The sequence below is a fragment of the Dermacentor silvarum genome, chromosome 9 (genome assembly GCF_013339745.2).
Source record: "Dermacentor silvarum isolate Dsil-2018 chromosome 9, BIME_Dsil_1.4, whole genome shotgun sequence".
Taxonomy (NCBI): domain Eukaryota; kingdom Metazoa; phylum Arthropoda; class Arachnida; order Ixodida; family Ixodidae; genus Dermacentor; species Dermacentor silvarum.
Genome location: NC_051162.1, coordinates 158618518 through 158762696, shown reverse-complemented (window position 1 = coordinate 158762696; position 144179 = coordinate 158618518). Strand labels below are relative to the sequence as shown.

At 44.2% G+C, this 144179-nt stretch overlaps 3 protein-coding genes across 4 annotated transcripts; 1 reads left to right on the top strand and 2 right to left on the bottom strand.

Moving 5' to 3' along the window:
• Nucleotides 1–2436: 2436 nt before the first annotated feature.
• LOC119464579 (protein LTO1 homolog) lies at nucleotides 2437–33809 on the bottom strand. 2 transcript variants are annotated; one of them, XM_037725595.2, is made up of 8 exons: nucleotides 33705–33771; nucleotides 33060–33260; nucleotides 31062–31121; nucleotides 24377–24442; nucleotides 19519–19624; nucleotides 17974–18044; nucleotides 16484–16598; nucleotides 2437–14705 (listed from the first exon to the last, which is right to left on the bottom strand). In XM_037725595.2, the coding sequence occupies exons 2-8, from the start codon at nucleotides 33071–33073 to the stop codon at nucleotides 14616–14618; spliced, it is 522 nt and encodes a 173-aa protein (XP_037581523.1). In that variant the 5' UTR covers nucleotides 33074–33260; nucleotides 33705–33771; the 3' UTR covers nucleotides 2437–14615. The 2 variants fall into 2 exon arrangements, with proteins under 2 accessions (XP_037581523.1, XP_037581525.1); XM_037725597.2 differs by lacking the exons at nucleotides 24377–24442; nucleotides 31062–31121; nucleotides 33060–33260 and having other exon boundaries at nucleotides 33705–33809.
• A 154-nt stretch (nucleotides 33810–33963) lies between these two features.
• On the top strand, nucleotides 33964–62902 carry LOC119464578 (exostosin-2-like). Its single transcript, XM_037725594.2, has 11 exons — nucleotides 33964–34077; nucleotides 35636–35960; nucleotides 39639–39836; nucleotides 41590–41793; nucleotides 42975–43167; nucleotides 45313–45452; nucleotides 46049–46274; nucleotides 47118–47301; nucleotides 50634–50800; nucleotides 53432–53575; nucleotides 56208–62902. Exons 2-11 carry the CDS (start codon nucleotides 35659–35661, stop codon nucleotides 56556–56558), a joined length of 2109 nt encoding a protein of 702 aa, XP_037581522.1. The 5' UTR covers nucleotides 33964–34077; nucleotides 35636–35658; the 3' UTR covers nucleotides 56559–62902.
• Nucleotides 62903–67604: 4702 nt separating this feature from the next.
• On the bottom strand, nucleotides 67605–141440 carry LOC119464025 (WD repeat-containing protein 81). Its single transcript, XM_037724844.2, has 31 exons — nucleotides 141234–141440; nucleotides 140146–140239; nucleotides 138018–138252; nucleotides 135587–135854; nucleotides 132304–132516; nucleotides 130335–130478; nucleotides 126795–126998; nucleotides 124539–124754; nucleotides 122917–122985; nucleotides 122069–122151; nucleotides 121086–121278; nucleotides 117579–117761; nucleotides 115430–115708; nucleotides 112583–112855; nucleotides 109009–109103; nucleotides 107501–107756; nucleotides 105969–106115; nucleotides 100562–100772; nucleotides 97299–97432; nucleotides 94074–94193; nucleotides 91155–91431; nucleotides 89867–90028; nucleotides 84024–84129; nucleotides 81739–81890; nucleotides 80499–80652; nucleotides 77159–77510; nucleotides 75936–76066; nucleotides 73782–73983; nucleotides 72990–73089; nucleotides 70254–70354; nucleotides 67605–69475 (listed from the first exon to the last, which is right to left on the bottom strand). Exons 1-31 carry the CDS (start codon nucleotides 141438–141440, stop codon nucleotides 69347–69349), a joined length of 5490 nt encoding a protein of 1829 aa, XP_037580772.2. The 3' UTR covers nucleotides 67605–69346.
• Between the last annotated feature and the right edge of the window lie 2739 nt (nucleotides 141441–144179).

Genomic DNA, 144179 nt, shown 5'->3' with positions numbered 1-144179 from the left:
GTCTTCTACACGTGCTTCCCTTCTTTCATGTCGGCGCCACGATCGCCCTACCCTATTTTATTGCTCTCACTTTCTGAGCATAGCCGTGTAAGTCTACAGTGTACTGTGAAAAAAGCCGGCAGATCCCACGCCCTGTGGGTATCGATGTTATGCGAAGCAGTGTGCGGGAAGCCTGCCAAGTTAACGAAACGACCACGAGAGCACCAAGACGTAGGCGGCTCTTTCATAACCTACGTGACACGCACGCCATGACATGCATGTCACGAGTCCTCGGGAGTCCCTTTAGCTATGCATCACAGACCTTAAGGCGAAAGCCTTAGTCATGCTCATGACTATGACTGCTACCATCATCCTTTAGTGTTTCCTTCACTTAGTAGCCACGTCAGAACCCAGCCATTTCAGTGGTTTTTGAGTGTTAATCTTTTTTCGCTAAGTCATTGTCATTTTGGCTCAGTCATGGTCGTGACTGACTTCTATCGTCATCCTTTAGTGTTTCATTCACTTAGTACTCACGTCAGAACCAATTTCTGTGGCTTTTGAGTGTTAATCATCTTCGCTGAGTCATTGTCATTTTTGCCAAGTCATGCTCATGACTATGACTTATACGAGCATCCTTTAGTGTTTCCTTCACTTAGTACCACGTGCGAACTCATTTCAATGGTTTTTGAGTGTTAATATTTTTCGCTTGGTCATTGTCATTACTTACCTACATGACACGCATGTCATGACCTATCACTTATGCTCATCATACACTCCTGTCATACTATGCCAATTTTGGTACCTACCAAGTTAACGAAACGACCATGAGAGCACCAAGACGTAGGCGGCTGTTTCATGACCTACATGACACGCCTGTCTAGACAGTCATGTCATGACATATCATTTATGTTCATCACATACACTTGTCATAGTATACCAATTTTGGTACATACCAAGTTAACGAAACGACCATGACAGCACAAAGACGTAGGCGGATAGATAGATAGATACTGTCAAAGTAGCAAATGTTCACCAAGAAATGCTTCGCATTTAAAACCCTCTTCTCCCAGGCTCATCCCGATGCCCGGGGAGTGGGTGTCTAACGAAGGAGCGGGGTGTAAGTTTATGTGGATCAAATATCAAAGCCACCGACTCAGACAATGGCGCAGAGAGGGGAGGGGGGGATTTTGCACATGCACAAACGCACAGCCACGCGGCCAGCTCAGCCGGATAAAACATAGCCATCAATATTTGTTTCTACTCCAGCAAAGCCACCTCTGGAGCATGCATTAGGGCGCCAAGTATATAGCCCAAACAAAGCCAAGTCGCAAATGTTTAGTAGCCCAAATATAGTCACATAGCCAACTCGTCCAAGTCGACGCCAAACATTTTATTGCGATAGCAATTATATGGACACTCCAAAGCAGATTTCTGCCGTCGGCGTTGCCGTGAGGTTCCGTATGACGTCAATGGAGATGAAATCGTCGCCGCGCGCCGAACGCTGTATGTGCGAGTGAAAGGGCGCGAGGGACGCGCGCTTTCACGGGGAGTGAACCCACGGTGGAGAACAAACGTGCTTAAGGGCTGAAGAAGTAGGCGTCTCTTTCCTCCTTTACAATCACCATATATGTAGAGTAAATGCGCCTTCTTTCGACGCGCAAAAGGCCGTGGGGGGGGGGAAAGGGAGGGAAGGCAGACGACGTTTAGCTGCGGCACCAAGTACCTATTTATATAAAAACGTTGCGAGGTGAGAAGGTGGTAAAGACTTCCGACGCTGCTCGACGAGTGCCCCGTTCTAATGTCGTTGAAAACCTCCGAGCCGCCCCTAGAGGCTCCGGCAACAGTCACCAACGCCGCACGTGTTTTGTGCGAACGCGGGCAAAATGCCAACGGCGTCGACAACAGTTCTGCGTGTTGCCGGTGCTGCTGCATGTCCAAGTTTATACAGCTGATAAAGCTACTATCATTACTCCGTATAGCTCTCTACAAATTTGCTATCGCAATTGATGTTTCGCCTTTCGGGTGAAACTGCGACTTTTTTTTCTGTAGCCCAATTTGGCTATATATAGCCAAATCTGGCAACACTGACCTGTGGTGGTCGGTACACCTGTGAGACCCTGGACCCCCACTACTTCTAGCAATCGACAAATTATTTGTGAAGCAAACTTTGTGCAGCAAACATGTTACGTCAGAGGTGTTGGTTCGCTCGACTTTCTCGCATTCCCTGATGTTATTTTCCCCGCATGGCTCTGCGTATCCTTGCAGCGGAAGTCTATCTTAGTTGCGCAGTACAGTGCGAGATGGCGCGAGTGTTTTTGTGCTGGCGCCATCTGATGGCGTGGATAATAGGGTGCAAAGGGAACTTGTTTCCTCCTCTTTGGCTTCGGGTCGCATTGCTCGCCGGCTCGCTTCGCGGGGAGGCTTCCGAGTGGACAAAAGTGAACAAAACACCTGGGTTGTGGCAATCTTGAAATAATTTTATTACAATTAAGGAGGCTATATGCCTTCAGGAAATGTTTTTCCTTTTACAATTGAAACCGCCATAATACAACAAAACATTTTTGCGCATAACCATAATTGAAAACAAAGGACAATAAATAACAATGCCCTAGCACATGGTAGGCTTGCATGCTCAAAATGCCTAGCAGCAATGTTTTAATGTGAATACAATCTTTTCATAGAATACAGCAGTAGAAAGATTACGATCATAAGTAATCACTGCTGTTATAACTGTCTCAATGCACAAAACCCCTTTGCATCAGATCATATATTGGAATATTTTGCTGGAATGGCACTTCAATAATGTGACGGATAACTTCATGAAGGTCTATGAAGACATACCGGTTCACTTCGTAATAACTTTTGTCAAACACAAACAGCAATTACTGTCTTTAGGAAACTGACAAAGTGATATTTGTGTAGCTTGAGAGGTACTTCCACGAAAGAATGAGACATGCTCATAAAATAATTCAAACATGTACTGAACAATGTATTCTTCAAGGCGAGTCAAAAATTGCCACAAATTTACACAGCGTTCCAAAAGCAGTATTGCTGCAAAAACTCATTTCAGCTGGCAGTAAATTGTACTTTCATATAGTTGCACTCACGTATTTTAAAACAAAGCAAATAAATACTCAGAATCTTGAAAAAATAATTTTGTGGCTCCAGATTTCTATAGACTGGAAAGCATCCTACAATATTGAACGGAATGTAACTTTTACATTGCTGCTAGGCATCTGCAAGTTATGGTGCCCAGTTGTCATACTTAACAGTGCCAACAAAGACAAAACATTGCAATATGGTGAATACACCACACAACAGGATACCAACACGACGAGCCATAAGATGAAAAATAAATAATATGCTAGAGTTGTACGAGCACACAATCGTTTAACAGCAGACAACTTGCAAATGTGAAATGCCTTACATTGTAAAAGTCAACATGTATGCCACATATACATTGCAGTATCCACGTTTCTTTGGCTGTTGTGACAAAACCTGTTAGTATAGAAATGGTTTGGAGTATACCGCGTATATAAAGAGCTGCCAACGATCGCCATACAAGACGCGACGAACTACACGGCCGCGTTTTGCTTGACTTTTTTTTTACAGGCTACACTTTGAGGCATTGTCATACACCGATCTGTGCAGAGAACAGTACGCAAAAACCTCATCGTGGCACGCTTTTGACACTCCAGATCATTCGCGGACCAGCTCGGATTTGACCATGACAGTCGTGTATCCAGAACTGGGCTTTGCTACCCCTAACTCTTGTAACAAAATCGGACAACTTGCATGTCACTTCTAGAAATAAAAAACGCATCATGGAGTGAGTGCTTGAAATCTAGGTGCTTCAACCGCAAACTCCTACGCAACAACAGAATTCTGCACCTAAATGAGGTTGCAGCTATGCAAGCAAACATGGTTAGATTTCTCACATTCACTGTTAAGAAAGATTGAATGACTTGAAGGTCATTTGTTTTTCAGGGTAGGCTGTACATCCACACTGCAAACAGCATCAAAGTCAGATGCGCAAGAAGACGACACAAGAACTGTGCAGTCTTAGCATCGTGTCATTTTCTCGGTCATCTTTGTTTGCACTGTTCACAGCTGGGAACCTAATGCATCATAACCATGTAGGAGGGCATCATAACCTGTAGTAAACTGGTTAGGATGCCAATGACGTATAATGTGGGACAAAGTGACATTGAAACATATAGAAACTAACCTTTACAGAGTCTTCCATAAACGCTATCTCACATCGAAGATTTTGGTCAGTCTTTCCTGAGACCAATACTTGTAAATGAAGTTTTTGCAAAAGCATAAATCGTACATCGCAAATTGAAAAGAATGAATAAGCTTTAAGAGCACTGTAAGAATATTCACAAAGTACAAACGAACCTAGATGCTCAATGGTAAAGCGTAGCAAAACCCGTTCTGGAATGAATAAGCTTTAAGAGCACTGTAAGAATATTCACAAAGCACAAACGAACCTAGATGCTCAAGGGTAAAGCGTAGCAAAGCCCGTTCTGGACACTTTAGAGCTACACACACTATAGCAACAGCAACAACAGTTCTATAGCAATATATGGGAACGTTTATGTCAAGGATGAACTGAAGATATTTGCTAGCCACAAACATACCTAAGGTGAGGCAAAAAGGCTGAATTTGAGCAAGCAGAAACATTTTTTATCACATCCTCTTCTGCCTTTTTGAAATAGTGTATAAGAATGTATTCTTATTCCCTTATCTTCCGTGAATAAATAAATAAAAAAAGCCATCCTGTGGCTAGAACAGTATGGCTTGTAAATGTACAGGTTATTGAGGGCCCACACACAAAAAATGCAATCTGGGATTCAAACAACACTCGTCTCAAAAGCCCTACAGCCAAGAGTGCACCTCCAAAGACATGTGGTGCAACTACAACGCATACATTACGGCATTTCAGGAGCCACGCATTGTACTCTCTATGAACTCGAACTGCCGCGTTGTCATCAACCTAACTGCTATCAAATGCAAGTCGTACAGTCTGGTCTTGCAGCACAAACGTTACATTTACCACAAGGAGCAGGAAGTCCTAATCTTCAACAAACATGCAACACCAGCACCGTCAGTCATGAGACATCAGTGATAACTGTTGGCCATTAATCGCATGAAAGAAAGCGCATCTTTGCAATAGTTTTTTACAGTCCTTCGGTTAAGGCAACGAAGCCAACTAAACATAAAGCTCATTCAAAAATGTTAATATTCGCGGCTGGTCTGACAAGATGCTGACAACAATGCTGTAAGAACAGCATGCTCAACAGCACCATATGCTAGTTTAGCCAGCGGTTTGGTTATGCTCATGTAATACGCACATGAATCTTTCAAGAGAACATTAACCAAGCATGCGCTTTTGTTATTAACTTCTGTCTCAGATCAATGTCTCAGACACTGCCATGATGGCGTTCAGTGGACCACCCAATGCGAGTGCCAGCAATGACAGACCATGCACGCTAACCTTAAGATCAACTTAACACGTTCACTTAAACGCCAAGTGCCAATTTCAAATAATGTAGCTCTCGGCTACGAAACACAGGTATCGTTGCAATGCCAAAACTTTCATACTTAAACTGAAACTAGGTTTAGATTAATTGACATTCAGCACTGCTGGTAAATGATGGCTTATAGTGCAAAAAATGTAACAAAAATAATATGTATGCACAGCACGGACACAACACAAATAACTACAGCTTGCGTTGCATCTTTTCTATTTGTCTTTGTTCTAGTGTTATATGGCTGCAAAAACTAGGTTCTTTCATTTTAAAGCATAGAGCAAACGTTGTGTTAACATAAAGAGTAAGGTGCAAATGGCTCTTGTGGCTAAACTGTTGTCTTGTCCATGCTCAAAATCAGCACTGAGCTAGCTTTTTTTACAAGAGTTCTGTTTAATATCGTGTTCAGATTCAGTACCTTCCAGTTTTGTTCAGAATACATAAGAAATCAGTAGAGGTGGGGAGATATCAACTTTTTTAAATACAAACTGAATACGAATAGTAGGTATCGAATCAAATATCAAATAGTCAAACGCAGATGCATATATTTACAGCTGGAATATTTATTTCCTTACATTTAGGTATCAGACTTGTACTGACTAATGAAAACAGGACAGCTAACTATCAGGGACAATTTGGAACAGTTTTAAACACGAAATTACTAATTGTCATTAAAAATAACTGCAGGAATATCCTCTCAACATATTTAGAGCCTGGTTGTGAACAAGCTTTCCAAGAAAGAATTGCTGCTGTATGACTAGCTTTCCAAAAACACTAAATAAACGGTTGGTGAAAAAAAAATAGAAGTTGTGGGGGAAAAAAAAAAGATGCAGGAGAACTTGTGTACAGTAGACACATGTAATAGGGCCTGTTGCAAGGAAAAAAAATCTGTCAATGCTATGACTGGACATGGCACATCCTGTGTTTCAGCAAGAAATGACAAATCTCGTCACAGTTAAGCTAGTTTTGGTTCCGCAGCATAGCAGACGACATGTAATTGCAACACATTTTGGATCAAAGAAGGAAGTACTGCATGCAAACATATATTAAACAAAATAGTGCACAGCAAAATGCTACTTCTCTGCAAAACTTGAGTATGGACGAGACATTGGCTTAGCTACCAAGAGCCGTTTATCACATAGCATTCAGCATACAAACAAAACTTAAGCATGAAATTAGTCCTTTAATTTTTTTACATAATTATATTAAGAATGACTGTTAGGCTTTATTTCTTTACAACACTTCCATTGATAAGAAATCTGTTTAAAATAAAGGAGGACACTTCACAAAAGTAATGCTTAATGTATTAGGTGCAGAAGCCTTCACAGCCAATGCTGTTAAGTACTCACAAACTTGGGTGTTATTTCTTTCAACATGCAATGAAAATGCAACCACTGCTCACGAATGTTTGCCTAAATGTTGATGCTCAAACAAGCCAGTGAAAATATTTTACGAGCTTACACTTCCGCTAGTGCTCAACAGTTCTTGCACAGAAAATTCACCCACTAAGAATGATCGAAAAAAATTTGATTTCTGCATGCCATCCTTTCCATGCGGTGTCAAGCTACAACCCCTCCCCCCCATGACTGCACACGAGGTGTTGGCTTGTGTTTCACAACGGCTTCCTGATAAAAAAAACACCACACAAAAGTGCATTATATTTCTGGCACCCGTTTGTTCAAGTTCAATGCTCCGAGAGAACGACTCGCACTGTGCAATTCTTATTGCATCTACAAACTAATTGGCTTGGTATACCATGCAAAGCGCACAAGCCATAACAGCTGTATACGTAGGCTTCTGGGCAGTAGCACTTATAAAACACTAATAAACAAAAATGAAAAAAAAGCATCATTTTTATTCCACCACTCATAAACATTTCCAATCTGCATTTAAAGGAATACTGACATATTTATGATGTTGTAGATACTTCACCACACGCTTCTCACACAATAAAAATAAAGCACGACACTTGAGTATAAAGGTTGGCAAACATGAGATACTTTAGTTTGATACTAATACTGGTATCAAAATGCCAGCCCAGACATTATCTACATTATTATGAAGTCGTGACACAGGGCAAAATTTCCGAGCATTGTGTAGCGATAAGGCTAGCTATGACAACACTGCTCATAAGATATGTAATAAAAAAAGAGTGCTGTAAGCATTTCTTGAAGCTGCATGCACCTCCTCAGTACTTCTTTAGAGTATTTTTCCAGAGATTAGAGTGTTTGTACTTTCATTTAACACAATAAACTCACAAGTCGAAAGTGTTATGTCAGTAGTCCTTAAAATACAGCTTTGTAACTAAATAAAAGAGAAATTTGAAAATATAAAAAGAAAACACTTTTTTAATATTAACTTATGGCTATTCATAGAACTGTTCACTTAGCGATGAGCGGAACGCACAATACTTCAATGAGCAGCTTAAACCACTTGCTGTGCACACACAGGGCAGCAAAAGTAAGCAAGTACTCGCTGGAGCAGTTCAAAGTATTGCAGCCTTTGCAACAGTTGCAACACATGCATGCGTTTGTACTGGCATTACAGACACCACAAACTGATTCGGAATGTGGCAGTGAAGTTGACAACACTGTTTCATCTCCTGCTTCCGGCGTGGTGCAGTGTTCACGGGATTCATCGTCGTCGTGACATTGTGCACCAAAAGGGAGCACAAAGGAAGAGCCAAGAAGAACGTCATATGACCACCAAGAAATTGAGAAACATGAGGGCTCTGGTTTTACCAGAGACAAGCGTGAACTGTCCGGAAAGGGTGCGACTGCACCCATCTTGTACGTTCTAGCCATAAAGTGAGTCAAGAAAGATAAAATTTAGACTACATGAACCTACCTTTAACGGGACAAGGTCTCTATGACGCTGCCTGCATGACAAATGAATCTGAAGTTTCAGACCCTCCCGAAGGCTCGCAAACAAAACTTTAATTTGAAATACAGAAACTCGAACAGCCAAACTGCTTATGGATTATTGCTTCAAGTCAAACTTCCGTAACGAGACTCCTAAGTAATTTAAAATCAGCCTTAACTGTGAATTGTGCAGAATTCCAATATACTGAAGATCTCCATTTTACACATTGCGGACACGACAACTGCCCTCAGGAAGCTTTCTGTCCATCTGTCCACCAGATTACTTTTTTTTCATATGCGCATCACAAACAAACTTGGCACATTGATGCGAAACTTGACAGTGTTTGAAGTGTCTAACTTAAAATCGCATTTTTACATTAGCTCGGTGTGACAAGCAGGCGAGGAGGCAGCATCATGGAAACTGTATTAGCAAAGTACGGATGGATGGGTGAACCAGGCATCCATCCATCATCTCGCCATCCAGACCCCACCCAGGCTGCTGACAGATAGCAAACTAAAATTTAATCACCTGCAATCATTGCCAATTCAGCCTTCATGTAAAGAAGCCAAGTTTAAAAGAATCCTGCCAATGATAGACACGTCGCCTAGTGGGAAGATCTTGAACATGCCACCTGGAACCCCTAAGGTCTCAGACCCATGAAAGCAGGTAAAAAAATCATGCTCAGATACGAGAGAGCTCTAAATAATGTTCTAGGACAAAAGGTTCCAACTTGCCTCTGGAAGGACCCAGCCCTCCTTAAAGAAGTGAACAACACCACCATCACCAGCACAAGACCACACACACACCTTCACCACAGTGCACGAAATGAGTGTGAACAACAATACAATACAACCAGCTCTATTGAGCACATCATCAGAAAGAGAGTGAGTGCAGAGAGAAAAAAACAGTGCAGCGGCAACTGCCACGTGAACAAGGTGCATGACATGCTGGACAAAAACAAAGAACACCGCAATGCTGCAAAGCAGAGGCAGGCGAGTAAAGCACGCAAGCTGTCTTGCACGGCCGACCACCGAAGCTCATCCTTATGCAGCATTTAGCAGTGTACAGGGCGTACCATTCAAAGGTAGCTCCACAGGAATCAACACTGGACAAGTTACCAACAGTGCACAGGGTGTATCCTTCAAAGGTAGCCCACAAGGTTGTCAAAGACAGGCAGAAATGGAATGAACATTACGCACAATCTTACTGAAGAGAAATGCCACTGCAATTGCTCGGCCACCATGGGCATGATGGGATAGTAAAAGCTTTCGAATGGCCTTGGCAAGGTGGCCTAACGACCAGATTTACCTTCACGTTTACCTCCACATAAACAACATTGGAATAAATGTGGAATCTCAATTCCATCTCGGACTCTATCGTCACCGTCCCTTTTTGGCATCTGACAAATCTGGTCACATTAGACCCTTGCTAACTTGCAAGTATGTATTCAAATGAAAGCAAACAATGGGAAGCAGACGACTTGATGCTCGGCCATAAAATATTTTAGTGTTACCACCTCACGCTGTTACAGGTTCAAGTCGTTCCAAGTAATTGCTGAACCTGTTCATGTTTCATAACCCATATCAAGAACTGTTGTATTCTGGTCATTTTTCACATTATACTGTTCCTATTTACTTCCGGTGTCGTTTTCAATTCTAAACTAATTTGTTCTTTGTGCTCATTGTAACAATGTTGTATAATTCTGTATATCAAGGTGTTTCAGCTGCTCCTATAATTATGCTCTTAATGGTTATATCAAAAGCTCCCACTGCAGCGATTCACTTTGGGAGCACTTTGTGCATTTTCTGCCAATTACGCACTATAGCACCATTCGAAACTAACAAATAGAAAAATTAATCTGCAGCGAATGTTTGTTCTTTTTGCTTTATAGAATAATCTGGCCACATTTTGAGCCCACGTACACTTGCCCCATGATGCGGCTGGTAGTCTTTGCAGCTGTTCTGCTGTCCTAAGGTCCCTTGAACATAAAGCCCAAGCCACTTCTACAGCGTCCGTTGTCTTTGTATTTTGCTCGTTTGCCCAATGTATTTATCTTTGTGTTGAAGTATCCGGGGAGGTGTCGAAAGCTTTGACATTATCCTGCAGTTCATCCTGAAGAGATTAGGTAGACAAAATTGGGGCTAGCTCTGAGTGGTCCACCTTGCATTAAATAAAGCGTGCAGTGGCTGAACAGTTACTCACCGGAGAAAAAAGACCGCCGACAAGAGACTCGGATGCAAGCAGGCTGCAACTAGTGCGTTATAACCACTCATGACATCGAAGTCACGGCGATTAAGATCGGATGCATTAGACATTATGCCGTGAGCAGAATTTCAAAAAAGGCAAAGATTGACTGCGCTTGCCTGCATGTAGCCAAGTAGCCACAAAGCATCTTCCCGTCCACCGAGTTCAAAGAACATTTGTCTTAGCCCAGGAGTTTGAACCCGAGACTACTGCAGGACTAAGACAGTGAGTGAATTAACAGTGAGGTGAGTAAATGGTAGTGCGAGGCTGAATCCTTCACAAACACAACACAACAACGTTGTTAGCCGAGCGTTTCTGTGGAACAATGCCAAGGTGGTGCGAGTTCCAAGAACAGCAACATTGACTTAGCCGCAAGAATGATTCTGCAGCCATGCAAAAGCATTGTGACCTCTTAGCGCAATAAATTTCTTTTAAAATCTAGATAGTTTCAGAAGTTACAGAGCCACGGATTGTGCAACCATATCATGTTTGGCTGTGCAGGAACGCTTGTATTTTAGCGCTGGCATGCAATAACTTTCAGATGTGAGAATGCTTGTTCTTACTGTTCAAACTTAGTGTGTCAGGACAGTCCCTATAGTTAAAGCAGCTCTGGTGTTACACAGTGGATTGCTAACTTATAAAAGGGACTGACTAGTGTGCAAGGCAAAGTTACATTGCTAAGTCCCAGTAAAAGGTGCACGGTCTTCAATCGAGCAAATGTCGAGGTAAGAAAGATTTGGTATATCACAAATTTAACTACCGTATTTTCCGGATGATAAATCGCACCTTTGTATAAGCCGCACTCTCCGCCAGCCTTTTTGCGACTTGAAAAAAAATGGCATACAAGTCGCACTGGCATACAAGACGCATCTAGTTTAGCTCAGTCAGGGTAACAAAACGATGCACGCATGTACACTCATCCCGAAATACTGAACTTACCCATTTCAGGGTTGTAAATTTGGGTAAACGAAATTTTTTACCCGCAAATTCCAGCAGAAAAAAAAGTCTTCAAGTAACACTCCTCTTAGGCGCAGTAAATCAATATTTATTGCCCATCACTCGAAACCATCGAAGGCCTCGTCCTTCGACGCAGTGTCAAAAACTTCAGTCAGGTTGGCTGGCAGCATCACTCGGTAACCATCGTCGGCCCCTGAATAAATTTTACCCGACACTGTAGGCACGTCACAAGCATTGCCTCTCCAGTGGGGCGTGCTCGCGACGAACACATGCGGGCAACTGATGATGATGATAACTAGGCGATTTTGAAACGGGTATATTTTGGGTACCACAACGTAAAAGTAAGAAATTGTGGCACTCTTTCATTGTTTATTGCGTCAGTTCTGTGGGTTTAACCTTTTCTTTAAGGAACACTAAACTATACCAGGGAACTATATTGCGACCTGCAATCACGAAGGCCACACTGGTGGCCTTCACTGCTGCTACCCTACAGCCATCGCCGTGCTGCCTACATGGCCCTAGAAGCTAACATCTGTACCAACGGTTGCTCCACTGTTAATACAAGATTTGATTACTTTCTGATTGCTACCACACCTGGTTTCTTGTACTCGCAAAAAGAAAAATAGTAACATTAAACGCAAACGTTGGTCTTGCCAGCGTACATGCTTTTATGCATACAAAAGTCGTGCCACTGTATAAAACACACCGGCAAAAATTTGGAAAAAAACGAAAACAAAAATAAGCACGTCTTATACACCGGAAAATACGGTATATCAATATTCGTTATACTGAGGCTCAAATAAGTAACTAAGCATTGCATTAGTGTTGACAAGTGTGAGCAGGTATGAGCTAGCCCATGTTGGTTATGTCTGAACACAAAGTAGTTTTTGTTATCACTGTTTTCAACGATTAAGAGGCCACAGTGCTGAAATATTTCATCCAGTTGTGCCGCCAAACCCTGACATTGGTCTCGAAACGATTGACAAAGAATTGCACACAGCTTAGGGACAGTCAATCAGAATCAGCCCTCCTGCAGTACGTATGTAATAGCATTTCAGAAAGCTGACAATGCCAAAATATTTTACTCGGACAGTTAAAATAATTACTGTTGCATCGAACCAGCACAAGACATGCTTTCAAGCCATGCCAATACCACTGCTTTCCCAGCCCCAGCTTGAGATCTCAGGCTTTAAGCAACAAGCCGGTGATGCGTATCAACCCGGATGCACAGACCTGTACTCACTGGGAACCAAGTCTGAAGAACCTTGGCCGTACGCACTCTCAAACCGTTCACTGACACGAAGTGTAAAATGTTTGTACATACATGTTAGCAAGTAGCTACTTCGGATGCCAAAACCCACCAGGCAACTGTGAGGAGTGACACTGAGCTCACAGAGTACTATGGAGCATATATGAAAAAAAAAAGGCAGTCTTCGCAGTTTCGGCACCAGAACTCCGTGACTTGTACAAAGACATGCATACGTGAGCCTGTTGTACATTGATGCCAGGAGGGGGAACCGAAGCGTAGGGAACCGTGCTGCGACATTGGCTCAGTGGCAGTATTCTCCTTGCAGGCCAGCATCGACCTTAAAAGTGGGCACACGCAGCATTATCAAAAAGGTTGGCTACATTAAACAGGGTCATGACGCAGCATCGAGCACAGCATGGTCTATAATCGGACTTCAGTCAACTTCAGGATCACAGCTTGGCAGTGAGCAGCAGTTGGCTGAAACAGCAGAAGCAGTTGAGCTGGTTCGAGCACGACGAAAAGTGTGGGCAATGCTAACTGCTTGAGCTTACTCCAATTGTTGCGGTTTCGATATGCCAATGTTGCAGAAATCCCCATCTCGTCGCAATATAAAACTGTGGGAAAAGAACGGAAAAGCTCGGGCGAGATTAGAGGGCAATGCTGGCCATTTCTACTTAGACTACGTCCCCTGTGTATCAGTATGCCTCAAGAATCAGTTCATAGCGACAAGATCTATCATGGCTCAGTGACATCAGGTTTTTCTTGTGATAGTATTCTTTCCAACTAAACTCATTTATTTGCCTGCTTGGCAAAGAGGCTGTTCAATAAAACATAGTCCAAGGATCATTTATGGCATAATGCTCCTAATTAGATGAATACTCTAAAAAAAGCAATAAATTTGTATTTTATTTTACCCCACAGAAAGCTCCTCAGTGGCTTCCCCTAATATAAACTTTTCTTCTAGCCCTTTTTTGTGTCCTTTGTACCCTACCAACGAGCCATACTGACATATCTTGCCAAAACTGGCCTGGATTTGTACATTTATACCATTGGGCAAGAGTCTGAAATCAAAAAAAGCCTTCCTCTGAACACTACCTTCTCAAAAACAGTTGTGCGTTGTTTTCAGGATGCATTTGCAAACATGCTTTCCTATAAACTGTCGCTGCCACAGTGTATACTGACAACTGCGTACACACTGTAACCACCTACGCTTCTGCTGCTGAAGTCAACCAGTGTGCACCGTTTATCACCAGTGCGTGCCTGTCACCAGGGTGCACCCGTCACCAGTGTGCGCCCGTCACCAGAGAAGGATCCCCATTATGACTGAAGTCATGAGTATGAGGCCAGCTACAGTGCACTGCAGGATTCCTTTAAGCTTTGGCACACCGCCGTTGTTGCGTTTATTAAGTCTGTCCACCCCGCCCACCACATAAAATGTGCCACAACAACTTAACGCTGGCTCTTCGATTCCGATCCCATCCGTAGGAAACGGCCAAATTGGCTGCATCCCTGGCCAAGTTGCGACGGCAAATTCATCCAACAGAGAGCAACTCTCACAGCACGGAGCACTGCTGTGTCGAACTCGCCGAAGCCGGAGCCGAGAATCGCCGGCGCTGAGGCCTGACGGGAACCGGCGTCGCTCTTTGAGCATTGGGAGGCGGTGACGTGACGGTGGCAACAGGAGGTGCGGACTCTGTTGGGGGTGACGGTGTTGTTGCTGCCACCGCAGCCTCAGGTTCGGGGCTGCCACCACCCACTTCCTCTGTGGGAACCCCGGAGGTTGAAGGTCATCAGAAGGACATCTCAGGCCGCGGAGATGATGGCTCTCCCTCGGGGTGGAGTTCGCTCTCTTGAGTGTTGATGTTCAGTATTGCCACAACCTAGAAGCCCCCCCCCCAACGGTGGACAGTGAAGTACACGCAGCACAGGATATAAAACAGAATAAACTTGCTTTTGCTTGCACTGCCCCATGGATTGTGTGCTGCCATCTGCCAGAAGCATGAAAAAGCATTGAGACAAAACCAGCTCGCCTATTGCTAGAAAATGGAAAGTATACAATCGGCAAGCTGAGCTTGGCCTTGGCTGTTTTAACCTGAAATGCATGGATGAACCCAGCTCATCCATGGCACGAAAGGGGTTAAAGTAGTCTGGTTAAGGAAGGAGTATGCACCCTTTCTCTGAAACTTCTACTGTACAGCCCAGCAGACGAAAAAAAAAAAAAAAGTCTGCTTCACATACAAACGCTACTAAAGCAAGCAAGTCACAACTTTCTAGTGTCATTATCCAGTTTTAATATTCCCTGTACTGTGTTTATTTATACAGGCAGTCTCGCTGCACAGATGCCACTGATACGTTGCTACATTTAAGTCAACAGATTACTCTGACTCCCCTCAATCTAGAACGATGGAAACAAACAAGAAATTGGATGAAATAAATCTTCCCAAGAACAAGTCACAACAATTTGGCATCCCAATGCTGAAACCATCACTATTTGCGAAATACTAGGCCTCATAACGTCATAGTCCCAATAATAATGCAGATGCAATAATAATGCATCCCAGTCTTCTCGAGGGCTAGCTAGAATTGTGCTTGCCAAAATGGAGCTTTGCCAGCTTGCCAAACAGCAGCCTGTGCCACATGTCCTTTGCCTACAGTGCCTAAGCGTCGCGCTTGTCACGTCGGGAGTTTTCCTGAAATACAGAGGCTTCTCTCCCCCTTTAAGGTTGTTTCCCACTTCAGAAAACAATGCTGCCTTCTATATGAATGATGCCAAGCTTGTTGAGGCATTTTTGCTGCTAGATGCATCTGATGCACTTCCATAAAAGCGCTATCTTGACTGGTTGCATGGATATTTGGGTGCCCCCTAAGGTTTTGGCAAGACTACCGACTAGAAAGTCAATCCATAGCCAGCTCTGACCAGAAGTCATATTTAAAGCTTAAACTGCACCAGTTCAACATACAGCATCATGCACACTATGAGTATGTCAGCTCTGCATATAAGTACACCCTTGCCTCCCTGCAGCCCCCCCCCCCCCCCAACTTCAGACACTAATTTTTCAAGAAAGAAATGGTTCATTTGTGATATGGATACAGGATATCCTAGACAAGTCTGTATCTGTACTGTATAGTACATTTTGATTGCATTGTACCCACTTTTGTGAGGTCACAAAAAGTTGAACACCCAACTATCCTACAAACATTCCACGTTAGGTCACTAATTATGAACTAGAAATTTCATGCTTTCAGATTGTAGTACAACGGCACGTATTTTTAAAACCTAGCAGAGTGCACCTGGGTTGAACAGGAAAGAAATTCGACTTCCGTCCATTTAAATTAGGTTCTGTTTGATGAAAGTGTGGGGCCCTATTCATAGCTGTTCTAAATGTTGGAAGTGCTGCTGACAGTTGAGAGCCCAGCGTCTTTGTCATCTCGGTGTTTTCTGCACAAAGTGCACCTGAGACATGGAATGTTGGAAAGGAAATTCTGAGCAGCTTACTAGCTTACACTCTGCAGTTCCCACAGGGCAATAACCGCTGCAGTGATTTTAGCGATTCATTACTTCCACTCTAACCGCTTGCTGCCATCTTCAGCAACGTAGACAAAATTCAGGGAAAGGACATTACGCAGGACATTTAAAATTTATCAAGCAGTTTCTCACCTGCTTGAACTTTGCTCGGATCTTGTGAAGTTTTTCAAACATGTCTTCATCTGCAATGTTGACCTGGGGAAAGTTCTTCGTCATTTCGAGAAGTGCTTTCAGGGCCACCATTTTCCTGAAAGCGGCAGAAGCTCATCAAAAAAAGAAAAAAGACACTTTGCTAATGAACAAAAAATTGTGAACAACACATGAAGGACACTTGGGAGCTCATAAAGATGCAGACAAATTGAAATTTTAGTGTCCCGAACACTTCAGCTCACCAAAGTGTCAGTCGCCCAAACATGTCACAATATCTCAACAAAACATATGAGAAAGTCATGGAATGACCACCGTTTTAATCACTATTATCATTCTACTTAGGTGAGGAAAGAGTGCAACCAGACGTCAGGAAGGAGTGTAACCATAGAAGAAACCAGTGCACACAAGCGTGCAGTGGTTCCTTTTTTTGTGGTGGTTGTGGACCGTCTCAAGAACTTTTTCAACTGTTGATAACTGCACTTCGCATCATCTGCATATGAGGGGCAGCACTTTCTAGCGGCACACGCATTTGCGCGTTTCTCATGGCGCAGAACTGTAAAATGATGGTGTTTTACGGAAGCAACTTAGTGAGTTTAGTGAATCTGAATGTAATTTTAGTGTCAGGAAAAAAAATCATCCACTTTCGGAGGACCAGCTAACACCCTCAGATGAGAGACCTACAGAAGATGGTTCCTGTGGTGATCACCCAAAATGTGATGCTCGCTGGAGAATGTACAAGAGTGTCAGGAATAAAGATTAGCTTCCGAAATGCATCACTTACTATGATCTTATTCACGTGCGTGCTCCATCTGCACAGTGTCCAAAATTGCTTGTAAATTGCGTGTCTGTAAATATGTTCAGACAAGATTGCCCAAACATATATGATGCAGTTTTGTTTCTGTCCAGCGCCAAATAAATTTTAAAGGACTTTCTTGTCATTGAAAAGCGGCACATACCCCGCGACCCAAGTTGGCTTGAAAGAGCTTCACTGAAGAGCAGCAGTAACCCAAGCTTGTGCAATGGTTGGTTTCGAACATGGTTCGATCAGGAAATCAGTCCGATGCTCGGCCCATTAAGCCATGGACTACCCAGTGAACCAAGTTGGCAGGAAAATGATTAAAGATAAACATGGAAATATCCTGGAGTGTGAAGAATCCTAAGAATGCTTGTCACTTTAAACAATCATGTGTGCCATCCATTTTGTGGCTGTTCTAAAGATGCTGTACGGCTTATTTAGACTTGCTTTAAGCATAATCCGCTCAGTGAACAAAGTTGATTGATTGATTAGCTCTTAGTGCTCTCTTCGTTTGTAGAGAAAACTGGCAAATCACTGATCTGGCTCATACGGTCACTCTGATAGATCCTGGGCTGCCATTTCCAATCAGCAAGCACATATTCTCTATTATCCTAATAGCATCCACAACTCCAGTCTTTCATCTCTTTTGACGTGGTACAAGCGGAATCACACACACCTCTGCTTTGCGATCTCTTCACGTTCCAAGACTGTTATCCATGCATGTACGAAACCTTGATAAAATCCCAGCTGAAAGAAGGCACACGAACACAAAAGGTTAACAAAACAAGGTTGCAATTCTGTTTGTTGCTTATAAAATGTGGGCAAATACCGAAATTGTAGAAACTTGTGTGTCATCCGAGCCGTTTAAAAATGCCATTTGTCCCAGTGGCTGAAGTGCCTATGGCGTTCTACTGCCAAGCGCCAAGTTAAGGAATCGAATCCCTTCCGTATTATGATGGCTTTGGAACGGGGGAACACCCTTGCATAGATAGTTAACTGAAGGCTAAAGAACATCAGCAGGACAAAATTATGCCCGTTGTTACAGTGGTCCTCATAGCCATGTGAAGCCTTTCACTACACAAGCCCTCATAGCTGTGTGTGCAATCTGCATGATGTTAAGCACACTGAAGTATCATTAAAATGAATTTTTTTACGAGTGCTAAATGATTTCACGAATTACTAAAAGGCTCCTACAAATAAAGCAAGCTCAAGCCAGATACAGGAAAAGTGAAGGAAAGCTCACAGTGCTCAACAATAGCATTCAAGAAAGGGATTCTCTTTACACTTGGCTGAAGCTTTTCAAAGTCCACACATACCGTATTTATTCAACATAAGGCAAGGCTTTTTCCCAGAATCTTTAGCCTTGAAGTCACCCCCCGCTTTATACGCGAATTTTGCCTTTAGGTGTGGATTCACGGCAGCACAAATTATGGCGTATAGTGTGGCTTTACGGCAGCGCGCACCGCAATGCCATGAAACCACACTAAGAGGCGATATTCGCGCTGCCATGAAGCAACACCTCAAGGCAAAAATTCACATATATGCCGCCCTCCGCGTGTTGGGGCTCCCTTCCCCTCTATTTCATCATGGTCCGCATTTTGCGTTCTGGCTGTGTTAGTAATTCAGTACTTAGGGCAATCCCTACTGAGTCTTAATAACCCGTCGGCTACTCTATATTGCCTTAAATTAGTGAGCATACTTAAGTTTTCTTTCCTGGGTCCTCCTACTGGCCCCCTCGCCTTATAATCGAATAAATACGATACGTCGCCAATGGCAAATGTGAAAAATTTTATTCTGAGGCTTTATATGCCCAAACCACAATCTGATTATGAGGCACACCATCATGGGGGGACTCCGGATTAATTTCGGCCACCTGGGGTTCTTTAATGTGTACCTAAATCTAAGTACACGGATGCTTTTGCATTTTTCTTCTACTAAAAACCGGTCGCCGTGGCCAGGCTTGAACCCCTCGAGCTTGGTGTCGCAACGTCATAGCCGCTAAGTCACTACAGCGAGTCACTTTTGCTTGTCTGTTAGCTCAGTAGCACCGCTATACCCAACGTGTAAATATCGTCTAAAACTACATGCACCACACTATGAAAGCACATCTCCATTGTCCAGCTGGTTTTTGTTGCAAAGCTTCTACATTTCACACTATCTTGCCATTGCAGCCCATCTCAATGCAATGCGAGCCTCGATTGTAAAACAGACAGGCACGAACCTCAGTAGCAATTTGGGCTCCTCTCTGCAATCCGAGCTGGTAGCCATCTCTCCATCCGACTTCTTCTCCGAGGCTGAAACCGCGAGTAAAGCCCATCTGCCGATATCTGCGGTCAAAGGAAGCGTTGCCTCATGATGGCCCTGTCTCAGCCACACTATTTTCACAATTTGATGAAACTTACAAGCATACCAGCAGCATGTCACCCCGACTACAAATACCGCAGAAATCCCTTACCACAGAAATGCATGAAGAAATGACTGAGCTTCCGTATAGATGAACACGGAAACAGTGCAAACTTATGCTAAGTAGACAAATAAAAGGCATTCAAACAATGCAGCTACTGAAGAAAAAAAAAGGACATAATGCTGTGTGAGATGAATAATAAAGTAAAATATTAACAAAAATTAAAACTGAACTAAGTGAACTTTTATAATACGAGAAACAAATCTCAACTCTAAACCTAAGCATCTTTCAAAAAGAATACATAAGCAGTGTAAACTCTAGGAACATGTACCTAAACCTAGAAACTACTTTCGCAATAACTGTTTACAGTGAACACCAGTCTTTTCACTAGCAAATTTCATGAACTTTTAATCTGCCAAAACTGCCCAAATACAGAAAGATACTTGTAAATTTGTGACATCAAATTCGTAATGAAGCAGCTGTTCAGGTGTCGGCACAAAATTGAACAATATTTTGGTCATCACGTCTTTTCGTAGTGAACATCCTAGAGCAAAATTAATGAAAATAGAGCTTTGAATGAGTACTGACACGTCTAAGGCGATTATTGTTGACATTTATTGTTTCTTCAAAGCGCACCTATCCTCTCCTCAGTATATACATCAGATTATTAACAGAAAATTTTACTACTGATACTGTGTGAACTGAATGCCTAACCCGTAACAAAAAAGAGACTGTTGATTTGAGGCTGTTCTTGTCCTCCCGATTAGAACCGGTGCGTTGTTGTAAAACTGCACAATAGTATGACATACTTGAAATCATTAAAGTGGATATCATTTATCTCCTTGGCAACTTCAATTTTGTGTTGTTTGACTGGAATGATCTATCATCTTGTCTACCTCTTGTCTGTTGTAAAATGAATTCATTTCTTTAGTGTTACATTACAATTTATTGCCCAACCTGCCTGTGGCACTAATATTGTAGAATTTAGTTCTTACCAGCGCCCTTGAAACACTTAGTGAAGTAACTTATGTAAATGACTTCAGTGATCACAAGCTACTTCAATTTACTCTTAGTGTCCCCTTGCAGTCTACAAGTGTCACTAGCAAAACTATTCGTAACTGCAGCAAAGGTGACTATAACAAAATAAACATAGAACTTGACATATTTCTTTCTCCCACTCTGCTTTATTGAAACGTATGCTGTTCTGTATGTTGTATGCGTGATTCCAAAGAATGTATGCACTGTTCACTTCACTTTGCTGAGTGCCTGTAGCCTCTGCCTTACGGAGGTATGAGCCATGGCATCTTTTGCTTGCTTAAGGGGGTATGAGCCATTGATGATGATAGTTTTCGTCATGCTGTTCTGTATATGGTATGGATGATTCCAAAGAATGTACCGTGGAATCTCGATGATACGAATCTCACGGGGTCACGAAAAATATTCGTATTAGCCGAAATTCGTATCATCAAAACACAATTAAAACTAGCTAAATTAAAGACTCGGAGGTGAACTCACTCAGGCCCATGCACGTGAAAAGCATTTACAGTATAGATCACGTATAACTTAACTGTTTATAGTGCAGAACTGGCTACAACGCAGCCTTTTCCGACTCCCATTTACCATCCCATAGAACTCCATGTACTACAGTGCAGCCGTGTGAGATGAAATACCAGTTATAATGCGGCTTCCGCGGGAAAATCTCGCCGCCAAGGGCGGTAGCGAGCACGCTTCTCAATGAGGTGCGCCCACCAATGGGAGAGATCAATGAGGGCTATGAGGAGGAGGAGCATGAGACGTGGAGCACGAGTCCAAGGGCGCTGTTTGTGTGAGTGAAAGCACGCCTCCCCCGCGCGCCTTCACGGAGAGAGAACGCACAGCGGAGAGCAAACGTGACTTCCGTCGCGCAAAAGGCCGTGGGGGTATGGGAGGGAGAGAGGGAGGGGTGGTGACGCTGTACTGCGGCCCCAAATGCGTATCTTGCAACCGGGCGCAAGGGTAACTGGCGACGCAATCTCCCAGGCGAAAAGTGCAAAGCGGGAAGGCAGCCTGGGAGGGAGGGAAGGAGGGAGGGGGGCGGCTTCTACTCTGCCAACAAATGCGTTCTTGTACTTTGCGCCTGTGCCGGCTGTCGGTGTTGTCGCGTGCACCATATCTTGAAAGCGATCTTCACACGGCTCTGACCTTTGTATGCGCTGTGCTTACGCCGCTCAGTTTCTGTTGAAGCGATAGACCGCACGAACCATGGCTCGCTGCGGCGGCCGTCGCGCTTCCCCACGCCTGCGTGGGGAAAAGCACAAAAGCAAGAAAAGCGCCACCGCTTCAAACTCTTCGCTCCCAGTTGCGGCCTCCGCGCTGTCCGGTGCCGCGTCCGCGCCTCCGCACCAAAAGATAAAGGGAGAAAGCGTGTGACTGCGCGTTGTTCTCTTTCGCGGCCGTCGGTGGGGCGGCGTTTATTCGTATCAACCGACGCCGGTCGAAAATCGATTCGTAACAACCGTTCTCTAATATGTTGCAAAGTAATGGGGCTCAGCTGGGACCACAGAAAAATTCGTATCATCCAGAAATTCGTATTAGCCGTGATCGTATCATCAAGATTCCACTGTATGCACTGTTTGCAGCCATTGATGATGATAGTTTTCTGTTGACAAACGCGAAAAAATCCCGGGATCCTAGCCATATACAGACTTGCTGTAAAAAGCCTCATCATGACACATGGCTACGATGTACTCTCATGTCTTCGTAAGGGCCCTTGGAGACCCTAGGTTGAAGGTTGAGGATGAGAGTAGGTGGAAAGAGTTGTATAAGAGAAAGGAGGTAAGCTCTATTGCTTAATATGGCTGTTCCTCGTCGGGAAGCTCACCTATTGACCATGTACTGTCTCACCTCATTAAGAATCGTCTCTTATACGGCAACACATCAAACCAAAGCATTCCTTCCACTCCGCGGCAAAAGGTAGTGTAAAATCAAATAGCTTGCACACAAGCTCATGCACACCATTCGCAGGCCATGTAAAACAAAGGTTTAAACAAAGTGCTTTGGAACATTCTGGTGGGGCCCGAATGAGATTGGCCACCATGTTCAAACCCTAAATTACATAAATTAGAAGCGAGATTCACTCACATATCACAAAGCAAATGAATTTGGCGAAACTTGTATAATAGACAATAGACCCCTTTTCAAAAGTGCTAAGTTGGCTTTCTCACAAACCTGGATGACCAAGAATATGGCGAAAATGCCCATCACTAAAATGACAGATCTTAGTGTGAGAACACGGCTCATTGATTACTGCACGCCAAGCAACTTAGTGTACACCCCCAGCACGCTACACAAAGCAAATCATATTTGAAGAGATGACACACACTAGATTAACAATATCTTGAACCCCATGTTTAGGGCATGATGCACTGCAGAATACCTATTATACCATTTATGAAAAGGGTCTACTACGCTGCTTTACCACATGGGCCCCTCTCAAAGGGGCCCATGTGGCCCCTCACTCAATGGACAACCACAGTTGCAGAGACTCATTCTTTAAAGAGACATGCTGTCAATTAAGGAAATCATGTTCACTCCCAAACCTTTCCCAAGATGGCTGATCTATTTACAGCTAAGTGCCAGTGAAAAAGTGCTTACCCACTTGTCCCCTGCTTCTTTGGATATAGAATGCCTCGAATATTTTGCTATCCAACTGCCTAAAGAGCCATCCCAAAACAAGCATGCATTCACACCTGTGGCAGTAATCAGCCAAATGGCCGCTTGAACTGCTGCCCTGTGCTTTCTAATTGATCCTTAGAAAGGGGCCCCCCTTAGGCACCTACAATTCTGTGCACAGGAGCTCAGAGCCACGTGCTACCTCTCTGCGATGGTAGCTGCGCATTGGGTGATGTTCTCAGCGTACAAACACTGCGCAGTGAGACGGGCAAAACGGCAGTTGAAGTTAGCGCTCTGTTTTGTTTGTTTCTTCTCGTCCGTTGCCGTTTACTGCGCTCAAGTGTGTCTTAGCATCAATGCATCGATTAGCCCAGTTTATCAACTATCCTCCTCTGGAGTTCTTCAGGCACCTCCGCATCTTCCCCCTCCCAGTGCGGTGTCGGCTAGGAAAGTTACATGACATGCGCCTCCCCGCTAAAGACCTGCAATGACCTGTACAATGCTAACGTATCAAATGTGTCTGTTGCAGTGAACGGAACTGAAGCGGTGCTGCCTGTCATGATAAGGGAGTTAAACGGGGTGCACGCCATGTCTCGTCATTACAGCGAGAGACTTGAGACTGCTTCCTTGCTTTTAAAAAAAAAAAACACCGCACATCTCTTGTGTCTGGCACTTCAGTCCACAGACAATGCACACTTCCACACTTTATTCTGAACAAAACAGGCAAGCGCTGCACCCAAGCCCAGTACTGTATCAACAAGATACAGTGCAAACTTCCATTGCTACGTAAAATTAGAGCACGAATGAGCTGGCAGTTTAGCCCAAGGATCCGCAGCACCTGTCTTCTGCGCTCACACAACAGTTGGTAACTTCGCTTCTAAAGCTAAATTTGACACTTATTTTCCCCGTGTGCTTTACAAGTGAGCGTGCAGTAAAGTGAGAAATGCTAGATGAGAAAGAACAAGGAGGAGTGGAATGGCAGCTGGGAGATGACGCGCAAGATGGCTGGACTTTCCCGGCATACCTCTGTTCGCCAGGTGCCGGCCCTTCTTCGGAGTTGCTATGTCTGGGTTTGGGGTAAACCCTAGGCCTAACGCATCGGCGGTGAAGTTAGTGGCATGAAATAGGAGAGAAAGGAGGGGGCGAGGAGGTGCAAGAGGGTTGGGAGGTCGAGTGAAGGTCATAGAGAGGGTGGACAGAGGAGGAGGAATGAAAGAGAAAGACAGTGCGTGGATGAGACTACAGAGCTAAAGTGCTCGTGAGAGTACAAAGCAATGGAAATGAAATGACAAGCAGTGCGGGCTGGTGGCTGTGTGCTCTTTAACAAAATCAGCCATATGAAGCAAGAATAGAAGTGGAAAAAAATGTTGCGAAAAGGTGGCATTCCAATTAGATTATCGAAAATCTGCTCTATTTAGATTTCTAAATGCTAAAGAAAGAATGAATGTACCGAGAAAGTTGCGGCATAGCTAGGCTTTGGTTTCAGGTTAAAGCAGTAACAGACTGCAGTCTAAGCAAAATTTAAAAGGTTATAAGGATCACAGATAAACAAAACTGAGGTTTCAGTTAAGCATGTTTACTTTCAGTGCAAATAAGCACTCCAAAATGAGATTATGAGGGTCACAGATAAAGAAAACGAAGTTTTCAATTTAAGTATTCCTACATTCAGTCCAAAGGAAATGAAATTTATCAGTAAGACTAGAAAAAGTGTGGTCAAAATCGGAGTTTCATAAAAGCCAAACAGACATACTTGACAAACCACCCAAAAAAAAAGAAAAAGGAAGGAAAAAAAAGAAAAACAATCTAGTTAAAAAATTACTAGAGTTAAAGATGAACGCAATTATCGAGTTATGTGACTGCATTCAATGCCGTACAAATCCAAATGTTTTCTTGAAGTTGCAAAATGGGTTGACCAAAAACGAAGCTAGAAAGGCGTGAGCAGAAGAAAACATCTGACAAAGGCGAAAAAAAAAAATGGTGGCAGAGTACCACGTTTTCAAAACACTGCAATATCAAAAAGTGGTGGCACTGGACATCAAGAGCACGGAGAAACATCAAAAAAAAAAAGGTCCACTTTCTTTACGAGCGTTGTACCAGAAGTAGAGCAAGCCAACACAACCTTTCTTTTTAATAGATACAGAACATTTGAAATACACACATCTCCAGCTTATCAGTTTTTACAGTGCTGCAAAAACTACGGATCACCAGCTGATCAGGAAAAAAACCAGCGGTGATTGTCGACAGGGTGTGGCTAATCTGCTTGAGCATGACACCAGCTTAATCGGATTAGGAACAGCCAATCAGTAAGCCCTCCTCCGTTCTCCATGACATGCAATGAATTGTCATTCCCGATTGCCGATGTCACTTGTAGTCTTCATGTCGACATACAAAGTCAACGAAACGGAGTTTTTTGGAGTGCATAGAGTAACTGTTGCGATATGCAAAAGTAGAACTGCACATATTCCAAGAAGGGAACACACTAGCACCGCCTTTGAGCATGACTCTTAACTCTCCTTCGAAGAGTTTTTTTTTACTGCTCAGCTTAGCTACCCATTTCTTCACAATTAGATTAAGCTAGTCTGTGTCACTCAATAGGGGATAATCGAAGCTTGCCATTCAGTGAACTGAACAGATTAACAGGCAGTGGCCGTAGTCATATGGCCAAGAATGGAGAATTGCCGAGCAGGACTCACAACCAAATAGTCGTAGTTAATGAAATGGCATTGCCTCCGTAGCACATAGAAGCTTGCCGTTGAATTCAAATAGACTGCACCGCTTTCCTCGCAAAAAAAAAAAAAAAAAAGCTGCCTGAGAGAATGTTGCTTGGGCCCCGACATAATCGTGTTTTAAATATTCTACTCAAATTACTGTACCGTTAACATGTTTCGGAGCAACTTGGCGTTGTGCAAGTACTCTGAAAGGTAAGCATTTAATACTATTCTAAATACTTCTCTAGGTATTTCTAAATACTTCTCTAGGTATTTCTAAATACTTCTCTAGCATGCATTGCATGCTTTCACAAGAGGCATATAAGATACTTTCAAACTGTAGAATTATGCTCAATGCTAGATACCTATGTTGAGAAACGACCCGGTAAAGGTCTCTGGAATGCAATATGTGCCTTTTGTCTTGAACCTTACAAAAAATTGTGTTTTGAGAGTACCCTCCAAGTAAGAGACCATATTTAGTAAGTACTCTATTAAAATCTCTTGTAAGTTTGGCACTTAGTACACAACCCAGTTTCTTCTGCACATTATTCGGTGACGAACCGTAAACACATTCTTTGGGGCCATTTTGTACAAGTCTACTTCCACCCAGTCTCCTCGATTACCACGACATAAATAAATATTCCAACTGTGTGAAAAGATGTTTTTTCAACGTCCTGAGACAATTTTTTCTTAAACTGAGCAAGAACCTCCAGGGAATGATCATTAAAGGGCACTAAGGGTAGATATTAAATTGAGCTAGATTGATAAATTATTCGTGTAAAAGACTATTATCGTTATAACTATCATCAACACATACCAACAATGACACGGCCGCTGGATAGAAAAAAAAAAAGGTGCAGCCTGCCGCGTGCATCGAAAACGGCGTGATCCACCGTGGCGCCACCAGTCAAAGATTGTTGTCTAGAAACGGCGTACAAAAAGTGTGAGGAACACGCTAGGAACGGCGTTGCACGCGGAAGCCTACGTGTCCGATCCCCCGAAACTAGTGCCGTTTGGGCCAGTCAAGCGGCCGCGAATGCAACCAGAGCACGGGCACTCGCTCCTATTGCAGCCCGCCTGACGTGGCAGGCCGGACCTTCTTTTTTTATCCAGTGGCCGTGACAATGATTACCATCGCCAAAATGGATGGGTTGAAGTAATCCCCCTGCCACCTCCCTCTATGCTGATCTTTGAATCGGCCAGCGCTGACGTCACATGAGAGGTACCGTAGTCCACAACAGTTGGCGCCACTCCAATCTTCTATTTTCGTCATTTCCTCACTTACAAAAGCTTTTTTGCCTTGATACGAATGATGAATTCATTATTACAGAAGCCTAATCTTTCTGTTTATCATTTCTGTTAGTGCCCCTTTAATGCGATAGCTTCCTGGCACACCTGCCGAGATATGCTGCCTCACACTTATTGGTTCAGCCTATTGATTAATGCTGTGAGGCGTGCGAGAGCTGCGACATTGCAGTAACTCGAGGATTGGCCCACATCACAAACTACATTAAAACCTTTGCTAGGACACATACCGTGCGCTCGTGTCAGGACTGGCCAACTAAGTCAACACCTTTCATTACAGGGTCTCCAAAGTTGGCCCACCTTACTCGGCCGGTCAGTTATCCACGCAAAGCGGCGGAGAAGAGTCAAAGAGAGCGTCAGTTAAAAAAAAAATTATGGCCTTTTTCGCCCTACCTTTGGTACAACTCTCGTACAAAGCTTGAAACGATTCCACCAAAAAGCAAAAAAAAAAGAAAATGGTGTGAAGCTTATCGAGGGCACTATGACAAGCCAAAAAATGCCCACCGACAGCCAAAAATTCGGAAAAAAAAGTTCGGAACACCCGCAAGGTGCAGTAAGAGGGTCACAAATAAGAAAATCCCCAAAGTGGGACGGTGGTGATATTTTTCAGAACAAATATTAAAAGAGAAAGCATGACAAAGGAGAATCATGCGTACAGGGCAAGAGGAGATAATACGAGAATGAGGAGCTGATGATGATGTTCGGCATAGACCATCATAATGTACAAGTTTGTATGCACTATCAATAGTTTCAATGGACACTGAAGAGAAATACTAAATTAAGGCACATTCCACTAGCCAACCTGAGGGAAGTTTTCTTTTTTCTTTCTTTGTTGAAAAAAAGATTCAGTCAAATGAAACCAAGTTCGCATTTTCTGTGTGCTGTTTCGAATCAACTCCCTCTGCAACTTTTGCTTTGCTAGTGAGGCATGAATTCCATGTTGCATTCTGCTAGCTGCAGGTGACAACTTCTGCTTTGGCTACGTTTTCCTCCAGTAAATACATATAATTGCAATATCCGAGCATGATATAACCCTGCAAAGCCCAAACACCATTCCACATCAAAGACAATTAAAACAGCGTGTTTACATTTATTTCTGGCCATGGAGATATGTTTATTGGTACAAGGAAAACAATGAAATATTATTGAGTAAACATTAATTTGTACGGTAATTACTTAGTTTGTAATTTATTTGCTGTACTATCACGACTGTAAACGTGCTCCAGCACATAAAATACCCTAGTACAGGCTCTAGTTTAGGTCATTAGCACATAAATTTGAATTTTTAGGCATCAAATTCAGCGTATCAAAAATGATACGTTGGGCTTTGTGGGGATAAGTTCACTCAAGGAGTCTGGTAGCTCTGAAGCGACAAGTGGATTGTAACCTCGCATGTTACAGCAGCTGTGTACGAAGATTTTATTACATCGGAGACGTAGCAGATTCGAACCAATTCAGAACGAAACAAGCGAAGGGACGTATTCGCAAAGACATAATCGCAGGATTACCCCATTAGCATAGCTTCCACAGTGCACTACTTGCGCTCGTGATTAAAACGTAGTGCGTGACATATTGAATTTAGAGACACAATGGGTGATTTGACATAACACTAGGTAAAAAAAATTTAATTCCAGGGTTTTGCATGCCAAAAATACGGTTTGATTATGAGGCACGCCGTAGTGGGTGACTCTAGGTTAATTTCGGCTCCTGGAGTTCTTTACTGTGCATCTAATTCGAATTGCATGAGCGTTTTTGCATTCCACCCCCATCAAAATGCGGCTGCCGTGGACGGGTTCAAACCCTCATCCTTGAGCTCAGCTGGGCAATGCTATAGCCACTTGATTACTGCAGTGGGTCGTAACACTAGCTCTGTATCAGTTGTACATACTGAGAATTTATTCTACAGAAGGTGTTGCTGGTCCAAAACCAGTTCACCGCAAAACGCACAGTAATAGATCTTCATGGATGCACTATGTGCATCCTCCGTTCCATCGCCTGCCAAACATGAAAGAGAGTACTCGTATAAGGAGGACATATAGTTATACGACCCCCGTCTAAACAATCCCGTCCAACAAACTTCATGAAGATTTGACAGGTTCCAACAGTGTGTGTGGCCATCTTTCAGGCACTTTGCACATCGGTCAGGACGTTGCGTCGGGCCACATCTCTCTCTCTGCCATTTAAGCGTCCGTGAAGGAAACACTCCAGAGTCACAAGCACTGACAAATGTTGGAAGGGGAACGTGCCTCTTTGTTTGTTTTCTGACATTTGCGTTTTGTTACAGCATGACTGTATATGCAGCATACCGTGATATATCTGCGATTTCGCAGTGACGTTTACGATGCCACTGCTAGGGTGCGATATTATAAAAAAAGAAGTTTGATTGACATGATATCAGCCGATAATTAAAAATATTGATAAGAATGACACACCAGTACACTCATTTAGTGATTCTCCTTAGTGTCCCTTTAAACAATGCTGAGAGTAAATCTGCTACGCCATTTGCAACATTCACATTTTAATCTGCTAATTAAGATTCATACATTCGAATATGAATCTAGACAAACTGACTTGATATTGTATCAGGAAAAAAAAAAAGCAACTAAGAAAGGAAAAAGATAGCCATCAACTGGGACAGACATGCCAAGGAAGATGAATGATGCTTCCTAAGAATAAAAAACAACTGTGCAAAGTGCAAGCAAAGAGGGTGTTGCCAACACCATGTCGCCATGCATTCTAATTAAAGGAGTACTGAAGCAACACATCTTGGCTTGCCATTTTCTTTCCATCAAATGAAGGTGAAGAGCCTCTAAACCATAGAAAAGAATACTGGCAAGTGTCCAAGAGTCCCTAAATAATTTAATATAATTCCAGTTTCTATGAACTGGTTTCTCTTTCGGTATTGAGGTGGTCGATAAGTCACAGTTGGCTAGATTCATTCCCGCAATCTCTGCAGCAACCACGTGTGAGCACAGCCAAAAGAAGGGAACGCAGCACTCGTTTAATTTTTTTACGAGCGACCTCACTATAATTTAGCATTATTAGTACACTAAAATTAGGGTCAAAATTAAACTCTGGGGTTTTACATGCCAAAATAATGATCTGATTATGAGGCACACCGTAGTGGGGGGACTCTGGATTAATTTTGTCCACCTGGGGTTCTTAAACGTGCACCCAGTGCACGGTACACGAGCGTTCTTATATTCCGCCCCCATCTGAATGGAGATGGCCTGCTGCCTGGATCATCGAACCCGTGGCCTCGAGCTCGGCGACGGTGTCGAGCTCGAGCCATAGCCAATGCCATATCCACTGGGCTACCATGGAAGGCGACCTTATCGCCTCACAACGTCTGCAAATTTTCCCCTATGTCCTGACGTCACGATAACGCCCACAATTCGAAGTCAGGCATTTCGAGACAAATCATACTATCAAATTAGGATCGCTTATATGCATTTCCTTACACTCATAGTCAACTTAGTGCCACCCTTTTGAGAGCGAGAAGCATTTTAAGACTTTGAAAACATGTGTCAGTAATCCTTAAAAAAAAAAGCAACATCTAGTGGTGCATCAAACGGGCAAGCATGCGTTGCGAATGAACAAGGTGCAGCAAACGGCTCTGACCCAAGTCTATGGCACGATGGGAAGGGAGAGGGGGAAAAGAGAGTTAGGTAGCAGATGCAGACGCAAGGTGGTTACCTGGCATCAATGGGGGGCCCTTCTTCCGAATAGCTCTGTTTCGGTTTAGGGTGTCGACCCCTGGGCCAACCGAAGGCAACGGGCGAAAAGTGTCAGAAACACAGGACAGTGGCCAAAAGAGGGCGAGCTTTAGTCATTTTCTGGATTTTTTAACATTCATATGCCTCCGGTTCAGGCCACTGTCCACGGAGAGCATGCCCGGCAAGCTCCTCCGTGGAACAGCATCGGAGAGTTGCCGACCATGCATACGGCACTTTGAAAAACCTGACATCAAGATTGCAAATCGGTTCTGCGGAGGCCCGCAGGGTCACTACAAAATGATAAAAGGGAGAATCTGTCATCCACTTTCCGCAATTTCGGCACTTCGAGTTGTCAACTGATTCGGCCTCACTCTGCTATCTGCTGGCCTCTTGGATAAGTTCAAGATGGTAGAGCGACTGCCCCAGTAGGGCGTTGGTTCCGGATTCGATTCCCGCACCAGACAAATTCTTTCGCAGCTGCGAGGCTTTCTTCCCATACGGAGATATTCATACGGGTAAGATATCCGTACAGGTACAGGAAATATCTGTACAGATACAGAAATTTATACCGAGATATTCGTATGGGTTTCCTTTATATTTTCGGCTACTGTTGTGTCGATGACAGATCTTTCCTTTAATGAAACTTGATACAGTAGAACTCCACAAAAGTAACATTAGATACAGTGAAAGGCTCCACTTTAGTAAACAAAAGCTGAGAGATCTGAAGACTACTAGGCTCTTTAGAACACTGGTGATAGTGTTTGGGACAGTAATGGAAATGGCTGTACTTAGAGCAGCATGTTTGTGGGGTGGTGATAAAACTGATATTTCCGTAGTTATTTATTAGAGAATATGCACCATTTATAAAGCTCTTTTTTTTTTTCAGGAGTGAGTTTGGGAGCACAGTTTATAAGGAAATGTAGGTTACGAACATAAAACAATAAATGCAAACCACTGCTCTCACAGCAATGCTGTAAGCTCAAGCTGAGAGGAAAATTAAAGCGCTGATGCTCTCCAGAAAATGTACCTGATTGCGTGACTTAAGAATTAAACAACTAAGATATGCAGAAATTAAAGAAATTTTTCTACATCCATTCACTTTCATTATTTCTAGCCCTACTAGAGCAAAAAACAGCTAATGCAAGCTTTGCACCACATATCAGGAATCAGGCACGTATCTTCAAGCGACTAGTTTGAGATATAATCTGCAATGCAAGAGCAGTTTCACCATGTCTTATTCCAGCAAAAAAGCAAATGAAACGAGCTGCTACTGCACATTACTCTTGCAAGATTTGGGCAGAAATACAAACGGCAAATGTCATAATGCTTGTGGTGAAATATCAATAGAAATGAATGGTGCAAGAATTTGGAACATGATACCCCTAAAGCCATTCCTTCTGCCTGTGCAAGCTCTACAAGTTCATACATTATATTGCATGTTGAAGGTATGCTTTCAATTTGTTCATTCTATATTAAATTTATGCTGTTTTTCGCCGCTAACCTGCATACTTTTTGCTCTATATTGTGTTTAACAGGCCACAGAGAGTATCAGTTCAAATATTTATGTACATAGTTTTGTCGGGTTGTAGAAAATAAAGTTCTATTGATTGATTGGCTGAATTCTGCCCATAGGTCAGAATTTGCTGAAAGCAACAAGGTTAAGTTTAGTTAGAAAACAATTACAGAGGCCCCGGAACTGCTAGGTTACATTTATCAGCAACTGCCCATTTCGAGTCTGATAACTATTTGCAGTGACTAACGAGTGTGATACCAGTATGACTGAAGAATAAGAAAAAATTAATAAAAAAAGAACAAAGGAAACGGGAAAGAGAAGTTCGATGTTCCGAACGCATTATAAAACTTTTTTGAATCCTCATCATGCAATGCAAGAAAACGTGAATAATAATAATAAACATTTAAAAAAGAAAACGAAAACTTAACTGTACTGTCTGTGTCACTTCACGCCAAAAGCACCCACCTCTGAAATTCCATCTCTGCCGGCCGTAGCAGGGGGAAGTCTAGGAGGCAAGGCTTTTCAAGCCAGAATAGCCCGAAGGAAGCAGTAGTGAGTTTCGGATGTGGCTGTTCTAAACGCTCTACCGCCCAACGCACACGGGTCAACACTCAAATCACTCAGTTCACATCACACGCAGCAAGGCGCTAGGAGTGGAAGGAACGCCTGGTGACGAGAACAATGCAACACAACAAATATAACGGTGAATCGAAAGGATGAGCCTCGCAGTTCATCGCAAGATTAAGGCTCGCCTAGCATCTCTGTGTGTTGACACAATCGATTCCAGAAAGAAACCAGAAATCTTTCAAACACTCCGGTCGCTATCGTAGGCTCAGAAACGTTTGGCACAGAACAAACCTCGGGTTCTCGTGAGTAAAGGTCACAGCTACATAAATATTTAGAAGCGATATTTTTTTTTCTTTTTTTTTACTCTTACGCAAGGCAAAGGTTGCTGTCTGTGGGGTAAAGGAGCGTTAGTTTGAGGAGCTTTCTGATCGTTTAGACGCACACGAAACGCTAGGAACTGCTCAAAAACAAACGGGGCGCCTTAGGAAGTACTAATGCTAAAATCGAAAGAAATTGCAGAAATGCAAAAATTAAAGGACGCACTTTTCTTCGGCCAGCACTATGTCATCCAGCGCATCGTTGAAATCCATCGCCATATTTTCAGTTTCGGGAGAGCGGTGTAATTCGGCCGTGCCTGCAATAAAACAGCAGTTGCGAATGTTGACATTTTCGAGAGCTTCCTAAATTCAAATGCGCGTCAAAATGATAAACAAGTAAATTTTATTTCTGCTTATTTACTGCATTTAAGCGAACTCTAGGTGACTACAATAAGGTATAAATTGATTGCGAAACTGGCGTATACTCTGAGCGTCTGCATCAGTACGTCAGCCATTTGAAGCAGCAGCATCGCGGTACAGTGATCGCGGTCTCATGTAAGTTTGTGGCTGCTAAGATCGCCAGCGTTTACTCGATGACGGTAAGTTTATGCAGATTTTACAAGGCACGCCTAGATGAGAGGTGCGTGAAAGAATGATCTTTCAGCGAGGAGCATCGCGCGAGTGTTTTCTCTAAGCAAAACCTGAGCGGTCTTTGGGCACGCCTGTCACCACTGGGTGTATGTACAAAACCGAAACTGCAGACCGCGTTGGACTCTTTGCTGCCTGAGAGACATTAGGTTGAACAAATACGTTGCGGAATTATTAAATGCATTTCGCAGAGTGCGGAGTATGTACCGGTAACACGTGCGATCGCTAGTGCCCAGCGGAGTTACGTGATGCAGATCGTGCCACGAGATGTCAAGTTTGATGGATCCCTTCTTGGGTCGCGTTACATACGAATCCCTGCCGAGACCGGCGGCCAAGTTCGTCAGCGCAGTAGGTCATTTACTTCCGTACAGCCGTTGAAGTACTGCTTGCAGGCTGCGATAGAAGCCGTGGTTCGTAGGAGAGCTGGTAATTAATATGTAAACTTGTGCTTCTGTCCCTTATATAACGTGCCTTCGCAAGTGTGAATGCTGCACTGCTAGCAGAGCGTTTTTTTTTTTTTTTTTTTTTTTTTTTGCGCACACGTTTAAACACACGGGCACTTTCGAGCATGCAGATCGAGCGCTACTACGCGCTCATTTCCAAGCGCGTTTGATCGCGATTCTGATAGACTCAATCACGTTTCGTCGATTACAGTCGAAATTTTGGAGCGTGATCGAAGGCTGCATTCGGCGCGTACCCTAGCTTTAGATAGTTGTAGATGAGCCGGCAGACACGAAACAAAAGCTTATAGTTTTCCTGTGGAAATAATTAATGTTAAGTCGTAATATTTAGCAGTATGATTCTCCAATGTCGCGTGTGAACTTTTGAAAGTCCGTGCTTGTGATCGCCAGGTCACGAATCTGACGTTTCTATTCGGTCTTCTTCGTACAAGCAAGAAATTTGGCCTTTGTTGATAAATGTCTCCATGTACATAACTTTTACCCAGTAAGAAGCACTTTTGTCAACTACAGCTTGCTTTTTTTGGAAACGGTATGGGACAGATCAACCAGGACCATCTTGAGGATTTGTACAGGACCGTGTAGGCAGCCACTTGTTTCAAACGGGCTTCAGAATTTTGATTAGGATCAAAAATGTTTGTGTGATACAGGTATAACATAGACACGTGTACATCGTTTGTTATTCCGGGGACCATCTTTCACTGGTTAACAAATGTACGAAGGAATCACCAGGTGCAAAATGCACCTTCCTCTGTCAGAACATTCTCGAATGTTGTCGCTGATTCTGTAGCAAAAGAGCCCTTGTGTAACCTTTTTCGTTTTCATCTCCTACGGTTTTTATCTCGAGGGTTAAGCAGGTTCGTCTTGGTACAAACACAACATGCGTGTTACCACAGTTGCCCTACTACTAGTAGAGGCGTGCTTTGCGGCATTGGTGGTATAGCGGTACTCGTTGCGAGATGATTTCATCGGCTGTGATGATAAGAAAACACAATAGCCAGCTGCTTTCACTGCCCCAATGCATGTTTTTTCACCCTCCGCTCACTTACAGGGTCTTACGACTGGCACGAAGCCATGACTAAAAACTCAAGCCCACCTCGGAATGCCTGCACCGTGGGTTCAGCAGCCTGTTATGTCCTGACGGCCACCGTGCTCGTCGGGTGCGCCTTGCTGCTGCTCTCGCCTTTCGAGAGGCGGAAACTGGAGACCGAATTCATTCCGCGGTTTCTAGAATCATCTCCTCGTGTCGTCGTACCGTCAAGCAGCCCGTTGGCGGAGCCGAGGATTGAATCTTGTTCGTACTACACGTGCTTCGACGTCTACAGATGTGGCTACAGGCATGATCAGGCCACGGTGTACGTCTACCCGATATTCAAGTAAGTAGGCAACAAGATGGCCATGAACTTGTGTTTGATCCTTGGCCGCCGAGGCCATATTCCGGGGGAGGCAGAATGCAAAAAAAAAAAACGCATTCTTGCGCTTAGATTTAGGCACGAGTTAAAGAACCTCAGGTGCTCAAAATCAATCTAGAGCCCTTCACTATGTCATGGCTTTATATAAGCCAGCTATGTAGTTTTGGGATGCTAAACCCTGAAATTTAGTTTTAGCCAACAAGATGCTGCAAGGTTAAAAGGACATCAAAGGGAACCATTGACGGAAGCTTTAGCTCGGGGCCAACTTCGATGCTGCCTATTCAAATACATGCGAAACGCAGAAATGCTTTTATGAGACAACCACTAGACCGGTTTAAGGGAAATTTGTTGCACTTGAGAATGAAAGTTAACTTCTGGTGACTGTAGGAAACATATTTTTGATGTAGGGCCTGGAATTATTTACATTTATAAATAGATCAGTTTAAAAAGAAATAGAAGCTCGAAGTTTAAAAATTGCACTTCTCTCTCAGAAACAGATATTGTTCTATAAATTGCATCTGTTAGAGCATCTAAAGTGGGAAAATTTGATATAGAACTTAAATCTTGCATGAATTTGTTGCAGTGTTTACAAGGGTTTTACAAAGTCCTGCTCACAAGTTAGTGATATATATTTCAAGGCGGTGTATGATACAGCGATTTTGTCCACTTTAGATGTATTATTAGGTGCAGTTTACAAAATTGTGATAACATATTTTTTTGTTGCTGAGTTATGGTGTTGTAAACTTACGATAGTTTCGGTTTTCAAAGTCTTGTAATGTCCAAGAATCTTTACCAAAATATTTACGGCCCGAATCAAAATTCCACTTCCTGCAGCCACCAGATTCTTACTTTTTCTTTTAAATGCAATAAGTCTCGTCAAATTCGGTGCAGCCATTGCCGAGAAAGATGGCATTCTCCATTACCACTTATTTAGATAGAAGCCCCGGAGCTAAACCCTCCTCTTAAGTTGAGCTGTATTACTAAATGACACTTTCAAAATAGAAATTAGCCCACTTTTATTTTGCACCAAAGTTTGGTAAGCTAAGATAGTTGCGAAAGACCGATGATGACACAGTCAGAGTTCCCACACCAACTCACCGTGACATCAAGGATTTTGGCATTCTCTCATCGGGCCTAGTCAACTTCTTTTCGGGGAAACACCACACTGCATTCTAAAGGAGCCAAAAAGCTCCACATGGGAAGTTTTGGCAACTATTTCGGTGCGAGAATGGTGGGAATACGAGAATACACTTTGATGTCGACGACGTCATAACGACTAACAGGCACTGAGTTTTTGGCACGCATTTAGAAGAAAAGAAAAAAAAAAAACTGAAGTTTCACCTTCATTTTCTCCGGTAGTCAATATTTTGACGCCAAGTTGATGACAATAAGTTTTGGGAAAAATAATTTGTCAGTGTAAACTGATTGAGTGTTGCTCTCAGCTGGTAGAATCGTCCGCAGCCATCTTTGTCTGCACTTCCAAACAGGACATAATAAAAATTTGGGGGCTCATAGCAGAGAAGTTCAAGCTTCTTAGTAAGTATGGATGATTACCAGCAAATCTTAAGCATCTGCAGCATTTGAGAAATTGCCACAAAGTTCTTAAGTGATACTGAAAAAGCAAAAGTGATTGACTATATTTCCAAGATGTCAGAAGTGTCATTTTGTTGATGGCAGAGTTTTCATGAGAAAGTAATTAATGTAGCTACTGTGCAAGTACAGAACTAGCTGGCGAAGAAGTCACCAAGTTTTCCTATTAAGAGAAGTTCCTGAACAGAATTAGAAAAAAAAAATTAAGCTGCTAGTCAAATTTGCCCAACTACGCTATTTTTGTTGCTGTGTTACCATGCTAAGGTGAACCACAACAAGTTGCAAGACTGTTGCTTTGCTTACAATGCTTTTATTGGACAGCAACTTTGCCAAATGTGTTTCACATCTTTGTTTTTTCTCCACAGCCTTGTCCATGTAAGCATAAACATTTAGTCAACCTTCTTTTCCTACTGCCTAATTTTTTTTATCATGAATTATATGAGGTTGATATCTGTAACAAATTAATTTTTTGTAATTATGACGACTAGCCTGATGTGGACCTAAATGCTGCAGGTCCAACATCTCGTTCTGCAAAGTTTGCGCCATGCTTCCAAGAAGACATGTAAATTTGGAAGCCTTAATAAAAACTCTTGGTCATAATTCCTAACTGAAGGGGTTAAGGAAGCACCAACTACCCCAACAACGTGCCTTTCTTTTGTGCAGCGAAATTAGAATGAGCTTACCAGCCGCGATAGCCCGGTAGCTATGGCGGTGTTCTGCTAAGCTCGAGGTTGTGGGTTCACTCCCAGTCGTGGCAGCCGCATTCCGATAGGCAGAATGCTCGAGAAGCAGGCATTGGGTGCACGTCAAAAAATCCCAGCGGGTCAAAGTTAATCTGAAGCCCCACACTACATCATGCCTTATAATCGGATCACGAGTTTGGCACGTAAAACCCCACAATTAAAATTTCTTAGTGTTATTTTTCATTTTGCAGCCCGTAGCTTTATTTCCTCGGTGCTTGCACCATGGTGCAAGCACCGAGTGTGCAAGCACTATTTGTACTACAGTGCAAGCACTATTCCCTCAGTGCTTGCACCATTGAATGAGGGCACTTTCTTCAATTGTCTTTCTCCCTGTGCTATTGTGCTGACGCATGCATATATTTATGGCATAATTTGTGAAAGTTGCGACCATGCTTCAAGGCATTAGACAGGTTACTTTCACTGCAAACAACTGATTCTTTCATAGGTAGTTCCGACTACATTGCAAAATAAAAAGCATGAATGTGGCAAAATAAAGATACCAAGAAACTGACAAACAAACAAAAAAAGACTTTTTTCTTTGCGGAAAATTTGGTATTCAGAATGTTAAAGAGAAACTAAAGTGAAATATATGGTTAAGCAGCATTATTAAATCATGTTTCTGCAATAGCAAAGCAGCCACTCTTAGAGACAAGGCTTGGTTAGTCAGGAAAGGCGCAACAAATCAAGAAAGGTGGTGACACCAATTTTCGAGTTTCTACATTAGCTCTCTACAACACCATGGATTTTTACAGCATCTGCTATGTTTAGTTGTGTCCGTCTATTCTCATTTATGATCTACTATGTTCTTTTACATCTCTATTATTGTAACTTTTCTCTATTCCTTTGCCCCATGTCCTTTTTCCATGGCAGCGGGATAGTTCAGGTGCCCACTGGAAAAAGGAAACAGTTACAATGCTTGCAACCCCTCCCTTTCTACGCCCTCCTTGAGTTCTTTCAAATACAATAAATGACTACTTACTACTACTGGTTAGTTGCTTATCGACCGAAAAAGAGAGGTCACGTTGCATTTCGCAAGAACCGGATACTCGACTTTTCAAATTTTGAGAACCTTTCGTGTTCCAAATATGAACAACACTCTGTATGTGACGTTGGCCTGCCGGCGGATACTCAAGATGAACTGGTGCATTAATTTCTACCAACAACAACAAACCTTCTTTTGCCGAATGAATGAAGGAAATAAGAGTTTCGAAAGAGCGCTTTACCCGTCTGACCTGACATGGTGTTACTCTTCAGTTTTCCTTTGAATACGACTCGCCTGTTCATGCCGTGGTTGCAATTGTTTTTGCAGCTACGTCGACGAACACGGGAAGGAACTGACTCACCATGCGTCCCGAGAATTCATGGCACTCTTGGAAGCTGTCCGGCAGTCCAGATTCTACACCTCTGATCCTTCCAAGGCCTGCCTCTTTATTCCTTCGCTGGACCTACTGAATCAAGATAGCCTCAACCTGAATGCAGTTTCACAGATACTGAACTCTCTGCCACAGTAAGGTTTCTTTGTTTCATGGAACCGCTGGCCGTTCATAATAGCACTCGATTTATCACCTAGAAAAAAAAAAATGGGCAAGGGTCTGACATGCGTTGCACAGTGGGTGGCTTGGCTTCCTAAAGTCAGCCTCGCTGCAATACAGCCGTGTTATGCGGCACAGCATACAATTGTCGCAAACGCGCTTCTCAGTTTAATTTTATCGGGGGGGGGGGGGAGTTGTGTGTTGAAATTGAGGAAATACCGTAATCAGACATTGTGAGCTACCGTTATTGCATGAAAAATCTTCCTGGCCAGGCAGAAAATAGGCGCTTTTAATGGGTGATCAATGCATTCACTGTCCCCAAAGCTCTGCCGAGACAGGCACAGCCAGTAAAAAGGGGTCGCTATTGGTGTCACCGTAGGGATCAGGCTGACTGGTCGAGCTCAAGTTATCCAGCAAAAGTCAATTTAAGGATCGAAATAGCGAAACTTTGGGCCCATAGAAATGCGTGGGTGCCGGCCGGAATCTTCGGTCGGGATCAAATTAACCGTAAAATTGAATTATCCGGAGTCGACTTATGAGAAGTTTTACAGACAGTGTAGTGCTACCAGACGTGCCTTCAAGGTGTCCTAGTTCTCCGAGAACGATGTCATTCCGAATCCACCACATCCTGAAATTCCCGCGCCTCCAACAGCGGCATAGTGGCATTTTTCCATTTAGGTATAACGGTAAGAAACTCCGCACATGGGAATCCACGGCTTGTGGAAAACGCTTATGCTGGACTGTAATGCAGAACTGATAATTCCTTCAAGAATGCATTTTGCATGAGTGACTGTCCACCGAAAAGATGTTTATGATAAATTGGAATTTAGACCGGACTGGTACACCGTATCTTCTTGGTGAGGTGCTTATCCTTGCCGCCATTCTAGTGAGATGTATAGCTTTTAAGGAAAACTCCTTGGAAAAAATGAACATCTTGTTTGATAATAGTGCCTGGCTCTGTGGATGTCACTAGTTTGCGTATCTGGTGATTGTATCAGTGCGTCCGTCATTGCTAGTTTCAATAGCTTGTTTATTAGGTGATTTTTGTGCATGTCACTTTACACACTGTAATAAATATTATGAAAGAAAGGAAGAAATCATGATTTGTTACCTAATGTTTGATGACATGCGTACTTAGTTTTTCTTTTTTTTTCTTAGTGTTCATTGCTCTAAACGAAAAAGCTGCAATTCTGTGCTGCAGTAATCAAAAACGATACTGTTTTATTTTCTTTTTTACTTTATCAGTCTTTATCAATATATTGTAAAATATTGGGGGGGGGGGGGCCTATATTTAAAATGTTTTGCAACAGATGAGAACATGATTTCTGCATTTTGTGTGTTTGTTTAAATAGGGAAATTGAAGTTTACACCAAGCTAAAACTCGCTATTAAAGCATGCTTTTCTTCTGGAGTGCTTTAACGAAATAAATGGGAATGAATGAGTTGTTTTGGGGGGGGGGGGGCGAATGGTAAACGCAACCAAAGATGAAATTTCTGTTATCGGTGTTGAGAACGTTAGGATCGAATTCCAACCAAGCTGATTCGCAGTTTTGAGTATTTAACGTGAGGTGGAGTCAAAGAACCCCAGGTGGTCAAAATTAATCCTACAGCGTGCCTCATAACATATCTTGGTTTTGGCATGTAAAACCCCGGAATTAATAAATATAGGGATACTGAGTGGGAAATACTCGTTAAAAACCTGCGCGTCCAATTTTACTGTCTCGTTCAGCTGGGACAATGGCACCAACCACCTGCTCTTCAACATGCTGCCCGGAATGCTGCCGAGCTATGAAACGTCACTCGAAGTCAACACTGCTCAGGCTATGGTGGCAGGCGGTGGCTTCGATTCGTGGACTTTCCGCAGGTCCCACGACATCAGCATTCCAGTCTTCAATCCAGCCATGTATCACCTTGACCCATCGCTTGCGAGAAGGTGGGAAATACTTTGTCACGAATGTGGAAGTTGAAGCTGAAATCGCTTGTCGATGCATGGTAAAGTGGTACATTCGCCAGCATCGTCGTCATTGTCAACAACCTACCATATTTACTTGTGTAAAGCTTGCACTCTTTTTACGCCTTTTGTACAGCTTATGGACCTTACACGAGGCAGGCTTATGGCTACTCGCTGAAGCTTTGACTGCACTTAGCATGCTATGGAGAATAACGCTACCACTAGTGGCCAACTATGAACACTTTTAATCCGTCGTCCTCTCCCAGTTGTTGGACGAGCTTGCCTCATCACCGATCTCCCAAAGCTGGTCGTCTTCATTGCTGTCCGTTACAGTTTGAGATTGGCATCAATACGAAGCTCTTGATGACAGTCTCAGACAAAAATGCGCACCACGCATTCAAAATACACTCTCTCAATTCTTGCAGCAGGGCCCTCTTAATGCACCTAAAAGCATGATGCATGCAAACCTGCTAAACAGTGCACCTCAACACAGCCAACGCACAATATTTTCGTATTCCCATGTGGGGATCAAGCCGTACACGAGGGCGGATCTTACACAAGTAAATGTGGTATTTTCTATCGACTGTAGGATTGAGGCCTCTCCAAGCGACCACCAGTTACTCGTGTTAGAAAAAAGTTAGGGTTGTAGACACAGACACAACAGGAGGTTAAATGGACAGTGTTGTAATTGGTGTTGTCTGTTTTCTTCTTCTTGTGTCGATGCCTGCCATGCCTTACTTTTTCTAACTTAAATCCCGACCAGCTAGCACAACCGTCTCTCATTCTAAGCACTGCTTCTTTGCGCCAGCTGAATCAATCCTATATTCGCAAATTTTCTAATCTCGTCCCACCACCCTAATCCTCTGCTTCGTCAGCATACCTAGCTGCATTGGTACACAAAGTCCACAAATTTTTCTCTGTGTCATAACAATTTTTGAAGACGCCTGGTCAGCGTTTCAACAGCAATTTCGGTACCCAATTAAAATATCATATAAGCACTTCCAAACCTTCGTATTTGCTAAGTGTCATCTTGTTGGATTCCAGAAGCATATGATAGAGTTTGCACAACTTGGAAAATATGTGTCACTACTTCACATTTCAGAAAAGCGGCGTCACACAGTCATTTAGCCTTTCTGACCCGTTGTTTCCTTCTCCGCAAATAGGTCCGACAGGCCATGGTTGCTGATATCGGCCCAGCCGGGCATTCACTTTGAATTCCGCTCTGTGACGGCGTCGTTGGCCAAGATGCACCACGACGTGTTGAATCTCACCAGCTGTGGCCGTGCCTCGAGCGGCAACAGCAACAGCTTGCGTTGCCGCGGCAACAGACACTACAAATACCCAGACATCCTGACGGTGAGTTTTTTCGGCTGACTCCTGCTCAGCAAAGTCGTGGATCGCGCTGGTCGGTCTTCCATCATTAATGCAATGCACAGTATGGGCACAGCTTAAAATCACGGTGGCTTAGTGATTATGCCATCTTGCTGCTGAACAGGAGGTTGTGGGTTTGATTCCGGGACTGCGGCAACTGCCTTCTGATGGAGCCAGAATGTTCTTGGATTAAAGTAGGCACTGACTCGACAAAGCTCAGGCACCATTTCAAGAAAATTCAAAATGACTCGATGTCAACACGACGAGTGCATTCATACAAAACAGAAAGAAAATATGTCATTTGAGGTCAAAATTACTTAGCATAGTAAATAATGATTGGTTCTAACCTATCCACAATTGGAAAACGCTGCTATGGGTTTTTCGTTGTTTCCACGTGTCGAACTCAGCGTGTCAAAAGCGATACATTGGATTACGGATCATAAGAACTATGGCCACTTAACGCAAATCTAGATAAAGATAAGGGCAGGAAGGAATGAGGTGAGCGCTAACTTGCCCCTTCTTCCCTTTATTTTTATGTCGATTTGCGCTAAGTGGCCATAGCGCTTATTAATAATAAATATTAGTAATCAAGTGTGAACCGACCAGCCCAGCAACAAGTGTTACTGGGATACATGGGACTTTGCAGGGTTAAAGAACTGCTTGTGTCTTGCATTAATGCAGAGCCCTTCATTACGCTGTTTCTCTTAGCCCGTGTGTTGCTTCAGGATGGTTAACCCCGTAATTTAATTGTGATTTGACGGACGCAGCTTGAGATGATAACACGTGCACGCACGCTGGTCGCCGGCCAAGTTTGTTGTGAAAACTGTGCTCACATAAATACAGGAGGAGGACGGAGGATAACGCGACAGAAGAACCAAAGAAAGATGCGAAAATGCAACTTTATTGCTGCAAATCTGTTCCTGCTACAGTCTGTTTGAGAGAAGTGTCAGAGAACGTTGATTTAAAGGAACTTCATTGACAAATATACATTAAACCGCTCGTTCAGGTCTTTTGTTCTCTCTTTCGCTCTGCAAGCTTGCTGCTTGCGATCACATTGTTTTGTACTTGAACGATTCTATGTATCCATTATTGGCATGCCTTATTATGTAAATTTTCAATGCTTCCCGCAAGATGCTTTTCTGTGTTTCAACTTGAAGTGTATTGGTTCGTCATGCTAGACATAGTGTGCAAAACTTCCCACATGTTTTTGCAGCGACTGACTCTGATTATTCAAGATAGGGAATTGAGATAATAAGATAATTATCACATAAGCTTCGTAGCAATGGCAGAAATCGAAATTTGTGCACCAATAACCAATGTATTGTTCATTATCACAAATCTCACCAATTGGCTTTTTAATCGATGACTTTAAGAGGCATGTTTTATTTGCAGAATTCAAATACTACTCAATTTAATTCAGAACTCAAGTAATACTACACGTCATTGCAAAAGTCAAATAATACTCAAAGCATAACTTGTTTGCTCTAGAAACTTTGTGCTTACCACCACTTTTGAAATGTACGGGCTGAAAATGGTGCCGTGAACTGCATTGCTCTTTCCATTGAGAATTTTCCATACTGCATTTTTCTACTGTGCGTTTTCTGTAGATTTTGAATTCATATTTCTCGATACTGGTGCTAGGTGCAATGATTCTGGCAAAAAGATTATTCTTCGAGCACTGGCCGACTTCAATACTGCAATTTCGATTTGCCTCCTGAAGTCATTATTTGAAAAATTAATAAAGTTTCGTTAACTAATAATCATGCAGTTGAGCAGTGTTATAATAAAGCCTCATTCAACATAAGAATGCCTTCATTATATCCACTATTTGTTTATAAGCATGTATTCGTTGCATGCTTATATTGGCGAGAAACGTGTTAGATTTACTCATTCACGTTTTTTCTTTCTTGTGATGTGGTTCTACTGTATCACCGGTCATTGCATTAATTACGATTTCCACCACTAGCACTACGCAGCTTGGATAGTGCAAATTATCATTTTGTCTCGAATTTCCTATTGGTAATGATCTGAAACACTATGTTCAATGGTACGAGGTGTGTTGCAGAGTGCAAACTTACTGTTAGGAAAGGGCCTCCGCAGTCCTGTGCCCTAACAGATTCTCGATCGCAGGAGGGCAAATTCTGCCTCGTCATTCGAGCGGCCAGGCTTGGCCAGATGGCGCTCTCCGATTCGCTCTCGGCCGGCTGTATTCCTGTTGTGGTCGCGGACGAGTACGTGCTGCCTTTCTCGGAGGTTCTCGACTGGAAAAGGCAGGACTCTTTCATTGCTCGTTGAAAGACAGAAGCGTGGGGTTTTAGACACTTGGATTCTGATGAATATTTTTTCTCTTCTCAGTGTGCTTTTCGTATTATGAAAGCGAAGCATTGTTGGTTGAATCAGATGGGGTTTTTTGATTGGTTGGACTGTGCAGAGGAGAAGAGGAATGTGGAGAGGGGGTGTGGCGAGCATACCTGCCAACTATTGACCATTTTATTGTAACGTGCCCGATATTTTAGAGACTCTTTACGATTGTCTTGTAGGGGATATGTTAAATTCTGCAAGCTCGCTTCCCCGCACATCCTTGTTTGACCCGCACAAGATGGCGGACGTTGCCCTAGAAGTAGAATGAAAGCAGGAGTGCACAAGGTGGTGCCGCTGTCGTTGCCACCATCTCATTCTTTACTGTGTCCTCACTGTTTCCAAGCGTACTCTCTGCTCGATAAGGCCACTAGCGGGAGAGGTTCACCATCTTGTGTACGGCAACCTAATAGTGTGGGAAAACTTACTTCCACCATTTTGGGATATCTTCATAGAGAGCAATTATTTTTGATCGGGCTGTCTAAAATATCCTGTCCACTTCCTGCAGAGCTGCCGTACGAATCCGCGAAGATGAGCTGGAAGATGTTGTCGGCATTCTGAAGGACTTCTCAGAGGCCAGGGTTTCGGAGATGAGGTCCCAGGCTTTGCTGTTTTGGGAGCGCTACTTCAGCAGTATGGAACGGATCGCCATGACAACGCTGGAGGTTGTCAATGACCGCCTGTTCCCCCACGTTGCCAAGGGTTACGAAGATTGGAATGATTTGCCACCTGGGGTAAGATGTCAGTTCCTCTGCTCGGCTTCAGTGATTTTGTTAGTTGACAACTGAAATTCAGTTCGAGTAGTGGTGATGGTGATGACCATAGTTTACGTAGAGGGACATGGCTCGTGAATTTATTGGTGAATAAGTTTTGGTGAAACTCACAATGTGTACTGATGGGCTGTGTACTCATACAAACTTGTATTTTTCGTACATCACATTGTTGGCTTCCTTTTTTGTCATAACCTCAACTGTGCCGGCTTCCTAATTTTAGAGGAGGGAGATATCTGGTTCTGTAACAGATACTATTGTAATTCTTGTCTCGTTAGATAACTGTTGCAGAGTGCATTTTGATTAACATGTTTGATGATTGTCACTACATAAAGTTTTTAAAAATTAAACAGTTTTCTTAATTGCCAAAAAGATTTCCTAAAATGTTTAAACTTGTGTTTGCTTATTGCACATTTCATAATTTCATAATTGTTCTGTTGTGCCAGCGTGTTATATCTATAGTGTTAATAGTACTTTGGTAAACAAGTCACCATCAATCTAACAACATGAAATTCAAGATGCCTTAAAAACGACACATTATTCTAGAAAACTAAATGTGTATTTGCAATTCTTCAGAAAATCATATTTACAAAGTCAGAAGGTTTAAGAGTGGGATGTCTATTTAGGTATTTATTTGTTTCATCTGTTTATTTATCTGTCTATTTATACATACTGGCAATTGTATAAGTTTTTTGCAGGAAGGTCACAAAATAAGATCAATAAAATGTCATACAGTACACTCTTGAGTAGAATTGAAGTATAAGCAGACGCCTTTTCAGCAAGCTTATTCAAGCCTATAAATTCCAGCTTGTGCCGCCAGCGCCTTTCGCCATACCATTTGTGGCCCCACGGAGTCGTGGCTTCACTGCCGTGGTGCTCACCTACGACCGGGTCAACAGCCTCTTCAAGGTCGTCCAGCAGCTGACGCAAGTGCCCAGCCTGGTCAAGGTCGTCGTGGTCTGGAACAACCAACGGAAATCGCCACCCCCCGGTGAGCCGCTGATTCCGCTTTGCTCGTACTCCGAACTGTTGGCGGTGCACCCTTCTCGGCTGCGTGCGGTCTTTGTTAAAAGTTTTACATGCAGCTCAGTTTTTGGCGGCTTGGTTGCTTTGCATTTTGCTGCTCAGCTCAAGGTTGTGGGTTTTATTCCCAGCCATTTTTGGCCACATACCAATGGTGGGGGTAGAGTCTGAGTGTGAAAGTCACCAGACTTCAGCAATTCCTCTATCTCTGGACTTGTTCATTTTGAACTGTGTTCTCGCAACACTTTAGCTTTTGCGATATACTGTAATTTTTTTTAACATTAACAGAATTAAGAATCACACAATTAACAGTTGAACTGGCTACTGGGTGTGCACATCGAGAATAAAAAAAAAGCAAAATCCTTCAAAAGTAAAAGAAAACGCGAGCGGCCACACCCACCTGCTCGCCGCACACTTTTGCCGTACACACGCCTTTGCGCACTGACGTTGGCACACAGAGGAGTGGGAGACGGGAGCGAGGAGCATGAGGCTGGCGATGTGTACGGTGATGCAACGAAGGTGTGCCATGCGGAGTGCGCGGCACTAAGGTGGGTACCCACCTAGTTCCGCGCACTCCGGCCATTTTTTATTTGTTTTCCAGGATTTTGCATTCTTTTTCCTTTCGATGCACACACCCAGTCGCCAGATTTAATTGTCATGTGTTATAACCGATAGTGCGGCATGGGAGCATTGTAGTAAGCGGTTTTACTGTGCCATAGAGCACACACAAAAGTTGACGGTGCGTAGCCTGCTCATTGTTATATTCAATAAATTGTTAAAACTGGTATCATTATAAGGTGGGTTCAACTGTAAAGGCACGTTCACGCTAGCGGCAAGCCGGCCTCCAGTGCCGTAGAACGTGCGAGAGGAGTCCCAAGTAGGCGGCAATTCTGCCTGCTTACCACCCGCCGCACGACTGACGGACCAATGGACGACCGCGAAGCTGCTTGCCTCCACCTCCGGCGACACAAATATCGACTGCAGCGTCTGTTCCAAGGAAAATCATTTCCGCTAGAGAAAGTGATGCATAAATTGTACATTTTATGAAAAGCGATATCCACTTTCAAATGTTATACATGAAGGAGAGTTCTGCTACTTGTCGAGCTCAGCTGCAGTGCACGGCTACCAATGGCACACGACTGCCTTGGCTGTGCTCGCATCACAGCCGATGGCGCCGCTAATATCAGCATATTTTCTTCCTTGTGTATAATTGTTGCGAGGAGTGACAACAATGATAATGAAGTATTGCGGCCTGTGAGTGTCTGAAGTTCGTTCTGTAGCGTCGTCAGCTCTGGCTTTGAAGTGAACCTGGAGAAGGGCTAGCGACAATATCGGCGCTGCCAAGCTATCAGCGATGGTGAGGCTGCTGGCGGTGCCAGAGTGGCCACTTCTTGGTCGCTGATTGGCCACGTCACTGTATGTCTGCCACACAAATTGGTCCTGGTCCCATCCTCTGTACGGCAGGGAAATCTCGCCGTTCGCGATCAGAAGCGCCGTCAACGCTGGCCCGCAAACGCCGGCCCTCGAACAGCAAACGGCATGCGGTGAGTTGACGTGCCACTAACACAGACTAGCCTTAATACCCACTCCTGCCTGAGGCCTGGTAACCAGGCTGTCTGTAACAAGCGAACAAATCAATCAATCAATCAATAAAAGTTACTGTGACAACAGCAGGCTCTCTCTCACAGTAGGCACCACCATCTTCTCAGGAGCAATTTCTGTGCGATGTGCACAGAAATTCAGCTATGTTATTTATCTACTGTGGCCTCCAAAATACCTGCACGCATGCCACCACTCTGAGAGTCATGGCGGCGCCTAAATATCCGCACAAATGACCAAGTGCGAATGCTGCGCAACGGTTCAGTGCTTAAACATGAATTCCAGTGGTGATGGTAGATAAAATTTTGTATTTCTTGACAATGACACCATAATGGAAAGCACGAGTGGACAGGCACAGTAAAGCCGAGTTTCGAGCTTTTAACTGATGTCGCATTAAAGGGCCATAACAAGCTATAGCAGACCAGCCATTTCCAAGGTAACCAATTAGGGGGCACTTAGTCTAATAGATCCTATTCATAATTTGCAAGTGCCTTCTCTGCATTGCACATTTGCCCAACTATTGTCAACACTGGTCGTCCTTCAAGTGAAGACAAAAGCACTAGCTCTGCGTGCTGGAGCTTGTCGTTTGCACATGGTCCCATCACGAGAGCCGCGTTTACATTTTTTCATGTCATAATACAAGCAAACTGCACTTGCACGGGCTATTTGCAAAAACGATTACTGCCTTGCAGGAAAGCTAGTTTTACAATTACAAAAAGAGCCTATTGCCCGAAGCAGCAATTTGCAAGGTTAAGATTGGTGAGGAAAAAAAGGTTGTGACATTGCAGCAAGTGCATAGATGATGTTGAAGACGACCTGGGTTGAATTTCTTCGTGGGAGTTTGACTGTGGTGGATGTCAGTCATGTTGAGTGCGCTTAGAGTACACATGTGAGGAGTTGGGAAATGAGATCCTGAAAGAGCTTTGATAATGCAAACAGCTGTGTGATCAGACTAAGGTGAGCATCTGGACTTGTGCTTACTAGGGATGCTCGAATAGCAAAAGTTTCAAAACGAATGTTAGTGTTCTGGATAACTTGGCTTCGAATGTTGAGTGGAATAGCACTGAACATACGTATTTGCTCGGAAGCAAAAGAGAAAGCACTACATTCAATGCGACCATATCATAATGCACTAAAGAGTATTTTGCCTAAACTGACATGAAGCAAGAAACATTCTTGATCAGGGTCGGTATTTCGTAGCGATGCCTTTTCCCGATGACAATGTCTTTCGAAGCTTTTCGCGTTCGTGAGTGGTCAAGCGACGCTTCGCCCCTGGCGGAGCTTCGAAAGCGGCCACTCACGAACACGAAAAGCGCCGAAAGGCACTGGCATCGGGAAAAGGCTTCGCTACGAAATACCGGCCCAGGTAACTGCAAGATAACGGGAAAAAGAAGATGTGCTGCTTCATGCAATATCGCCAAACCAGCTCCTCTCAGTATTAGTTCAGTGTTTCTAGTAGTGATGGCCTAAGAACATTTTAAGTGGCTTTGCAGTTTTTTTTGTCATCCATTGTCATCTTGTGCTTTCCATTCACAGAAAATTATTTGCAAATTTTGAATATGAATTTCTTTAATCGAATATGACATGAATAACAGAGACTATTAGATTCATATACGAAATGTCCAGTATTCTAACACCCCTAATGTTAATGTCTGTGAATGGAGCCCTGAACGCACTGTTTGTTCTCTCTCTGTGATGCAGCGTCTGCCTGGCCAAAACTGAGCAAGCCATTGAAGGTGATAAGGACCAAGGCCAATAAGCTAAGCAACCGCTTCTACCCGTACAAGGACATTGAGACAGAAGCTGTACTCGCAATCGATGACGACATCCTGATGCTCACCTCTGACGAACTGGAATTCGGATTTGAGGTATAGTTGCTTTTCTTATCCTATAACTCTAGCTATGCCATAGACCAGCCGACCCCTTCTGCTTATATGTAGGTTAGTTGGCTCTCACAAATGTGTGTGTGCGTGGGTGTCTTAGCGTGCATGCATGCCCGTGTTCTGAAGTGTTCGGCTACTTAACCCCCGGAATGCCAGACTCTATTAACAACCTAATAATTTTTATTTCTGGCCATAGCGAGTACATTAGTATAAAAACACAATAAAATGTAAAATTGAATTATAAATGAATTAATTATAATTAATATATTATCATCTATAAACTGGTTTTCTGAACTACCCTGACGGAAACTTCGCTCCAGCGTGTCATAAGTGTTACTACTGGCTTGGTGTTAAGTTTCCCTGGCTTAAATCTGCATTTTGAGATATCAGACTTAGTGCATCAAATATATTATCTTGGGCTGTGTGAGGCTAACCTTCATTCATTTCGTGAGTATCATGCGCACAGTCTGTGCCATCTTTGTTGCAGACTGACATGCTAGCAGGGACTGAACACTGTTTATTGAAAGCAATAAATTTTAAGTACTTTTTGGGTCCTGAAGTCAATACTTGAGCTTGCGCTGTCGAAGCCGAAATGCCGCCGCTTAAATGCTCAGAACAGCTTGTCGTGAGCTGTAGATTGCAGATACCGATACAGCAATTCTTGTTATCTTTGATTTTCTTGAACAAATATTGCTCGAACCCGAAACAAATTGCAGTGCTTCATGGGTAGTGCTTATTTATCTCATCAAACATCTTTGATCTGGCCACAAATGTTTATTTACAAATTTAGTATGTTCCACCATTCCTGCTTGGCTTGAGCACTCCCTGAACCACAAATCACCTTCAATAAAGAAAGGAAAAAGTTGCAGTTTCGCCCGAAAGGCGAAGCATTGATTGCGATGGCAAATTATTAGACAGCTGTTCGCAGTAAGGTTAGTCGTTTTATCAGCTGCATAAACTGCTGTAAACATTCGCTTACTAACTGAATTAACAAGCATGGTGTCACGTGTGCACAGGCAAGCATAAACACATCTCACTCGATGACCGCGGACACTCGCTGTCAGAACGCTGGCGTGATGAAGAGTGGCAGCAGCGGCGAGCGAATTCCCCTTTGTGCTGCCTCTCGCTTTAGCACGAACTAGGCGCGCAGGAACACAGCACACTCGAAGCCATCACCTATCTTGGGTTGGCTGGCCTTCGACCCCACTGCCGGTTACCTGCAAGATAGGATGCGTGCGACCGCGCTTAGCCGCATCGCGTGCAGCTGCGGCCTGAGCAGAAACGGAGAAGCATGCTACCCTGCCCCCTCCCACACCTCCCTCCTAGCATGCGCAATTCTCCCCGCTTCCCCCCTTGCAGTGCACGGAAATTTGGCGCACACCCTTCTCACCTTCCTCCCTAGCGCACGCGAGAGGACACCGCCGTACCAAGCCACCATCCTTCTCAGCTCACCCTCGCATGTTTTCCGTCGCACCTACAGCATACAAAGCGCGGCCATGATCTTATCGCACTGAGACTTTACACAAAACCTCGGGGCGGTGCCAACGATGATCGCGGAATTTCACCTGGAATGTCCATATAATTTCTATCATGATAAAGAATTGAGAGAGAGAAACCTAAATAACAATCAGCTCTGTATCCCTAAGGGAGGACCCTGCTCTTAAAGCTAATAATTTATAATTATAGGTTGACAAGATTTGCGTTCCTTAATCCGGAGCCCTCCACTACGGCGTGCCTCATAATCAGAACTGGTTTTGGCACGTAAAACCCCAAAAAGGAAGACTTGCATTCCTTGTGTATTTTGATGTGCCGAATTTCACAATATGTACAATTTGGTTTTCTTGTTTGATGCGTAGTTCCCGAGTTATTGAGAATCTTGTGTTTATAGGAAGTGGCTCAGTTACGAAACTGTAAGCAGTATGCAAAATGTTGATGTGCGAGAACGATCTGGAAGCCGCAGTTTGTGCAGTAAAGCAAAAAATTTAAGTTGTGGACCACTTTAGAGCAAAGTGATTGGACAACAGATTGTAATGTGGTACTTCATAAACCTTATTCTTTTTGAAAACATTTTGTGTGTCATTGCACTCTGGTGTAGTTCTACCTTTCTAAAAGCATTACAGTGGTTCCAGTAGCAGCAGCAGCAGAGATATTGCCCCTCCAAAAGCAAACATCACTCCTAGGGTTATGGCATAAAAATTACAAAAATTACACAATGCATCAGAAAAATTGTTTACGTGATTTGAGCATGTTTCATCGAACGCATTTTTCAAGAGCGTTTCCAGAGTTTCATTGAACCCTATCTTTAAACCAAAATATTTTAAGAGCAGGACCTCCTCTTTGAAAGAATCACAAGCTGATCCAGTATGCGTTTACAGACTTACCGTATTTACTTGATTCCAATGCACACTTCATTTCTGGAAAAATTCACTGTGATATGACATGTGCGTTAGAATCAGGTACGAAATGAACCCTCATATCCCACCTTCTAATCTTGGAGACTGTGTTTTGCTGTACTGGGGGTGCCGTGCCTGTAGCTGATGTTCAAATCACCATCTAACTGTCTCGAGCTTGGTTTAAATTTGCTTGTGTTTCTTTCTCCGTAAACTTAACCAACAGGTCTGGAGAGAGTTCCCAGACCGAATAGTTGGTTTCCCGTCTCGTGTTCATCTGTGGGACAACACCACTTCCCTCTGGAAGTACGAGTCGGAGTGGACAAACGACATTTCCATGGTGCTTACTGGTGCAGCATTTTACCACAAGGTAAGCATAATTTTGTTTCATTCACCATTCTGCTGAGTCTTAGCCACAGGTGCATTTATTCTCAAATGGTGTTATGAATAATTAAAAGGGCCACAATATGATCAGCACTAAATGAGCCTGGTAAAATATATATATTTTTTCAGAACTGTTATTATCCTTTTTTATTTGGTTGATTACATAGATGAAAATGAAGGTCTGATCTCTCCCTTTCTCTAAAACTTAGAACCCAAGCTTTTGTTTCAGTACATCACAGTGACGTCGTGTATTTTTTGCTTATCTTGACAGATTAAAGAAAAAATTCATTTCTGCCTTTTAAGGTCGTTTTCCCCATATCATAATAGTTCTAAAAAACCGGTGAGGTCGACTGTTTGCTTCATTTCGAATGCAATGTAACTCTCGTTTGTCAGTGAACAGTTGTCTACCGTATTTATTCGAATCTAGGCCGATAGTTTTTTTTCAAATAATCACATACGAAATTCTAGGGTCGGCTTAGATTCGAGGATTTAAAAAAACGCGCCAGTTTTTAACTGAAACTGATAAATATTGTGCATAGTTACCGCCATCTAGAAAAGTCAGTATCGCAGCCGCTACTAGCCGCGCCAGTAGCCAACTGAAGTACACGAGCGACGTCGAGTATCTGTACGGTGCAGCATCGGCGCGCGGTGTGGCGTTATCGTAATGGCACCAAATGGGCGATGCCACTATAGTGCCGCTTTCTAAACGAATACTGTATTTACTCGAATCTAACGCGCACTTTCAACACGACCATAAATCTGCGTCGGCATTTCAAAATGGCCGCCTCGCACGCGTGTCGAGCCTAGCTACCGTAGCATGCGGAAGCTTCCTCCATGTGCTGCAGTACACGTGCTTAGGCAATAGTCTACCGTCTGTCTTCACGTTCTCAGCGTCTGCTCTATCTATCAGCATGAAGTACTGAGTTCATCATGATGCCGCATTTAAAAGGAAAGTGATCATCTGTGCGGAGACGGACGGAAATCAGGCCGCATCACGGGCGTTCGGAGAATTTGAAACTTGCGAGCGGGACTGACGCAAACAGAAGGAGAGGATTTTCGCCAGCAAAGCAATGCTGAACGGTTTCAGTGGACCGAAGCAGGACGTAATCTGCGACGATCCACTCCGGCGATACGATCGCCTTGGCCCTATCTTGAAAGCAATCTGCGACGGGTAAAGTCCGCCGTGCGCCGTGTTTTCGCCACGTTGAAGCGAGAGGCATGCTAGCACGAAGGCGCGCTTCGTCTCCAGCGTTCTGACAGTTCATTTCCGCGGTCAATGAGCAAGATGTGTTCATGTTTGCTTGTGCGCGCGTGACACCGTGCTTGTTAATAGCAGTCTACTAATTTGCTATCGCATTCGATGCATCGCCTTTCGGGCGAAACTGCGACTTTTTTTTATTCAACGCAACTTCAGTGCATCTGGAGGAAATCTATTTTTCCAAATGACAGAAAGTTGTATTTCTGTTTGAAAGCATGAGGTGCGCGGTACTGGTAAAGGACTTTTTTTTCCTCATGGAAAACGGGTGCGCGTTACAATCGAGGAAGCGTGAGAATCGAGTAAATACAGTAGTTGTGCTAGCCGCAGAGGCATCGTCAAACGTTCAAGCCGGGCGGAACTTCGGCATCGGTCTGTCGTTGGAGGGGGCCACGGGAGATGGTTTTTGCGTGCGCCGCAACGTGCGCTCCTTTAAAAAATGCAGCATCTCTAATGCGCTGGCTGGTACTGAATATAGCGCACTGTTTGAAGATGTCAGCAGTAAGGAAGATAGCGACGAGGCTAGCAGCGATGGTGACATAGAATGAGCTCGGCATGTTCAAATTTAATAAATGCTGTTTCATTTTGCGAATGCTGTCCTCGCTTTTTCGTTCGGCCTACATTTGAGGTAAGTTTTTTTTTTTTTTTTCTGACTTCAAACTTTTGGGGGGTCGGCTTAGAATCGTAGTCGGCCTAGATTCGAGTAAATACGGTAGTTTCGAGCAGATGCTGTAAAAATATATGACATCATGAAGGTCTGTTGCAGAAAATTCAGGCTGATAGCGCTACTTGTCTTTCTCGTTTGCATCTTTTCTGGCTTACAAAGACTCAACTCACATGAAGATTTAGGTTTCTAATACTCCATAAGTGTAATTTACCAACGCACTTCATGTTCATATGCATCATTGATGTCGCTTTAAGTATGCAATAGTAACTCACTATTTGCAGAACCCTCAATTTAAATGTTTGCCTACGAGTGATTTGTGGCCAATATTTTGCCACAATTATGATTGCGAGTTTAAACATTTGTATTATTCATGTATAATAACTTAATAAGCCATGCTATAAACATTCAACAGTGACAGTATCGCACATTATTGTAAAACTAATGACAAGCCACAGCCATGACCATATGTCATTCACCTACTTTGTCATTCATGTCACTCTGAATGAATGAATCTACATGGCAGGTTTGTTTTGTGAAGACAAGCATGTGATAGTTGTTGAGGCTTGTACTACAGTTTAATTAGTACTGCTTTCTGGAAGTATGTTGAAATCATATGCCGACTTTCTTGTCTATACTCGTGCCTTCCTTTTTCTTCATTCCGATTGCCATTTCATAAACATTGTGAAAAACCTGCAGCACTACAGCCACGAGTACTTCGACCGGCTCCCTGCTGACATCCGGCGCTGGGTCGACGACCGGATGAACTGCGAGGACATTGCCATGAACTTTCTCGTCGCGAACATCACGGGCAAGGCTCCGATCAAGGTCGCCCCCCGCAAGAAGTTCAAGTGCCCCGAATGTGCCAGGCTCGACAACCTCTCCAATGACCTTCAGCACATGGCAGCCCGATCAGAGTGCGTAAACATCTTCACAAAGGCCTTTGGCGGGATGCCGTTGAAGACTGTAGAGTTTAGGGCTGATCCCGTGCTCTTCAAAGACAACTTTCCCGAGAAGCTGAAAAGGTTCTCCAACTTAGGCAGCCTATAAGGCAGTGTGTGATGCCACTCTTGCAAAAGTTTGTTTGGACCGTCTGTAGAGTGCCAGTTGACCCATTTCAGTGGAGTCTATCGAATTTAGGGCCGATTCTGTGCTCTTCGAAGACAATTTTTTGAGAAGCAGTCTACAGCGAGACCTTATCGTAACGAAGTCGTACGAAAATGCCTTTGTTATACCAGGTATTATATCAGATTACATCCTGATATTGGCTAGTCACAGTTCAGATATACTTTGTTATATACAATAAGTCGTTTTATCCTTGTTCGTTATATCGAGGTTCAGCTGTATAGGGCAGTGTTTAATGCCACTTCCTTACAAAAACGTTTGGACAGTCTGTAGAAAACTGAGACATTTTTCTGCGAAGTCTATGGGCTGTCTATACATAATAGCCTATCTACTTCTGGCCTTGTAGTATTTTTCTGAATATTGTCAATTGACTTCCTAAAAACAACACATCCGGAACTCTACGGACTGTTAGCAGGTCAAAGGAAACGGACCTTGTGAAAACATTTATCTGTAGAAACATTATAGATATTGCACATAGGAAAGTGCGACAAGTGCATAGGGAGGCAGGACAGTCTGCAAAAAACTGGCAGCGTGTACATATAGCCCTTACAATAAACAAATAGAATGCTTGCCCAGAGGTGCGTCAAACATGAAAGCGTAGCCAGACAATCTATGGTCTTCATTACAGATAATCTAGCTCTTTATCCCTTTACGACTATGATAGTTGTCTGGCAATGGTGACACGCCTATAGGTAGTCTATAGACTGTCTAAACTCACTTCTGTAAGAGTTGGCTTGTGATGAGAGGAAAAAGGTATGCTGTGACTGAACTCACCCTCCCGGAGACTGCCGGTTATGGACCAGCACACCGCAGGTCCGTGAAGTACCACTGCACGGGACATCGGACATCATGAGCTACCATCTGTCACAAGATCCACAAATGCGGCGACTTAGGGCTGTTGTGCCATGCAGTGCGCCCACGAGATGCAACGGTTCACCCCAGAAATTGGTCTTCCCCTTGTGGCACGCATTTCTCGTGCAAATTCACAGAGCATTATAACGTACCAACACAGCAGAAGGATTCCAACCGATGAAAGGAGTTCCACAAAAAGGAAAATTTGCCCTTGTGTTATAGCAGACTACTTCGAGGAAAAGTTAGCTTGCTTAAAATTAAAGAGCAAACTTTGCAGTCGAGGTAGAATTCGCCTGCGTGTGTGTGTGAGAAGTTGATGTGTTTCGAGTGTTCGGTTCTGAGGCATAGGTGATGTCAAAACTTTGCGGAGCAGTCTCTGGCTCCAACACATAATGCAAAGCTGTGGCTTGTAAAGTGAAAGGCTACGGGAGAGCTTGTTAAACTGCCTACATCACGATGTAGCGCTTCCGGATGGACAGCTATTGTCGGTCAAAATTAATGTGTGCAAGAGCACAGCAGGAAGCGAGAAATCCAGCTCTAGTTCTTCGAAGAGCAAATTTCGTAGTTGAAGTGAGGTTTGTCTGGGAATCGAACATAGCTTACACTCTTTCAAGTCAGTGTTTAATTTGGTCTCGCACTGTAAACTGTTTGGACACCTAGCTAGTTCAGATGGTGAAGCAGCCTACCCAGTCTGGCTGTGATCTCGAGCTTGGTGGCTAGACCGGTGCACATTTTTCCTCACCTGCAAAGTTTGTTTGCTGGTTAAGGAAGTGAATTGCATTCAGCAGCACTTGGTTCTCAATTCGAGAAAAACGTAGCTCAAAACAGGCAGAGGCATGAAAGATGACTAGTTTTATTGCGCAGCCCGCAACTAGTTTATTTCGAAGTACAAGGCAATATGTAGCAGCAGGACAAGAATGCACTTGCCTAATGGTAGCCTGTTATCCAACAACGTCATGATTCGTCGGCAAAAATATTAACTTCGTGAGAGAGTAGCAATGCAGGCAACTCCTTGTCTCGTTATGTGACATGCTTCGAGCAACCTGTGGGCTGTCATATCTTTGCTTCTACGCAGTATTTTTATCTCATGTAGTCCTGGCTCACACGCACATGCATGTGCTGCCAGATAGGCGCCATCGTTGTTTTTAAGAGATAATTGGTGCTCCTATGCATGGTCTGTCTTGAGACAGGACATGTGTCTGCCTCTTTGAAGCTACGTTTTTCTGTAATTGGGGCTTTCCTTTTCAGCAACCTGCTATAGTGAAATGGTAGGCGAGCTTTCCTACAATGCGTGGCATCACATGGCACACTGCCCAAAACATTACGCTTCGTGGTGCGTGGAACAGATGGCATTAACTGTACGGTGTCATCTGTTGCAGTGTGTAAGACTGTAGGAATTCCATCCCTGACTGCAGTGGACAGCTGTAAAATCTTGAAAGCAATCGTAGTTAAATGTGTCATTCCTGTGATAACCGCCCGACACTAGTTATCACTTTTAGCTTTGTCGATTGTGCGCACGTGTATCATACATTGATTTTGTTCTGCGATTTGCTAAGGCACTTCTCTTAGAACAGCAGTGGTCTTAAACGGTGAACAAGGCTTGGGGCAGTGAGTTGAACTCACTGGGCCAGTTCTAGCCTTCTTTTATGTAGACATTGAGTGGAAAGAAAAAGAAATGTTCTGCGGCTTGCGCATGTTGGACGAATGAAAACTCCTGGCTTTAGAAGGCCATAAGTGAAGAGGCATTAGCCGCCCCAGTGAGAAAACCGGAAAAGCAGCGATTTCTTTTGTCGACTTGGCAGCTTTATCATTAAGTGAAAATGGCACTGTGTTCGTGGTTCATGAGTTTTGTGTGGGGTTCTGCGAGCTTGAAGTGGACAGTATACTTAAAAACCTTTTGTGGGTTCTTGAGCGTCATTTGTTAGCTATGACAGTTCATTCACTGCACTTTACTTATCTTGCCTAACAGCGAAATACCACTTGAATAAATAATGAAATGATGCAGGAGTGAAAACATTTTTTAAGCTTCGTTGAATACGTGACATTTGTTTGAGTGTTTCATCCAGCTGAATCCGGCGTAGGTTTGATGTAATGAGTCTGATGACATTTTAGCAGGAGATGTGGAAATGGATGTTTGGTCATAGTTTGCCAGCATGCATTTTAAAACAGTATTGCAGTATTCATTGTACGGCTCAGTAGAAGAAAAGCGATTCATTTGACCATCAATTCAGCTTTCCTTGACTTTTAAGGGCTTTTGCTTGCCATTGGTGTCGGTAGTAAGCGTTTGTTTGTAACTGGCACTTTGTGTAGTCTTTACGATTTCATTATCAGCTTACTATTTGCTGCACTTATAGCCACTACTTACTGCATCGACACTGTCCGCTGAATCAGGAAGTGTGTAGTGTTATCTCTGCACAGGAATTCATGTGATTCCGACAGTTCAGTACATTTTTGTGACGCATCTGCTGCGTCCATAGGGCGCCTTGCCAAACGAAAAATGTCATTTTAAAGCTTTAACTTTTGTGCCGTTCAAGTCGTTGGCAGCAGAGTGATTATCATACTAAGACTGCATGCCCAGCAACTTGTCAACGTTGTGGATGAGAAAAAAAGTTGTGCAGGTCATTTTTGGCAGCTTTTGGTCGTGTTGCTGACCTGCTTTTGTAATACTTTGGTAAGCCTTGCATATCTTAGCCTTTAGTTACTTTTTATGCAACAAATTGTCTTCAGGGGTGTTTATTTTGCATTTGAAGAGATGTGCCCTATAGCCACCCTTGCGAGCTTACTGCACAGCTACTCTACGGTTACTCTTGATTAGTTCTCTCCCTCAATCTTTTCGAGACTCTGAGACTTTACTGTAATGTTCAGTTATATGCCTGCTTTTTTTGTTGTTGTATTTGGTGCTTATCCCTGCCTTGTTTGGTTACTGCTGAATGGAAATGCAGCGTTTCTTCCTTAAATGTTGATGATTACAATTAGTGTAGACAAGGCAGGCAGGTAGTATTATGTTGACTTTCATAAGAAAGACTATAAGATGTGATGTGCTAACACACAAATATACAAGTGTTGTAGGTGAACTGCCTGGTTAAAAGTGGTCCATGTCTCATCTTTAAACTGCATACTCATTCTATTACTAATGCTAATCATTCTTGGCTTAATATCTTTATTGTGCTTAGAGATATAGTTTGTTATTTCTATCTGATCTCTACAATTCGCTTTCTTTTTCAACCATGCAACTCGCAGAAATGCTCATTAACTTCATAAGTGTGTATGTTGGTTAGGCGTACGAGACACGTACATCACAAATCCCAGCTGCGAGAGTCAATTAGTCGTGGCCATCTTGTGACAACATATCATGATGGAGCAAATGAGTTATTTTTTTCTAAGATGAGCTAATGAGGTACCATAGTAAGTGTAACAGACATAAGGTAATCTTCAGTTTTACACTGAAACACATATCTTTGATCAAATGATAATTTTCTAACGTGAACAAATGCAACTTTTTCCTTTTTTTTTCTAAAGCACGGTGAAGTTGTGGGTTACCTGTAAACTTAAGCTTACTTATGCTTATGCTACTGATCAGTGTGCCATTCATTATGTGTGTTCAAAAGAAAGCATTCCATAACATTTTGAGAACACAGTGATGATGAACTTCTATGCTGTTCTATCTTATCTCAAACAACCTTGATTACTGTCTTAAACATTGTCATTCTTGAAGACACTTTGTTTTGTCTGCAATGAAAAACCTCTGAAAACTCGCCAAGTATGTTTTCTTTACAGCTTTCCGTGCCTGTAACACATTTTGTGTTCTAGAATATAGTGAGCACTATCAGAACATTGTTTTCTACACCTAATTAATAATTTTGGATGTGAAGCTCACTAGAGTCAAGCAACTGTCATTTGTTCTCCCATGAAAGGGGCACTAAAGGGAAACATTGAGTCGAGCTAGATTGAAATCAACTTAGGCTTCCATAAGAATAAATTCATCATTTGTAGCGAGAACAGAGCTTCTGTAAGCGAGAAAATGACAAAAATATAAAATTAGAGTGGTGCCACCTATTTTGGACTCTGGTATTTCTCATGTGATGTCAGCAACAAAGTCTACGTTGGCAACAAAATCACATATATCGGTACACAATCATACACTGTTATAACACTCAACAGTCATATATTGTTACACAGAAAACAATGACAGACTTCTAGACAAATAATCTCTTGTTCCAGCTCGACTTAATAGTTTCCTTTCGTGTCTCTTTAGCTAGTGTACTGTCAACCTTTTAGCAACGTCTTTACATGAAGATGGAATGTGCAATACATACTTAAGAAAGTGTTGACTGAATGTTGCAGGCATTTCTTGAAGTGAACACATTTTCAGCTCTACACTTATGTTCCTTTCTTCGTGCATTCCATATTGTGGAACAAATTTTTCCTCCTGTACCTTGCATTTTTATTCCTAGTAATACATTTTTATAGATCTGTTATAAAGCTACTCAATTTCACTGCTTGTTGGTTGGCTTGTTTGTGAAGTAGATATTTTCTGTATCATATAAGTTGAACCATGTTATATACAGCACAAGGGACACCTTCATTTATCCAGCATTCGTTATAAGCTTACATGCTGTTAAATTAGCAAAAAAAAAGGCGCAATTGGGTCTATGCGCAACAAAACATAGTCATGATGCCTGTGACAGGCCAATCTTGATGGCCCGTTAGTTTGCTGTATTGATACATGGAATATGAGCAATGATAAATTACAAACCGCCTGTGCATGGTAATTAAGCAACCGTGCAATTACCACACGTGATCGGCACTTTGGCTTGCTGTCCGCGGGCCAGCCAAGCCAAGCCGCTGGTCAAGACGCGCATGGGCGTCTTGAACATTACGTTTTAAATTGTGCTGAGTATTTCACATTTTTGCTACCAGAATACGTGGCTTGAGCTGCAAGCGAACAAATATTTGCCTCGGTGTAACCATTGTTGTTTCTGATCACACATTTTCGTTGTAGCAGTCAAATACTCTTGGATCTATAGCATGTTCAACTAAATATTAGATCTGCTTTGTTATTAAGGTGATTCGTGCTGTCCGTGTTCATTATAACAAGGTTCGGTTGTATCCTTTTTGTGTACTGCATGTCATCTTGTTACAAGTCGCTCAGACTTCACATGCATATGAATGACAACAAAACGAAGTTGCGAGTGTTAGCCTAGGTGTTGTTTTAGGATACTTGCCCCACCAATACATATCACTGGTGTTTATCTAATACTACTTCTCAACGCTGTGCAATATGGTTGTTGTAAAGAATGGCAACAACAAAACGGTGCTGCCGGGATTGTCAGCAGGCTTTGTGCATAAAGCAACCAAAGAAAGTGCTATGAAGTTGTTAACATGTTCACGAATAAAAACAGAGCATTCTTTTTTTTGATGTCCTTGTCTCTCTTTGTGCACCTAAATAGATATTTAGATTTTGCCCACCAAACTGCACAATTTATGTCCACGTCATAGGAAAAAAGGTACCGGTAATTATCAAGCGCCAAATTTTCAAGCGCCTTGAACATTTTTAGTCAAAATTTTGGCAGTGAAGTGAAATATTTATATTTTGTATATATATATGAATGACAAAAAGACAGGCAAAAATAAATACATTGTTTACGAAGTTCTCGGCAACCTATAGAAGCCTTTTCTTGTAAATTGTCAACAACTCGAGGAACTGGAGACAGCATGTGGTTCTTTTTACTTCTTAATTCACAATCGCAGTGGTGTAAAGGTATAACCACAAATAGTTCGAAAACCAATTTTATCACCCAAGGCAGGGGATCTGCCTTAAACAGCAGGCTCCAACTGTAAGGCAGTGTCGTAATGCATCTATGTTTGTGAAATACTATCGGGTGAGCTATGTTAATCTGCTGCACCAAGTCAACAAATTATGTAATTAAGGTGCTAATACGTAGATTTATAAGTTCTTCTTTTTCTGTTTTTCGTTATGTCGGATTTGTCTTGTGAAGCATTGATTCATAAAGAATCACTGGACCAAATGAGTGAAGTATAGGTGAATCAGCTGCAGAAGCTGTATATGGAGTTGTAAATGCATATCGCTTCAGAAGTTTGCAAAAGTGCATATTTTGGCAAACTCTATTTGAGGTGACGACAATCTAGAACTGATGCACCCATCATAGGTAAGGGCCTTAAATTTGACTTATGTCCATTAATTCAGTGCTGACCCCCCCCCCCCCCCCAAAAAAAATACCGTTTACATTCATACATATTCACCATACTCTGGGTAAGCCAAAAGTAATAGAAAGCAAATTACCTTCACTCTGCCTTATGTCCTAGCCTCCGGCGCTCTTGCATACCTCTTACATCTTGACACCGAAGCGAGGAACGCCCTTCATCTGTGATGTCCCTTTTGCGTCCATGCTTCGCCACCCTAAACGCCTCCAAACGCACGGCGTGTTGCTCTGTTATCTTGGAAGCATGCTGCCATTTATCAAAGTTTATCTGCCTCGTTGCAGCTCATCTCTGGACAGATGATAGTGATCTATATATAGGACGCTTAATTCTGCAACCCTTGAGGGAGCACGGTGAAGCGTAGTCAGGGGAGAGGAAGTGGGAAGTGAAAGTAGATAGAGGAAAAGAGAGCATGAGGGGTAGTCGACTCCACCATGTGCAGAAGAGGACACGTGGCGGTCCTCAGCAAAGGAGCCAGCGTTGTAGCGGGCGCTCACAATTAAGGTGCGTGGCGATCCCAGTTGCATCTACAACTCCAGCAGGCTTCGCAGCGCAGTGAGCTGGGGACGCACTGAAAATATCAGTTGCTGTGGACGTTGGAAGGCCCTGGCGTCTGTAGGTGGTGATGAGCAGTTTTTTTTTTCCCCCTTTTTTTTTCACTTGGGTTGCTAGGTGGCATATACCTTCATAATGGAATGACTAGAGTTACTGTGGGAGCCTATACAGTAACTCTAGTGATGACTACAGCGCGTTCTTGCGCCAAGGATGCGGGGCACAGAGAAGGTGCTCCAATGTCTTGGGCTCCTCGTACCTTTTTGCAGGCAGCTAGGTGACGTGGCGCGTCTCTCGGCAGCAGCGGCGTCGCTATCTCCTCTTTTGCTCTCCTCCCTGTCTAAAGCCCCTGGCATTTTTCCAGGGGCTTTATCTCTGTCCACTCCTGTGCGCTCCACCCAAACTAAGTAGCATGGCATCATAAAGCAGAGTGCACAGACCTGCTATCTAGGAGGCTTTGCCCAATCACGGCTCTCCTCTCCTCTGGTGATTTTTCACCGCCTCTCCGCCTTCCCTTTCTCGGCGCGTGCCCTTTAGACTTCTTTCGGTGGCTCCGAAGGCGACGACAGCGCTTGCTCCACCCAATCACGAGAGAGAAGTAATTCAGTATGAGAAAAGGAAAGGTTGGCACTATCTTCTGCAGCCCTTGACGGAGCACGGCTCAGCGCCATCTCTCGGTGCGTGCCCTAGAAACTTCTCTCAGCGGCTCCGAGGGCGACATAAGCGCTCGCTCCATCCGATCGCGGCTCTCCTCTCCTCCGAGGATTTTCCACTGCATCTACGTCTTCCTTCTCTCGGTGCGTGCCCTTTAGACTTCTCTCAGTTGCTCCGAGGGTGATGTCGGCACTCATATTTCAGAGTTTTACACTCTCACCCTGCCTACATTCGGCAAGTGCCTTTCGTTCCCTCTCCACCTTCTCCCGGCTCCTCTCTGGGGATTTCCCACTGTCTTGCCTTCTTCCTACATCTCGGCGTGGAGCCCGCCGAGGAAGCTAGACGATGCACCGCCTGAAGGTTTGCGATGATCCGTGTAGTGCTACCCCATTAAAAGTAAATATTTAATGCAGTCGTACCCCATTACTACAAAGCTGCCATCTTGCACAAAAGTACTTTTGTTATATCTGACATAAGCATATGTAGATATCGGCACAGAAAATAAAGTGATTTATTTACTTCGCTATGCCCGATTAGTTGTGCAAGTTCGTTTTATTGATGTTCTACTGGAATTTTAAGTGCACAGATTTTAAGTGCAATGTGGTTTCTGATAGGCACCCGTAAAAACATGGAATTTCGTTAACAATGAAAAAATGCCAGAATAGTTGAATTTGTCACACGCAGGTGGTGCTGTAGTGAAACAACTGAAGCACCACTTGTCAGTGATGAGTGCGACTATTCTTGCAATAAAACGTATTGCTGTTAAAAAAATCTCATCACTTTTGCATATTTCTGAGAGAGCTGCATTTTTATACCGTTTATACTTTCAAAATTCTTGAATTATCACTTTTCTTACTTTTAATCGCTCAGTATGTATGGATAAGAAAATCAAGGTTAATTTACAGGCCCAGCTTTTTGTGAAATCTTGGAATCTATTTTCATTAAGTTACACGTTGTAAGGCAGCACAAAAAATTCACCAATCGCGACGATCACGATACTCCCTAATGCGAAATTTGAGCGCAGCTCAATACATGTTTTCATTACGCTGTATAATTGCTGGCGCGGGCAATCTGTCTCGTGCGGTACGTTCCAAATGGAGCAAAGTGTGGTGCGACTGCCTCGCTAATCGGGAGATCGCGAGACGCAGCACGTGGCTAACGCGTGGGCGCGATTCACAGCAGCCGCCGCGGGCAGACCTCCGATCATGCAGCGCTTTGGTGAACAGACGACACGTAGAGTGCCTCGATGCGTGCGGCCCCGCAAACGAAGCGGAGGCAAGCGAGCGCATCGAGGCACCTTAACAACACGCGCTACTCTGGCGCCATCTCGTAGCTATCGTCACCATAGTCCGGCACTGCGCTTTTCTTCTCACGGTTTTGCCACACCCTCCTCCTCCTCCGCTTCATCGTACCGCTGCACCCTCCACTTTCGCTTTCCTCCTCGTGCCATTTTCGCTCTCGCCGTCTTTCATAGCCCGCTGCACTCCGCATTCGCTCTCATCTTTCGCTGTGCTCGTTTGCTCGGTTAAGAGGTATGGCGCCAACGCTTGCCACAGGAATGGCCGCCGAAGAACTGTGCTCTACAACATCCTCTACAAGCATCACATTTACGCAGCATTCTAATGAAAAATGGTGAAAAAATCTTACTACAGCTGCGAACTCATTCATTGTGACAGCGCAGGCTCATGCAGTGAATGCCTCCATCCTCTAGAGGAAAGCTTGTTTGTGATATGAATGTCGCCCTTATGTGCTACAGTATTGCTTGTTGTGGCCTCCAAAGAACTAGTACATAGATGCCATCTCTTTCAGAGTCTAGTGCAAAAAAAAACAGCGCAAATTACCAAGCGCTAAAGCTACTCAACTGCGCAGTGGTTAGCGCATCTAGCTCCTATCCGCACAATGCAGCGGGGACACCAGTTTCTATTCCAGTGAGGTTGGCGGGCAAACTTTATTTTTCTTCACCCTATCGTGAGCACAGGATGAGGAGGTGGCTTCACGACATCAACTTACGAGGATGATGAAGTCAGTAATTGTTTGCGTAATGGAAAGCATACTTGGCAACTCTCTCAAATCTTTTGTAATGTTTATAAATTTTGGCTCATTCCGTGAATTTACAAATCCTTTAGAAGTACTATGTTGAATTTATCTAGTTGGAATGAATTAATTTCCCTAAAGCAGCAGGTACAAACGACACAGCGAAGACACGTGAAAAAATGAGAAAACAAGTGTTGAATGTTGCATAAAGTTTTACGAGAAATAAATTCTGTCTGCGAAAAAGTTTCATTTGTCAGTATTTCTACCATTGATTGGAAGCCTTCGAGCAAGTTTATATAGACAATTTCCTGAAGCAGGCAAAATCCACAACAGCAAAGTTCATGAAAAAGTCACTGCAATTTAAAGGTAACATGTTGCTTGTCAGTCTGCTGCTCCAAGGTTGCTTCTGCTTGTGTCCCATGTCAAATGTAAGTCATCATTAATAAAGTGTGTATGTATCCCACAAAAGGTGTGCACTTAGCGAAAGCTTTACAGACAAAAGCATGCTACCCCTCACACTTCTGGGTCATGTCCATGCCATTTTCACGAATTTGAAGGTTCACAGGTGGGCAGGCGTGAGACAGGGCAGATGGATACAGCAAGCCCAATTTCGAGCTCCTAAATGCTGTCACAGTAATATGGGACAGGACACATGGACATGGTTATCTTCTGTATTTCACTTCAAAATATGTACATCTCATTTCAGTAAGATCAAATACAGTAAAGAAAATGATCACATCTTTTAGGTATCACGAGGCTAAACTGAAAAACAGGGAGGAACATTACAAAAATAAATACCACCATAAGACCAAAAATGGGAGAACCAGATATCTTTGGTACGAACCATTGCATTTACTTCCGTCGCCAAACACCTGAAACTAAGCGGTAAGCACAGAGTTGACGACTGGGCCAATAACTTACAAATTTAAAAACAATATCACAAGTCACATGGTTTCTCCACGAAAGGGCGCAAGCATAAAAATGACAAAATAATCTGGAATAACGATAGTGCTGCAGTATAAAAAATGCCCTCTGAAGGAATGAATTTTCTCACGATAAGAAGTGTGATAATCTATGCTTCATAAGATATTAACTACTGACACTCGAAATATGTGGAGCCATATGCCTAATGCTCGACTAAGCTAGAAAGAAAATGTAGGAATCATATGTAATCACAACTTTTTGCTAAAGTATGTGTGGAATCTTTCCATAAGTACCGCAACGCACCAAACTAACCAGTCGAGAAACAATGGAAAGCCTTTCACAAGATCACAGTTATTTACAAAGCGTCATTACAATCTCAGCTACTGCAATTATCAATGTCGCACGTTATCACCACAACAATGCTACTATGCTTTTCAAAACGCCAAGCAAACAGCACTTGTCGGCAATTCCACAATCAAGCATTTACCGTGACTCTACATTCCCGAAAGGTGGGCCAGGAGGTTTTTGCACGGTTCTGTTTCACCAGACCATTTAGCAGGCAGTATCACAAATGCCGGCTGAATCCGTCGCTCGTAATGGAAATGTGAATATGTCATCACATAATAGAAAATACGCAGACAGTAGAACCGTTCTCCTCGTTATCAACAAGATTGGCGCATGCAAAACTAGCAAGCAGGCAACAACCAATCGCAAGCGAACAATGGTCTGGCAAGGTAATCACGACAAAACACGCCACCGGCAATGCACACCATAGCCTGCTGTATTTTTCAGTGCCCATCCAATGATGACGAAACCGTGGTGTCACCTAGAGGGCGCCACTTTTCCAGTACAGCTGGTCCCGATTTGTGGGGGTACGGTTAGGGTCTCATCAATTTTCTTTCATTGCAGGTCATGTGACAAAGGAGTGAGCCCTGAGTGGCTGCAGCACCCGGCAAAAGTTGTTCATGCTCTAACAGGTATAAAATGTGAGGAAACATGGTGCCACTCTAGGAGACCGCTGGCCTCCATGCATTGCAAAGCCTTTGGACATGCATTGCAAAAATACAGAAGACTATGTGCAGTGCTCACGGAATGAAACACGTCAATTTAGGGCTGCAGTTCGTGTCACATCGTATAATTTTGGCGCGCACACTTAGATCGGAATGTGCGTCACCTTTGGTGACCAGATTCCTAGCAACATGACATGGTACTTTCGAGTACTTTGCACATATGCAGGGTTCTACTAAATGCAGGATCCCTGTCGCGTTTCATTTCCTGAGCGCTGTACACATTCACCACGGGAGCACAACACGTTTTGTGAAAAGTCACCAGGTAAGACTGAACATTCCTCTCTCGTAGAAAATGCAAGAAGGGCGCGTGCTTGTTTGATGATTTCTATCACCTGTGGACGAGCAAGGAATGGTGGCCACAAATAAGCTAGTAGGTACTAAAATGAAGCTGGTGTCAAGTTCCCGTCAGCACAGAAGGGAAATGCTGCCGTTGTCGGCTCCCAGCAGGAGCAGACGGTTCAGAGGCAAGACAGCCATCGAAGCAATGACACCACGGAATGTTTCTGACCGAAGTTTGGTACTCGTGAAGACAGCCTGAAAGACAAGGCAAGTTGTAAGATGAGCATTGCATACAGCTTCAGAGTAAGATTACTGACAGAAGTCTAGCGCTGCAGTCATTCAACCAGGGTGGCGATTATGGATATTGCCCATGATTAGCTCGGTTTTTGATGAACTGAGAAAGTAGGACAGTTACATAGTTCCCAGTGGACACTACAGATGGCAGTACAGGTTTACGCCTGTCAAACTTGGGACTGCCCACAAAGGTAAGGCACAGTTTAGAGATTAGAGCCGTAAAAATTGAGGGCCATTTGAGGAGCGTTGGTTATTAAGGAGTTAACGCACATCTAGCTAGTCTGCTAATGCAGGGCTAGTTATTGAGGTATTCATTACCAAGCTCTGCCACAAAATACCACTGGCACTCCATAGAAGTCTAGCAAAATGCTAGTGCATTCCACCATAAGTTTGGGGATGCATATCTCATGTGTCATTAATAGCCCCTCACTGTACAAAGGCTGACAACTACTATCACATTTGCCACTACAATCATTCTTCAAACCTGTAATCCACGATTTGACAGCAAATAGATTTGTAGAGATCATTTTGTACACATAGAGCAGCAAATCTTCTCTTGAACGAGCACCAAAGGACCCTAAGAAACCGTGCTGGAGCCCGTTCCTTCAAGTGAGACGAAAACACGTGAGATCGCTACTGGCATAAAGTTCTTGCAGTTGTTTTTTCAACCGAGAAGTTTGTCACGCAATGCTGAATTAACTGACATTTCACTGCACATAGAAGCAACAGTGTTCATCACCTTTTCATCGATAGTTGTATGCACGTTGATCTTGTTCGCAGTGGTCCCAGACACAACGCCGGCGTTGTGCAGGCCTAGGCAAGTTACAGGCTCTGTTGCTCCTACAATAAAGGAAAAAGTAATGAAGAGCTCATCGGCGAGAACAGACGTTCAAAGTGGATTTTGCTTGTGCTTTAAAATTCCACTGCAACACCTATTGAACACAGTAAGAAAGCATTCTTGATGTGCAGATAATGCTGCCACGAATATGAGTGCCAAATATTATTCCACTGCATGCCAGCATGGAGCCCACAGCCTCGCATAAGTGATTGCTCAATCTCTAATGCGGCTTTTAAGACCCCAGCTCCTTTTACACCCCATGCGAGGCCAGCGATGACATTGCAGCAGGTGTGATGGCCCATGCATGTGAAGTACTGATCGATTACTCATGACCACGAATTACAAACAAAAGCTCGTAGATGCACGCACAACACTCAAGATCTTCTAGGAAAAGAAGGGGCGGTTGCTGACACACTCCCTTCCCTTACAGTTACCACTCCTTTGTCACCTTTGTCGCTCTCAGGCACCTTTGTCAGACGCTAACCAATAATGGTTACCGTAAGCACACCACAAAACGAAAAGAAAAATCACAGCATATCCACGGGGTGAATGATGATGAGTGGGCGAAGCTCCGGAGGGAATCATCGGATCTCCCGCTTAAGGGGACGCTAGCACAAACGCGTTAGAAACGTGCAGTACTCTCTAGTAAGGGGGAGCGGCCACAGTGTCTTATGCAGCCATTTACACATGCCGGAACGTGCACCGCGTTTGCCGACGCCATCACATGACTGCTGAGAGAGTATACCCCCCGTATTCATAAACGCTCCTCGACTTGAACTTGACTTGCCACCGCCTTGGGCAGCGCGTTCGAAACGCGTTGAAGGTAAGGCCACCAGCTTCTTACACGGGCCGTAACGCGCTAGCACAAACGCGTTAGAAACGCGCTAGAAACGCGGCCTTTCGTTAATGTTGGGTATTTATTGCCATCGTGGTGCGTGTGTCTATGTGCGCTTCGTGGCGTAGTGGTTAGCGCCGCGCATTCGGAAGCGAGGGGTCCCTGGTTCGATTCCGCGCTACGGACACAACTTTCGGAATTTTTTTTTCCATAAAACGCCAGAAGCGTTCTCCGAAAGCCGGAAGCGGAACCGGAAGCAGAACCGGAAGCGGAACCGGAAGTGGAACCGGAAGCGGAAGTCGGCTTCCGGTTATACTATACGTATACATATATATGTATATATGGGTATACATACATATACGGACACAACGCCATCTATTGAGCAATTCATAAAACTAGACGTGGCTACCTACTACGACGGGGACGAACGGGTGCCGCTATAAGGAGCTCGCCCCTAAAAGAGAGATAGGCAATGCATTGCTTCTAGTACCGTCCCAGCTGACAGGAAGTGGTGAGTTAAGGGGAAACGAGGAAAGCAAACATTGTGCTTGTTGCATTTCTGTTCATATTAGGTGCTTTTCAAAACATTTCTTTGGGATTCATATTCCTTGAGAGGAGTAATGTTATTTCGCTCAGGCATCACGAACAGGTGTTTCAGGGCAGCCTCAAAAGCACTTCTGCATATATTTTAAGTGGGCCCTGTGGCTGAAAACTAAGCATGCAAATAAGCAGGCTGGAGTACCTCATCTGAGTGACACATTGAGTAGCAAGCTTATCTTACAGTGCACTAATTGCAACACTACAGAATGGGTCCAGAACTGCACTGCCCGTTTTGCGACTAGCAATTACAACACGACAAATATCAAGTCAAGCTGTATTAGGAGATAATGTAACAGCAAAGCGGCCACTCTTACTGCGAAAAGCCTCCTGCCAAACGAGAAAAAACACAAAAGCAAAAGAACGGTGGTGACACCGAACTGAAGTGCCTGCACCAAATTGAAGTGACACCACAAATTTTGACGACGCCTACTTGAGTCTACACAGTTAATCATTGATGAAGAAGGACTACCGTTGCATTCTAAAGGAAGAGAAGACTCAACCTAGCAGATTTCACGAACTTTTCCTGCGTCAAAACCGCCCAAATATGAGAAATCTACTATGAATTGTATGTGATGTCGCAATGACGTTCTGGCTCCGAGGTTTTTCGGCGCGACATTCAGATTAAGTTTGGCCCTCATTTCCTCCAACAGTCACCATCGTCAGACTATTTTATGGCCTATTTACCAGCGATCTCCAATCGCCCGTGCCTTGAGCCAGCTGCCACAGCGTTATGGCTGCAAATTTCTTAATTTCATCACACCACCTAGCTGTCTTACCATCCTCGCCTGTGCTTCCCTTCTTGGTGCCTCATTCTGCAACTCTGATATAGACCACCGCCTGCCCGATTCTATTTGCTCAAAATCTCAGCCAGAATATCGGCTTTCCCCGTTTGCGCTCTTAACACACACTGGCCTTTTTGTCTCTTAACGTCTCCAGTAGCAGTCAACCATGTTATACCAAATCAATGAAAATGGTGGTCTGAAATAATACTGTACCGACCTAACGCTATCTAGAGTTGCTCGTCAGCGTCCCTTTAATGCAACAGCCTAGCGGATGGCAGGATCTGTTTTCAAACGTTTTCTGTTTTCAGTTTTCCTTTTTTCATTCACACCAAAGCCTGAGTGCTGCCGTCGTAAGGTCAATGCACAAAACTGCTTCTAAGTTGATATGACATTTTCAAATTGAAAGAAACCGTGACGTACCCTTGAGGTTGTAGTGCAGCTTGGTATCTATAGCATTCCACACAGAAATGGAGTGGTCCAGCGATGATGAAATGAAATATGCATCATTGAAGGCCTTTGTCTGGAAGAGCAACGAAAACCCCCCCCCCCCCCACTTTTCTGACATCTTTTACGCCGTAAGTCGATAACTGCAAACAACAGTTTGACCCAAGATTCCCTCAAACAATGTTTGTATAATATTTTAAAATAAAATAAAACCATGGAGTTTAACGTCCCAAAGGAACACACAATTGTTGAATACATAATTTATAATTCAGAATACACAATAGCATAATTAATTTTTTTCAATTGTAATAAAATTCACGCAACTTCTTTTTGTTCTTCTTTTAAATAGGCTAGACACAACTAGTGCTCATATTTTGAAACATTTCATTTAATTCTGTACTTTTATGATGTGCCGTGCCTTTTGAAATGTTCCGTTGCCACCGTACAACTATGATCACTTGGGATTTGTTTACGTCACCGTACCTTTACGGCGGCGACCCTCAAAGTCTTTCATGCGCATTTCAGCACTAGTCCTGTGGTTATTCTCTTTTGTGTCCGTAGATTAGCTGGAGCTGCTAGCAAGAGATCGATACCAATCAGTCCAATTGTTCATTATCTCATTAAACATCTGTGCACGTGTGCTGTGATATGTTAATTTCTATACCCCTGCCAGCCCTGAATTTCATCAACTCCCGTGGACATGCATGCTAAAATACACGAGTAGGCAGCGAGTCCAAGGCAACAACCATTTCAAGCTGGAGTTTTCACCTGCAGGATCTCGCCATCGTGGGCCACCCACGAGCCAAGCATGAAACCGGTCCTGACGTCGAGGACCGACAGCACACCAGAGCTGTGGCCCACCGCCAGCCAGTGCCCACTGGGGCTGACCGCTAGGGACCGAATGACGCCAGCAGAGCCTATCGAGACCCGCAGTTCGTGGGTGTAGCGCATGGTGCGGGCATCCAGGAACCTGCGATAACAAAATCATCGAAAGAAAGAAAATAAACAGCAGGCTTCGGTGATTGTTCCGGCTCTGAACTTGTAGACTGTGATAGCAGCAAGCTCTCACATCGGACAGCACCGTTTTCTCCAGAACAACTTCCCTGTAAGCGCACAATGTAGTTTTCATTCCCTACAGTAGCTGCCCGCACTGGCCTCTGAAATACAATCGAATGACGTTACAAGGAAAACCTTTGCTATGAAATGACGGGTATAATGAGGGGGATGACATGACCTGGCCAGCTTTCTACCTTATGCATGTATCGTGAGCGACACTATAATGATCAATTTTGCAAGTTTGCTTGCTAACTGAAATAATCTACGTGGCCATGGCTACATTGTGGAGTTTTAGAATCAAGTGCTGTCGAAGTGCCTAAGTGAATTCTTCATCGTAACTTTGCGTCGGCAACATGCAAATCTAGTCAGTACCCGAATGAACAGGCTAAGGACGTTTCCAGAATTCTGCCTTGAAAAGGAAAGTTGCAAAGATCTGCGAGCATAAAACAGAATACAGGTACTAGAACTTCTCTAAGCGGTGCCTGTTGTGAATTTTAAAATAAACATTGGTCAGAATAAGGTTTTATTTGTTTCAGTACGCTCATTATGCCTTGTCTGATGCTCCAGGGGATGCAACCTTTATGACGAAGGAGATCCTGGGTCCACGGTGAGCAGAAATGCTCACCTACAAACATGATGCCACCTGTTATCAGTAAACAGTTATCTTTCATGAGTGCCCGCAGGTGTCCGCGATTGATGGGTTCGTGCTTCCTTCCTGTGTGCATGCGCAGATAAGTTTTGTGTCTTCCTTCTTTTCTGCCACTGTTCGACCTTTCGGGACAGCCGGCGTTAGTTTTTCCTTATCATTCTACCTGTGTCTATGTTTGCGTGCCTCCCTTACAGTACCACAAATCCCTACCAACTTGCTCAACTTTCAGTCGCGGCACTTAAGCTCCCGCCCACCTTTGTAATAAGGATGTTTGACTCAACATGCACAGACATTGCCACTCTGAGTATAAGCATGGGACACGAAACCTAGCATAAATTGGCAAGCTTAAAAGCAGAGCGACAGCACGGTGGTTATTTAGTCCGAATCCCAACTGCATATTGCCACAGGAGCAAGAGTTTGATGTGCAGTGGCAAAATTTTGTTATTAATTCTTCCTCGTAGGGCGAGGGTGAAGCCGTGGATGAGGAGGTGGTCTGATGACTAAGGTGTATTGGAAAGGATGGACAGAGATAGCAGACCTAGCTTTGACATTTTAACCACTGTTGCAGTTGTTACGGCTTGCCTCCGTGATGAACGTTCGTGTGACGTGGCTAAAAACAATGCCAAGTGCTTCAAGCCATTGCTTGGACAACAAAGACATTTTGAATGTTTAAAAGCGCCGATAGCCTCGTGTGTTTCCAGCAAGCGTGAAACATGAATGAACGTGCCTGTGTGCAGCAGTGTCTGAGTGCGTGTTTGTGCCCCCACCTTTTTTTTTCTCTGTATGAAGGAAAGCGAGCGAGGTTTGACACAAAAATGCAGCAGTGCGGTGGCTACGTCCTGATGAGTCAGGATGTGATGGCCACGTGTGCAATGATTCTTTTTCTCTCTGGTGCTAGAGCAATCTAGGAAAGCGATAAAATGCGATGGCCCTGGCCAGAGAACAGCTATCACCTTCACCTTCCATTCATGAGCATGTCTAGCTGACAGCTGTTTACATCAAGATGTAATTAAATGTCTTGTTTTTCATTCTATGTCGCCTCATCTTTGCCTGAGCTGTCCTTGCTGATCTACCTGGTCAAGCTCCAGTCCACTAGGCCAACGCTACTCCTGGGATTGAGGAACCCTCCCACAACACAGCAGAGTGAATGCAAGTCACTCTTTCATAAAGCTACATTTAATGGGTGTTGTGATCAGCTTTTCCCCAAATTTTCTTACCGGACCGTCGAGTTTGACGTGGCAGCAAGGAATGTTGTGCTTGGAGATGGCATCGCGAGCAACACTGTGACTGGCTGTGTCTTGCTGGTGTCGAACTGCTTCAGGCACGACCCCATAAAGGGATCCCAGATCTGCAGGAAAGGCAAGAAGTTGCGTTATTTTGCCTTTCCAAGAGAAGGCCGAGACATGTGCAGACTTGTCAAACAGCGATTGCCTTGCGCTGTGTTCTCGATTGTTTTCGGTAGTGCTAAAGCTTTCTATGGTGACCAATTATTCCTTTGCTGAAATGGCAGCTGTGCTAAGCTGCGACACATTTTTTTTAATTGCACACACATCTTGAAGTTATATGTGAGGCCTGCACCACACTTCAAAGCATCTGTTTCATGGTCTGGTCTTTCATAACACCAATTACAAATGTTGCTTCTAAATCTTTTTATCATTGCCAAAAGGCAGGGTTTGGGGAAAACCCAGCAGTGTTCATACAGAACTGACAATTATTTGTGCTTCGTTCCCCTATCTTACACTATCCAATCAGACATTCATTTTATGAATTTTCACGTTAAATGAAAAAAAAAATTATAAAAGGCATAAATTGTTACGAGGCGTTTGCGCATGAACGCAATGACAATGCAGCAGTACCTCGCAGTGTACAGATGACATGGTTGAGAAGCAAATGCTGCATGAGCTGCTGGCTAGCTATACTGTTCTGAGAGCCTTGCATATAGATAGTAAATGCGTTTTTTACCCTTTCTTTGTCAAACATATGTTGAAAGGAAAAGATTATATTTGCAATCTAATGACAATCTTGTATTTGCTCCTCAGGTGCTTTTTTTCATTTTAATTTGTTCATTTTTAAAAGAAATATATTATCCCTGTGACTGAAATGGAGTACCGAAGGCGTACTGCTTCCAACATCTCCAGTTTCAACCATTTGAACCCCACCCACCTACTTACTGTATGCATTAACATTCACTCTAATTCAATTACCTTTTTCACTAACCAATTATATGCAACCACTAACTTTACTGACAACACAAGCTTTGACAAGCAACACAACTTTATAAACAGTTGAACTTGGCAGTGATGACAACTAAAGCACTGTTACACGGCATTTAACTCTGGTGCTACCACAAGTTGCCTTCTCTGATCCTGAACAACAATCAAACACAGCCCTATTGAAACCCTATGAATCAACAACCAGTTTGGGGACCACCCAAACTTACATGCACACCGTGGTCGCTCGATCCCACCAGTCTGAGGGATGGTAAGAAGGCGATCGAGGAGATCGACTTGCGGTGATGCGGGTACGTCCACTGGGGCGCCACGACCGTTGAGCCGTCGCCACAGCTGCGCAGGGACCACAGCTTCACCGTGCGGTCCCGACTGCCCGACAGGAAAGAGTTCTCATTCTCAAGGACCTCGAGGGACCGCACGCTGCCCGTGTGACCGGCGAACGTCTGCAGCCGAATCTGCTTGAAGTCGAAGTGGCTATCCTTGACCAGGCTAACGCCAATCTCGTGCTCCCAGTAGGCCAGCCAGCTGCCCTTCAGGTGGCGTTGGCCGTTGGTCATCTTTCTGCACAGCCAGGAAAGACACAGAACACTTTCAAGACAAAAGAGAAAATTGAGCATGAACTATCAGAGGGTGATTGTTCAAAGTCAATTGAGAGCAACTGAGAGATGTGAGGACGAGCAGGATGCTGCTCTCTAGGGGCAGATTCAGTCTTGCAAAGGCAGGATGGCAATTCCTCCACCCAAGTGTCTCCCTCTTGAAGTGCGAGTGTAAACATGTCGCAGAGCTAAATGCAGCACGAGCAGTGCTTAGACAGTGCTGACAATACAGATCACGGTGCTGATATGGATCACAGGCAGAATGCTAGCACTCGACCAAGTTTGCCCCATGCCCAATGAGAACACCTACTACATCAAGCGATTGGCGACATTTAGCATTATACTTCTAGACGTCACCACTTGCTGAATAGATCGATGTCTTGAAGAAACTTCAGGAGGAGGCAGAACACCTCTCTCCTGAAAATCGAGTGTCCTCGCGGAAAGATTACGTCCTCCAAAGTTGCGCAAGCAGCCACTCTATGTTTCAGTTTGTCAGGGAATGCCTTGTGCTTTTCCATGAAATATGGGAGTTCTAACAAGTAATGTTTGATGACACCATAGGTGTGGCAGAATGAACACATTGGTGCGCAGCAACAGTCCTATCTTGTGTCGCTCTGCTGATGTTCGCGCTGACCGTGTGCAGAGACACGCTGCAGGAGACAATACGCTCTGTTGTGACGTTAACTAATATATCAGCGGGCACCATCTGCCATGACCAGTGCAACAAAAGAAAAAGCCTGTTTTTCACTCTGCCGTTGCCGCAGACAATGTCATGAGTTAATAAATAAACAGGCAGAAGAAGAAAACGAAAAAGATAAAAAAAAAATAATAATAAAAGAGCAAGAAAGCACAAGGTGGCAGAGGAAGAGAAAGAAGATGTGAGAAGTGAATATACAAACGAAGAAGAAGCGGGAAATGCACATGGAGCTACTTGGCCAATGCTGTGAAAGGACACGTAGCAGAGGAGAGCATACATCAGAATGTGTGGAATCAATTCGCACTGTACATTGTTTGTTTTTAGTTGTTTTCTTTGATGTTTGTTTTTTCAATTATAAATGTTTATTTTACACGTGTGACTTGTCCCTGTCTGTCCTTGGTTAGCCGAAATTCCTGACACTGGCCCATAAGACTGCCATGCTTAAATTTTATTCCGATCATTTATACATGATAACATAAGTTCTGATGAGCCTGCAGCATGCGAGCAAACTGCTTATTGCCTTCACTTCTTTTCATAAACCATGGTTCATAAAGTGCAGTGTAATGGCAGTAACTTGACAAAATTAGAAACACTAGCTTGAGAACAGCGCTTCATATTAGGATGAAAGAGTAGGTTTATTGTTTAAAAAATTTTTAAAATAAAAAAACTACATTTGGTTCGATTTGCTTTTGGCAGTATTCTATTTGTATTTAACTCAGTCTCAAAAATTAATATGCTATTTGCACACTCTAAATTTACTGCAAGTAAAATAAAATAATGCAAGTGCATGACCCTCACTACAGTCTGCACTGTGGCAAAGCACGCACACTTTGGATGAGAGTCAAAAACACAGAAAAGACCACACACCATCTCACTTTTTAATCATGATGCCCTCTCTCTATCTTTACCACGTTTGCAATTTCAGAGTGGCAATCACAAAAGCCTGTTTAAGGGGAGATGCTCCTCAGAAATATTTATTTTTAAATAATGATGCTGGGCGAATGAACATTCTACCACTTGTAGAGCTTGATCTCTTCATTTGAAATCTACTTTTAGTTTTAGGATATCTCGATGCTTTCATGTCCTAAGTGCCATGCATAAGTGAGAAGCAGTGCATGTTTGTGCAGCTGCTGGACATTGCAGTTAGCATGATAGAGCAGTGCAAAATTATTTTTCCTATCCCTAACACTCCACTGAGTGCTAATAAGCAAGATAATGTGATTCCCTTTACAGGCAACATTTTAAGAGAATTTCGTATCTGGTGCTTCATATTCAGCGGCTGGTGCCCGACTACATTAAAAATTTTCATCCTTAGAAAATGAAGTGATTGCACTAAATCCTAGATAAGTGCATTCTACATATCCTAAAGATCACGCCCATCAAATGTGGTCTTGATTGGAACACAATAAGTACATAAAATGTTGTGCACAAACACCTTGTTTTGCCCAAAATATGAAGTTGAGAAAAATGCGATTGAAAGTTATAAAAGCTGTTTACTTCTGTTAAATATTATTATTACTTGCCGGGGAGATTGTAATGCGGCAAAGCTAACCTTGGAGAGAAAAGCTTAGGCCTACCACCTTGCACGAGCCCAATGGCGTACGACACCGCGGTTTGACGCATCGCGCGCTTGAAAATGGGTCGTATCTGTGCCTTTGCTTGCCACCTCGAGTGCTTTAACCGAGTTTATTATACTTTTCCCGATCATTTATGGCTCTGATTTCATCATATGTGAAATAGGAGAGATTAATGTTGCTGAAACAACTAAAAACACAAAACCTGTTTCCTTTAATGAAAATCGGCATTTTTTGACCCGCCTCTCCCCTTAAGCCAAATAGACTGACTTAGAATCTAACAAAACTTGTAATGCAAAATACTCGATCAAAATCCTCCCCAAATACTCAAGCTAGAAAATGAAGCTAGAAGCTGGAACCAAAAATCCAAACTGGAACAAGGAGACTAACCAAGGCCTTGGAGAAGGCTGGCTGGTATATCATAACGAGCAACACTGAATAGTGCGAGGGGAAGATGAAGATTACTACAAGAACAGGCGCTAACGAGCACCTGCGCATATCCTATTTGTCCATGTCTTAATTTTGTGCTAGGATAGACATCCACTTCTGCCCCAGCTGTACCATTTTTCCTTCCTCTGTTGTTTTGTTCACACAATGGTGATCACACTTCATCCTTAACTTCCTGTTAACTCTTTGCCTTCTTTGTTCTGGAAGTAGCTGATGGCCGCGCTTGCCGGCTCACCTCATCAGCAGGTTGATGTCATACTTGGGCGCAGCATCCGGCAACTCGCCGGCTGTCACCAGGTGGCTCTCCTCGCCGAGCTGCACGTCGATTCGGTTTCCGACCATGGCCACGTTTTTGCCAAACTCTCCGCTCACAATGGCTTCGTCTTGCCCTGCGTGCGAAGTTGTAAAACACTCTACACATTTTGTTTTGCTTTTAAGTTTGTATACCCTCAAAGCATAGCATCAGAGCATTACATAGGTTACATAGGGAAGCAGCAAGGAAAAAAGGAATGCACAAGTGCACTATCAGAGCATTACATAGGGAAGTGGCAGGGGAAAGAGGAATTGCACTACAACTGTACAATGAAGAACACATAACAGCAATTAAAAGCCAGATTTCAAAGATTTCAAAAGATTTCAAAGTAGCACAATAAACAGTGCAAACAGGAGACAACCTACGAAAGGATAACGATGGCACTGACTTAAAACTAATACTTACTGCACAGCGACGAAGAATAAAGCACCGAACAGGTGCAACTGTTAGTTGGAAGTTGGCACTAGCTGTCCTGTGTTTGCATTGTTCACAGTATTATGTTGTCATGCCAACAAGCACTGCTAACAACCCCTTTGCAGTAGATTTAGTGCACACAATAAACAGCTATTTGTCATTAAGTTATCTGATTCAATTTGCATACAGCAGCTTTCAACAGGTTAGCTTCGCAAACACTGGCAATAGAAAAGTGAAGGTGGCTGCAAATGTGCGAGCTGAGTAGAGTGAAAGAGTGAGAAAAGTTTCTTGGTGCTGCACAACAGTAAAAAAACATGTGATCTAAATGCGAGCACAAACAGGAAGTTGAAGTTGCACAAGAATAGATGACTAGGCGTTTTGGATTACATTCATGTAGCAGCGCAAAGAATGGACATGGACAAGAGACACGACACGAAGCACCGTCTCTCAACTGAAAGCTAAATGTAGACACGTGACAAATATATGCAAATCAGAACAGGCCAAAATTAAATAGATGGAAAACAACCACTCGAAACATCAGTTGAAAGGCAGCATATGTGCAGTCTCTTCTGGCCTGTGCCTGTTTCATGCGCTGCTACTACGTGAAGAGAGAAGTTTATTGCTTAGCCTACCGTGATGATAGCTCTTATGATAGTAGCAGTGATGGCAGGCTGTATTCATGCTGCAAATCCAGTCACAATATGTGCGTTCAGTGATGCTGCCACTGAATGCACGTCCTGTGCCTTACCTGCTGAAGGCATTCGGTAGTGGCCCTTCCTAAACTTTCGCGGGCCATTTGCCGCATCAGTTCCCGATTCGCTCATGGCAAGAGCCGAGTCGTGTGCGGCGCACAGCTCCAGAATCAGCTCGTGGTTGGTGAGTGTCTGCTCCATGTAGATACTGAAAAACAACGAGAGAAAATAAGTGCTTATGAAAGTTAAAAATGACTTCTATTGGAAAAAAAAATGAAACATGAAGTCTTGCACAATGCACACGATTTCACTGACTTACAGGTTTTATGGCATTCTGAGAGCTATACATCAGTCGAATTAACTAAAGTCTACTGTATTACAGGGAATCTAGTGTTACCCTACTGTAACACAAGTTTCAAAAATGGATGATTATATTACAACTAGTTAGCAATTGTTGCGGCATTTTTGGACCTCACAGACACTTGTTCCTTATTTGTTAAGGCTTGTCGATTGCAACGAAGACCAAATGTGGTGAATACCACAGGCATGTTTTGCCAGAATTGGAAGGAAGTCATATTCAGTGCATGCTTTGAGGCCTTTTTTTAACGTAAACATACTAAGCCATTTTAAAGACCTACCTTTAGCTTGCAACATCAATCAGGCCTGAAGACTGTCTCTTATGTAGGAACATAGTTAGTCATGGGCCTCTGGCAGAGCTCACTAATTTCAAATGGTAAGACGGTTCACTGCAGAGCATGCTTTAGTGTTGTACTTGTCACCTCCTGCGCACATAAACTACTTAACGAATAGAGGAGACACTTATATATAAGGCGCCAGCAGCACTAGTACTTACATGATCAAATTATAGGGAAAATGTTTTCAATGTTCCAACATCTATAAGCTTGACAGACACAAAATCGAGTGCTGACAAAGTTGAAGCCGAAAGTGATGACGAATGGAGAATACACTCAATGCCATGTGAAAACAACATTCCAAAGTTTCCTTTGAAACTGCCAGCTTTTAATATTACTGTGAACCTCGTGCAGTTGATAATGTTTGGTGCACTGTTTGGCGCTGAAGTTGAGGTGCTTGTGGACCAAACCAACTTATTTGTGAAGCAAGCATTTGCTTGGAACTTTTGGGCCATATCTGGCCATTGCGCCAATAAAATCCATAAATCATCATCATCACGCAAAACGAGCAATGCAAAGCTTGGTTAGGCACAATGAATAAAGAGACATCTGTTTTTACAAGTATGATAATAAGGATGACTTTCCAGGTTTTGCCAAACGTATTATCTTCGCTAAAGGTCCACAGGGGAAACTATTCCCGGAGATTTATTTCTGGCCACATACAAGCTTATGCAGCTTTTTGTTCTCAAGTAAGTACATGGGCCGATAAGGAGCCCTTTAAAAATGTTCTGGCTAACTTGTCTGTAGTAGAAACACAATGGGCTTTTAAAGGGGCCCTGAAACACTCCTTGAACATAGTAAGAAAGCTGCATCAGTACTTCTTTTTGGGCGAGTTGGTACATCTTGAAACTTTGGGTAACAGCGCAAACAGACGACCATAAGAAGGGAGACACAGATAATTGCTGTCCGTGTCTCCCTTCTTGTGGTCGTCTGTTTGCGCTGTTACCCAAAGTTTTAAGAAAGCTGCTCTGCCATAGAGGCTGCTGTGGACATGTGAGCCAAATATTACTGCACTGCATGCAGCAGGGAATTTACAATCTCATGTCAAAACCAGCGAAAGATTACTTGCTCTTGCTTCTGCATTGTATTCATGCAGCGTCATCGAAAGCATCTGGCAGACCAATTCTACTGGCTGATTTCGTGATCGCGAGAACATTCTCAGTAACCCATAATTGCTAATGTTGAGTTAAATATGTCCGTGCTCCCGAAAAGACAGAAAATTATTTAATGTTTGCACTGCCAGCTGCGTCTGCTGCACGTGGCATCCGAGATGTCAGCAGTGAGCTGCTAAGCGTGGTATACTGCGACCGCCACGGGGTGCCGCGATGAGCCCTTTTGCCACATTTCGCCGTAGGGTGCCTGAATGCTCTCCTCCTCACTTGCACTTCGTGCACGGTGTGGGGGAGGGGGAGAATCCTCTTGGCTTCTCCCCTGTGTAGCTTCCAGTGTACTAGCAGAAACGAAGAGAGAGGGAAAGCCACGTATCGTTGTGATAACTCCAGCAATACTCAAAAGATTCGAAAAATTTTTGCGCCATGAGATTCGTGAGACGACGTCCCTTAATAGTAATGTCAGTTTATGATTAGTTAGAAAAGTGTTTCAGGGCCCCTTAAAGGGTGAAGGGTCATGATGTGGCTGAAATGCCTTACCCGCCAGCAAGCTTGCAAAGTGGAATGTAGGTCATGAAAGCCAGCTCTGCAGTGAACACCTGCTTGACCTCTTCGAGGGCGCGATCGGGTACGTTGCGATCGTCTCCTGCAAATGGGTACAATGCAGAAACGCAAAAGCCCGTTCAAACTTCCACACTCAGCAATGCACGTGCATTGCTTTATGGTCCACTGCAGTCCTTGCACCATGAAGTGCTCTCTCTTTCATACCATGAGCATTGATTCCTGTCGAATAGTGTCCATACTGTAGTTGGTAGAGAACGAACAATGCAATACCTGCGTCATATATTTATAAATGAGCCATTATATCATTGGCTGTGACAATTTCTAAAGTTCATTGGCTGGATCAATGGTAGACGTTGATGAAGCCATTAAAGCTCATAGATTTGAGAAGTCGTGGCTTCAAGAAGCGCACGAGTGTCGTGGGTATAACAATGAAAGCGCTTTCTTGTGTTTAAACAATCTGCATTTTCCTGTCCACAGTGCATGGTTAGTAGATTGAATGAATACACAGAGCGAATAAAAACACGATAACAGCGAGTTCATGAAAAAATTTAACGCAGCTGACATAATCGCGAGGAGAAGCTTTGGAGTGCTTAAGCAGTGTTACACTTCATTTTTTGATTCATTCATTCATTGGTGCATTTATTTAGTTATAACTGATTGATTGATTGACTGACTAATTGGTGTCAATTTACCAATGCAAGACCTAAGCTATGAGAAATGCACACACACAGTGGAGGCTTTAGGCTAACTTCAACCACGTGGGTTTCTGTGACATGTGCATATACCTCAGTGTGCAAACATTTTATAAATATGCCCCCCCCACCCCATGAGAGTGTGGCTGTTGAAGCCAGGTGTCGATGACCCCGCAACCATATGCTCAGCAGCATAGTACCACAGCCACTGAGCATCTGTTGCAGTAAAGCACTACCACATCCACTGTATCTACATGGATTGAATGAGCAATGAATAATGCTGGTACATGTTTCACTGACACACTAGCATGCTAACACTGTCTGCAAGAAGTTGAAAGAAGCTCTTTTTTACACACACGATGTGGTGTGTGTGGCTGATGCATCAAGTCGACAATGGTGGTTAACTAGTGCGCTTGTGGTGCTATAATAATGCATTACTCATAAATTCCTGAAGCAATGCAGCCACAATTAGACAACCAAAGCACACATGCCTGACATCACTGATATTGCATACTAGCAAATGTAAGCACAGCAACAGAAAAGTAATGCAAATAGCACTCGAGCATACTGCTGCTTCACAGTTTTCATGCAGGGCCTCGAAAACTACACAAGTACATTATAGACCACTTATAAGGTAACCGCTTATAGTGCAGGAACGGATATAGTTCAGTCTTTTCAGACTCCCGTTAATTTTACCATAGCATTCTATGTATACACGTATTGCTTATAGTGCAGTTGTGGGAAACGAAATACCGGTTACAGTGCGGCGGCCTGGGAGTACGGAAGTCAGCGGAGACAGTGAACGCTCCCCTCAAACGGGCGCCCCAAGGAGTGCTCGAGGAAGAAAGAGAGACTAAGTGGAGGAGAAGGGCACGTGGTGCGAACGAACAGCCAGTGAGGCTGAAACCAGAATCTTGAGTGCGAGTCGAGAAATATCACGGCGCGCATAGCGAGCGAGGGCCACAAAACTGCCAAGGCCGAACAACACTCGCTACACAATAACGGAAGTAAACGAAACTTCAGGGAGCGGGCGGCGCCGGCATGGCACGGGGAAGGGCGCACGCAGAGACCGTGGAATGTGAGGGAGGAGGGCGGCAGGGAAGCGGATTTCGCCTCGGCAACTCCACCGCTTCAGTGGCTCCCCTCGCCCTCCCTCGTACCTCCCTCACTTTCGATGGTCACCGTGCGCGCCCGCAGCCGTGCAGGAGCAGCCGCTACAGCCGGCCCGGCACCAGCTCCCCAAAGTTTCGTTTTCTGCCGTTGTCGGGAAGTGGGCGTTGGCCGGCCTGAGACAGCGCTGCTGCTTCCCTCTGCGCCGTAGTCGCAGCGTGCAAGGTCAACATGTGACTAGAAAGTAGAGAAAGCATAAAGGAGAAAGAAGGGTTCACTGCCATTTTCTACGCGTGGCTACAGTAGCGAGGCTGAGATGTCGGCACGTAGACGCATGTGCCGGCGCAACGCAGAATCGGCGACCTTGCCATTTGAGAGAGGGTGAAATTTCCGCCGCATTTTTTTTTCTTTCTTTTTTTATTTGTTGTCTTCGCGCGCGACATTGAGGGGTCTCTAAGCTTTTACTCTATGGCGGTGCCGGCGCAATGCCGGTCGGAGGCGCCGCCGCGTGATTTGGTTCGGATTAACGAGATTCGACTGTAAATTGAATGCAAACGTTCTAGCCGCATTCCTCGACTGTCGCATAAGCGTGGCGGCTCGGTGCACATATTTTTCATATGTGCGGGCCTTGAAAAATGTTGCTTTGGTTATAGTGCGGTACCGCTTATAGTGCAGATATTAGCGACTCCGGCGACTTACGTTATAAGCGGTCTACACTGTAGTTTGGTCATAGAAAACTATCACTCCACGTATTTTGTAGCGAACTAACTTTTGATATAAGGCACCTTCTACCGAATAACTTCTTTAAATAGTATTAAAATTGCAATGTACACAGGTGATGTTTGTCAACACTTCTTTTGCTTATGGTATGTGATGTACTATGTTTTGCTTGCGAATATAGGAGGAAGCTGAGCAGAAAGTGTGGTCGCACCACCAGTTTTGTGGAGAATGGGTTCAGGTATGCAACAGGTTAGGTTCTATGCTGTCATTTCGTCCATGTATTAAGTCAATGTGAGATGAACATCAAGACAAATTATGCAACACATTCCAATGTCTTGCTTTCATGGTGACATGCCCTATTGTTTGTTGCAAAGGCAGGCAGTGCAGAAAAAACTTTTGCAGATTATGCAAATCCAAGAAACCCACACATCAAAGAAAGCAAAGCTGTATAAGGGATTTCTTACAACCTTCAAAAGTCCTACTCCCGTATTTTAGAATGTTTAACTCAAAACAATCCTACTCCAGTATCGCAAACTGAAAGTGTATGGCATCACCACTCCTCGACTGAAGTGACCACTCTCTCTCTCTTCATTTCGCAAATTTAAAACTCGTGAATTATGCTCTTGTCAACACAAGCACATTTTGTTTTTGTTTTTTTGTTATAGACAACTCTGAATGAGAAAAGCATCAACTGTACTGTTACCTGAAGTGCTGTGAAAACATGAAGTGGTGATCTATCCACTGGGATCCAAGGTGTTTCAATAGATTAAGCCAGGGTAACTATTACACTGCTCAGTAGTTAGATTGTTAGTTCAGTTCAGGCATTCAGTAGCACGACTGCCGACCTGTTGCACACCACTGGTTCTTGAGGAAAAACTAGATTCTTGGTGTTCTAAGAACCTTTGACTTCTACTTCCAGCTCGAAGTTTCAGCAGTACGTACATTTTCTCAAGCTGTGCGCTAGGCCCAGATCAGTAACTACGTCAGCAAGCTTAAGCAGGACACAGAGCAGCTTAAAAGCGATGCTTCTGTAAGAGTTTGAGATTGGTGATGTGAACTTACCAATGCGTTCAAAACAAAAACACAAGCAACACACAATGCTGTTACATGTTGCCCGTTTCCTTAGGCCGAATGCATTGCTAAAATTTTCGGGGTGATGCTTTAAAACTAGCTAGCTCATTGTGGACACAATCCACAATTATCGCAAGTTACACATTGAACACACACATGCACTTACTACATCCAGAAGGTCGTAAACCTCCAAAATAAATGCACTGTAGTCACCACTTACAGAGTCTGCATGGCATGTAAGGCCCTGATCAAATGACTAAGTACCTTAGCTGCGCAATAGTGCACAGGTTAACACGTCCAACTCCAATTTTAGGTTGCCACTGCGGTGCGAGTTCGAATCCCAGAGGGCGTGGTGGGCAAAGTTTTGTTTTCCTGTGCCATAATTGTGATGATATAGCTGAGATTGAGGAGGTGGTCTGACATTAAAGTGATGACTTGATGGTGACAACAACGGTGCAACAGAAAGGATGGACGGACAGATGGGCACAGAAAACCCAGTTTTGAGTTCTTAAGTGCTGTCGTATAAAAGTAAGAAAACAGGGTGGCTGAACAAATGCAAGTTCAGACAGTGAAGATAACGAGTAAATGCAGTGACCAGAGTACGCGAACACATGCGCAGTACGAGGCAGCGCATAAGTTGGTAAGCAAGGCGGCATGAATACAGAGACACACAACACATTCATAAACACAGTCAAGGATGAATAAGACAACAAAAGGTCAAGTTACACTTACACAATACAGTGTACATGAGGTTACAAACAGACAGACAGTCAGACAGACACCACCAATGGCTTATGGCAAGGAGTCATAAGGAGAGTTGTCATAAGCAGTCATCATTAATAGAAGTCGTTTGCCCTGCTGCAAATTACAAGCTTCACTTCGACAAAATTGTCATTTTAATGAAGAAACCAGCTGAAAGTGTGATTCGGTGATACCAAAGTCAATTGTGCAAAGTACGCGATGTGGCACACAGACAAACACAGAAGAAAGTGAGAGGCAGAGACAGAACTTCTCACGTGGAAGATTTTTGAAGCACAGCTACAAAGACAACAGGTTTAGAAGAACGCGAAGGTAAAAAGGGAAAGCGCTTATTCCTGCAACACCACTTTGTTCTTCGCGTTGCAGTGTGCATCTCATGCAACCCAGTGCAACTCATGTGTGCCATCAAGCAATGGAAGCTAGAGCTTAAACCCCATTTGAGCGATACTGCGGGCGACACGACTATGTGACGACAAAGAGCAACGGATCGGCCGTCATGTGACGTCATCGCTAGGTGTCAATCACTACAGGTAAGTTCTGGTAATCCAGAAACTGCCATTCATTGCCTCAAAGCGCTTTGAGTCACTAGACAATGGGACATCGGCTGGCTGAGCACGTGCTTCCTCCATGTCATTGATCCTCCTCCATGCGTTGCAGGGGAGCACGTCTCCTCCTTCGTAGGTGTAGCTCAGGGTGTCTTAGGTGCTTATTGCAACTTTGTGCACCTGAGTCAAAATGAACACTGATACTATATTTCTGGATTGAACTTATGAATGAAAGGTCACAAAAACTTCTCCAATTTGGTGCTCCTGGAAGCGCTAATGTGACAAGACTCCACGTGCTTGGTAATGCAAGAGGGGGTGAGGCGTGAGCTGCGACAACTAACTGCTTGATCCCCGATACCACGCCGTTGTAAAAACTGGCAAGAGAGGTCGTGGTACGACTGTCATCAGTAGTGGGTGCACTAACGGGCAAATCTGAGATGAAAACTGAAAGCCCACTGATTACTGAGATGTTTAATGACAACAAGCACCGAAGCGTACGACCAAGTGTATAGCTCTGCCTCCTCGTCGCATCACGTGCAGCCGTTGATTACGTCTGGTTTCACCGACAAACAACATACTAAAGTGACGGCGATCCCAGCTGTATTGCATAGTCGTGTCGCTCGGTATTCTGCTCAAACAAGGTTATCCACTTGAAACATCACAACCAAACAATGAGAAAACAAAAAGAAGAAAACACAAATCACAGGACTGTCCACCAGCACTCGCGAAGATGCGGTTGCAAAGGTGCAAGTTCCACTTGACTGACTCCCCGTCCTAGCTCTACTGCACTACACTTGCACTCCGCTGGTGCAACAAGTCGGCAATTTGAGGCTGCAGAGGGTGGGGGAGTGGCGACGGCCCCCCCCAACCCATGCTTGTGAGTGTAGCAAAAGCGAGAAAAGGCATATGTGTGGTCAGGCACCTTCTCTCTCCTCATAGGGGGGAGTGTAGGGGTAGGGCGGCGAACCTCGGCACTTGAGCACGGAGGACAACTTGACTGGCGTGCCGATCCTCAATTCCTGGCCACCGGCTTCCCGCTTGATGGGAAGATAATCCTCTACCGATCGGCATAGCAGCTCTTCTTCTGCGGCGAGGAGGAGGCAGATCACCCACGGATTGAGGCACAGACGCCCCTAATGCGACCAAGTCGCCAACGTGCACTGTCGCATACTTGGCGCAGGATCGTCGGCAAGATAAAAATAAACAATCACACACACATGCAGCAAGATACAAAAATCTAAACTGATGGGGTTTTGCATCTGCGAGCCATACAACAGGGACGTCTCAGTGGAAAACTCTAGATTAATAAAGGCATACGTCAAGTTAAATTCACAAATTACAAATCCAAAGCGTGCTCAGCAGCACTGTTAACGGGAGCGCAGCTTTTGCAAGGAAATGAACCAAGGAAAGGACTCGCTTTATGCCGCCACTGTCAAAATAAGAAAAACAGTGCACAATGACACTTAAACCCGCATTTGTACTTAGTGGATGACCACATATAACAAAAATGCACTTGCACTGCCCTTGAACAAGAAAAAGAAAAGAACCCCCCCCCCCCCCACTATTCAATGTTAGTGCCATTGTTCTGCAGAAGAACTTCTTCTTGCAGTGAACATAGAATAGGCTCATGACAATAAATTTTAAAAATTTAATCACTTTGTTTAACATCGTGAAGCTGCGTAGTAAGCTTTGAGGGATGCCACGGTGAGGAACTCTAGACTAATTTCGGCCATCTGGGGTTCCTTAACCTTGTAATAGTAGCATTTTGATACGTTGCTGTCTCAAGTTTTTAGTTGTGGATAGTTCAGTGAACCAATTACTGTTCAGAAATTACTATACTAATTTGGTTACAATTCAAAATACATTTAAAAGTATTCTTTTGTACAAATGCACTCTTCACGGCCAGAAGTAAAGATGAACACGTTTGCGTGATTTTTTTATTATGTTGTGGAACTATGTTTGGTATCATAGGATCAACACCCACCCAAAGCACAGTACGCAGGCATTTTTTGCATTCTATCGCTACTGGAACGCAGCCACTGTGGCTGGGAAGTGAACCTATGACTTCGTTCCCAGCAGCAAAATGCCATAGCAACCAATGTGGCGGGTCCAATAAAATGTACAAAGCTTCGTGCATTCGACACTAGAAGGGGGGGGGCTGCCTGCTGAGGCAAACAAAATGAACAGCACTGTTGTGAAATTTGCTCTACCTTTGTCCCCAGGTGCGGGGACCTGCGTCAGGTGCTGCACCGCCGAGAGGCCACCTCCCGACGGGAAGGCACGGTTGAAGGAGGCGAAGAAGCGTCGCAGAAGCACCGACAGGTGCCGGCGGGACATTTGGAAGCCGATGCGCAGGCCGACGAGGTACAGCGTGTCGGCAATCTTTCGGGTCAGGACCTGGCGGCTGACGACCCCGCGAGGAAAGCAGTGCTGAAGCGACGAGGCCAATTGCACCAGTGGGTACAGTATGTTCTTCAGTACCACCTCCTAAAACGGGGCAGACCAAAGAAAGGCAGGCATTCACAGAAATGTAACGTGAGCTGCCTTGTTATGTATATATTTGTTTCTTCACAGTGTGTGAGCACACTGCGCTTGCTCAGATGGGAAGAGCTAACGTTAGTTAAGACAGTGCAGTCGAAAACATCATGTTTATAATTCTGTTTTCGTTTTAGCTTTTTGCAGTGTAGTGCTATTGGCAGCATGCTTCATGTTCCTGCTTCTTGCAATGTAGCCTTAGTGACAGCATGCTTCAAATAAAAGAACTAAAATTTGTTCTTAGCAGCACAGGGCCATAACCACTGCACCAGACAGGTAGGCAACACTTCACTGTTGGACATAAGTAAAAGTGTGATAATCACTTGTTAATTGGGATTTGCTAAGTTGCAAGTATTGCCAAGATTTTTCTCCCACACTGTGCAGAAAACAAGAGGAAACAGTTGCAAAACACAAATACATGAACACTGAGACAAATAAACAAAGACAAACGGTAAGGTATCAAAATGTCTTAGAGTGGCCACGACCATCACGGCATGCAAACAGCTGCACAGCTCCGACAACAGCAATAAGTGCCATTCTGCAAACACAAACAGAGGCATAAAAAATAGGTTCAGGAAAACTGTCTGGCAAAACTTATGGCTCACCTAAGTGTTACTGTAAAGATGCTGCCATGTTAAGTCCACACGGATTGAAACGCGACAGGCAAACCTTAAATAGAACACTCCATATGTTCAATTACTCGATAGTACCGTGCCATGTCGCTACGAATCTAGTCACTAAAGGTGATGCGGACTCTGACCTAAGAGTACAAGAGCCAATATTGGGCCGATGTCAAACGAACTGCAGACGGTGGAAATGAAAGTATGAGCATTAGACAGCGCTAAATTGATGTGTTACTTTCTGTGAGCATTATACAGGTATCTTTTTAAGAATGCAAGTACAGTGGAATCTCGTTGATAAGATCTTCACGGGAACCAGGAAAATAAAACGTATCATTCGAAAACCGTATTATCCGAAAATAATGGTATACAGTAAAAGCTCGATGATACGAATCTCACGGGGTCACGAAAAATATTCGTATTAGCCGAAATTCGTATCATCGAAACACAATTAAAACTACTGCCGAATCTCGATAATTCGAACTCGAAGTGGCCCGACAATTTGTTCCAATTAAAAGGACGTATTTTTGAAGTATTCGTGCACCATAGCACGATGCACGAACAGTGCGAGTCGTGAAATATCGCGGCGCGCAAGCGCATAGCAAGCGCGGGCCACGAAACTGCCCACGCCGGCTAACGGTCGCTTCCCGATAACGACAGAAAACGAAGCTTCAGGGAGCGAGCGGGCGGCGCCGGCACACGGGTGCGCGCGGAGACCGTCGAAGGTGAGGGAGGAGGGCGCGCCAGGGAAGCGGATTTGGCCGCGTCAACTCCGCCGCTTCGGTGGTTCCCCTCGCCCTCCCTCTCAACTCCCTCGTAGCTCTCTCACCTTCGACTCCGTGCGCACATCTCCGTGCGCGCCCGCCGCCGTGCTGGCGCCAGCTTATATTAGCCGCCTCCTGAAGTTTCGTTTTCTGCCGTTATCGGGAAGCGAGCGTTTGCGGGCGTGGCAGTTTCGTTGGCCCGACTGTGCCTCCGCCGCTGCTTCCCTCTGCGCTGCTGCCGCAGCGTGCAAGGTCAACATGTGACTAGAAAATAGAGGAGAAGGGTTCACTGCCATTTTATCCGCGTGGCTGAGACGTCGGCACTAGTGTGTGCTAGAATACGGTTGTCTAGAACACTCTAGTCGGCACGTACACGCTTGCTCCGGCGCGATGCAGAAACGGCGACCTTGCAATTTGAGAGAGGGGGAAATTTCCGCCGCGGGTTCTTTTTTTTTTTTCCCCGTTCCTTCGCACGCGGCATTGAGGGGTCTCTCCTGAGCTTTTGCCCTACGGCGGTGTCGGAGCAATGCCGGTCGGAGGCGCCGCCGCGTTATTTGGCGCGCTGCCAAGAGCATTGTCGGTGCGCGGTATGTTCGAAATAAGCGTGTTCGAATTAACGAGATTCGACTGTAGCTAAATTAAAGAATCAGAGGTGAACTCACTGAGGCACATGTACGTAAAAAGCATTTATTTCTTGAAGCGCCACCGCTTCAAACTCTTCGCGCCCAGTCGCGGAGTCCGCGCTGTCCGGCGCCGCGCCTCCGCACCAAAAGAGGAGAGAAAGCGCGTGACTGCGCGCTGTTCTCTCTTTCGCGGCCATCGGTGGGGCGGCGTTTATTCGTATCAACCGACGCAGGCTGAAAATCGATTCGTAACAACCGTTCTCTAGCACGTTGCAAAGTAATGGGGCTCGCAAAGGACCACAGAAAAATTCGTATCATCCGGAAATTCGTATTAGCCGTGATCGTATCATCGAGCTTTTACTGTATAAGAAAAAAATTTGAATACAAGAAAAAATGTAGTATTATGCAGAATCGTATCAACGAGATTCCACTGTAGGTGTAAATGGCATGGCTCATGTTTTAACACCAATGCTTCTCATCAACTCTTTTAATGAATAGTGCCCACTCTGCAACATCTTTTCAGCAGTGTATCTCATGCTGCAATGTTAGCCCCCGGCGGCGAGAAAACAGAAGTTGCAAGCACTCACCTGAAGCTGGCTCATGAGCGTCGTGTCGGACAGGAAAGGTAGCACATGCTTGACCATCGTGACGGCTCCGATGAGCCCGGCTTCGAGGTTGTCAGTCAGGTGCTTCTTGCACATGCACAACTGACACGCGACCACACAGAAAGAAGGCGTAAAACTCAAGCAAGCCTGATGTATGCCGAACCATCACTCTTGGATAATGTAGAGTGTGTGCCCTATATAACACCATATAGGGTGTAACTTAGGTGCACAATCTTAAAAGTGTAATTCGATGAACAAACCCTTCTAAAATCTGTATTACACCAGTTAAAGTGTACAGTCAAACCTCGTTATAACGAAGTCGTATCTTGTATCTGACACGAAAATACCTTCGTTATATCCGATATTCGTTATAAGCATACTTTCGATACACACTGATATCGGTGAAAACGTTTTTATATTCACTTCATTATATCCGACTATCCGGCACCGTCTATACTCCAATTCATATTTGGCAGGCAATGCTGTGGAACATAGGCAAGTAGTGAGGTCACTGAAGTCCCACTCCGAGCATTTTGCAGAGGAGTTGTTTTTGATCTGCGATGCTGTCTATGAAATGAGTACTTCATATATTACAACTACAACTTGTGAACACAAGGTTAGGTCAAATTACATATTATTCATGCACCTTTGCGCTTCTATAGTAAACGACATACTATGCTGTGGTTACGAGTTCAAGCAGTGTGCTGTGGTAGTTGGTGGCAGAAGCATCTCTGCTCGGTCGGTGGTAAATAGTTTAAGATCTATGACACCATTCGTGTAATACTTGCGGCATTCTTTGTGACATAAAAGTAGGAGGCTGAATGTTGCATTGAATTGCATGAAGCATACCTACATCTTTCGTTCATATGCGACTATTTTTTGGTCGCTAATGCGGGCAGTGAGAGAAGGTTATAGCCTCTGCAGCATTGCCTGCTATGTATAGAACGATGTGGCAATATTGCACCCTTTAGCGTGTAATCAATTGTTACGGTCTTTTGGATGCAATTTTTCCATGCAACAGTCGCTTTATTTAACTCCATGCACGCAGTAATTTGTTACAATGTGTCATGCTGAGACATGCACTGCATTTATAGCGGAAAATATTGAGCACGGAGTGCTACAGAAAGAAAACTCCACACAAGATTCACTATGACTATTGGTAATAATACAACCATACAGGGTACACTTTTTAAGACATGCTTACAACAAGCTGAATAAAACATGTGAGGAAGAACTGCTATTTTTACCCCTTTAATGATAGATGAAAGATCATAACAAGCTGCCCTAGAATATATTACAAAACTGGTTTGTAATATACTCAGGTGAGCTTGTAAAGCAAAACTGCACATTACATTTGCATAAAGATGGAATACAGTGGAATCTCGATGATACGATCACGGCTAATACGAATTTCCGGATGATACGAATTTTTCTGTCGTCCCGGCCAAGCCCCATTACCTTGCAACGTGCTAGAGTACGGTTGTTACGAATCGATTTTCGACCCGCGTCGGTTGATACGAATAAACACCGCCCCACCGACGGCCGAGAAGGAGAACAGCGCGCAGTCACGCGCTTTCTCCCTTTCTCTTTTGGTGCGGAGGCGCGAACGCGGCGCCGGACTGCGCGGAAGCCGCGACTGGGCGCGAAGATATTGAAGCGGTGGCGCTTTTCTTGCTTTCGTGCTTTTCCTCCTTTTCGGTGGCTGCCCATCAGACGGAGTGGCTGCTGTGCTTCGGGCCACATTCTTTGTGTTTGCGCCATTTTGCCTAGTCGCAGTGAGCTATGTCTACCGAGATACGGTCTGGGCTAATTCGCGCGGAGGTATGCCGAGGCGCGGGAGCCTCCGTTGGCGCGCCTTCCGTCGACTGCGTTATCGGTGCCGATGGCACAGGGTGATTGTCGGTTTTGCAGCCGGAGTCACACGGCGCAAGATAGCGCGGCACGTAATCCACGGTGCGAGGTAGCGCGGCACGTTCAGTCGGGTGCTCCTCCGCTTCTCCCGCTAATCGCCGTATTTTTTTTGCTGTAGACGGCTTGCGCTTCCGTATTCCGAAGGCGTGCTTTGTCCAAAATTTTTTCTCCAACAAGCGACGATCCATCACTAACCTGGGAGCTCTCAGCAATCCGAATTCTGCGTGTCAAGTGAAGACGCCGGCGTGGTTCACGAAGCAGACAATTGCGGTTGCCATCTTGCCCCTGCCACAGCAGCAACCAATGGAGAGACGCCTTTCAGCACTGCAGCCGGAGGCCGCTTTCATCGGAGGGTCCGTGTGACTACCTATCGCAGACCCGCACTTCTTTTGAGTTTGCGCATTTGTTACAAGATGGCGACGATGGACTAATTGAGAAGCGGATGGGCGAAACTTTGAGCTTTCGAACGATACCAAGATGGCGGCGCTCGGTGGCGGGAAATACGAGATATGTCTCCGTGAATTGCGGTGATTTTGCGCAATTTAAAGCTGTTTTCTCGCCCTGCGCACTGACGAATAAATCTTTTTCGGGCACTTTTAGCGCGTCTTCAGCCAAACCATTTTGATACAGCGTAGATTAGGCGTTGCAGATATACGAAACGCGTGGTTTTCAAAAATAATTTTTTCTTGCGATTGCCGTGATCTGATGCTCTCATCCCCCTATAATTTAGCTAGTTTTAATTGTGTTTCGATGATACGAATTTTGGCTAATACGAATATTTTTCGTGACCCCGTGAGATTCGTATCATCGAGATTCCCCTGTAGTTGGTTTTTTTTTATATGTGACAATGTAAGTGAAGGTAGGCTTTATTTAACATATGCACCTTCTTTAAGTCAGCTATTACAACAAAGGAAACTACACTATTATGCCTTGTACAAAAACAGAATAATTCTGAAAAAGCAGCATTATCGCAGTGCTACTCTGTCCCTAAAAAATTGTATTTTCATACATGAAATATACCTAAACATAGCATTGTAAATAAGGCTATGCTGCAGTCAAGCTTAAGTGAAGTGTAGCATCTGCAGCGGCAAAAATAAACATTTCTGTTCAACAAATTTTTCCTTCCAGAGGCTACGCCATCTGATGCTACAATGCGTAGAGCAATAAATCATGCCATCTTCAGGACTGCATTGATGGTTGGAGGTCCTATGGACAAGCCGAGTTCATTTTCCACACGGAAAGGATTAGAAAGACACAATGGCTCATGCTTGAAAATGAAGTAAACAGCGCACATACCAGCTCGACAGCATGGGGCAGGTACTGGCGTGTGATGAAGCTCTCCCCGTAAAGCATTGCCAAGTTGGACAGCGTCTCAAGAACCTTGGCGGCAGTTTGGTCTCCAACCACACCCTGTTCGAAAAGGCTCACATCTAGAAACGAAGAAAAAAAAGGCTGCATGAACATTAACAAAAAGAGATGATCAAGGGGCCACTGAAGCAGAACCCCAGAAACGCTGTTGCCCAGAGTTTTTCAGCCACAGCCATTCCAAAACTCCGCTTCAAACTTCAAGCATGCTCGCCACGTAAAATGTCTAGTTTTAGATATTGCAGATATGAAGCATCATTCAGAAAAATTGTACATTTGAAATATAAGTGTTTTGTCCCAAAGAGCTCCCTAAAAAAAGACGTTCCTGATACTAAGACTCGAAGAAACATCTATGTACATTTAAATAAATGAAAACTATATAAATCAAAGAAATGCTGCCATGATACGAAAACGATGCTGAACCAGCAAGATTACAACCAGCATGGCAACTGAGCATGACTGCCAAAATCAGAAAGTACCTACGGCAAGATTAAAATTTTGAAGGTCGTGATCTGGCACATGAGTCATATCCATTGACCCTTTGGCCTACATCAACTGCTAACGTGCCATTTAAAAGCTGTTAAATTTGATATTTATACATTTAACAACCGTGCAGCATTGTGAAGATTGCTTTGCATATACAGCAGAACCTCGTTCATTTGTTTTGTGAAAAAAACTTTGGAAAAAATGTACTAACCGGAAAAATGTATGATCCGAAGTCACTAAAAGATTTGGTAGTTTGAACTGTAGTTTGTAGTTCACTTCTACGTAATGTTAAGCATTGCGCAAATCATTGCAGCACGAGTCGTCGATGTGCATTGAGCTAGTGGGGGATGGCCCGAGATGCGCATTGTCACTTTAACGACATCGGCAAGCTTACATTCGCGCTTCTCGAATTCGGCATGGGACAGCAGCTTCTTTAAGCCTGGCATTCTGAGAGCAAGTTTCGATGTGCCCACTCGGCGCGAATCATTGTGGAACAAGACACTGACATGCATCGAGGTGGTGGGGCCCGAGTGGCCCGATTGAGACGCACGTTGTCGCTTTCTTATTGCATAGTGTTTTAAGACAGAAAACTGATATCAGTGATACTTCATTTCATTTTATTACCTTAAAGACACCATTGAAGGGGTATTACACAAGGGGTGGGTACATACATAAAAAAAAAATTGAAAGCCATATTTTATTACATTGCAAGGTAATTTGTTACGGTGTTCAAAAATGTGGACGGACAAGTTATGACTGTGATTTCATTAGAAAGGCCGTTGCCCGTTAGCTCGATATGAAATCGAGCAACTGCGGAATACGATGCTGCCAGAGCGAAACATCACGCTCACTTTTCTCCGCCTACATGTAGCAGGGAACAGCGCCGTGTTTGGTTTATAGCCTACTAAAAGTAGTGTGCACTTCCAATGACACTATGCTATACACATGCTGCGACACAGATAGGTGCAGATCCTTATCGCATACAGCTTGTGGCGATAGCTGTGAATGTGGCGTGTGACGACTTGCTGGGAGATTTGCTGGTACCGGAATAAGAAAGTGAGAGTGCACCAGCGTTTCTATGTGACACGGGCGGGCGAGTGCTATTGGGAAGCTGCTGTGGTGGGCAACTAGTGTGTCTCGTGCTTTTTTATTGTTGGTATTTTATTATTGTTACTATTGGATCAAGCGGCTGGAAAACGTATCATACAATCCCAGTTTGGCGATGCACTGAAGGTTAGCGCTGAAAGGTAGCGTTTTTTTTAAGAATGTATCAACCGGTATAAAAAAAAAGCGTAGCTGTATTGGGTCATTTTTTGTGTTCTCGATCGCAAATGTTGCCACCGGGGAATCATTCGAAATGGGATCGTATCGACAAGGTTCTACTGTAGTTACGCGAAATTGAAGACACTTTTGGAAAAAGACAATCTGAGAATACTGCAAACCTTTTTTGGCCACTTGTGGAATAAGGTCACTAATTTATAGGCAAATCCGGTATTTCGGGTTCCCGTTTATTCAGACATTTTGGTCGTCCCTGTTGAGTCCAAATTATCGGTCGGCGACTGTACTTGCCACATGAACAATGCTAAATTACAAACGCACGCTTCTTCGCATTGTTAATACGCAGCCATGCTATTGGCGTCATCACATGGGATTGCCACGTTGGATTGCTGGCTGCGGGCCAGTCAAGCCAAAACTTTACTAGCCAAAACCCACATGCCCGTCCGGAATGTGCCGTTTCAAGTCACTCTTGCTGAGTATGTGACATTCTTGCTGCCAGAAAACATATCTTGAGTTGCGAGTGAACCAATATTGGCTTCATTGTAACCAAGATTGTCTAGAATGTTGCATTTACAATTACCTTATAGCAGTAGTATACTAAATGAAAGAAAGCATGGCCAACCAAATTTTAGATTTACTTCATTACATCCGTGTTATGTGAAGGTGTGAAGGGTCGACTACATGCAGAAGTAAGCAAATAGAGCAGAGCTGTTAGGGTCTGTGTGCCTCTGTGCAAGCTTTTGTATGTCTTCCCTTTTGTCCACCGTTTTTCACACCAATGTGCCGCTTTTCAATGTCACTCCAACAAGGCCAAGCTTCCGTCCCAGTCATGCCATAATAACTAGGGGTGCGTGAACAGTCATTTTTGGTACTGAACAGAATATGAATTGAGCAGTACCAGAAGCGAAGCGAATCGGAGCGAATATTGAATACCTTTTCAATATTGAACTGTTGTTTTCCTAATTAATATAAAGCTAAGTTAATATTCTAGTATTTATAACATTAGCAAGTATGAAGAGTTGCTTATTAAAAGCGCATATGAAGCATTAGGAACAAATAAGCAGTTTCTTCGCATGCCCAGGACTATTCAGATAATGTGAATGACCGGTGTATAGCCGGTAAAGAATGACTTCCTCAGTGATGTAGCCTGCTCCACATCATAAGTTTTCATGTTTTATGCCTATGCTACGCCCGCCGGGATAAAATTTCAAACTTCTGCTCCAATTTTATGTTTAGTTGGGCACAGTTGTTTCGAAATATTTGAAATCTATTAGAAAAATATTAGTACTTACAAATTGCAAGTATTCAATTTAAAGAATAAAAATCTAACGGGAATCGAATAGGGTACTATTCGATTCGTTATTCAAAAGTTTTGAACATTTGCACGTGCCTAATAATGACTGATGATGGTCACTGCTCGCCCAACTTACCGCCCTCGAGCAGTGGTCCCTTGGCTGGGCTCAGCTGTTGGGGCCCCATGTAGCAAAGTGTCAGCATCCGCAGCAGGTTCCTGCTGAGGTGCTTGGCCGTTAGGACGGGGCCCAGCCGATGCGCGAGCCACACGACGCTCTCCGAAGCTATGTCGCTCAGGCTGCAGCCGCCACTTTCGGTGGCTTCCGGGGGAGTGATCTCATACGTCTCCTGTTGAGGCAAGCGTAAAGTTTCATGCGTAACCCTTTCTGGTCCGATGATTCCTGCACAAACGGTTAAAGATTAAAAAGTGCGTGCCACGTTTGTGACAGATGCTAGATGTCGACTGAACTCATCATTGAGGCCTCCTTGGCTGGCATACTGTAACAGCTCCTATACCACTCCTACTTCTTTTCGTAACTTATCAATGGTCCGAGTGGTACTGCGCCGGGATCGGCCGGTTATGAATGGTGCATGATAAGAAAGGAATATGGAACAGGGCAAACGGGATTATTACATTACACCTGGACTTTTCTCCATTATGATTACCTTCGTTATCACTTAACTTTTTATTATTGCTACTATTATTACTTTGCTTGTTTAGCGCTGTAGAACAGAGAAAAGTGGAGTAGCTGAGATAGTGGAGTAGCTCAATCTCTCCACAGCAACTGATTTATAACAGAACAGAAAATCAAAAACTGATGTGAGGAATCACAGTTCCAATAGCTATATAACTGCTGTGTTTACCAAATTCCAATGCGCACCATTTTTCCAAGGAAATTGGTCCAAATATTGCTTGCGCGACGGCAATAGGAGGCAACAGCAGCCTATCGTCAGAACCCACGTCATTGCCATTGTCATCAGAGGGAAACCGAAGAAGTCATCGAGTAGGTTGGTGATGATGACCAATTGCTTTTAATGCGCGGTTAATTAAAATGTGGGCCACCACACCACTTGCAATTCTTGTGGAGTTGCTAAAGAATTGCAGAATGTCAAATGTTGTGGACCGCACAGAGGGCAACATGATGTGGTTCGCAGGCAGGGGTAGGGAGCTGACTGAAAGTGACGATAATGGACAGTGAGTGAGAATCAATTTACGTTCTGTGAAGGTAAATTCCGCAGCTTTCGTCTTTTTCTGATTGCTCTTCTTTTATTTCTTGTTATGTTTCTCAATTTTCGTTTTTCTTGAGTATCAGACATGGCTACATGTTTCTTTCTGACTCTGTAAGCATAAAAACTGGGTGCACGTTAGGCACGATGGGGTATTAAAACCGGGTAAATACAATACATAAGCTATGTACACTTGATGATGCATGTCATAGGTTCTTACCAAAACTCCGAAAATTTACATTTCAATTAAAATAAAAAGACGATTAACTTCTCCTATGCTTTCTTCGTTCTTATTGTATGTTGGCTTCACGTGGTTGCTATCTACAATATGCTAGTGATATCTGATTTTAACCACACATATCTGAGCAACACACTAGAATCAGGCCAAAAATGCTCAACCAAGTCAATTCTTTACAATCGCTCATATAGCATTAGTGTAACTACCCTGAAAACGCAACTAAGCCTTTTTGCCCTAGTCTCTCACTGAGAGACAGTAGGTCTCTGCTTTTACAGTTAAACACCACAAGTTACAATTTCTCCGTTAAGTTTATACTTAAATCTCGATATAACAAAATTCTCGATATAACAAACTATTTAACTTTTTATAACTCCTTGACCATAGAAAACACCATGTATTTAAATCTTCAATATAACGAAGTGTGTTTATACACAATTTCAATACAGTAACTTTCATTATTTCGACTCCGGTTAATTCGACTTCTTGATTAATTAAATCCTGACCGAAAGTCCCAGCCAGCACCCTTACATATTTATGGGCCCAAACTTCCAATATTTTGGACTCAAAATTGGCCTTCGTCAAATAATGCAAATTTGACTGGTCAGCTTCACCGCAATACAACCGTATTATGCTGTGAAGCAAACACTTTATTGCAATGAAGCCAGTGCTTTAAGTCAGAGGGGGCCCGGGGGGGCCTGGCCCCCCCTCTATTTCTTAAGGAGGGGCTCGTCCCCCCATCGGCAGATGGACTGCAGAACTGCGGCACCCATTCGACAGGTGCTGGAGGTGATTTTATTACCAGTGGTACCTTGTGCGAAGCAATTCTAACTCCAATTTTTCGATGAATGGTTTAATCACGATTAATCAGGTAATGTGGCCGGAGTGAAGGCTGGTCTTCGGCAGAAACGTCAGTAAAACACTGGTATTTTTCCTACGTGCTTCTATTCTTATATACATGCTTCTATTCTATATATATATGGACGTATTGAGTCTGCGCGTGCTATACTGGTTGCCGCCCTATGAGCCTCCCCCCCTTTTCACTGAAGGGAGACCTTAAGCCCTGGGTGAAGCATACTAGTAATGGAAAGAGGCCAATGTCACGAGAGACATATTACGGCTTTCTGAATTATACAGGCGCACACGCACTGTCTCTGGTCACAGTACAAGCACCTATACGCCTAAAAAGCTGTGGCGATTTGAGCCCTCGTTTCACCTACCATGCGTGCCTCGATGAGCCCGCTAACAGGGCCTAGTATGCATTCCTTAATTATACACAGGCACGTGCTGTGCACAGTGAAGCGGAGAAAAACTGTGTTTTGGGAAAGCTAGCAAAAAGGAAGGCCGTAAAATTAAGACTCTGAAAGTCGAGGGGACGTTTAAAGCCAACAAAAGAGCAGGGGTCTATCTAAAACTCTGAAGGCCTGCCAGTAAACTTATTAAGAGTCACGGTGCTCGTACTGCGACTGCAAACAGCACATGTGCGTGTGTAAATTAAGGAACAAGTGTTATGCCCAGCAGCAGTGGCACTGTTCCCTGTTTAGTATGCTTCACCGCATAACACTGCTGTGTTGCGGCGAAGCTAACTTTAAAAGCAATACTGCCAAGTGAATTAGCGGCGTGTATCGGTGTTTTTTCTGCCTTTTGTTTAATTCGACCAGTTTCGTCGGTCCTGTCAGAATCGAATTAACGAAAGTGGACTGCATAACGAAATTTTACTGCCGCCGCGAAGGAATACCGGGACAATAAATGGAAACTTCCGCTGACACAGACAGTCATAAATGGTTGAATTACAAGTGGCTACTTGTGAATGTCTCTTAAATCGTGCGCTGCGCAACCAAGAGCGATTGCCTAAGTGAAGCAGCGTCATGTTCTGTATAAAGTCCAAGTACGATAAGAGCCTATCGCGCCCCATGTACTGTAGGCTTTGGGTGCGAGTGAAAGCACGCTAGGTGAGCACTGCCTTCTCGCACGAACAAGGGGAAAGATGGGGAGGGGAATGGGCTCGCAGTAACACGATCAAGCATGAATGAAGAGAGGAGGGGGAGGAAGTGGGGCAGGGGCAGGTTGGCACATGTCTCCTTTTTTAGCACAGATCAGCACATACGCAGCCCACGTGCCCCGTTTTAGATGTAATCTGCCGCGTGTGCAAAGAGTTGGCATGCCGAGATGGCATGGTGTCATGCGCGCTGTCTTCTCGTGCATTTGGTAATGGAGGTTGCGTAATCTCAAGTTTCGAAGACGCGTTGAAGCGAGAGGCAGGTGAAGCATTCGCTCCCTGCTTGCTGCCAGCACTTTTCATGATAGCGCCGTCCCACTGCGGGCGACACTGCCAGCCACGGGGGAGGAGTGGATGCGAAAGCGTGGCTAGCTTTGCTTCGTACTGCCGATGTGAAGATATCGTCGACATTTCATGAAACTGTATCTTTCGCTGCTGGCTCTCAAATTCAACAACATGAATTTTTGTGTTCTTCGAACTTGTTGTTTTCTGATTGCCCAATAATTCGGAAAATTATGTGGCAGCTTCCATGTAAGAAAAATACATCAGAAACTGTATTTATTTGCATAAAAGGATGAATTTGAATATAACGAAGCAAGTTGCTGATTTTACCGACTTTGTTATATCGAGGTTTAACTGTATTGCAATTTTTTTTGTTTTTTGCTGTTTATCCTCAAAGTCTCAACACAAAATTCCAGCACACCCTTTTTTTTCTGTGGACATCCCAAGAGCATAACAATCTTTCCACCAAGAATGCTCTGAGAAATTACCATTCATCAACAACTACAGTATAGACCACTTATAACGTAACCGCTTACAGTGGAATCTCGATGATACGATCACGGCTAATACGAATTTCCTGATGATACGAATTTTTCTGAGGTCCCGGCCGAGCCCCATAACTTTGCAACGTGCTAGAGAACGGTTGTTACGAATCGATTTTAGACCCGCGTCGGTTGATACGAATAAACGCCGCCAAACCGACGGCCACGAAAGAGAACAGTGCGCAGTCACGCGCGTTTTCCCTTTCTCTTTTGGTGTGGAGGTGCGGACGCGTAGCCGGACAGCGCAGAAGCCGCGACTGGGCGCCAAGAGTTTGAAGCGCGGCGCTTTTGTTGCTTTTGTGCTTTTCCTTTTATCTCATCGCTCGCTGCGGCGGCCGCGCTTGAGGCCGCGCTTCCCCACGCGCGGCCGCCGCAGCAAGCGAAGGTTCGTGCGGTCTATCGCTTCAACGGAAACTGAGCGACATAAGCACAGCGCATACAAAGGTCAGAGCCGTGTGGAGATCGCTTTCAAGATACGGTGCGCACGACAACACCGACAGCCGGCACAGGCGCAAAGTACAAGAACGCATTTGTTGGCAGAGTAGACGCCCCCCCCCCCCCCTCATTTTCTCCCTCCCACGCTAACTTCTCGCTTTGCTCCTTTCGCGTCACCAGTTACCCTTGCGCTCGGTTGCAAGATGCGCATTTGATGGCGTAGCACAGCGTGTTCCGGCGTAACACAGAATTGGCGACCTTGCCATTTGAGAGGGGGTGAAACTTCTGCCGCGCTTTTTTTTTTTTTTTGTTTGAGCGCGACATTGAGGGGTCTCGCCTAAGCTTTTACTCAATGGCGGTGCCGGATAAATGCCGGTCGGAGGTGCCGGCGCGTGATTTGGTTCGAATTAACGAGATTCGACTGTAAATTGAATGCAAACGTTCTAGCCACATTCCTTGACTGTCGCATACGCGTGGCGCCTCGGTGCACATGTTTTGCATATGTGCGGGCCTTGAAAATTGTTGCTTTGGTTATAGTGCGGTACCGCTTATAGTGCGGATATTCGCGACTCCGGCGACTTACGTTATAAGCGGTCTACACTGTATAATTCTTCATTGCGACATCCCATCTCCGTACGCTTCAGATGTAATGGTCCACAGTGACTCTTGGGTAGAATTAATAAAAAAATGATGAATGCATAAATTAATGAACAAACGTGCCTCTCTATAATGTGTTATAATGCCACTGTTAAGAACAACTGTTAACAAACAACTGTTATAGTTGCTGAAGGCGTGTATTACGAATAGTATGTTAAACAGCTCACAGTAACTGGAATGGCAGGAATCGATGACAACTGTGGTGATGGGTCTGGCCCTTCAGATTCCGGCCTCTCGGGCCGGCTTGCATTTGGCTGTTCTTCTTTATCAGCTGAAGGAGGCCATGTCGTAATTTCAGGAAATGTGGCTGTGTCCTTTAGCAATGGAAAAAGAAAGAAGTGAAGGTTTAACGCAAGGGCCGTTTTTCCCTTCTCTGCAGTCAAAAAGTGCAGTCAGGTAGCGATTAATAAAACATTTACATGAAAATTAAAACAAAAAAATGAAATTCGTTAAGTGTAAAACGTTTACATTGAGATTTAAAAAAAAGGAAATTTGCTAAGCAGGGTGAAACATGGAACTGTCAGAAGCTCTAGCCAGACAGTGATTAACAAAAATTCTTGCATTAAAATTTTAAAAAAGAGGGAAATTCGCTGCACAGGGTGCAACATGGAAATAGAAATTTTGCATGCATAATGCACATAATCAGAACACATTAAGCGTACCCCAAATACTATGACCTGCATTCTTAGGTTAGCACCTATAACATTCTTCTCAAAGCAACACTAAAACACTACATTGTCAGTTTAGACTGATATAATATCCTTCCAAAATTTGAGTTTTGCTATCAGAATCAGAATCATGTTTTATTGAGTTACATAATTCCACATAAATGAAGAAATTCATTTAGCAGAGAAAAGTTGATTACAAGCATCTAAGTTGAAGCCCAAAGTTCCGTTTCTCTTAATTGCCCAAGTTATGGCACTGGTACTTTATAGTAACATTCCAGATTTGAAAGGTATTCTGACATATTTGGACCTCTCCTTTTTTGGTGCAGAGAAAGTCCTATACTTGCTAGGTTAAGCTCATGGTACCTTTAGAATACAATGTAACCCTGTTTTATCGATAAACAATTAACTCGTATCGGCATATTCTGTCTAAATCCATAATGTCACGTAGGAATGCCACTCATTTAATTGTTGCGTATTTTCTTGCTTACTGAAAGCCTCTGCTCATAGTGGGACTGACCTTTTTAGTGTTCCATAATTGTAATTTACTAATACAGATGAAATAATTGCTCCAGTTTAGTGCTTCTTTATCTCTTTAACCGCCAAGCCCAAGCTGTGCTTGTCCGACCAGTTTGTACTAATGTTGCAGAAGACAAATCCTACTCATTCATGGCGTAATTAGCTTTGCTCCATGGTAACAACACATACACGTTTGCTTGTTACACTGATGACTCCTGTCTTTGCGCACTCCTGCACATAATATCATTTTGTAGTCTACATTTTTTTGCTGCCTTGAGTGCACAGAATATTATTGCAGACTTGTAAAGAGTCTCCTCTGAAATTTTACTAAATGTTTCCATTGAATACAAGGAATAAACCACACAATTAATACATGTCTATGCATATTTTTGAATGAGAATATTACATGCAAAAAATTGGCAAAGAAGAATTTGGCAACAATGACGAACGTTTGCAGTGAAGAACTTGGGAGCTCAAAATGTTAAAATTGAGTCACTGTACATTAATGCTCGTACCTTTCTCTCGTACGAGTATGATGCAGATTGCTCTAGCTCCTGATCTTGATCGAGCTCGAACATTTCTGGCTCGCCAAACGTGGCTGGCTCCGGCGACGCGGATGGCATGTCCCGCTCGGACGAGGAACTTCGATGGCCAGCGCGCATTGGCGACGCCTCTCGCGATGCTGCTGTGCTGGCTTGACGAAGCGGGTCGAGTTCAGCGCTGTCCAGGTGGGATCCTTTTCGAACAGCTGCGCTCGGATTCTCGGGATCCCTGTGCAAAGGACAGATGGTGCGTCAGCAGGCGCACTGTCATCTTATCATCACCATCACCAGCTCAGTTAAAGGGACATTAAAGAGAAAAGTTATTTGGGCTGTATTAGTAAATTTGTTCAAATTAAATGGAGTTCGAATTAAAGGAAGCTCACTGAATGGGAGACTTACGTTCAGCATTGCCTTAGACTGCACGCGAACACTGAGCTAACACACAAGTGACGAGTTCCGGAAGCGTGACTTCACGGCAGCGCGGCGCACGCTGCCGTGAAACAAGACATCCAGGCAAAGTTTTCGCTGCTGGTAAGCCGCACTTTAAGGCAAAGTTGGCATATAACCCATGCCCACAAGGTGTGGGTTATACGTGCCAAAATACGATACTTGCAATGGAAGTGCTCCCGTCTTCATGCGACAGTGCTGTGGCATGAATTGGCGTGCTGCTGAGAGCACAGTTAGCGGCTCAGAACGTCAGAATTAACCATCCAAAATGCTTACGTGATTGAATTATGGGACGTTTTCGCACACTGCAATACATTTCATTTTGACCGGACCACCGCATCAGTTTGAATAAACCTCAAGTTTGAGGTGAGCGGGTTCGAATTAATGAGATTTCACTGCTTTATCAATATAAATTGATGTAGTCTGTCTCTTTAGAGACCCTTTAAGTCATTGAAAGATGAAGGCTTCTTCGACAAATTCTCTTACCCCAGCCTTGCATCCGCCGACTTCATCCCAGGCCTGCACATTTCCTAATTTTGTCCCATCACCCTATCCTTGGCCATCTTCGACTGCATTTCGCTCCTTCCTTTGGTTAGTCTGTTAGTCTGATAGGTCAACTGGTAATATGCTCAGTGCATATCATGGTCTGTCCAATTTCACATCTTCCTCTCAAACACAATCAGACCACCCGCCCATGTTTCCTCCTTAATTTATACTGCCATCTTCTTATCTTTAAACATTACTCCATTTGCTTTCCATTCTGTTGTTCATTACACTCATCATGCTGTTCTTTGCCTGCTGTCAACTTTGTCGTCTTCCAAACTCTGAGTTCTATGCGCCAAAGATGCATGTGGGCCACGAGAAACAGTGCAAAAGACGGTCTTGATTAATTTTAACTATATTTGTCTCTGTAACGCAGTTGTAAATCCCAAGTTTGAAAGCATTTTTGTATTCTCGTCTCATGCAAATGCAGCTGCAACGCTTCCTGTAAAACAGAAGAGACAAGAGGACCTCGGGAGCGACTGCGTGCTCACACAATCTGGGCTGTGCTGTTGTCCCGGTATCCACCCACAGCTTCGACCAGTAGCGTGATGAAACAGTGCAGAAAGGTTCGCATTCCAAGACGCACCTGCATGGAAGTAAAAAGAAATCCAATGCTTAAATTATACAGTTAAACCTGGATATAAAGAAATTGACAAATTCCCGAAAAACTTCGTTATAAAGAGGATTTCGTTATATGCAGGTTCGGCACGAAAATTCAAAAAATCAACGTTTACCGTATTTACTCGATTCTAACGCGCCCTCAATAGTAACGCGCACCCGTTTTTCGTTGTCGTCGAAGCACTCATCCTCGGAATGTCACACCAGGTACCGGATGCGTGGACGCGTGTCGTTTTGCACAAGCGCGAGGCATCGGAAACGAAGAGCGAGCGTCACGATGGCGTCGCAGCGTCGTATAGTGTTACAGTAGAACCTCTCTGTTACGTTCCCAGGGGCGGCGTTTTCCCGGCAGTTACGTCGTTTTCGACCGGTCCCGGCACAGCTCCCTTAGAACTCAATGCATTTGTAACCCCGCTGTTGCGTCGCAATTGTGGGACCGTTCCCGCATCATACGTTGCGAACTGCCACCCCACGCCGGCCCGAGCGGCCATTTTGACTTTTCATGTCGCTTGGCTTGGTGGCTTGACGATGGCCTTGGCCGCCCAAAGTGCCGGGGGCAACAACTATGACATATTTTCGGTTTCCGCCAGCAAAAGTATGGCCCTTGAGATCCGTATTTGCTATATAAAGATGGTGTCCATGACGCGTTGTGGCCCTAAAATTGGTTTTGGCTCATAGATATTCCGTATATAAGGGTACGGCCACGCTAGCGGCAAAAAATGCGCGCGTCATGCAGGGAGCAGCAAGTTGCCGCACGTCAGCGCATTGCCGCGAGGCCACCGTGGCACGCGCGTCTCGATAAGATCTCCCTGCGCTCTCCGAACGGGCGAGCAACACCGCAAGCGCTCGTTTTTTCATGCGAGAGACGACGATCATCGATTGAAAACCCGGCGCGGACCGGCAGCGTTCCGGTTGTGATGGCTCCGTGACGTCACCCTCGTCACTCTTGATTGGTTCTTCATCTCGCGGCACGCGGCATTTGCCGCAGAACCCATTTCGCGCGGCACGCCGCAAGACCCCCGATTCCTGCCGCTTTTGCCACTTTTGCCGCGCGCGGAATGACGCGTTGCCGCGCGTTTCTGACCCGCGTTTTTGCTGCTGTGTTTTTGCCGCTAGCGTGGCCGTACCCTAAAGTCCAAGGGCGATAACGCAGTCGGGTGACGCCTAAGGAGGGTCGCTAGTCCACCCTCCCCCCAGGATAAAATAAAGTTCTTCTGTCTATCTGTCTATAACGCAGTCTCCGCGCGCCGTATGCTGTATGTGCGAGTGAAAACGTGCGAGGGGAGCCGACGACCGCGTCTAAATCTCGCGCGCGCAAGAAAAGCAGGGAGGAAGCGCGCCTTCTTCCGTTGTGCTCGAGGCACCGGCGAGGGAGCGAGGGGGGAGGGATAGCGGGGCGTCGTGGCGTCGCGCAGGCCGTATCTTGAAAGCGATCTGCGTTGGGGCAGAGTCTAGCAGTGTAGGTGCGTCGGCGGCTCGTAGCTTTCTGCGTGCTGTGTGTTCTCGGCGCTCAGTTTGCATTGAAGCGATAGACAACAGCACGAAGGTCACTTCGCTCACTTCTCCAGCGGCGCTTCCACATGCCGCCAGCGTTTGACGCGCTGTCGAGTCTGATGTGCCACAGCGTGTACCAGCGCGTCGGCAACATCAGCTGGAAAAGGAGAGAGTGCCGGCTTGGCGGGCTAGGCAAGCTGCAGCAAGCGGCAGGATCAGATTTGAATGAAGGGAGGGGGAAAGGTCACGCCCGCGGCGGCAAGATCGCCGGGTCGAGAGATGCAGGGCCGCCTCGCACACGCACACACGCATACATGCGCTCGCTTCGCATTCCATCGCGGCGGAGAAGGTGCTTCCGGTTGCTGCTCGTGCAAAAATGACAAAATTTAGGGCGAAATCTCCAGGTGGTCGGAGGGGAAAACTCGTTATATCGAGGGGGTCTCCCGCAGCCACTTCGTTACGTAGAGGTCTCAAATACATGTGCTTCTATGGAGTAACGGCGGGGAATCGAAAAACTTCATTATATCCAGGAATTCGTTATATGGAGGTTCGTTATAAGCAGGTTTAACTGTAGTCGACTTTTATTGTCCCTTAATTTGACCTTGATGGAACTGACGAAATTGATCGAATCCACCGACAGGTCGAATTAAACAGGATGCAGAAAAATATGTAAGAACGGCTGATTCATTTGGCAGTATCTTCCCCGATACTAACAAGTCCCGGAATCAAACGCGTGTTGGCTTTCTATGCGTGCAAAGTAGAAAACTAACGTAGAGATAACATTAAAGCTCCTAAACAAAGTAGGAATCTAAGGTGCACCCGATTTCTTTGCGAGAAAAATGGGCAAGGATCTGATATATGTTGCACAGTGGTGGCTGGTTTCCTAAAAACAGCATCGCCGCATGGGTCTTTAAAGTCAGCTTCGCTGCAATACAGCCGTGTTATGTGGTACGGCATACGAATATTGTGAGCGAACTTCTCCGTTTAATTATGGGGGCCAAGAAAAGAAGCCGCGCGTTAGTCGGGCATATACCATAATCAGACATTGTGAGCTACCGTTAATGCTTGAAAATCTTCCTGGGCAGGGCCGAAAATAGGCGTTTTCAATGGACGTTCAACACATTCACTGTCCTCGAAGCACCGCCAAGACAGATGCTGCCAGTAAGGGGGTCATTATTGGGGTCACCATAGGGGTCAGGCGCATGCATGCTGAAGTTCGAATTATCCGGCGAAGGCCAATCTTAGGATCGAAATAACGAAAGTTTGGGCCTATAAAGATACATGGGCGCCTGCCGAGACCTTTGGTAGGGATTGAATTGACCAAAATATTGAATTAAACGGAGTCAACGGAAGCCTACTGGAGTAGAATTGGGCAGTGCGACCCAGCATTGCTCCCCTCTTCCATTGCAAGTATCGTATTTTGGCACGCATAACTCGCACCAAAAATTTTTTTAATTTAACAGTAATGTAGAATTGGTGAGGGACAGAACAGGAATGGGCGAGGCGAGGCAGCGCAGGAACTTGGATATTAACAAGGAAGCTTGAGAAGAAGCTACGGAACTGCGCAACGAGCGATACAATGAAAAATTATAGGCGTAACCTTAAGAGACAGGAAGACAGCAGTGTGGGCGAGAGAGCAAACGTTGGTAGCCAATATTCTAGTCGACACTAATACCAAAAAATGGGATTGAGTAGTGCCTATAATGAATAGGGCAGATAACAGATGGATTATCAGAGTCTCTGTAAACTGTAATGTAAAAATGCAACGAAGGAGGGATTGGGTGGGATTTGTTTCGGTCGCTTGGGACGCCCTGAAATGTTTCTTGCGGAAATCCTGGGCTAATGTATTATAACAGGGTTCTATACTATTACCGAGGTACCCAGTCTACATTTCGCTTCTGACAAGGTTACACATAGCATGGCATTTTTGATACGATACAGAGTAGGATTCACCTGGAGCTTGAGCAAAAAGGACCGGTGGAAAAGCCGGAAGTGCCGCACGGTCAGCTGGTCAGTCGAAAGAAGGTTGATGAGCACAGTCAGGAGGCGTTCGGCAAGAACCTTTGGCCCCAGGGCGAGCCCCACGAGGTCAAACAGCTGCCACACGGCCAGCAGAGACGACTCGGGGTTCGAAAAGAGGTCGCTCAGGTGGTTCATGACGAGGTCCAGGTCGACCTGGCTCAGCTGGGTCAGCAGCGGTGGCAGCTCACGGGCCACAAAGTAGACCTGGAGCACGGAGCAAGAAACCTTTAGGAGTGGAAACTCCGCCAGTTGCGGCGACCAGAAAATGTCACAAGCCCGTGGAGCCACTATCATGCTGGCGGCACCTGGCGGCCGAGAAAGAAATTATCGCCGTCTTGGTTGCCAAGGCAACCAGTCAGCTCCCGTTCGGCCGCACGCCTCACAAGTTCAACTGAGGGCACTCACGCGCCCCACCTGCATCCCCATCTTAGGCTAGCAAATTCTGAACAAGGGTACACTGCACGTAGCAGCGCTGTTAGTATTACGGCCCTCGAACAGACACCGACAAGAACAGTTGCTGTTTGACTTAAAGGCCCACAAAAACAATGTTACGGCGTGCATGCTGAAGCGAACGCCGAACGCCCGTGTCGTCTGCTTGGCGTCTTCTTTGAGCAAGAGACACGGGCGCCGTCGAAGAGAACGCGCCCGAGCAGCCTGCCGGGCTTCTGCTTTTTTTTTTTCGCTGCTGCTGGCATGACGCGCCGCAAGGCGCCGCCACTGCATGCACCCCCATCGGCGCATACTAATGTGACGTTATCTGGTCGCACAGCGCGCGCCCGCGCTGACGGGAGTTTCTACTCCTAAATAATCTTCCTCCGTGACCTGGACACAAGAAGGGTCATGCAATTTAAACAATTGAGAGCTTTAGTCTGGGGGGGGGTGAATCTCCGCATGGCTTCCATTGGCTATTTTAATGCAGACGCTTCGTCAACGCTAGCGCCAAGGCCCCCTTCAGTTAAGGCCTTAGCAGGCAGGCGACACTTTAGTGTGCTTACGTCAGCAAAATGACCTTTTTTGTTGTCATGCTAACAGGGATGGCAGCTGCGCAGGTGCCTCCCTAACCCTCTCGCTCTTTTTTCTTTATGAGGGCTCGCCCACAGTCTCATTCACCGCAGAATCTCCCAGGGTCCGTCTTCGAAGTGTTGTTGCATCAGCGCACAATGCATGATTGCTGAGAGTCATGAGACATCTTTCGAACTGCAGCAGGCAACGAAAGGTGTCACCCGCCATGGTGGCGTAGTGGCTAAGGCTTCGCGCTACTAAGCCCGAGGGCGCGAGATCAAATCCCAGTCACTGCGGCCATATTTCGATGGGGGTGAAATGAAAAAATGCCCATGTACTGTGCATTGGGTGCACATAAAAGATCTCCTGGTGGTCAAAATTAATACGGAGTCCTCACTACGACGTGCCTCACAATCAAATCGTGATTTTGGCATGTAATACCCCCGAATTTTTTAACAAGCGGCACTGTCCTGTGCCAATTAAAGCTTCTTTCCTTCTCTCTTCGGATGCATTGGGTGCCACACAATTCCAAGGGGACTGCCGTGCACACAATACACAATGAGCAATGACTGCAAGTCTGCCCATGCCAGCCAAAGCTCGCTTCCTGGTAATGGCCAGAAAATGAAACCTTTAGCCCCCTTGCCAGTAACCTTGTCATCGCCTATCTCCGCAACAGGCAAAGGCGAGGAGGCTGCAAGGAACGGTGAGCGGAGCACAGTTGCGGGGATGGGTGGGAGGGCAGTGGAGTGACTTTCTCACCCAGCTAATGGATGGCGCTAATTACCTCTGCCACAAAAACAGCAGAGTAACCAAGGCTCGCTTTAGTACTGTGTACGGTGGGCACACAGTGGCTTAGCCTCATAGGTTAGCGAGTACGCTTGTGAGACAACTAAGACTCTAATCAAATCGAGCTATGGAATTTGAATTTAACATCTTAAAAAAAGGAACATACTAACTATAAGGGATACTATAGTTGAGTGCTCTGGATGAATTTCTACCACATGGGGCTTTTTTAACCCTTTTAGGGTCACATTTTTTCACGCAATGTGTCTCCCAGTATCACATTTTTTAATTTCAAATTTTATTTCTTTAGAGTCCGTTTTTCAAGAAAAAAAAAGAGAAGACAAAAGAAGAAAAAGCAAGTAACTTTTTAGGCGATAATAAAGTGAAGAAAACTCCAGCACTAAACGTACATGAAAACAGCGCACATGAAGCCAACAGCCATCTTGGCTCACGTGGGCTTTGCAATCTCTGTGGTGCGTGCTTGATCACGTAACCGCGCACTCAACCTCAATTTAAATAAGAATCTAATAGATTGGTGTATCAGGCATATTGCATCAAAAAATAAGGTGATAACTGCATTAGCACCGCTTCTGTTGGTATCACACCGAAAGAAATGGAATATCTTATGGCATCCTAGACAAATTGCACTGGCGTGCACCGGGGCACCCTGAGGCAACAATGATTGGATAAATCGGCACACCATGGTGTTCTGGTGCACATCGGTGCGATTTGTTGAGGATGTAGCATGCACAGAAAGAATGCTCTACATTTTATGTTCTTCCTCGAGTAGCCTCTTGTGAAGTAAATTTCAGCTGTATTTGGCGTTTATGATGTCTACGTCTCTTGTCTGCATCCCGTCTCTATCGCGGTGGTAAAATAAATGAAGAATCTAGCAACCAACTAGCCCATTTAACAGCATTACACTATCTTAAACTAGGCTTTTTTTTGCAGTCCAACATTTCGCTGCAGTTGGCCTTTAATGCTGCGCCGTACCTTCTCAGGAGCTGTCGGCTGAGCATCCAGCTTGGTGAGGAAGTCGTAGAGAGCCGGATAGTAAGCCGGAAACGGGATGGTCGACAGCAACGGCTGCAGGAGCTGGTGAGCAGACGGCGGGGGCAGTCCGCCGTCGCAGACGCAAGGGTAACGCCACTCGGCGCGGCTGCTGGTGGCCTCTTTTCCCTTGGCAAAGGGCACGGCGACTGGCTTCTCGGTCTGGAGCAGGACTTGGACGGCATTGTGGAGAGACCTGAATGAGGAGGCAACAGGCAGCTCCTGAAAATGCCTAGAGATGATTAGTCCGAGGTGCAGACTTGATTTTCTTGTGGTTTGTCGCTTATCGATTGCAGATGAACAAGTATGCTGCATTAAGGTTGGTTGGTACAGTCTGTCTGGATGCGAGATAGCACGTCGACATCTCTTGAACTGCAAGCGCCGACGGCTTCCACCGCGTGATCGTGATGCAGCTACAAGTATGGCCGATCCTTCATTCAAGAGTCGTCACACTGTGGCGGGCCGGCGCAGCAAGCGTGTGTGCGTGAGGCGTGTGCTGCGCAGAGGTGTAGGATAGCTGCCTGTCTGTCTGAACGACTGCTTTGGGTGATTGCTTTGAACCTTTTGCGGAGTGTATGTTATTTTGATTAAATATAATTTCATTGTTACAAGGTCTTTGTTACTGGTGCTTACGGCTGGCGAAGCACTGCTCTGAGACCCCGAACAAAAGCGAGAATGCTTCAAGTCTCGTCTCTGAAACAAAGCTGGTAGCAACAATGACCAATGTTGTAGGACGAGCGTGTGGTCCACTGTTAAAGGGAATGTGCATTGAACGTGTTTACTCATGCAAGACCAGCACTTATTATTTGTCTTTTCAGAATATTGGCAGGGTGTGGCACTGACACAACTTGGGCATATGACGACTACCCGGTAAAAATGGAGGCAATGTCCCGAATTATGTACAGGACAACGCAAACACTGGCTACACATTACATGCATGTTTATTCGAGATTCAGCACTGCTGACCAAATTCCGCATCATTCTTTATCCCTCCGGCTCTGGATGTCGTTGCTGTCGTCACCAAAGCTTACTCAGCTGCTCCCAAAAGATGTTTGTTGTTAGTGACATCCATGGTGTTAGATATTCCAGCAATTTTAATACATCTAGCGATAGTACCAACTGATACAGACGCAGAAAACTGTGTACAAAATCCAGTCTTCGGCAAAAACTTTTTTTTTATAGCGTCAACATTAAAATGCTCATACGAATGAAAACCCGGTGGTCGGTAACCTTGTGGCGTGGTAATCTAATTAAACTGAGAACCCCTTTGGCATTTAGGACAAATTCGCTATTTCTTCAGCTTCAGAGGAAAAAAAAAGCACCTAATTCGATTTGACAGACATTCTATCGATAAAAATATTTTCCAGACCTTCGTATACGAACTGAGTTGTTATCAGTGCTGGCACACCAATTTGGTGCTCCCTTTAATAAGCGTAAATCATACTATACGATTCCTAGGTACCTAAGTTACTGATAGCTACCAAGATTCTTGTTAAGTAATGTGATTAGCCTCCTGAGAATGTGCAGCACTGTGTTTTTTGCACAAAATTTGGAAGCATGAAGTTTCAGTTAAATTTGTGATATTCGATATGATATTCGGCATTTTTTTCTTGATTCGTTTCAATATTTGATTCGAAATCTACCATTTTGTATTCACACATACCCTACTGAACATACAGATAATGCGTGCACAAAGTGACTAACAGCTCATATGCCACACTTCTATATTTTATTAAATTCACTTCTGGCCCTATTCAATTCGTATTTGATTCAGTCTCAAAAATTACTACTCGCACACCTCTAAATTTTAGCATCGCCAAACATACAGATAACGTGAGCACAAAATGACCAACAGCTCATTTGTCCACACTTCTAAATTCTATTAACTTCTGGTACTGTCCAATTCGTATTTGCTTCAGCCTAAAAAAAAATACTATTTGTGCACCCCTAAGGTTTAGCATCGCCGCACATTCAGATATCGTGAGCGCTAAGTGCCATACGTTTGAAACTGCATATAAGACATTGCAAGCCACAACATGAGAAAAAGGGCCCTGTCATCTAATTTTGTACTTACTTGGGCAGCCTAGTTGGCTGGAATCTTCAGGATCTGCAAGGCATGCAAATAACGCTCGGCAAGATCCCTTGAGGAGTGTCGCGCAGTCGTTGAAAAGATGGACATCTCGACGAGAAGGCATCCCAGCAAGTACATGTCTGCAGCATGTGAGGTCTGGCTGCGACGCCGTGGGAAACTTCCATCTTGTTCGTCATCACCCGGCTGGGAAACAACAAAGATAACGAGTTTAGCCAATGCATAGCCACGCTGCCACATTTTGGAATGGTTAACCTTTAATCATTTTCATTATTTATTATTTAGCCAACAGTGCCAGCTGTCTGTTGGCAGACACAGCATGCAAGTGGTCAATGAAGGGAACGAGAATGAACAAATTACATAAAACGATAGCAAGATATGTAGCAGAAACAACGTAACGTGATAGCTATGGGTACCAAAACAGGTCAAATTGTATTTTTCATGGTAAGTCTCTTCAACAACAATGTAACGATAGTGATAAGAAGGAAAAAAAAGAAGGCAGAAAAAAGAAAAGAATGAGACGACAGTAATTTGAAGAACAGTAACAGCTCGTTACAAGAGCAAGGACACCAACAGATAACTGATGTGAGTGAGACAAAGTAACGACTTCAGGTGGGGTAAAGAAAAAACAGAATCATTATTGCACTTGAAAGAGCAGCAGCACATACATCATAGCATATTTGCTGACTCCAGCGTGTGTCCCCACATTTCCTCATCTTATCACACCACCAATTCTCTGTCGTCCTCAACTGCACTTCTCTTCCCAAAGCAACAATTCTCTAACTCTAATTGATGGCCCATTATCTTGCTCTATGTACCGCACCACCTGCCAAACTTCACTTCTACCTTTTAAAGCGAAGCATTCTTCGTGAACCCCCCCAGACCTTCCTGACCATGGCTGCTGCTTGTCTTGCCAAATAGCTTATACGCGGGACTGCATTACCACAGCCGCCGGATAAAAAAAAGAAAGGTGCGGCCTACCGCATCAGCGCGCTGCTATGGGAGTGAACGTGACGGCCGTAGTTGCATTGTCGGCCGCTTGGCTGGGCCGAACGGCGCTAGCTGGCGGGGATGGAACGCGCAGTTTACTGTTGCACTATCTCCACAATCGGCCCACTCTAGTCGGTGCGCTGACCCTGAATACAGCATCGTAGAAAATGGAGGCCAACCCCACAGACAGTATAATGCGCGTAAATGTCGGTCCTGTGGTGGAGGTCTGCATCTTGCCTTCTTCAATGGCAGTCAGTTAATCACATGGTGCAAAACACTGTGTAGAATATGATCAGTTGCATGGCATTTATTTAACTACTTCATGAAGGCTTTATTTCTCAGATTCCAACATGTGGGCTGGACGTGCATCATTTTTATAATCACAACTAGAATACAGTAGAACCCCGCTGTTACGTTCCCGGGTGCTGCATTTTCCCGGCTGTTACGTTGTTTTCGGCCGCTCCCGGCACAGCTCCCACAGAAACCAATGCATTGGTGACCCCCCTGTTGCGTCGCAACTGTGGGACCGTTCCCGCATCATACGTTGCGAACTGCCACCCAGCGCCGGGCCGAGCGGCCGTTTTGACTTTTCATGTGGCTTGGCTTGGTGGCTTGACAATGGCATTGGCCGCCCAAAGTGCCAGGGGCGACGCCTACGACATATTTTCGGTTTCCACCAGCAAAAGTGTGGCCCTAGAGATCCGTATTTGCTATCTAAAGACGGTGTCTATGATGCGTTGTGGCCCTAAAATTGGTTTTGGCTCATAGATGTTCGTATAATGTTCAAGGACGATAACGCCGTCGCCGCGCGCTGTATGCTGTATGTGCGAGTGAAAGCATGCGAGGGGAGCCGACGACCGCGTCTAAATTTCGTGCGTGCAAGAAAGAAAAGCAAAGAGGAAGCACGCCTTCTTCCGTTGCGCTCGAGGCACCGGCAAGGGAGTGAGGGGGGAGGGATAGTGGGCGGCGTTGTACTCTGGTATGTACTCTGGCATCAACTGCATACTGCGCGGCTGCACGCGGTCCGTATCTTGAAAGCGATCTGCGGCGGTGGCAGAGTCTAGGCAGTGTAGGTACGTCGGCGGCTCGTAGCTTTGTGTGTGCTGTGTGTTCTCAGCGCTCAGCTTGCGTTGCAGCGATAGACAACAGCACAAAGGTCACTTCGGTCACTTCTGCAGCGACGCTTCCTCCCGCCAGCGTTTGACAGCGCGTGTCCGCACTCATCGAGTGTGATGTGTTCATGTTTGCCTGTGGGCGCTGACACCATGCTTGTTAACATAGTTAATAAGCGAATGTTTACAAATTTATACGGACAATAAAACTACTATCCTTACTTTGTATAGCTGCCTACTAATTTGCTATCGCAATCGATGCTTTGGCTTTCGGGCGAAACTACGACTTTTGTTCCCACGTAAGAACTAAAATAATATTGCGTGCACTTCAACATTACTCCCATTTCTCAATTTTTTCCTGTTTCTTGGCTCTTTCGTTTCCTGGCTCTTACTTTTTTTTTACGGTCCTGTGAAAAATGTATCAGGGGGGTTCTACTGTATCAAATACCTCGTTTGCTCTCTAATCCACACCACTGTCTTCCCGTCTCTTAACGTTATGCCTACTGTTTTCCATCCCATCACTTTTTGTGCTGTCTTTAGCTTCTTCGGGAAGCATGGTCGTAGACCAAATGGTGCTGAAAACTTGCACACATATGTAATTTCATGGACTTGTTTCAAATATTAGGTCCATTTCTAGTTTATCTTATTTGGTTTCAATTTTATCCAAGCTTCCCTTGCTTAATTTTCCAGAAAAGTTAGCCAAAAATCACTTTCTTAAATTTTGCTAGACAGGGTATCAATTGCTTTTGCATGTTTCAAGGAATCCAATAACAGCCTCCTTACTGCTCTGTCTAATGTGGACCAAGAGTTACCAAACTTCGAGGAAGACCTTGCAGGAAAACACTCTTCTGAATATCAACTTCGAAGTTGTGAAAGTTCCCAGACTTCAAAGTTGATATTCAAATGTGGATAGAGTAATAAGTTTGGTCTTATTGGATTCCTTGAATCATGCAAAAGCCACTGATACACAACTTATCGAAATCTGAGGAACTGATTTTTCGCAAACCTTTCCGCAAAACCAAGCAATGGAAGCTTGGATGTATTTGAAACCAGATAAGATAAACAATAAATGAACCGCATACTCAAAATCGGGAAATCAAATGACTTTTATCTAGAAGTTTTCAGCACCGTACTCTAAGAATAAAGATTAAAAATAAAAAAATATTTTGCTGTAAGATCAGGCTCCCCCTTAAGAGCTTCTAAGTTGGTTCTGGTTGCACTGGTTCTAAACTATGTGCTAATTCCGGGAATGTCAGTAAGCTGCCCAGTTCACGACATGGGAGTGGCTTCCAAATGCACTTCGACCCATTTTTATTTGTCTACAGGCTTCCCTCTCGTGATTCCAGTTAAGAGTTCATGAAGGACTTTGAGCTAATGCTTCACCCTTGTCTCAATAAAGGACGGTCACCTGAATGGCTGAGGCCAGACTGATGGAGGGAGGCAGCCGGTGAGGCGGATGATGCAGGCAGAAGTTGCACAGTGATTCAAGCTGCTGCAGCTTGGACAGCGGCGAGTAGTCCTTGGGAAGGACTATAACCTGGGTCTCGGCCGGGACCGAGCTGCCGGTGGTCGAAGCTAGCTGCTGACCCACCGACCTTGACCTGCAAAGTGGTATGCTGTCAGTGCTGAAATTTTTAACTGCAGCAGCCGGCACGCGGCATGTTTCTCAGCAGAGCGAGTGAACTGTCCAGCCATTTATGTGAACTCGCAAAACGTGAACCAGTCGTGCAAACACGAACTCACAGACTCACAAATTTACATAACGCAAAGGGCAAAAGCCACATTCTCCGGGCCTCGGGAGGCAAGCTGCCAAGCCACGTTGGAAGTGGAGGCAAGAGCATCGATGTCGGAGCTGAAGCCATCGGTGTTCGCATTCCTGCTTTAGAACCTCTCCCAAGGCCAAGGATTCCCTCAGCTGTTTCCGGCACCACAGTTGGGCCTCTTCCTGGCTTCTTAAGTCTTCATGTTTGCCTGTAGGCGACATGAATTCAAATCGACCGTCCCAGAGTCTCGCTGCCTACACACCCCACTTCGAGCACCTCCGTTTTTACTAGTCAAGCCCAACTGCCACTCCAAGTGCCACGTTAGGTCACTTCAAACTACGGATTACCTTTCAGGCTTCAGCTTAAGCTAAAATGCTCTGCGACTAGAAACGCAGACTTGCGGTTATGTGCTGCCTTTTCATTTGTGTACTTGAACAAACTTTCTTGTCCAAACCTGAATATGTGGTTTGATGTTTGTTAACAGAATGTCTGGTCTCCCTGCTACAAACAACTTTGTCATCGTTTCACATGCTGAGCGTGTGCCTCAACAACGACAAATTCTTTTTAGAAAACTTCACAAGAGACACGTACCAAAAATAAGAAGGCGTAATCTTGCTGGGCCACTCACTTGACAATGGTTGATGGCTTTTTTTTGCTCTGGACAGCTTCGGGAGCAGCGTCATCCTCGCCTCCATCTTTGGCTTCAGGCTGCTGTTCGTGACGAGAAAACAAGTTCCCTTCCTCATGCAACCATTCAAACATAACACAGCCCCTACCGAGTTCCAAATAATCCTTGCCTGGCATAACGGTAGACAACAGTGTCATGCACAAAGAGATAACGGAATGAAATCAAATCAAACCAAATCACTAAGTTGACAGTTTCAAAGCAACACACAGGCTACTTACTTATTCATTAAATTGATTAATTAAATAAGTTATGGGGTTCTATGTGCCAAAACCATGACATTATTACGAGGCATGCTGTAGTGGCGGAACTCGGATTAATTTTGACCACCTGGGGCTCTTTAACGTGCCAGTGACGGTGCTTTATATTACGTTAAAATTTGCATGGCACTGGCGGCAATATTTATCACACTAGGAGAACTTACTTTTCAGGGTTAATTACCTTTGCAAGAAGTACGTCCCAGCATAACAAATTTTATTGCAGATTTAAAACCTTCAATATGACTTATTAAAAAATATAATTACTATTTTTTAAGGCAACATTAAAGAGACAGAAAAACCTTTATGTGTACAGTAGACATCGTTTCCTCTTTAACACATGAATACACTGCAAGAGGTATTCGTTTACAAATACTACAGCAATAATCAAAACAAATTTTAGTCTTCGAGACACCTTTAAAACAGTCAGCTAGAGTTAAGGCCCTATCCATTCATTGTCTTTAAATTTTTACCCATGTGACACATACATTATTTTATTTCTCGAAGGAACAATAGCATGAGAAATCTACTCACGAGGCTCAGCTCTTTGTCAAACGTTTCCTGTCGGCTCTTCCGTCGGGATGACATCGAACTTGATTGGGACTGAAATTTGCAGCACAGATGACAAATAAACGGTCTCACATTCTCAATGGTGCACCTGTGCTTTCACTTCTACTACATTTCGGTGGTACGGTATTCATGACAACTTCTTGGATTTTCCCCTTTCAGGTGCAAATTAATTCTGTCCATTTGAAAGTTTAGTTTTGCTACATTTCTTGCATCTTTAGGATCACAAAGTGTGTACAGCTGTGGAACAGATTGAGAAGTTTGAATTCTTCAGTGAGTTTTGCAATGTTTACAGAATGTGACAGCTCTATACAAGAACATCAGCCGTGACAACATCAACTATTTCATGCATAGCATACAAGCAGTTATATAGACTTTCTGAAGAAATGCCTGATGTAAAACAATGTAAAGAAAAATGTTTTTTTGTTGTTGTCGCGCATGCTGTTCCTTTTTACAGTTCATGTTGTCAATATAACTTATAGTACCTAATTACCAATTTCTTTTTTATTATTGTTTTTCATGCCTGTCTATGTCCTTGTACACCTGTACGCGCTTGTACTTAAATTTTAACTATGTATGCACCCTGAAAAGATCTTGGCAACAAAATAGTCGTATTCATGAACCAGTAAATAAAAATAAAAGAAATGAACCCACTATATGATGACATACTGACACTAAGAGCAAACACCCAACTATCTACCTTCCAACTCGTTTTAACACTTCACACACTATTCAAACACGGAGCAAGTGTTCCATGATGTGTGCTACACATTTTCATTATCTCCATCATAGAGCTTTTCCTTTTGACACACTATGTTGGCATGCACAATTGTCTATGGGCCCAAACTTTTGTTATTTTCTTCATAAAATCAGGTTTCGCTGGCTAATTAGAATTTGACCAGTCCTCACCCACGTGCCTGATTACTACAATGATCCCTATAGTGACCACATTAGTGGCTGCGTCTGTCTCAGCAGAGCTTAGGGGTCAGTGAATGCATTGAACACACATCATCTCCCATCGAAAACACCTACTTCTGGCCCCTGCCCTACATTTTCAAGCAATAACCATAGCTCATGTCCAAATACGGTATTTAACCAATTCTAACGTGCACCTTTTTTTTGCCAAGAAAATTGGGTCGAAAATTGCCGCCGTGGTTGTAAGTGAATACGAAACCAACATCACCTTCACGACATTTCTATGCTTTACCGCCTACCACAGATGTATAGCGGCAAAGCTAACTTTAAAGAACCAGCCGCCTATTGTGCGACACATATTAGACACCTTGCCTATTTTTCTTGCTAAAAAATCAGGCGCATATTAGATTTCTGCTCTCTTTAAGAGCTTTAATGCCATTTCTATGTTGACTTTCTACTTTGGAGACATAATTTGGCACACGTTTGATTTGGGAGCATGTTAGCTTTAGGCAAATACTGCCAGATGATTCAGCAATGTGCTTCGGCATCTTTTCTACGTCTTTAATTCAATCGGACGAATAGGTAGAGTGTTTTCGTCGGTCCCGTCTGGATCGAATTAACGGAAGTCGACTATAACAGTAGTAGGAGTAAAAAACGAGGCTTCCAATGCTCACCCTCGACTGGGGTGACCCCAGTGCGACGGAGTTGCTGCTGTGCTGGAAGCGGAACGTCTTGGGCGCCGAGCAGCGCGACAGGTAGAGGCTGGACGCTGCACGGTGTGGGTGTGGCGTTGAGAAGAGCTGCACCATGCCGCAGCTGTGCAGCGTTGTGTGGCCGTCCACCAGGGGCCGGCACACGTTCTTGCTCTTGATGGCCGCCTGTCCCGTCAGCTGGGAAAGTGAGCACAGTTTGAGACTATGCCCGTTTCATGGCCACGACGACACGCCATGCTTCAACCTGTGATAAGCAGTAAATGCGGCCGTGACTAGACACGATCAAATTGCATCCGCAGCTTTGCTCAGTGCTGGGAGTAAATCGTTTAGAAAAGCCGGAAGCTAGCTTTCCTGCAATGCACATTGCCCAAAATATGGCTGCTCACGCACTCCTGAAACGCCGAGTTAACCCTTTCCGCACCGCAGGAAGTCAGAACAACAGTACCAAGCTTCCCAGAAATGTGACGCTGCAGGCAAGCCACGTTTCCAATGCAAGCATTCAAGCAGGGAAAAATAAAGAGAAACACTACATACAAGCCGTCTAGTGTCAAAAACTGCTACTAGAAGCAAATTAACGGATGTACCCATCACGTGTCCATACTGCAAGGTGCTTTTTTTCTCATGACAACTATACCTGTCAGCGGTACAGAAAGGGCTAATTAAATGAAAAATGAGACATCCACTCAATCGTAGCAATTGCTACAAAGCAATTGGACCAGGACGAATTTTTCTTCAACTGCAAGGCTTTTCTTTTGAGGAACTCGTAAGGGTTTCCTATGTAACAATTGCTACGATTGGGTGCATATGTCCATTTTCAATTTAATTACTTCTCTCCGCCTCGGGGTTTCCACTGAACTATTACGTCAGAAAGGGCAAATGTGCAACTAGTGTGTTCTTAAATTAAATTGCAGGGATTAACATACCGAAACTGCACAGTGGGTCATGAGGGATGCTGTGGAGGAGAGCTTGGTATTAATTTTGAGCCCCTCAGGCTCTTTACATGCACCCGAAACACGGGTACACGAGTATTTTAATGCCATTGGCAAATCCTTAGAAAGTTCACACACTTTTGGGCACGTCCATCCATATTTAACCTCTTTTACGCCAACTTGGGCCACAGGGTATGTTCTCGAATAGACAACTTGGTAATACAGTCAAACCTCGATATAAAGAACCTCGATTTAACGAAATTCGCGATGTAACGAACTATTTTTATTTCCCCTATCTTAGTTCTATTGAACTAACGAAACCTCGGTATAACAAAATTCTCGATATAACAAAGTTTTTCGCTGCAAGTACAACTTCGTTATATCGAGGTTTGACTGTAAACATCTTGGGCCACTGGATAAGTGTAACTGGGTCTGTGCTTGAATAGACAACTTGGGCCAGAGTAAACATGGGCATGTGCAAACTGAGCACGAAGTTGGCAACTGAAAATTGAACAATTCGGCTACACAGAAGTGAGAAATTCAGCAACACGGTGCGTTGTTACATTGCTTCAATGCTAACTGCAGTTGACATCGACATTCGTCGTGAGATGGGGGCTGCCGGAATTTTTTTGCATTCTGCCCCCACCGAAGTGCAGTCGATGCGGCCAGGTTACAAACTCGCAACCTCATGCTCGGCAGCAGGACACTGCAGGCGCAGGCACCATATGCAGGTTGCAGGTTATATAAGTGCGAGGGAACAGTACTGAAGAAGTTCTGACCTTCATAATAAAAGGAGCAGAGCATTATATTAGAACTGTACAAAAGCAAGAGATAAACAAATGAGCTGCCATCTTATCACTTATGTTATTTACACCCACGTTCCCTCATGCTGTTAAAATACCCTTATGCTGTTTAAGAACAGAGGCTCTGGAAGACTTCTGGTTCTGATCAGTGAAATAGTGTGCTTAATTTAGCAGGAAGGAAAGACAATGGTGCCAATGGAGAAGCCTGCAGAACTCTTAATGCCCTTCCTCTGTAGTTTAATCGTAATTTTACAAATCAATTTTCCAGGAGTTACATGAGAAATTATACATGTCTGTGCTTGAAGCATGATGTGTTTATTTTAAAACATAAACAGAGACGTCCCGTATGTTGAATCAATTTGAAAACACTTTTCTTTTGGCAAAGTAGAGCAACAGGACCTGCGACCTGAAGTTTCTTAAAGCCACAGGCTCTCTGTTGCCATGGCACATGCAAAACCATTTAGAGCCAAGAGCTTATTAGTCACCTTGTAGCCAAAAGTGATGTCGATCCAGTGATGAAGGTGCTCGGAGACACGCTCACTCTCGAGCATAGCCATATGCTTTCGCACAAAGTCTTCGGGACTTGAGCACCAGCCGGGCACTCCAAGGTCTTCCAGGTCATCGTGTATGGACTCGAAGATAGATGGGTCCGTGAAAAATTCCGGAATGCACTCGTCCACCGTCCACGCCTAAATTTCAAAAGGAGACCAAACAGGCGTCTCAAGCAATCCTCTGGCGAACTTAAAGTACCGGGTGGTCCAAAGTAATAAAAAAAGAAAGAGAAAGTTTACAATTAACTCTTTCCGTACCGTGCCCATTGGTCATCGTTAGCCCTCTATCAATGGTTTGAAACGCTGCTTTCGAGACCTTCCGTGCCACTCACGGACATACTGCACTATCGGACGTGAAGGAGAACTATATTTTAGCTTTCTAAGCAGTTCGCTTTTTTCCTGCGAGGTGGTGATTTTTAAACATCCCCCAAAATTTCGTGATCGTCAAAGGAGAATGAAAAAATTTCCGGCTCCGGAAACGGCCCACGCACTTCTGAAAATCGCAGATATCGTGATTCCGCTGCCTCTGCGGCTGATCTTATCGATACATCGAATAGCAGCGAGTCAGAGGATGCTGACTTTTCGTCGGACTTTGAGTCCTGAAAGCGACGACGACGCAAACCAGCCGGAACATCGGCGGCTGCAGCCCGGCACGCCCAACTGTACTGCTTGCACTTAATTTTTTGTAGCGGAATACCTGCTCAATGAAAAATTAGGATTTTTTTGGAGATAGTGCCTAATAGACGGCAATACATTTTGTATATCTCATAATTTGCGTAAAATTTTTTTCTTAGTAGATATAAGTGTGTCTTTACAAACTTTGTTCAATGTTTATCGCACAATCTTGATTTTACCAATTTGTACCTTCTTTATGACACACATCTCATTAATAAAACTTTTATGCGTGAAAAGTGCATTCATTTTGATTTCTGTTTATGTATTACATTAAATGTTGAGTGCAGTAGTTCCTTCAGAAATAAACATCTGCCCTAACATACAAAAAACACCTATTTTCCCCATGGTAGGGAAAGAGTTAAAACACGGACAGCAGCATAATGCAGTTTCGACCTATCAAACTTCAGTACATGCTACGATTTAGGGGTGCATAACACTCTGTTTTAAATATGCTAATTGAAGCAGAAAACGGGCCACTTGCATGGGCCCTATATCGTGGCAGGCAGGCTCAAGTATTCATAGTAATAATCATGCTCGAAGAAATCGAACATAAAATGTTTTAATAGATTACTTCAATTTGAAACAGAAGTACAACTAGAACTTGTTATAACAAAGTAGCATCTGACGCAAAAATACCTTCATTATATCCAATACTTGTTGCAATCACACTGTCAAAACTCACGTATAACACAAGGATTTTTTCCTATTGTTAGCGTCCCAAATTTTCGCCTCATGCTATTTGCGGATCCAAACCAAAATTTCAGCCCGAAATCGGGCTCAAAGTTTTCGTTTCGTTATTGCTGCATGGCTACCACCATCCTCATCATCTTCTTGCGTACTGGAAGTGCCATCTAGGGACGGCGTGGGTTCGGCCGCCATAACATGCCCTGGTGGACCTTGTTCGTTGCGCTTCTAAGTGTGGCATTTCGAACACCCTTGACGGCACAGAAGATGACCATCTCTGGGAAGATTTTTCGGGCAAGAAACTGTTTGAAAACACTGCAACGGAGGACAATGATGAAGTGCAAAGTCCGATCTAAATAAATATTTTCGTTGAATTAGCCTCACTCATACTGCACGCAGATGAAACTTTTTCTTCGCTTTTTGCTATCCCCAAATCCTGCCTCGTATTATGTGCCGGTTTTTATGGTACAATAATTACATGCTGAAATAGAAACAGTTTAGATTTACTGTGTTATATCCATTACTGTTATATTGAGATTTGACACCATTCCCTCTGCATTTCACATTCAAAATTTAAAATTTTCCCACAGCCTTGCAGAACACTATAGGTTTGTCTGTGCCTATCATTATTAGTATATTATTCTCGCATTATTATATTTACAAACATAAGTGATTTGAAGACACGTTAGCAACTGCCTCCGGAGGAGAGGAAATGCACACTTGTCTGGAATGGGAGGGGGCAGAAAAGGTTACGTACACACAAGAGGAGGGTATTGGAAGCAGTAGATAGACAGGAGTGGCACAGAGCACAACAGCACAGTACTCCACAAAGCGCATATGCAAATGACACAGGCTTACGTTTTGTAAAAGAGAGACAGAACTAAGGAAATAAAAAGAAGGCTAGAAAGACACTTTCTGAGTCTCTGTCTATTGACTGGCACACTCGGAGTGGTGAAAGGGAATGAGCATGCCCTGACAACAGTTCAGATAAAGATGCTTTCATATAGTTCAGGAAAGCTGCGCATTGCAAGGTCCCTGCAAGATGTTGGAGCACTCTAGAAGGGTGTGTCTCCCCCAAAATTGCGCCCGACTCCAACAGAAGACTATATTCGCTAAGAAGTATTGCCCCATTACATTGCAACTGCATAAGTAAATTCACGCTGTGGTTCATGAAATTTCAAATTTTCTGTATGTATTTGCCAGTGTGCCCTAATTTTGTGTGTCTTTTCTTTTTCTTGTTTTGACCTTTAGTAGTGCTGAATGAATGATTCACGAACATATACATGTTACGTGCATCTTTAATGCTCTGTATAACTTAGTCGTGCTTTTTCACTGGCTGTTCTCTGATGGCATCACTCTTTTATTTCCACTACCCTTATTCACCTTAACAAATTTCTTCATCATTATCATCAGTCTAATATATGTTCACTGCAAGATGAAGGCCTCTTCCAGCAATCTCCGATTACTCCTGTTTTTCGCCAGGTGACACCATCTTATGCCTGCAAATTTCTCAATTTCATCAAACCCTCTAGTTCTCTGCTGTCCATGACAGTGCTTCACTTCCCTTGAAACCCGGTCTGTTACTGTAAAAGCATACCAGTTATCTATGCATTACATGACTCCAACATCTCAACAAAAATATTAACAAAAATCTCAACAAAAATATCAGCTACCCCTGTTTGCTTTCTAATTCACACTCCTGTGTTCCATCTCTTCACGTTATGCCAATAATTTTTCATTCCACTGCTCAGTGCCTGATCCTTGGCTTCTCAAATTTTTTTCGTTAACCTCCAAGTCTCTGCCCTATACGTTGCTTGCTTATGTTTATCCAAATTGCTTGCGAGGTCCCAGAGCAGTGTTTTCACATTGGGACCTTGTGATGCAAAATGCTCGCTCCAGTAACTTCTATTGCTATCCACAATAAAGATCTCAACCAAGAGAAAAAAAAAGAATAAAAGCATGCAATGCAGCTTGCACTTCCTTGTTTACATGAACCATCTTATTAATTAGCGCATATCTCTTTTCCTCATATAACTATGTCAACAAGAGAGCTACAAAACAATGGGCTAGATGAACAAACAAACAAACAAGCAAGCAAGCAAGCAAGCAAAATACCTGCAGCCGTTGTATGGATGCCGGATATTCGGCGGGAACCCATTTGTGCCGGACGTGCTTGCATAGGATGCTTCGTGGCAGGCGCCTCGCAAAGTACACATAGTATGTGATGTCCGCAAGCAGTTCGGACAAGTGATGCGGCACCTAGAAAATCAAGCGCACACCCCCCACAATGTCTGTAATCAAATACTTCACTCACTGCACACTGATCAAACATGTACAGAATGGTAAGAAACTCTCTTACTCACTTCTGACACACAAAAGCGAGTTCTAGTTTGGCTGCACCTTCTGCAGAAGTTCAGGGAGTGCAGCACTTTTGTCCTCGATTTGACAGTGTGCAACACACATCGCCTGCACCATGCTTTTCGATTTGACTTAGTGCAAGGCCAGTTCAGCACGAGTTCGCAGTTCTTCTGCACTCACTACTTTGGAAGTGCAAGGCATTGTACAAGCTCTTAGTAGCAGACGACATGGCGCAGTGCTAGTTGACTTATGGTGCACGGACGTTAATATCTCCTGTGGTGGTTACAACAATTACTCTATAGCTAGTACGGACGTAAACATCTCCCGAGGTGGTCACAGCAGTTACTCTACAGCTAGCACAAGGATGTAAGACACAAGTTCAATGCTTGAATGGCTGTCAGGGCACGTTAGTAAAGACTTGTAAATGGCTATTATTACACTTGATCATACGATTTTCTTTCGAAATGTGTTTTCTGGCAAAAAAAAAAATAGCATCCACGGCCACCATTTTGTTCCCACGACGTAGTACAACTATGATCGCGATAATTGCAATAACGAAAAGAAGCTGCCTTAACTTTTGCTATATGAGCATTTGTTGAAAAGGCTTAATCACCCGCAGTAGACGACAGAGCTTGTTCATTGCCGCACTTTTCTCCTCTTTCTGTAAAGGCACGTGAGGCATGCAGGTGTCATGCTGCACTTGCAGGACGTGAACTCGTGTGGCACCGCACTCTCGAGAAATGGTTCAGAAAATTCCGCGAAACTTGAAGAGACCTAAATACATCCACATAGTTCTGGAGGCAATCCTTAAATACTGCCCTGCCAAAATTAAACAGGAATGACAGGAACGAACTAAATGAGAACACTTAAAACGGTTGCTAGACTAAATGAAATACAGTATTGAAAAATGAAATACATCTGCTTATTTGTTCCTAATGGTCCATTTGGGCTTTTAATAAACAATGCATCATAACACGCAATGTAATGAAAGATACCTGATAACATTGTAAACACTAGGATGTGATCTCTCTCAAATGGCAAGGTTGCCGTTTCACCGTCGCGCCGGACATGTGTGTACGTGCCGACGTCTCAGCCAATGCAGCGGCTGTGGCACAGAGGGAAGCTGCGGTGGAGGGCCAGTCCGGCCAACTTCCCGATAACGGCAGAAAATGAAACTTCAGGCAGCGGGCTAAGCTGGCGCCAGGCCAGTACGCGCGCACGGAGACAGTCGAAGGTGGGGGTGCTACAAGGGAGTTGAGAGGGAGCGCGAGGGGAGCCACGGAAGCCACTGCCACCGAAGCGACAGGCGTTGCAAAGGCCAAATCCGCTTCTCTGCCGCACTCCTCCCTCACCTACGACGGCCTCCCGCGCGCTCGTCGCCCTGCCGCCCGCTCCCCTGAAGTTTCGTTTTCTGCCGTTATCGGGAAGCGAGCGTTGGCCAGTGTGGGAAGTTTCGTGGCCCTCACTCGCGATGTGCTTGCACGCCGCATTTCACGACTCGCACCGTTCGTACATAGTGCATGAATACTTCAAAAATAAGTCCTTCCTTTAATTCGAACAAATTTTTGGGCCCCTTCGAGTTCGAAGTTATCGAGATTCGAGTGTAATACACTAAAACAAGCATCAATAACATACAGGGCTATTAGCTTTGACGGTAAAGCGTCAATACCATCACTGTAAAACAAGACACAGAGTGCAGGGATGGAAGATCTGTGGCCTCACTGACCTGAACAACCCGGTCTATCGGCAGGTAGGCTTGGGGCTGGGCTGACTGCGACTGCACCGCCGAACCGTAGGTTGCGTCCAGGTGGTCATCCCCCCTTGTCAGCCGCAGCTTGGACTTGCTCAGGTCCCGCCAGCCGCCCTCGGGCTGCGACAGGTCTCGCACCCATGGCAGCACGGGGTGGTGCTGGGGATTCGCGCCGGTCCGACCACACAGCTGCCAACAAACAGGCACAAACCGCCAGGCCACTAGTGACAAACTATTCTAACGAAAATGTTGTGCGAAATCTACCTGGTGCTTGATCGCGGATGTGAAGTTGTGCTGCCTGACTCTAGCAATACAACAAACGAAGTCCACACAATCACGCATGACAATTGATGCGCAACATGACGGGAAGAACTGGGAGTTAGGTGGCATATGAATCCGCGAGTCGTGGAGGTTGCGTGACCAAGGTGGTCGCAAATGGTCGCATTGGTCTAAGAGTTACCATTTCGGCTAGGTCACTCGCTGTTTCATTTTCAGCACCGTGACTGCTGCCTCAAAGCGGCCGAACCAATCAGTGATGCAGGAGCAGCACGTCACAACATCCCCAACTGTAAATTGATGTGGTGACGGTTGGGCGAACAGGTGTGAACAGCCCCGATTGCGAGACATTTTGGTATGGCAATCGACAGGTCATACCCGCCAGTATGAACATCGGTCACCATAAGTCGCTTCTTGTTTGCAGTTGCATTCATTTGCACAGCTACATGTCGATCACCAGTGTGAATGAACCTGCTGATTGACATGTAGCCCTTAGGCCTTTAAGCTCGTTGGCAAGTCTCCGCAGGCTTGAGCGTAAGCACTCCTTCTGTAATGCTGAGTGACCACAAAATAGCGTTACTTAATCTAGACAAGACCAGGAAGCAGTAGTGACTGTGAATGGGCATGCATATCTCACACTATTTTCCAATTTTTTTTTGTATCTCTGTTACTTTTTGTCTACACTTATCCTACACATTTTGCCTTCCTAATGTGAACAAAACAGTAGCTTGCACATCATCTCGTGTGTGTGATCATGCTTGTTTGTGCCTTCTTATAACTATGCAGCGAAGCTTTGCATCTGTGAACAATGGCTCCAGCACATCATCAACAGCCTATTTCATATCCACTGCAGGATGAAGGCCTCTTCCGGATCTCCAATTACCCCTGTCTTGCATCAGCCAACTCCTCCTGAGCATGCAGTTGCTAATTTTATCATGCCACCTGATTCTCTACTGTCCTTGATAGCCTTTTCCATCCCTTCGCATGCATTATGTTGGTCAAGCAGATCACCAGTTATCTATTCTACACATTACATGATAAGCCCAACTACCTTCTTCTTTGACCTCAAATAAGGTATTATCTACGCATGTTTTCTCCAGCAAAATGGTTCTGAAACTTATGTTTTGTCAAAAGTCCCTTGATACATTCACAAGTGATTTACAGATGCCTTTGAGTGATCCCTTATTATATATTTTTTTATAAGCAACTACGATAACAACTTAGCGTCAGCGTAGAGCAAGAAAATGATTTACAAATGTGCTGGTGAACAACATAAACATAGAAGGTCGAAAATGTGACAAAGTGCAGTAGCAACAAGGGCTCAAATGATTTGCCACTCGTGGTCACAAATCACAGTGATGAAAGAGTTCTGGTACTGCAGAGACATGAATAAAGTGTTGAATTATGGAGACACTTTTCAACATCATCAGTAAATGAAATCAAAATAAACTAATCTGGGGTACCTGATGAGTTAGGGAATGCAGTTAAACAAGTACCAGCCTACTTGGCTGTCTAACTGCAACTGATGGCATCATGCCAAATGCCGCTTGATATAGATGTGCAATCACACACTCCCTAGTAGCCTAGCAGGCTCCCTAGATGGTGCTAGTGCCATCTATCATTGCAACAGTACTTTTAAGACATTAAGTAGCTTTAGAATAGGTGGCCCAAACATTGTGGCGCCAGCTCCAAAGAATGAGAGTCGTAGCCCCTGCACACATTCAATATAGATATGGCATTCGGTGTTTCTGTTGAGAATACTATTTTTTTTTTAGACGTAGCACGCTGCCCCAAACTTGCTCCAAAAGCTTTGTGTCAACAAACGTGGCAGCACAGATCAAAGTGACGGCACTAGTTTAGCACCTAAAGTACACCTGATTTCTAACTTGTAACATTTGCAAGCAACCATTAAATGACAATGTAGGCTTCTTACGTAAATGACGAAGATTGAATGATAGATCACTGTTCTTTCCGAGATCAGCTGTCAATTTCAGAGCTTACGAGCCTAAAGTGGGAAGGTTCTGGCTGGAGTACCCCGTTTCCAGGTTGGCTTGGCTGATAATGGCGAATAACTCACTCAGAACTAAGCGCAATAAATTGTTTGAAGCTAATGTATAGTTGAACTTCATTATAACGAAGTCAGATCTGACACAAAAATACCTTCATTATACTCAACATTCGTTACAAGCATATATTTGTTACATGGTGATACCAGTGAGAAATATTTTTGATTTACTTGTATCCGATAATTTCTTACACTATTTGAATTAATCATGTCAAGACTTGAATGTTTTAGAACGCCCTAGTATCGACAAATATAGTCAGAATGAACTGATTAGCCTTTCTTTTCCTATGGGGCACAAGTGACATAGGGAAAAGAAAAAGAAAGCAAGTGTTACACATTTGTAAAACGTGAAGGCTTGACATGATATCATGATTATCGTCGTCATCTTTCACAGCCTGTCAGCTGTGAAAGATAACGACGACGAACACGTGGGCAGTGGCCTGAGCGCAAGGGGCAGTATGGGAACGCTGGCATGATCAGCGGCAACGGAGCCAGCTGTGGAAGAAGACAATGAACACAGAGCAGTGGCACAAGCGCGTCTCTGTGACCACGTGACGTGTGTAATCACGCACGCACTAGGCACACCTTTACTAAGCCACAACCCTGGAGCAGCCGTGGCTTTAGGGAAGTGTGCTCGTCTTGCACTGCGAAGGCCCGGGTTCGATTCCAACTCCCAGACCAAAATTTACAAGATCTTCCTTTCAAAGCCACTAATTTACTTTGTTTACAGGAACCTCCTTGAGAAATGCAACGTCAATCCGAACATATTTAGACGTGTTTTTACTCTTTGTGGCGTTAGTTATTTTTCGTCGCAGCACAGTTTCGCCAAGGTCACCACAAGGTCACCGCCAAGGGCACAGCCAACATAGACACCTAAGGCTTTCGCCTTAAAGAAAGGAAGCCATCTGTTTCATTCACCTGGTTGAGAGCCATGAGGTAGTCAAAGTTGCTGAGCTTGCCCCTGACCCAGGTGTCCACGAGCTCGTTGAGTGGCGGAAGAGGCTCGACTTTCTCCTCCTCCTGTATGCACGCGGAGGGCATAATGCGCGACACCCTGCGAGAGCTCGAGCTCCTCATGATGGGCAGCTGGCCAGTTAACGACGACTCCACCCACGAGTCGGTCTGCAGGGCCAGCCACCAGGGTGGCGTTGCTTGCAGCCAGAAGCGGTGGTCCAAACTCAGGTCGCTGGTAAAGGGACAAAAAGGAAATGGGGTGGGGGGGGGGGGGGGGGCAGGATCTGATCTTAGAGGGGTAACCTAAGCTGCAAGGGGGCAAATATTCAGGGGCACTTGCGCAGCTTTTGGCAGCTGCTCGACATAAACGCCGACTTGTAGGCCTTAAAAGTTTAAAAATGGTACGATCGAACCAGAATACAGTACAAGCTCATTAATTCACAACTCGTTAAGTTGAAATTTTTTATAACTCGAAGTAGCCGCCGCAGTCCGTCCAACAATGTATTGAAAGCAATATGTAATGCATCCTGCTAATTCACACTGAAATATGCATCGCCACCAATAATTCGGTGGCGTCGCGCGTGCGCGATGCCACCTACTCTCTAATCAACAACCGCGTCACAAGCTCACGCTACGTTGGACTATATACCCGCCTTAACCACGGAGCAAGAAACCTTTAGGAGTGGAAACTCCGCCAGTTGCGGCGACCAGAAAATGTCACAAGCGCGCGAAGCCACTATCATGCTGGCGGCCGAGAAAGAAATTATCGCCGTCTTGGTTGCCAAAGACAACTGGTCACATGTGTTGCTCCCGTTCGGCCGTGTGCGTTGCTCCCGTTCGGCCGCGCGCCTCGCAAGTTCTACTGAGGGCACTCACGGGTCCCACCTGTGTCCCATCTTAGGCTAACAAGTGCCGAACAAGGGTACACTGCACGTATCAGCGCTGTTAGTATTACGGCCCTTGAACAGCCACCGACAAGAACAGTTGCTGTTTCACTTAAAGGCCCACAAAAACAATGTTACGCCGAACATGCGTGTCATCTGCTTGGCATCTGCTTTGAGCGGGAGACCCGGGCGCCGCCGAAGAAAACGCGCCTGAGCAGCCCGCCGGGCTTCTGCTTTTTTTTTTTTCGCTGTTGCTTGCATGACGCGCCGCAAGGCGCCGCCACTGCATGCGCCCTCGTCGGCGCATACTAATGCGACATTATCTGGTCGCACGCACACGCCTGCGCTGACGGGAGTTTCTACTCCTAAATTTTCCTCCGTGGCCTTAACTGAATGATTTTTTTTTCTCTGACTTTCATTAGTTCAAATTTTGTATAATTTGAATTTGCGTATCATCCCTGCAGAATTCAAATTGACAAGCTTTTACATAATGAACCCAGGTTGAGTTAATTATTCTCTACATCAATTTCAATTCATTACATATAGTATGTACATTTAGGCACGAAGTGTGTGCCGGAGGAAGACTCAAAGCCAATGATTGTAAGGGCAAGACCTCCTGTCAATACTTACAAACAGAAAAAATAAAAATTGTTACATACATGATAGAAATGTGAAAAGTTGCAGGGTACATTTGTTGTCTAACGCTAACTATTTTAGCTCTTTGAGACACACTTGCCGACCTCTTATACTACTGCCATAGATTTGCTGCTTAACGGCTCCGTTCTCTGAAATGACACAATGAAACAACGAACACTACCTAAATATCCTCACTGGAACAAATGTATGCCGTCAAGTGCACTTTCCCTTTATTAAAGAAAAATTGCTTTGTTGAAGCATTCGGCTGTTTGCCTACAGTGACTATCATCGTCATGTGCAATGGTTCCTGCACGAGTTTTAAACTACTGCTGCAGTAAAACATTCAGCCAATGGCCATTGTATCCATAGAAGCATAGCAATGCGCCCTGAAAAGGTGTAAAAAATTTTAGGAAGCTGAAGGGAAGAGCAAGTGATCTTTCGAACTAAACTGTAGGCTCCCTGTTGCAAGTACAGCAATAATACTTGGCCAAGGAGTTGCCAAAATTTTTCTGAACAGGGTATCAATGGTTTTTGCATAACCCAACGAATCCAATAAACTGACTTAATTGCTCTGCCTACCTTAGAACAAGAGTTGCAAAACTTCAAAGGCTTCCAGAACAGCTTTTGCAAGTGTCAACTCGGAATCGATAACCCTGTTTAGAAAAATTTGAGGAACTCACTTATGACAAATTTCTCAAGAAAATTAAGGAAAGGAACTTGCATAAAATTAGAAACACGTGACAAAAACAAAAACAAAGGTTATTTTCGACATAAGCACAAAACATTTACATATATCCACAAGTTTTCAGCACCGTAACTAGAAAAACAAAGCTTTCTAAAAATTCTGGTCTGACCCAATGAACATTGTAACTCACGCAAGTGTCAATGGTCCAAGGGGTAGCCCCAGGTCGTGGAGGTAGCGGAGGACCCGCAACAGCTGGTACACTACAAAGAGTAGCCGCGAGCCAACAAGTGCAGATGCGCTGAACATGCCGCAGTGCTCAACAGTGTGCTCCCGGAACTCCAGGAACAGCAGGAACTCGGACGACGTCTCGAGTGCACAATAGGCAGGAACAAGGTGTGGGTGCAGAGGCGCTTGCTCTCCCCCTGCTCCAGGAGCAGACAACAAAGAATATATATGTGCCAGAAGCAAAACAAAAGAATCTCTCACAACTCGCAGTTCTATTGATGCACAACAATTACCTCAAAGGTCAATGACTCAATGTGCAAGACTAGAGATACAGTCCAACCACGTTATAAAACAGTCACGTTCAACACCATGGTCCGAGTGATCACCACGAACAAAACCAGGTAAGTGTCTGTGAGAATACACAAAGTAGTGTAAATGCAATCGTCGCTTTAATTTTTTAGCATGTAGCTTTCTGACGTTTATGCATGCTTTGCATCGCTGGCTAGGAGCTTGAGGGAAGGTGATTTGCAGAACCACTCCTTCATTCTACGAGCGGTTTCAAGTGTCATAGTTATTTCATCACACTTTACTGCACAAATTCATGTCTCAAATTTAAAACGGCCAAGCAAAAGAACCTCAACCTACAGAAGTATGCATGGAAAGCCTTCACAGCAAGCTGTATAGCCCACGAGCTACCGAAAGCCACCTACCGTATTTACTTGTGTGAGACCCGCGCTTCTTTTAGGAATTGTGGCAGTGTGATCCTATACAAGTAGAGCATATGCTTACCTGTTAAAACCGCAAACATTACGTATGATTTACAGGTGAATGGAGACAGTGGCTACACACATTTATTCAAGATTCAGAACCACTGATAAAGTTCAAGTTCATTCATCGATCCTCCCGATGTAGCTCCAGTCATCACCGGGGCTTACTACCTTGTCTGCACTTCTAAAAATGGTTGTCCTTAGTTCTGTCTATGCTGTTAGGTATTCCAGCAACTATAAAACTTTTAGAGATGGTAAATCTGTTATCGAATGCCATGTGCTCAAGATCCAATCCCTGGTGAAAAGGGGCAAAAAGCCTGTGCTTCCTTTCAGATCTGCCCATTCAAAATTGGTGAAACATGCTATTTACCTTTTTTTGACAATGCCCTAAAAAATCTTGTGAGGGTGGAAGACAATCTACTAGGGCAGGCTACATGACTGGTCGAGACTGGCTATTCTGCTTTGTTACTGATTTCGATGGAGGAACGTTTGTGGAAGTGGTGCATGGGAGGAATACGCAATGAAATGGTACTTCCGGAAAAGTAAAACAAGGTAGTAGTTGTACCCTACTTGCATTGCATTTCTCATTACCTCAAAAAGATAGGTAACAGAGCAGGCGTCTAGGTGGTGTTCTCTGTTACTGAGCACCTGCAGGGTCATTGCAGGCGCGTAAACAAGCAAGAAAAAGCAGCAGTGGTAGCTTGTTCTACGCAGCACCGCAGACGTTTTGTTGAATGCACAGGCAATGTAGTTCATTCTGTTCCCCTGCCATGTGGTAAAGCATATATAGGTCAAATTGGCAGGCGCCTAAATGAAATATTAAAAGAGCATAATTATAACGTGAACTCAGCCATTTCCGGCCACTTGGGAATACATTGCCAAGATTGTGGATGCATATCACATTTTTACAGTACGACAATGCTAAGTCGCTCCTCCGTCAAGATGACTAGATTCATAGTGAAAGCAGCAAATATATAGATAAACTGGATGGTGCATGTGCTAAGCGTGCTGTCCCTGACGCTGACTGAAAAAGAGAAAAGGTTTCTTGGTTTCGAGGAATAAGCAGTTCTGATTAAGCAGCCAACACGGGTACGTGATTGTCGTATCTGTTTCTTTATTTTCGTGTGTGATGTATATGCGATATATTTTGTACACTTCCGAAAATAAAAGTTGTAAGTCCGCGTATGTGTGTGTCACCTTCTCATCCTTATCTTTACGTACTGTTATTTGTGCACTGTGAATCAGAACCAAATAGCCCACCAAAAAGCCTTAACAAGGGTAAGAAGTTTGCGGACAAGCTGATAATACCCTAACAAGGTTTCTTACCTTCAGGATTTTCGTCCTGTCCCCCTGCACCAACGCATATGATCGGACAGGCGTAGAGACGGCTGATGATCTCCCGGACAGCGCTGTTATAATCCTGATAAATCGCAGGCAAGCAGAACAAAATGTAGAAACATGTCATACCCTTCGAGCACAATAATGGTAAAACTGCGACACTGACAAATTTGATTAAGTTTTACCTTTTTCTTATGGGCTGGACTACCTCCCACACACTATGACGACGGATGTAAAAGCTTCCCTGCTCTCCATGTCAATTTTACGGCAGGAGAGCTAAACAATATGACGTGTGGCTAGGGTACTAACGATTATGGTGAACGTCTGGCAGCACAAAAAGACAAACTAGATGAGAAGACAACACACACAGGCACACGGCAAAACACATCAGTGCCCATTTGTGTCACCCTCTTGTCTAGTTCATGGCTTTATTGTGCTGCAAGGCATTCACTGTGACCCCCAAAACCAACTAGCTCATAAAAAATTCAGTACTAATAACCCGGGCACAAGTAGGTGCCAAGAAAACCTGAGATAAAAGGCGATTAGAAGGAAATGTTATACATAGCATATAACTCTCCGAGCCTCTTACATTCGACGTTAGTCAACAATACATAGAAATTGGTGGTGTCGCTTCAATGCGCCTCCTAAACTCGAGATTACGCAACCTCCAGCACACACCATCTCAGCTTCACTAGTCTTTGCACACGTGACGGATTACCTCTGAGCCAGGGCTAAGGGATAATATACCTCTGAGCCGTGGATAAGGGCATAGGCAGCCCGCGTGGGCTGTGTATGCGCTTAGCCTCACTGAAAGCCATGCACAGTCACGGTAGCACTAGAAAAGAAGACATGCGCCAACCTGCTGGCGAGATTTCTGGTTAGGATGCCTTGAATGATGCTACCTTACTGGGTCTTCCTTCCAAAGCATTGGATGTCTATTCATTACAGCTCCTGTTTGCTAAAGTTAAGCTTCTAGTTGGTGATCAGGTCAAGTCCGATGGTGACTGCACTTTTGATAGGCAGTGTACAAATTGAAAACTCGGCATTGAAGCCAATGCAAAGCGGCGGACAAATACCTTGAACGGCTTCAGCTTGACGAAGTTCTCATCCTGTTTGTCGGCTGTCTTCGAGCTGGAACTGTTGGCCTCCTTCCAGATGTTGCGATAGTTGGTCTCCGAGACATAGCGGATGAGCTCCAGGTAACCCATGTCGTGAGACCGGCTCCAGGGCTCTTTCAGTCGAAGGGACACATACCTGGAAAATTGTTGGCACAGGTGGCGCATTCTGATGTGGAAGTTCTACAGCAGCACTCAAACATAATTTGGCTCGTCGTAACCATGGAGCTTTTTACTAAAATTACTAAAGGTAAATTTTGCATTGCGACCCTTCAGCTATCATGGTAACGATGGGTAATGAAATTGCTTAACATTCATGTTTGTGGCATCAGGCGCTCTTGAAGCTCTATTACGCTAATCTTTCTCAATTTCTAAGCAAACTTGTTCTTATAGACGCACAAATGAAACAAAAGCTTCTGCACATACACAATCATCATGAATTGCTTAATTTATAATGCAACAATTTGTTGAAACTGATCAATCTGCGCAGTCACAAAATCATTTGAAACCAGAAGTGCGAAGTTTAGGTTGACAATGAGCTCTTTGATGGCAGGGCAGCCACGGGCGTGGCAGTTTCGTCCACACTTTGAACAGGCGAAGAGATTCATGAAAACTTGCCGAATCATGAATTGTAAGAAAGCGATGACTTCCATGTAGCGTGAAATGTGGGCTGAGACAACAAGTGAATAAAAAAGATGGCCAGGACGAGTTATGGCCATGACCAGCATGTCATGTCCGTCCAGATATTTATAGACAAATGAACTCGTGAACTATTCACAAATACGGACATGAAAGAAAACGGCGACAAAAAAAAAAAAAAACAGCTTCTACTTAGCTTGAAATAACCAATGAGCCAACACGTTCAAAAAAAAAAAAAGCTGGCAGGGTCTGTGTAGCAGTCGGCAAAAAAAAAAAACAAATTGGCAGTCAAAGGGTTAACATGCACCTAAATCTAAAGCACATGATCATTTTACAACTTTGACCACCCAGGGCTCTTTAATGTGCACCAAAGTCTAAGCACACAAGCGTTTTTGTATTTCGCCCACATCAAACTTTGGCCGCCGTGGTTAGGTCCAAACCTGCGACCCCAAGCACAGCAGCCATAGCTACTGCGCTACCACAGCGAGTGTTGAATTAAAAAAAAAAAGTTTTTTCACGTTGCGTGAGATGTCTAATATGCTTGCCTGTTGTCCATTTTGACAATCCTGATCACAGTGACAAAGGTGAAGTCCCTGGCCGCCGTCGAAGGAGTCTCGTGCATGAGTATCTCGCATTCCACATCCGTCAGGCCATCCTGGTGCAGGAATAAGCGTGGGACAGCCTTGTCCTTCACCAGGAGGCTCAGCCATTCCTTGTGCACCTTGACGTCACCAAAGTCAACCGAAAATGGCACAATTAGCAAATAACGGAAGCTTTTTGGTGACAAGCTGTATCGAGTGATTAGCCTCACAGAGCCCAATGTATCAGGTTTGTTACAATGAGTTTCATACCTCGAAATTCTGGTTTAGGCGTGAGAAATTTCATGCAAAGCCCATGAGTACCGTTTCTGATATGCTCGAGAGAGTTTTCAGTTGTGAATGGTTCACAAATCAATAATTATAAATTATTTACCACACTTATGATTGTTTTTCCAAATTAATATTTCATTCTATTTTAGTATGAATGCTCTTTAGGGCTATAAATACAGGTGAACAAGTTGCTCTAGTTTTTCTTGATGTGGAATGGTGTTGGGATTTGGGGTTTAAAAGGAATTATTACTTCGTGGTTTCAAAGAAATTTAATCGCTTTGATCAGCATCTACTGCACCAATTTTGATGAGAGCCTGTTGCATTTAGAAGAAAAAAATTAAGATCTATTGACTGCATGAAGCAGACTTTTTATTTAGGCCATCGAATTGGTTTTTTTTACAGAAATTCTCAAAAATTGCAATTTTTGAGAAAGCTTAACTTAAGTTTACAGCTCTGTAACTCCGCACTGAAAAATATGATATCCCAATTCTGAAAACTACCCCTATCGAGTCACCTAAACGGGACAAAATTGACGCATCGCTCTGCAAAACACGTCTCATTTGTGAGTTGGACTTTTTGCAAAACTCTCGTAAACATTGTAAGAATGTCAGATAGGTTGTAAACCCGTATATCAATTTGTTCACTGCAGTTTAACACATGCAGTTTATGGGACTGCGATATCTGTGTTTGGTGCAGAGGTACAGATTTGTAAACTTCTGTGCTTCAATATTTTTTCCACTTATAAATTTTCGTCGATAATTGTAAAAAATTTGAGGTCATAAGTCGAAATTCTGCTTCCTACAGTTCGTAGAATTTGTCATTTGCTTTTCGATGCAACCAATTTGATGCAACAAACTTAATTCACATCGGTTGAGCGGTTGTCTAAATTTATAGGGAGTTTTACGTGCCAAAACCACAATCTGATTATGAGGCACATCGAAAGTAATTGTTCACAAGGTTTTCCAGAATTCTTATGTGAAATTTTGAAGAACCATGAATGAAGGTAATAATCTGTGATTTCGCTGAAAGTAGTTAAAGTACAAGAAAATAGAAACATAGAAAATATGTTCCTTGCTCCTGGTTTTCAACTAGCGACAAAAAAATAATATGCAGATTTGGTGGCATGATTATGGGCCACCTTTCCCGGGGCACGTGATAGCCCCGGAAAAGGTGTGGCTGCTCTAATTATTTCGCCCTCGCGCTGCTAGCCTCTTGATTAGCTCAGATGGCAAAGCGACCACCCCAGAAAGGCGTTGGTTCCGGGTTCGAATCCCGGACCAGGCCGAAATTTCTCCTGAACTGCGAAGCATTCTTTCTGAAAAACCCGTGCGGGTTTCCTTTGTAGTTTTGTGCTACGTTCGGGTGGATGACAATTTTTGCGTTTCAAAATTTGATAACA

Excerpts from the sequence above, each read along its gene's own strand:
- LOC119464579 (XM_037725595.2), bottom strand. Across the intron at positions 24,443-31,061 it reads GGGCCCCCCATTGATGCCAG|GCCTAGGGTTTACCCCAAAC; the intron begins GTAACCACCTTG and ends CCGATGCGTTAG. Across the intron at positions 16,599-17,973 it reads GAAGAGATCGCAAAGCAGAG|GAAAATGGTGGCCCTGAAAG; the intron begins GTGTGTGTGATT and ends TGCCGCTTTCAG.
- LOC119464578 (XM_037725594.2), top strand. The coding sequence starts at position 35,659 with ATGACTAAAAACTCAAGCCCACCTCGGAATGCCTGCACCGTGGGTTCA. Across the intron at positions 46,275-47,117 it reads GGAATGATTTGCCACCTGGG|CTTGTGCCGCCAGCGCCTTT; the intron begins GTAAGATGTCAG and ends TATAAATTCCAG. Across the intron at positions 50,801-53,431 it reads AACTGGAATTCGGATTTGAG|GTCTGGAGAGAGTTCCCAGA; the intron begins GTATAGTTGCTT and ends CTTAACCAACAG.
- LOC119464025 (XM_037724844.2), bottom strand. The coding sequence starts at position 141,440 with ATGCGCCACCTGTGCCAACAATTTTCCAGGTATGTGTCCCTTCGACTG. Across the intron at positions 130,479-132,303 it reads CGATAGACCGGGTTGTTCAG|GTGCCGCATCACTTGTCCGA; the intron begins GTCAGTGAGGCC and ends TTGATTTTCTAG. Across the intron at positions 73,090-73,781 it reads ACGATGGCGAGATCCTGCAG|ACAAAGGCCTTCAATGATGC; the intron begins GTGAAAACTCCA and ends TTGCTCTTCCAG.